This window comes from Alosa alosa, chromosome 16 (genome assembly GCF_017589495.1).
Source record: "Alosa alosa isolate M-15738 ecotype Scorff River chromosome 16, AALO_Geno_1.1, whole genome shotgun sequence".
In the NCBI taxonomy this organism is placed as follows: Eukaryota; Metazoa; Chordata; class Actinopteri; order Clupeiformes; family Clupeidae; genus Alosa; species Alosa alosa.
In genome coordinates, this window is record NC_063204.1 from 7354338 (window position 1) to 7498516 (window position 144179).

Below are 144179 nucleotides of genomic sequence, written 5' to 3' on the forward strand. Positions count from 1 at the left end.
TGTGTGAGACACAGTTAAGAGTCTCTCCTGCTAAGACAGCAAGCCTCCAGTCCCTCTTGCCATCACATGGCATCCACCAGCACCAGCACCCACACTGCTCCTGCGTCTGACCTGAACATGACTCTTCCTGGACTTGCTCAGCGTCTCTGTGTGCTCCGGATGTCTTGTGCAGACACAGGCTAAGTCGGGAGCCTTGTGAGCCACTCGCCTCGGTTCTGCTCTGAACCACTGTTACCTCAAGGACTCCTTCTCCTCTCCTCTCCACTCTCCACTCCACTCTGCTCCCCACCACACCCCATCACACCATCTCTGCCCCTCCTATTTTTAGAACATATGTATTTTCATTATGAAATACAGTAAAATGCACTCAGGTTGCCATGTCTGTCTGCCTCGGTTTCGCTCTTCTTAGTAAGACTTTTTTTTTTTTTAAGTGATAAAAAAAACACTTTTCCACTGGTGGCAGGCTGGCTGACCTTTCTTCTTTTTACATTATCCATTAAATATTCATCCTGAAATATATATATAGGATTTTTTCAACAAAGTGGTGCACACTGTTTGAGCATATGAATTTTCTAGATGTTAAAAGATATTTCGGAACCATTGGATCTTTTTAACACACTACTCTATGCTTTTGATCAGAAGTAAATCCAGTGTATATCAAACACTACCGCTCTGCAAGGTTGTTATTGATGTATTAGCCAAACAGACCAAAAGTGCAGACATTTAGAGAACTTTCCTCTAATTTGCTTCATTAAAAGGCCATTATTTGTAGTTGAAGTGCATTTGTCATAGTGTCCCATATTCAGCTGATGCAATTGACCTATTTAAGAAAAAGTTGCGTGTGATTTTTAAAAAGAAAGCAACAGAAATATAAATGCAAAGTTAATTAAGTTTCTATGTTGAAACATCTGTGTCTAACTGTGGTAGATTGCATTGATAGTGATAACTGAGTTAACATGCCCATGCTTTACTATTTATCATAATGATCTATTTATATTGTACATAAATGTAGTTTCTGCATTTACTGGGCCTCTGTTGCTTTTACTCTGTCACGCCTTCCTCCTCAAACCATTTGTACTTCGTCTAGTCATATTCACACACTATAGACCCTTTCAAGAGAGTTCCATTATCAGCATCATAGTAGGCCCCACAAGGCTTCCGTTTTAACATTCCATATGTTATCTTAATGCAGAGGAAGTAGATTGGGACCCAAATAGAACGTTCAAGCATTGTTTTTGTTTTTATTGTTGAAAGGGTCCATAGTGCATGGTCATACGGTGGCAAGCGTGTGGCCCCAGAGTGGTTTATCGCACTGGTAATGCATTTTTTTTTTGCATTCCACTTGAAGTGTTAATCTGCTTTGCAGTGTTTTATGGATATGCTAGGAAACGAGGCAGTAAGCTATGGAGTGTTTTTCAGTGGAGGTGCTGTTTTTCTATTATGGTGCTATGATGACAGGAGGACACACAACATAGAGACTGACAGAGTGCCAGACCATTGAGTTTTTAGTGTGGTATCAGTGAACATCTTTGTCTTCTACTGTAACACGACTAGATGTATGAAATATTATTGTCAGGTGCTGTTGTCTTTTTTTTTTTTTTTACGTGAAGGGCATGTTTTGGCTGTGCATTCTGAATCGGAATGCAAAGCAAAAGACTGACAAGTAATTGGGGGAAAATAATGAAAAAGAACTAATTTTTCCCTCTCATTGTGACCACTAAGTTGAAAAAAGAAACCCCCTTGGCCATTGCACAGCTAAGTCATCACAGAAGGATGAACCCTCCATCACCCTTTTCCCATCGTATGGGTTTGCTCTCTGAATTAGTCTCCAAACAACAAAGAAAATGTGTTTCAATGGCAATTATCATCTGGAAATGAGGAAGGGTGTGTGTGTGTGTGTGTGTGTGTGTGTGTGTGTGTGTGTGTGTGTGTGTGTGTGCATATTGAGGGGGTCTCCTCGCCTTGTTCTCCCACTCCCCATTCCCGTCCGTCCTCGAGAGACTAATGTGTGTGTCTGGACAATGGGAGGATCTCCAGTGCTAAGCTGAGAGGCTGGAGAGTGTGTTTGCCCGAGCTGTGAAGAGTCCTCTTGACGAGGCTTTGGGCACAAAGGGCCTTGGGCACCGGCGATGGCTTACTTTGTCCACACGGAGCATTTCACACGCACCCGGGGCAACAGATGCACAGGGCTCAGGCCTTAAGAAAGCGGCCTTTATCCTCCCTCCCTCTTCAGCAGGGGCCTTAACATTGGCACTCGTTGGGCAAATATGTTTTTTTTCCCCCCTTCGCTTTTTTAACAGCTCGTCTTTTATGTTTTCTGTTGTTATAATTGAGTATTTTTAATCAATTCTCAGCTAAGTTTTTTTTTTTTTTTTAAACCAGTGGATATCCTTTATTGATTGTTGGTAAAGTGAAACAGCCTACACTTTTACAGTGTTTGGCAGTCCCATGTCAAGAAATGTTTGAATGGTACCTTTTGAAGGCATATTGACAGGGTGTCTGCTACTGATTAATGTGTTGGACATTCCTGAAGCATCCTGAGTATTATCTCCAAATTGCAGTCAGTCACATAATTCTAATTGGTGCTTGTAGCTCACAGAATATTACCATCCATGGTTTAGTCAGGCTTTTGCACGTAGTCCTTTTTTTCCAGTTCAAATGAATCCTACCGTGATGATATTTCTGAATCATGGGGAACAAAGAAGAAAAGGGGTTTCCTGACATGGATGATATCATCTTTGGAAACCCTCCATTACAGATGCTGCCTATGTATGGTGTCACATGAAATAATCATGTCAGGGTTCGGGCCCCATCAAATATTGATGGTGGTCAGTGGCACAGTGGTGCTCTATAGCATGAAGATCTGCCTGAGGAGGAAGAGGAGGCACCAGTCTTCAGGCCAACCCTTCATTTATTTGGTCTCTGCATTTATTTAGTCTCTTATCTGTGTTGTCAGAGAATGCAGCAACATTAAATGATCTGCAGTGGCAGTTTATTTTGACACGAGTTCAGACAGAAATGAATGCCTGAGGACCTCTGGAAAGAGAAATGCAAGCTTTCCAGCTTTGTCTTTTAGGCTATGCATTGTTAGTTTGGTGGTAAAGTATACATGTTTTGCAGTTGCCAGTGCAGCACATACCACTTCTGTAGATCCAGTGGGGAAATGTTTTCTCATTCTTTTGTTAATCCTGGACATTTTTTTTGTTTGCCCAGAGCCAAGATAAAGGACAAACTTTTTGTAAATGGAAGGGTGACCTTTTAATTAGAAGCTGAACCGGTGCCTTCAGCAGCCTCCATCCTCATTATTGAAGTTTCCTCTCTCCTCTATGCTGGCCTTTTCCACCCCTAACGAATGGCTCATAACTCAACAGAGACACTGACATAGACTGAGACGCCGGTTGCTATAGCAATTCCCCATCTGATGAAGGCACAGACCAAGGGTCCTGTTTGAGGAAAATGCTTCCTTGAAAAGAATTTCCCACCCTTTTAACTGCCCGCGCTTGGTCTCCGTAATGTCTTCACTCTGCAAGCCCTCTTTTTGCTGTATTTTTTATTACTTGATGTAGATGTTGAAGTAGTCTTGAAAAGTAGGACAAAGGCTATAGAGAGAGAGAGAGATAAAAGTAAAGCAAAAGTGAAAGAGAGAGGCTTTGAAGGACATTTACTGAATTGGACAAACAAGTTTACAGATTACTGGTAGCTTTATTAAAGCGAAAATAAAGATACCACTAAATCACCATTGAACCACCAGTTTAGTGGTACCAGTAAAAAAGGGCATGTAGTAAGTGGCATTTGCAACACTCTCTTTCTAGTTCATTTGATTGCAAACTCATAGTTGAGCCTCAAAGCAGGCCATGAAATGTCTAAATTGCACATCTTTCTTCAGCTCAGATCTCCATACTGAGTTTTTAAATAGCAGCGCTGTCTGCCCTTGGAGATACACTACCTTGGTTAAATAAAGGAATTCAATTATTCAGTAGAGTTAGTCTTCTTAAATGGCATCTTATTTCATTAACCTTCATCCAGCACCCTGAAATGGCAAAAATGAAAGCCAAATTCACATCTTGATGTTTGATGTTGAATTCAGCATACTATAATCAGGGGAGTTAGATCATCTCTGTTATCATAGCTTTTAATTTCATATCACACTCTGCCCAAAGTACAAAAGCACTCATTTCAGCTCCTACCCAACCCTGTAACTTGTGCATTTGTGTGTGTGGCCCATTGGATGCAGCAAATCTAACGTCATAGTCCTCTCAACTAAAACAAACACTTAACAGCAGCACCTATATTTATTGAGTCCATGTGTTCCCAGAGAAGACTAATAACACAAGCCTAGCTATACCATTTCATGACAAAGCCTCTATCATTATGATGGTGGATAAGTCCTCTGCTTTTATGATAATCAGTGCCATGCACAGACACGGTCCCCCATGTCAACACAGCAGACTAGTGAGAAGGTTTTACTCTGAGTTGGATGCAGTAAAAGGTGTGCTTATTCAGCTGCATTAATTGATATAAAATGTTTGTTTCACTTATGCAGACAGTGTCGCAGAGCATCATGTTGCATCTGCATTCGTTGTACCCATTCTGCACAAGGCTTGCCTATCCTCATCGGTTGAGAAGATCAGATGAATAAAACATGTTCTGGTGTTTGGAGCACTTTGCTAAGACGTTGTATCACTGCAAACACCACCGGCCTGTCAGATCACATCTTAAGCTCCATTTTGACACTGTCATGACAAAGATGATGAATACACAACCATGATGGGACAATAAGATTTACCTGTCTCATTTTTTTCCCTCTAAAGACGGCGATTATCCCAACCATTGAACACATCAGTTCTGTTGTAGAAACATAGTCCCATACGGATCACTGATAATCTGCATGTGTCATCTTGTTGAGAGTGTTTACTTAACAATGTGTGTGTTTTGGTGGATCATGGGTTGTCATTTTAATCATTTAGATCCATTAAAGCTCATTGGAAACACCCTCAGAACAGTATATATCTGCATGCTCAACAGCCCTTATAGTCTAGTGGTTTCCCCTTCCACCGCACTTACAAACATGTGTTTGCTCTTGCATGTGGGTGAGTGTATTAACAGGAGCGACGTCTCTGGCCTCTAATGATTATTTAGGTAGAACATCTATTGCTTTCATGAATGGCCTTAGAGTCCTCTAAAAAGGTGTGCCTCTGATCACAGGTTTTCTACCTGTCCTATGCATTCCTGTGGATAATGTTGCATTTAAGTCTATATACAGTATGTTATACTCCTCAGGTTAGTCTTTGTTCCATCTCAGTTATGATAGCTCAACATGGTATTTTAGAAGAATGCAAAAACATTATTTCTCTCAATATTTGTGGTCATAGTTTAAAGCGGCATAAAGATAATAAAGATCATCCAGCACATGTCCGTCACATCACTCTTTCCTTACTCTATTTGACAATGTTCTTTGTGGCAATGTAATCTCACTTGCACCTTGGCGAGTAGCTTACATCAGTCAGCTGATTTGCCAAATAGGTTACCATTGTGGGGTGAACACTGAATGCTACTGTAAAGGTGATGATACAGAAGAGTTGGGTAGAGTTGGGTATTTCTGCTGTCTGGACCATAAACTTCTGTACAACCCTGAGCCATTTTGGGTGAAAAAGCTACAGTGCTCAGCATAAGTGAATACACCCATGCTAAAGCTGACTAAAAAGAGGAATAAAAAAATCATCTTTTGGAAATTGATCTTAATGCCTTAATTTAAAAAATGAGGGAAAGTCCAACCTTTAAGGACAACAATGTTCTTTGTGAATGAATAATGCATCGTAAATAAATAAATGTTCTTCCTTAAAATACAGGGGGCTTAAGTCAATATACCCCTATGTTAAATTCCCATAGAGGCAGCATAAGTATAAGTAAGTATATATACTCTTTTGATCCTGTGAGGGAAATTTGGTCTCTGCATTTATTCCAATCCGTGAATTAGTGAAACACACTCAGCACACAGTAAACACAAAGTGAGGTGAAGCACACACTAATCCCGATGCAGTGAGCTGCCTGCTACTGCGGTGCTCGTGGAGCAGCTCAAGGGCACTTCAGCCGTGGATGTGGGCATGGGAGAGCAGTGCTCAATCACTTCCCCCACCCACATTTTTGGATCGAACCGGCAACCCTTCGGTAACAAGCCCGAAGCCCTAACCATTAGACCACAGTTAGATTTTTATTTTTAAAGGCCAGTTATTTCATGGATCCAGGATACTATGCATCCTGATAAAGTCCCTTGGGCTTTGGAATTAAAATAGCCCCACATCATCACATACCCTTTACCAATCCAAGTAGATTTGCAAAGTTTTATTTCAGTTAGCCTAATAGCTGGTTTGATTTGCAGTGAGAGATGATCTTATGGAAAGTACCCCATGCCAATCTCTAGGTATGGTGAAGGGTATGTGATGATGTGGGGCTATTTTAATTCTTCTTTTTAGTTTCCTCTTTTTAGTCAACTTTAGCATGGGTGTATTCTCCCCTCTTACGTGCATCCTATTTGATTCTGGAAGTTCTTGCATCTGCCCTCACTTAGGCCCCATGTAATCCCAAGACCCCAGGCAGGAAAGTACCATAAACTTTCAGACTTTATCCCATTGTGGAATACAGCGATGGTGTTTTTAGGTTATATGTGTCACAGCAATACTCAATATTACCTATGTAACACTGTTCTAAATACTAATTACTAAAATCTTGTAATGACAACGGCACTGCAAATTGGTTACTTTATGGTAATCACAGTAACAGTATGTAAAAATATTAGGAACAGGAATTCCTAATATGCACTTACTTTCGAGAACAAACAGCTTTGACATAGATTACTCCACTGTGACAAATGCACTGCAGTTCTGGTAAGTCTTGATACTTGTGATGAAATTGTAATTTTGTGGGAATTAGCACAGTTTATAGCAGGCAGCCCAAAACATGAGATACATTTGTGAAGTAATCCAAGTAGTACAACCAAGTAGTTCTACCATGGTGCTAGAGTATGTGCTAGCACACAGTGTTGCAAATACATTTGTTAGCACTGTCGTGTCAAACCCAATATTTTTCAGTAAAAAATATATGGCCAACCTCCAAACTAAATAAATCCAGTTCCAGGGCATGACTTGGTGTTGATTTACTGAATGAAAAATTAAGATAGATATGTGTTTGATATTGTTCAATTTGTTGTTGACTTTTGATTCATTATTATCATTTTTTGTTATGGTCAGTCTGTTGTGTTACACTCAAGGAAATGGTCACACCAGTCAAAGGCACCAAAACAGCTTAATCATTGACAAGCATGCATTCCGTTGAATGTGAGATCTTGTGGTATGCCAGTCCATGGGCCTTAACACACCTACGTATCAATCATCTTAAAAACCCATAAGCACTTTGTTCAACGGGGTCAGGCCAAAAGAGCTACGCGATAGCATAGACTCCAAGAACAATCACTCGTCTGGCTAAACTGTTACATGTAGATGTATGTAGCGAGGGTATGTAGCACTTTTGTGTTTTAGGGTGGGTATGTGTGTGTGTCACATCAACCCCATATGATGTTAACCATTAATTTCAGTAGGTGCAACTCTCCAGTGAGATCATAATTGCCTAGGGGCTCGTTGACAGAACTGGGCCTATTAGGAAGCTGGTATGCAATGTGACATGCTGTGTGATGGAGACTCTTGATGGCAAACACTGCCAGAATTGGATTGTTAGGTGGGACAGAATTCAGCACTAGCTGCACAGATACTACTGAGTGATGAAGACACTGGAAAAAGGTATCTCTGTCCTTACTGTGACCCGTGTCTGCTTGTCAGGACTGTACCGCGGCCCTGTTAAGATGCATGCTGGGTAAAGTTGATGTCACCTCCTGCACCTTCCTGTTGACAGGTGGCTCTTTGTTCGTGATCCCTAAATTACTGTTGTGTCTTTCATCCTCAGACAGCCACCCTTGTCTTTCCCATCCCTTTGGAGTTCTCCAATCATTCTCCAGAGATTTCAGAGTCATTTAATGATTACCGCACAACGTGACACATTGCCACCTGTGATTTTTTTTTTTCTCACTGTGGTTTTTACACTCGTATTTGTGCTCCTCTCTAGACTGAGTTTTTTTTTTCATTGTGACCTCATTCCTAACTAAGGCCCGTCACTTTCAGCCACGCTGCACGTATCACATGGCCCTGGGTTCCACTGAGCATGTGCGGGCAAGTCTCCAACAGCAAAAGATCCCGATGTAAGCCCCGCTGCCCAACCACGCAATTAGCTTTTGACCCACATCTACCCAAAGCTCTCAGTGTTTAAGGTATGTGTTAGTTTCTCAAGGATTTACAAATGACTCGCCACTTCGCATGTCAATCTTTTCTGTCTCGGACTGAAAAATGGAGGGATTTAGAGGGAGATAAATGACATAACAAAGCCCCGTGACACTCACCCAAACAAAAAAAAGCATAACAAGCGTTTCTTTTTATCGCCTCACAATGGTTGTGTATGGCTCAAAGAAGTGTTAAGAAGGTGTTTTTTAAGATAAGTCATTCACATACTGTACACAACATTCTTAGAACTCACCAGGATTTGGGAATTTGGGAATGTTTTTTTAGCGACACATTCTTGATAAATGAAATCACATGGATATGAGAAAATGCATACATATACCATGATGCTTTGTAACAGTCCTGTTGAAGCCATCTAGCATTTACATTGAATGTCATAAACTGAGATGGAAGAAACTTAAAAACTTATCTTAATTTATAAATCTGGATCAGCACTTACATACATTATACCTTGCTTTTTTTTAAGCACATACATTTCCCCTCCCATACTTTTTTGTGTAGCTGTGGATAGAGACCATTTTTTCTTATTCTGAAATAAATCTTTTAATCTTTATGATTAGGTTCCAATGTGTGCTGTGCTGTTAAAGAATGGAGATTTGTGAGTCGATAAAGTCCCATTGCCGTAATAAAATGGAGCCACATTGTGGCTGCCAGAGAGCTTGTGGATTAATGATAGAGTTTAATAAAAAACTGAAGGGTCAGGCTTTTGCATCAGCCTTGCAGGGAGATTCTCATAGTTGTTCAATGCTATGTAACTAAGCCACAGACGACTGCAGATTTTGTATATATTTATATGGCAAATTGCCATATATTATTTATATATTTTGATAAAGATTTACATTAGGATAGGAGTGCATCTATGTTTTGTGTTGAGTTGTTATAGGTGGGCATTTACCATTCTGGGTAAACGGGTTGTAATGTGGGAGTGCTGAAATAAGTCTTGTTCTTTTGATGCAGAACACTAAAACCCGCATTTACTCTCACAGATCTGAAGTGTGTGTGTGTGTGTGTGTGTGTGTGTGTGTGTGTGTGTGTGTGTGTGTTTGTGTGTATGTGCCCACGTGTTCAATAATCATTTAATCCTAATCAAAGTTTCCTCACCTTGCACAATGCCAAATTATTCAGGCCAATACTGGGTAACAGCAAGCCCTGCTTTGGTATTTACTGAATAGCTTCGCTACAGGGCTGAGCTTCTAGCTCTTAGGCCTGGACTGAGAGATGCAATAAGGATGGGAGGAAGGGTGGAATGCTATGCATGTTCCCTGGAGTGCAAGGACTCGATATCTCTAATCCTAAAGTTCTCACCATTGGAAAATAGAGAGGTTCCCCGACAAGACAGCCTAATTTGCTGATCTTTTGTAGTCCAATCTTAGGAGAGCAACCAGTGCTTGATTTCATTATCAGTCTGACTTACTCTCTAATCCCCCCAAGTGGAGGTACCCCTTGTGGTCGCTCTCTCTCTCTCTCTCGCTCCATCTCTCTCTCTCTTTCCTTTCTCTTGCTCTCTCTCACTCTCTTCATCTCTCTCTCTTTCCTCTCTCTTGCTCTCTCTCCTCCATCTCTCTCTTACTCTTTCCTCTCTCTTGCTCTCTTTCCTCTCTCTTGCTCTCTCTCCTCCTCTCTCTCTCCTCTCTCTCTCTCTCTCTCTCTCCTCTCTCTTGCTCTCTCCTCTCTCTCTCCTCTCTCTCTCTCCTCTCTCTCCCTCTCTCTCTCCTCTCTCTTGCTCTCTCTCTCTCTCTCTCTCTCTCTCTCCTCTCTCTCTCTCTCCTCTCTCTCTCTCCTCTCTCTTGCTCTCTCTCCTCTCTCTCTATCTCTCACTCTCAGCCCGTCTTGTGTGTGTGTCTCTGTCTCACTTCTTCATCCGTCTCCCCTCTCAGCCTGTCCCCACATTTCACTTTCACTCATGTTGAGGGGAAAGGCCAGGCATAAATAGGGGTTTATCATAGTGAGGGGTCTAGACATTGTGTGTGTGTATGTTTGCTTGTGTGTTGCGGATATGTGTCTGTGTCTGTGTCTGTGTCTGTGTGTGTGTGTGTGTGTGTGTGTGTGTGTGTGTGTGTGTGCGTGTGCGTGTGCATGTGCGTGTGCGTGATCATCTTGTTTTGATTTTCCACTTTATGGATATCTCCCCAGTAATCCCCACAGGATTCTCCTCTGAGTACTCCCCCAGCCACTTTAAGCCACACATTCAACAGAAGCTGCCCAGTTGGGCTGACGGCTTTAGCAGGTGGGGGGGGGTTGGGTTAATCTCCTGTTGTGGCTAACCTATAACCTTTGCTGTTGAACACTGGCCATTAAAAAAAATAAAGAAATTTCATTCAGAAAAAAAGCTTGTGACATTGGTATGCTTTGCATAGACAATGGTTTGCAGTGTATATGACTGTTAGGCTATGGGATGCTGTACACAATGTGAACCTGTGGGTGCAGTTGCGTGAAAATTATTAATGATTACCTCCCCCCAAAAATAAGACTTGCAAATCACCTCCATAACAGCAATAAAAGGCAAACTTCTCCCTTAAGGCGGGGACACGACAACATTGACAATAAATTAAGCTAACATGGGACAATGAATGAATGAGCATGTCCTCTTTGTCCCCAAAGTATTCATGTCACATTGCGCTCATAGGTGGATTATTGTGCGGCTTAAAGAGCTTAAAACGAGGTTCCTTTTGTGCTGGCTCTGGTCTTAGTGGTGTGACACATAATCAGGTGCTGAAAAGGCAAAGGCCTCGACACAGTACAGCTCTGTGGGTTGCCTCAAGGCCCCACATCCGCGCACCGTCTGATTGGCTCATGCCCACGGTTGTGCCATGAGCCATGATTGCCAGCAGTATGGGTTGCCATGGAAATGGTTCCTAGGCCATCCTCATTCAGATGCTTAGATTTTTATTGTATATGTCTGTCCTTTTTGCTAGTGATCTGCATGACATCTGCACTGTGTATTTTGTGTGTGTGTGTGTGTGTGTGTGTGTGTGTGTGTGTGTGCGTGTGCGTGTGCATGTGCGTGTGCATGTGTGTATGCATGTGTGGGTCTGTGCGTGCGTGTGTGTGTGTGTGGGTGTGCGTGTGTATGTGTGGTGGTGGGTGGGGTGTTAAATTGGCAAGAAGGATGTTTATGTTGCTGTTCTTGCAGAGTATAATTGTTTGAGGGTACTGTGATTGTGCTCTCCAATGGGAGAGGAACATAATGTAACTGTGCAAAATGCAGGCTATTGAGGAGCGTGCATATTCAGCCTGACTTTAACCTGCACATAGCTGAAGGGTGTTCGCACTACCGTAGAATTACTCAGGGTTTTGTTATTCTAGCACTTGAGTGTACATGTCGGTGAGTGCTCTAATGGAATCCGCACCTTAATCGCTCGCCCAGCTCCCACTGAGCCACACAAGTGAGTTCTCACTCGCTTTCAAGGCATGTGTCACAAAGAACCAGAGCTAAGAACACAACCATGTCATAGTTCCTTTCTCTCTCTTTACTCTCTCTTCTTAAAAAGTATGCCACTTGGCAAATTGACAGCATCTTGTTTGAAGTTAGTTGTGCATAAGAAATAGAAAATTGGTGGTGAAATGCTGGAGGACATCATTGTGAGCCGAGTGATTGAGACATTTTACCGTTATTAGTTTAAGTGCAGCAGGGAAGGATATTGGCAGAAATGTGTTGTGCAAATGTGAGTGCAAAACCCCCCAAACAGATACAAGCAACTGCAGTCAATGGATCCATCCCACTGCACCCCTTTGGCGACCTTGACTAAGCAAAGACCTATTGACCCCTGAGGTTCAAACCACCAGCGGCAGCCTCCAAGTCGGCAGTTGAAGGCAAGCCGTTTATTTAATTCATGTCTTGTCCTTTTGTGTGTGCCGTCAACAAAAGCGGCTTCGTTTTTTCTCTCTCTCTCTCTCTCTCTCTCTCTCGTTCGCTTCTTTTCTCTCTTTCCCTCCCTCTGTTCTCCTAGTCTCTCCGGCCTGTTGACAGATGGGTGCGCTGCAGTGTTTGCCCAGGTGGCGGGCTCTCCAACCCGCGCAGGCCAGGGCGGGTCCCACTCCCGCTTCTCCTCTCACCCACGCCGCCACCCATCGCCTCCGCGCTCTCCCGTCTAAGACGCTCGCTGCTCACAAACACATAAAAAGGTGGATTTACACAAACGATCAGAGAAGTAAAAAAATGAATCAAAAATAGATACCAAAATAGAAGTAGGAGCTTAGAGCATGGTGGGCCTGATGTAAATGAGCTTCTCCTGGATCCTCAGAAGTTGTCTCCTGTGTTGTTTCTCAAGCCGTACACCTTCTGTCCCCCCTCAAGTTTACATAAGCTCTTCAAATACAAATCTATTAGTTTCAGGGCAGAGGGAGATTAGAGCTGGATAAATAAAAAATAGAAATGTATATCTAATCACAATGTTCTGTGCAAACTGCGCATTCCAGCTGACACAGCTCTGCCACTGGATGAAGGTTCTATTTTGAGTATGGCTACACATGCTTTTACTAGTTTGTGGAGGTATCTGGGGTTCTGCTCGTTCCAAAGCCCATTAATCATCTGGAACATAGCTCACCTCTGCACAATAGGTTTAGAGTTTATGGCCCGAGAATAAAGTACATAATTGCTGAGAGTTTTTTTTTTTTTTTTCAAAAGACAAAAAAAGGAAAGAAAAGTTAGTAGCCTGGAGGCTTTTGGCAGGTTGAACAGCAAATCCCTGAATCACAAGTTTTCACTAAGATAAAGTCATCGTCAACAGTGGAGGTGATCGTGTGTCGAACACTTTCCCATTTGTTTTAAAATCTGCGCCGTTGTTGAAATTAGTTTTGATAGTGTTGGGGTAATTAAAAGGATTGACGGCTGGCTCCAGGGTGAGAGTGGGCGGGTCTCCGTGACAGGCTTTGGGTGCTGTCACTCAAGGGCGTTTTGTTTTGTCTGGGGTTCAGGGGAGGAGGTGGGGCTAGAGACGCACAGCTGCCAGGAAGAGTCTGGCGGCGTCCACAAATCACTTTTCCCCGCTCAGCGCAGCCAGACATGGAGGAGCAGGGCGAAGGCTAAGGCCTTTAGCAATGCTAATAGCGCATATCAGTTCTGCACTCAGACACAGTACATGATCCCAAAGAAAAAAGGCTTGCAGACTGCATTGAATCTCATTCTCTTCATTTTCAGAGGCTTGCAGACTGCATTGAATCTCCTTATTCATTTTCAGAGGCTTGCAGACTGCATTGAATCTCCTTATTCATTCTCAGAGGCTTCCCAGTGTTATCTTATTGAGCTACATCATGCAATTCTACCAGTGTGACAGGTGTTATGGTAACAGGGTTAGTACCTATTGCTTTTGCCTCAGTGTATGCACAGTACATGTCATGTAGGCATAAAGAAAGAAGAGTTACATTGGTTGGGACTGCACTAGGTAAGCTGGCAGATTTACGATGACTTTAGGACACATCAAAAGGGAAAAGAAAAGAAAGCAAGGAGAGTGTAGTAACACAGACATTTGCCATGATGTTCTGCAGGTTTGGAGAGGAAATGTGTCAGTGTGTGTGTGTGTGTGTGTGTGTGTGTGTGTGTGTGTGTGTGTGTGTGTGTGTGTGTGTGTGTGTGTGTGTGTGTGTGTGTGTGTGTATACGTGTGTTTCTGTCTCAGTCTGTGTGCTTGTGTGTATGTGTGTGTGTGTGTGTGAAAGAGAGAGAGAGTATGCACATTTCAGTGAGCACGAGAATGAAAAATCAAAGAGGGCTTTAAATCTTCTGCCTTTCCCTGCGTTGAGTATGTTTCCCCCTACATGCCTTTTCCTGTGATGTGCTGGATCCTTTAAAGCGCTCTCACCTTAGACCTCTGATCATGTGCACACACGCTCAGCCTGCACCTTTCACACATCTCTCTTCCCTGTCATTCGGTCTGCATGACTAAATAAAAAAGAAACAAAAATTGACATAATAAAAAACAGCTTAATAGCTTTTCATTTGGATGGTTTTTGAAAGTTAGAAAGAGGAAGCAAGGGAGTTCCTTGACCTTTTTATCTTTTGCCTCTGCCTTTATTCATTTATTTCTTTTCAGCCTAAATTGTTGGGATAGACAGTTAGGAAGCAGGCTCGGCATTGGAGCCGGGGCCCTAGTGACTTTTGACTGTTTTTCTAAGCCTCCCCAACATAACAGAGAGCCCTCTGCCATCAGCACCTCTGCACAGGTAAAAGCACTTCCTTTATCAGCCTTCCCCCCACCAATATTTGCTCAGCCAGACTTTGCAAGAAAGAAGGAGAGACTGCCAAAGAGAAGGGGGCAGCTGGGTGAACAACTTAAAAGGAGAAATTGCCCAATGAAACCAATGAAAAGCACGGCAGACATGAAAGAGAGAGAGAAATGAATTGAATGCTGTGTTTTTTTATTTTTTTTATTTTTTTTCTCCTGTGGACCAGTGATCTGAGGCCCCCACTGCCGTGAGGTGATTCATCACGGACTTCTGTCAGAGCTGTTTTCCACAACATGACGCGAACAATGCCTCTGTGATTGCAGTGCCGAGGAGCTGTGATTGAAAGATAGCAGTGGGCTCTCCACAGAGCTAAGCGTTCTGACTGCCCAGCCCTCGCCACGAGGGGCTCAGCCACATCACTCCCTCCGCCAGCACAGATGTCAAGCGAGAAACGCTTACTCAAGACCTCACACACACACAGACACACACACACACACACACACACACACACACACACACACACACATACACACGCACACACACGCACACACACACACACACACACACACACACACACACACACACACACACACACACACACACACACACACACACACACACACACACCACCACACACACACACACACACACACACACAGACACGCGCACACTGCTGTGTAACAAGAGCCTCCCGATGTTTTAAATTACCAAAACAATTTAACAGCTCCTTAAACACGAACAGAGGAGCTGGCTGTCATGGGGAGTGGGAGCTGTAGCAGAGCTTCTGTGCATTACCGATGCTGTGGTCGAAATCCAATGGAAGATGGCATACTGCCAGATCACAGCATCTTTTATGTCTGGGTTTCACAACACAAGGATAGGCAGAGTTCAATGGGGTGAAACTGTGCAAAAAACACAGTCAGTTGTAACGGTGGAATGTCAAGTGCTACAACTGAGCTGTGTGATTTCCTGGCTATCCAAAAAAAAGGGATTCTTTGTTGTGCACCCATGGCATCTACTGTTTGTTTTTGCATTGTGCGTAAAACATTTAGTGGCATGGGTAACAAAAAAATAGGGTCCTATCAAGCCTCAGTTGTGTAAGGATATTGCGGTGCTGAAGATTAGTTTTCGTTGTCTTTCTCTCTACTGTGTTCTTTCATGCTATGCTTTCTTCTTATAGCCCAGGCCTTTTCCCTAGATTACCTTTCTTGTCACATGCGCACAGGGCCCAGCACGTGAGAGCTGAATAAATATCTCCTCACAACCTATTTACATTCAGGGCAGAGGACTGCCATTACTGTTCCATCAATACCAGCCCCCGACACCCGTAATACAGGGAGGCGTGTTTTACGAGCCAACCCTGCATCCTCTAATTTCCTTTATCCCCTGCTAAAAAAAATGATAGTCATGAGGGGTATTCACCATAACAATCACAATACTTAGAGCGTAATTACTGGTGATTACTGATGCCCTCTTACTGTTGAATAATCTGTCATCCATCATCCCCAGTTTAAATTACACACTGTACACAAGTACAAAGGTACAGAGAAAACTATTGGGTCTGCTGTTCACACTGAGGTTGGACAGAGAAAATCGACGCATGAAGTGCTCATTTGGTCATCTAATGGGTGTTTTGTGCATTAGCATATTATTTACCTCACTACTGAGCTGCAGTTTTCCCCAATTCTATGCGCACGCACTTCCTCCTCCATCCTCCAGAGGGACAGTGAGGTGAAGAGACCGCACTTCCACCCACAAGAGGTTGTCCAGCTAGGGAGGACTGGAGGAATATAGCATATGGCCAGCAAAGAGCCATACATTAAAACATATGCATGGAACTATACATACCATTTTTGCCAGGGTACAAAGTTGAAGCAGAACTCATGCAACCATGTGGCGCATATATGCCTCTGATAACGTAGGCAAACACTTGCTAGCATGATTACCTTTATCAGCACCCCACCTGCTAACTGTGAATGACTGAGCGGATGTTTGGTACACAGATAATCACTAAGTACCCTGTCCATCTTGCAGACATGCCACCATAAGATATATATCCCTTGCATATATGCCCAAGCATTCTTTGACCCTCAGACGCCAAGTACCAGCCAGTGGCAGTGCAGTTTTTAACTCTTCCTGTACACACTGATCTCTGTGTGGATTATCACCTATGGACTCTTACAGAAGCACTATGGAATGCCTGATTGCACCCAAATCCACATTTACAAATTGATAACAAATTAGATATGGTGGAGGCGGCATTTTTATTTGATGCATAAGGCAAATCTGCAACGTGCTTCTCATATGGAAATATTTGTAGCAAATTCCTGCCAAGGTGGACTAATAGGGCCAAAGAAGCCAAATAATGCATTTTGTTCCCCTTTCCAAGTTATATTGCAATGACACCCCAGGGCTATCCGAGGGATTCTTTATAGCGATCTATCAAATGATAGGAATCCATCACCAATTAATTGCCTGAGGCAAGCTTAAAGGTTTATGCCTAAAGTAATAGATGTGATATGGCCGGTGGTATTTATGGAGAAAAAAAGAACCGCGTCAGAGAAGCTCTGCAACTCTATTTGATTTACCTCATCCATTATGCTGCCAGGGATCCAAGCTAGACAGACAGAGATGCAGTTTCTTTTGGCCAAGTTAATTAAGCATGGGGCATGCTTTCCTCTCATCAGCCTCTGTAATGTAATTGCTGCAGAAGTATTTGTGAGTCTTCAAATCATTCGTAGTCATCATGCACAGTGGTTGTATTGGGCATTCTGCTTATTAGACATCTTTTTATTGCTACAGCAAGACTTCAAAGCAACTGTCCTACATTTTTTTTATCATAACAGTCGATTAAGTCTGGAAAGAAGTGGATATGAATCGAAACGCTTGCATATTTTGTTGTTTGTATGATTTATTGTTTTTTGGACGAAAACATTTGATTTTATAGTAATTCACATTAATGTATGGTAATTAAAGCTTAAAATTCATGTGGAAATGCGACTAAAAACATGATGTCATTTATTGAAACTGGGCTGCAAGGAACTAACTGGCTCATCTTTTTCTGTCTCTTTTCTCAAACAGATGTACAGAAGAGAGCCATGAAAAAATAGACATGGTCGTCGCTGCACAACACTGTCATACAACTCCCCCAGCAGATGTAATTGCCTCTTCCTCGTCCACCCGCCTCCACCAACCCCCAGATACTGCTAGTTTTCCAGTAAGTGCTCGGTTATTGAAAGCTTCCCTCCAAACCTTCCTCCCTCCCCATCCCTAGTTCTGTCTCTCTCTCTGTCTCTCCCTCTCTCTCTCTGTCTCCTTCCCTCTTTATCTCTCTGCCACATACACTTCAGCCTCTCTCACTTCTCTTCCCCCCTCGCCGACCCTAGTTCTCTCTCTCCCTCCCTCTCCCCCCCTCTCTCTCTGTCACACACACACTTCAACCTCTCTCACTTCTCTTTGCAAAATAATCAAGCAGCATCTGCTACGCCATTAAAAGCGCTGCTGCCGCCGTCGTCAAATTAGCGGCACATTCAAACCACCCTGAAAAGCAGGCGCCCCCCCTACAATGGAGCTCACAGCTCGAGCATCAACAGCTTAATTGCAAATGTGTGCGTGTGTGTGCGTGTGCATTTGTGTGTGTGTGTGTGTGTGTGTGTGTGTGTGTGTGTGTGTATGTATGTGTGTGTGTGTGTGTGTGTGTGTGTTTCCCAAAGTCATCTGTGCAAAAATCCTTGGAAACAGAAAAAAGATGTCTCAGACATATTTTGTGAAATACTTTTGAAATATTAACTGTAAACAAAAGATGAATGATGTAATTGAATCCTTCAAAAGGATTCCAAAAGATGAGGGAAATGCTTGTTGGATCTGGAATTCCCCCAAAGAATGTGTGATATGACATCATCCTTCACTGTGACATATTTCTGCTTTACTTCACCACAAATGTTGTTAAAAATAGGTGGTAAATGTCGTAAGACTTACTGCGACAATTAAAAGTTATCAAAGACTACTAAAGCTATTGTAATGGGATAATGTGAAGGTGCAGTTTGCCTTTGTACTTGAAAGGCAAGGTTAAGGCTCACCTCAGTAGTTTGCCTGAATTTTCTTCTGTAGCAAACAGTACTTTGAGTGCATAGGGGCAGATCTTTTATGAAAAGGCAGCACTATTTCCCAACCAATGTGCAGTATGGCTAACTATAGACCAATCCCTGGTTGGTAGTACTGTAATTAGATACAGTGAAAAATGCAGAGACGTATCTAATGCATGAGTATACTCAGCTAAATGTAATGTTTACATTATTTAATATTGCCCACTAGCTCATTGTTATCTTCAGCCCTCCACTGCAATTTGAATGCAGCTCAATGTGCATGACTTTGGACAAAAGTATCTGCCAAATAACCATAACCATGAGGATGTAGCTCTGCTGTAGTCTAGGCCAGGATACGCCGGCGCAGGCTCTGCTGTAGTCTAGGCCAGGATACGCCGGCGCAGGCTCTGCACCAGCAGCTGCTGCTGAGTGAGTGTCAGAAGCGGCTCATCTGCGCCTCTGCCCTTCCTCCCAGGCCTGGATCCTCTCCCAGTATCCGAGGTGAGATCGAGTAAGGCGTGCGGAGTCAAGGAAAAGGAAAGAGACGGTAGGCAGGCAGGCAGGCAGGCAGGCAGGTTGGTAGGGAAAGGGGGAGGAGAGAAGGAAGACAGTTATGATTCTTGACGTGTTTGACAGAGGAAGCTGTTAGTCAAGGAGCCTTAAACTGTTTCTTCAACTGTTGTATCGAGTGATGTCCTGGCATGGCTACAAGAAGCTCTCAGTAGACTCATCTCAGGCCCAGAGGAATGTGCAGAGGAAGAGAGTGTGGCCTCTACCTGTTTCACAGGAAGTTCAGACCAATCCCCTAATAGGGCCCGAAATGTTCGGCAGCTTTTTGGCTTCTACCTTTGGGCTTTTTCATCTCGGTGGACACAGAAGATGATAAGACGTATCAGTGGCGATATCCATTCCGAGAGCAAAGATATCATAGATCAAATTCTAATACACTCTGATAATGGCCTCTCAATGCAAAACCTTTTTTTTTTTTTTTTTTTTCAAATGGATTTTTTTTTTTGTGAAAGTCACACACCTGCGTTGCCAATTCTGTGCTTCTTTACTTTGCTGTGACTCAGTAGGGTGTCACGGAATCTGCTGCGTTGTTAATTTATGTGAAATTCATCATCACCAACCATCATCATAATTATCAACACAACCTTTTAATGGACGCTGTAATTCTATTCCATTTACCTCTCCATTAGGGAAAATGGTTAATGTGCTGATAATTAAGGAAGAAAAATGTGATGTTTCTGGCCATCAGCTAGTTTTATGTAACTTTTCTCCTCTAATTTCTGCTTGCTTAAATGCTGCATCATTGCAATTTACTACAGGGAATTCACTTTCCCCTGAGATTAGGTAATGCAGAGAGGGAGGAGCATATTGCCTAGCTTCTGCAACTCCATTAAACATGGCTCCAGGGACACTGTGACGGCTCGATGTTGGCAACAGAAAAACTTAATATGTGGAGTTTAGTAATGAGGCTCCTTTTGAAGGCGCTAACTGAGATTCATTCACGAACTTGCACCATAAACAAATTTCACTTTCCGCTTTCATACGTCAGGGATCCAAAACATGAAACTGACACCAAGAGGTAATCTCTTTCCAAAATCAACCTGCACTCACAGAAACACATGCTCCAACATTTTTCTTAGGTTTAGGCATAAGTGCTCTGGTAATTGTTTGAGTTGAAAACAAACCAGACAAACACATCCTCCTTTCAAAGCCTACACAAGAAAACATTAAAATGTTCTGAGACTTCACAGCACTTCCTACTTTTTCTGCTCCTGCCAAACTCCACTCCAGAAGCCACAAGAAAGTGCACCTCAGTGCTAAAAATGTGACCTGTAATTCCTCCTGATAGCTATGCATTAGAAAGTCTGCTGGGAAATTATATCAAACGGACAGACAAACATGGCAAAACAAAGAGGAGTTTTACCCCCTTATTTTTTGAAACTCTTTTTGCAACACTTAAGTTCTCTGTTTCAGTCAAGGGCCCTGAGTGTGTCAAGGTCAATTCAGCAACACTTTGGAGAGTGCAGAGAATAGAGCGAGGCATCAGTATGTTACCTCATCTCCTATAGGTTACAGCAATGCCAAGATGACTCACAGAGTGGAGGTTCTCCTGCATATATATTTTATATTTATTAAGTTGTGAGGCTGTTCTGTCAGAAGACAGGCCCTACACAGCCAAGTCATTGTTTCTTCAAACTGATAAAGTGTGTGATCATATTTTATCAAGTCTTTTATCTCGCTTAAACTGTATCTGTTTCGTGGCTGCTGAGTATTTCAACGAAACAGTAGATTGCAGTGAGGTCATTTCAGCAGGCTGTCTTTGAGTCGCGATGCTGCAGCTGCATGATTCTGACCTCAGAGATGAGAGATGCAGTGATATTCATGAGCATGACAAGTCACCCATTGAGTGGCCATCTCTGTGTGTGATACCTACCTGATCTGAGGCCCCAACCACCATGTCAAACTCCAATACGATAACACCTGCTTGGAGGGATGTAGCAAGAAGACAAACAATGGCTTGTATCATACTGATGCAGCATTGACTGGACCTTATTGTTATGATGTGTGTTCTCCCCAAAGTGAAATGAATATAGCTCATGTGAGGTAATGGGGAACACAGAAAGAGTCATTGTGAAGTGGGAAACACATGAATAAAACATCACCCCCCTTTTAGAAAAGAATAAATAAAGAAACAACCAAAGCTGATATTGTCTGTGGGGAGGGGACTACCAGACATAGCCCACGACTGCGCACAAACAAGTCATGTCTCGCACAACACCACCAATAGCCAGAAGTGGTTCAGAGGATGAGAGAGAGAGAGAGAGAGAGAGAGAGAGAGGCTGGTTGAAAAGGCCCTCCACCACACAGGTAAAGGGCTGTAATTAATTTACTCCTTTTTATTTTAAGGAACAGGTGACCTGGGTGAGCTAAAACAAGCAGCCCACATGTGAGAGAGAGGTGCAGAGAAAACCCCACCCTACACTCAGCACACGTATGGTAATTTCCTTACTTCTCCGTCTTATCTGCTGCCCCCCACACACACACACACACACACACACACACACACACACACACACACACACACACACACACACACACACACACACACACACACACACACACACACACACACACACACACACACACACACACACACACACACACACACACACACACTCACACACATCATCATCAAGCATGTGCAGACAGTAATTATATCTGCTTTGGAGATGAATCGCCGTGCTGCTCCACGTACCCACTTCAGACGGAAGCGCAGTCGCACCCGTCTGGAGATGACGACGGCCCTCTAAAGCCCCAAACCAGTCCTGTTAGCCTCTCACCTGCCTGCTGTAATCCTCCTGGGCAGGGCCGGGGAGCCACAGGGGTGTTCCTGTTCCCACAGGACAGACCACAGGGAGGACAGACACGAGGCAGCGGCGAAGACGAGAGGAAATGGATGACAAACATGAGCATGAGAGATTAGAGGGCTAAGGCTCAGGGCTCTGCGAGGCGCCTCCAGACTCCAGACCAATTGTTATTGACGCTGTACTGTAGTATATGTAGAATCGAACTGAGTTGAATTGCATTGAAACCGAGAGGGTTGGCATAGAGTTGGTGACATAGAGAGAGGTACATTTCCACTCAAGGCTTGGTTATGGCAGTGGCTGCTTACAGGTGAGAAAGAGGGCAGGTAGGAATGAAAATGAAGTGAAGGGAGGGGGCCCTTTAGTAAAAGAGGGTGACGATATTTGTGCAGATGAAGATGAAGAAGAGCCAAAGGCGCTTCCCAACAAAGTCCCTGCTGTGGCTGTCCCAGAGTGGAGGCGTTAGGGGGGGGAGACAGATGGAGGTGTTGAGTAGAGCGCGAGGGCCATGCTGTTGATTATGAGGAAGATGAAGAAGCGGACTTCACCGCCTTTTGTGTCTGCGTGCGGAGGTATTTCCTGTTAGCTGAGAGGGCCTGTATGCGTGTGTGTGTGTGTGTGTGTGTGTGTGTGTGTGTGTATGTGTGTGTGTGTGTGTGTGTGTGTGTGTTTGAGGTGGGGAGGTGGGTTGTACGTGCTGCTGGAGTTTGCTGGCGGTGCTTGTCTGCCGGCCGCAGCTTAGGCGCTCCACTGGCCCATCCGTCCGCACGTCTTCAGTGGGCCCCGCTCTAAAGCAGGGGAGGGGAGCGGAGGTGGGGATGGGGGTGGAGCGGAGGTTGGGTGGTGGCAGGGGTGGAGAGATGTTTATTGGGATGACCCCGTCTGACACAGTGGGTCTGTCTCAGCGTGGCAAAAACATGTTACTCAAAGGGTTCACTTTCAGAGCCACAGACACACACACACACACACACACACAAACAGGCAGGCAGGCAGGCAGGCTTCTCGGAGAGGCTTGTAGCCCCCGGCCTGTCAGTGTGGTGTGTACTCAGTATGGATCTTGTGTGTTCTTGTGGCTTGCACGGTGACGGGTAGGTTCGAGAGTGGCCGAGGTGTCAGCTTGGTGGCACGTGAGGAGGGGAGCACAGGTGGATATGTGGTATTTCTGAGGATGCCAACATGTGCGTCACTGGTGGCTTTCTGTAAGCTGCTATGTTATGTTATGTCTTGTTCAACTGACAGTGCAGTATGCCCTTGTAAAGACATGAATTTACTATTGTATCTCCCGCAGATCACACAGTGCACCTGAAGCATGATGGATACAGAAAAGGCCTGTCTACGTGCTTTTAGGCCCAAGACATGCAAGTATATAGTGATATTCATTACACACAACTACAACCACGTGAAGTGTATTTATGAGGATAAAATAAAGGAGTCGAGCAAACAGAGAAAACGGATATGGAAAGAAGGAAGAAGGACAAAAGAAACACAAAAAGGATTAACATTTTTCTCCCCTGCTTACAGGGTTTATGGACAATCTGGAATTCTTCCGAATTCAGTCTTTGTATAGCCATAGGAAATAGGGGATTTTGCTAAAGAACAGGGCAAAGCTGAAGCACTCACTGGGTGTATGTGTCCATTCATGTATATACTATGAATGTCTCTGTGAATGGGTTTGTATGGCTGTGTGTGCCTGTGTGTGAAAACTGTGTGTGTGAATGTCTCTATGTTAATATAATATAGCTGTGGCGCACTTTTGTATATGTAAGGACATGTGGGTTTCACTGCAGATATCCATCTTGCTACACAATGGTGGGGGTTCAAGTGAGTGCAAGAATGTACAGAGCATGGTACGTGGAGCTTTTTGATCTATTGTGAAGGCTTTCGGATATTTTGTGTGCCAGTCACAAAGGCCGCTCTGTAGTCCAATCTAACATCTTTCCTGTGCTGCGGCAGTGTCACGACGTGCCGTTTACTTTCACACATCGTACAGTTTTTCCACCTGGGTACATTTTCTCCCACGCCTCGCTTTGCACTGTAATAGTGTGAGCTTGCAAATAAATGTCAGTCACGAGGAAGGGGAGAGAGAGAGAGAGAGAGAGAGAGTGCGTTTTTAATATGCATAGGGAATTTTAATCTTTACTTTTAATAAGATTTTGACCTTCTTGTGTCTGAGAACTATAATTAGAAAGTCTCGCTGGTTGGATTGACAGAGCGCCGTGTCCCAGGAGAGCCTGTGTGCTGCAGACCTTCTAAATCACACACTCGCATGAGAAATGTTTCATCTAACAAATTGGTTTCTCTCTCTCTCTCCCTCTCTCTCCCTCTCTCCCTCTCTCTCTCCTTCGTTCATTCTCTCCTTTAGTCCGCCGCCCTCTCTTATTTTTTAATTCTTTCATCCGGCGGCATTCCGAATATGGGGGTGACGTCACCGTCTCGTCCTTTTAAGAGTTGCAGAAGGCCATATATTTCCACAGAATGGGGCGAATCTGGACAAAGATGCTTCCAGACTGATCAGATGATGCCCTTTATACTTACATACCTTAAATCACCCCAGGCCCAGCCAAGATGACTTAGCACGATTGTGTGATTGTGTGTGTGTGTGTGTGTGTGTGTGTGTGTGTGTGTGTTTATGTTTGTGTGCATGTGTGTGTGTGCGTTTGTGTGCACATGTGTACTTATGATTTTATGTGTGAGCAGAGAGAGGGAAAGAGATAGATGGAAGGGACACATAAATAGTCACAACCACATATCGATTAGGTGTCTTAATTGGATCAAGTATGTCAATATGTCGGCTGGTTAAGCACGGGCAACATCAGAGATTAACACAATCAATTACAGTGGGCCTGTGCATGTTACAGCATGTGGCTTTTGCAGTGTTGGTAAACATATAGCCAAAGGCCCCACACAAAAGACATTATCTCACTACTTGTGAAGTGAAAGTAATCTCTGTTTCTCCACTTGTCCTGTGTTCTGTCTCCCTATATCACCCTTTCTTGTTTTTTAGTCTCTTTTGCTCTCCTTATCTTCTCTCTCTTTTTTTTTTTCTCTCTCTCTCTCTCTCTCTCTCTCTCTCTCCCTGGTGAAGGGGAGGAGTGTTGTCTCTGTCAGGAGGCACTAAATTTAGCTGAGGCTGGTTGGCGTTTATTTACCTGCTGCCCTTGCTAGAATGTCCTTGCTAAGTGAAGGCGAATAGGGCTGTCCCCAGCCAGAGGAGAGCTTTAGTTCACCGTGAAGGGTCATGGTTGTTTTGCTTTTGCATGTGAAAAGTTTTGAATGAGTTTCAGTTACATTTGTTGCAGTTTGTGTCAGTAGGTGTGTGTGTGTCTGTCTGTCTGTCTGTCTATTTGTCTGTCTCTCTCTCTCTCTCTCTCTCTCTCTCTGTGTGTGTGTGTGTGTGTGTGTTTGTGTGTCCTTATCTTCTCTCTCTTTTTTTTTTTTTCTCTCTCTCTCTCTCTCTCTCTCTCTCTCCCTGGTGAAGGGGAGGAGTGTTGTCTCTGTCAGGAGGCACTAAATTTAGCTGAGGCTGGTTGGCGTTTATTTACCTGCTGCCCTTGCTAGAATGTCCTTGCTAAGTGAAGGCGAATAGGGCTGTCCCCAGCCAGAGGAGAGCTTTAGTTCACCGTGAAGGGTCATGGTTGTTTTGCTTTTGCATGTGAAAAGTTTTGAATGAGTTTCAGTTACATTTGTTGCAGTTTGTGTCAGTAGGTGTGTGTGTGTCTGTCTGTCTGTCTGTCTATTTGTCTGTCTCTCTCTCTCTCTCTCTCTCTCTCTCTCTCTGTGTGTGTGTGTGTGTGTGAGTGTGTGTTTGTAAGGGATATCATAAGAACGGATACTGTGGTACCAGTTTGATGCTAAAATTCTGAAATACATGACAGTACTGTCTGAAGTACCATAGGTACCAGGAATGCAATTCCTCTGGACCTAACGGGGCCAGTTTATATGCTTATGCCACAGATTAGACTTTATAATTATGTCATAACAATACCGTTACACAATAAATCTAGTTTCTATAGACCCTTTCATCAATAAAAACAAAAACAATGCTTGAACGTTCTATTTGGGCCCCAATCTACTTCCTCTGCATTAAGATAACATATGGAATGTTATAAAGGAAGTCTTGTGGGGCCAACTATGATGCTGATAATGGAACTCTCTTGAAAGGGTCCATAGTTAATCTCATAGTTTTACTCTTATTCTTTTATTTGATGGTACACTGCTAGTGAGGGTCTGTGGTAACCCTCCTCTCCTCCAGTCTTATTCTCATTCCTTTTCCTTGTAAAATATCTGTATGGAGAGAGGTAGTTTGTGTGTTTGCAGCATCATGATCAATCTGTTCAATATTAACCCTTAAAGGTGTAGGTTTTTGAACGTTCTAAGTTCCGCAACAATTGAAGGTTCTAAAATTCTATGTTGAATTCAGTGAACCCAGATATTCTTTAGAACGTTCATTTCTCAACATTCCCGTCACACCAGTGTGACGGTACTCCTTTAAGGGTTAATAGTCATGCATAAGATTGCTTGACCTTATATTGTCTGTATTCAGTTCACTATTTGGGTTATTTTTGTGAATTTACTTTTAAAATGTATTGTTTACATGTTAGCCGTGGCAGCCGTAGCCTACTGGTTAGCGCTTCGGACTTGGAACCGAATGGTTGCCGGTTCGAACCACGACCACTAGGCAAGGCTGAAGTGTCCTTGAGCAAAGCACCTAACCCCTCACTGCTCCCCGAGCGCCGCTGTTGTTGCAGGCAGCTCACTGCGCCGGGATTAGTGTGTGCTTCACCTCTGTGTGCTGAGTGTGTTTCACTAATTCACGGATTGGGATAAATGCAGAGACTAAATTTCCCTCACAGGATCAAAAGAGTATATATACATACTCATACTTATACTATACATGCCAGAACTAGCCCTATAGTGGTGTGCAGTAGCTCAGCTATATAGCTGGATTAGCACAACTAGCACTGGCAGTAGTTGGCTTGTGTGAATTTTTTCAGGGGTTTAAAGGAGCTATTGTGGAACTCACCACAGTTGTTTTTCTGTGCTTGTGTGCAGGTGTGTTATGTTTAATTCTTTACTTTAAATGCATTTTTGCATTCTGGCCTGTTTAATATCTGTATGGAGAGAGGACTTGAAAGAAACTATTGTTGAACTCACCACGGTTGTTTTGCTGTGCTTGTGTGCAGAGAGAGTAAAGCTTTGTGGCAGTGCTCATTTGGGTCATCTTTTAATACACAACGCAGAAGTCCACCCGGTTCCACTTGCAAGTGTTCTAGTCTACCGCACACACCACACTCATTCTTTCTCTCTTTTTCATGTGGCATCGCTACACTTAGGTTGCCTTCACACTGGGTCCGTTTAACTGGACCGTACCCGAGTGTGACTCCCCCCTAGCCCTGACCCAGCTGGTCTCTGTTCACATTACATTTTTGTTTGCGGTCCTGGATCCATTTAAGTCATAAACACTAGCGTCTATTTACCGATATCGCTTGGCAACGTCGCAAAAACGGCAGTTTTTTTCCTGATTTTGGAACAGATATCATTCGAACTGTGACAGAGTTCTAACTAATCGTACCCCAGACCACTGTTTTCTAGCAGACCCAGGTCCGCACCCGGATTCGGTAGACTGTGTTCACTTCAGCGAAGCGGTCTAGTGTGAATGTGCCCTTGCACCCAGGCTGCACTGGGTGTGCAACTGAAGTGCTCCATTCACGGAGCATAACAATACTTTCATTTTTCCGAACGTATGCGCCACTATCACGTCTGGTGTAGCTAGTTCTACTGATTATAGTGGAAGCTAATTGTTGCAGCAGACGCAATGCGAACGGAGCGCTTCAGTTACGTGCCCGAAGTAGCCTCCCTGTTACAGCGATTTCCCATGTATTAGCCGCATTGAGGATAAACCGCTGGACAGTGTTTCATGCTAATTTAAAAAAACAAAAAAACAACATGTATTAACCACACCTGTGTATTAACCCACAGGGCCCAACATCCCAATGAATCAGAATCAGATTAATCAGATGCACGCTAGTCTCCAATTTGAACATTATGTCTCTTCTGCTTACTTGATGCATAAATAACCTAATTTATCAGCAAGCCTGAGAATTGTTGTTAATCCCCGAGTTAGTAGGCCACACCATCATCTCATCAATCTGATCAATTCCCTGTTTGCTGACCCGATATTTTAGGCTGAGATTAACCAAATTCAGAGATCAGCTTGGCAGTCAATTTTGCCAATCATTTTGGGTTATTTAGGCACAATTTTTTATACTAAAATCACATGTATTGAGGAACTAGGCATAAAAACATTGGATTTTTGTTTTTTTTACTGGTATTGGTATCAACTACAAAATTTCTGGTATGACGACATCCCTAGTGTGTGTGTGTCCAGTCCTGACATCCTTTTTGTGGCGAGGTCAAAGAATGTAAGGGGTTCAGCACTGTTCTAGCCTACTCTGCAGTTTTCCAACGCTGGCCTTCTGGACAAACTGTCAGAAGATTGCACGGCACTGTTCGTTACCTCCTCCAAAGATGCTTGATTACTAACCCACTCCGCTTCAACCCTCTCTGGCTCCTTCTTGACTGACCGTGGAACATCTCCAGCTCCCCGGCTGCAGCAGCCTGCACTGACCTCTCAACCACACCGCTCTTTAAAAGCAGGCTGTTGTCAGGGGGGCTTTGGAACCCGTGTGGTATTTGTTGTTTTAGCGCGTCCAGTATTATGTTCATTCTCGCTCCCCCAGTATGGATCACTGCCTCTATGTGCCCCCCCCCCCAGCAGCCTGTTGTTGCCGTGGCATTCCGGGCCCCTTCCTGTCCCAGCCTTCGGTCTGCGCTGAGTGACGGGCGTCCGCTCCTCTCCGCCCGCTAATCAATCTGCTAATTGGCGAGGGAGGGAGGGTCAGTCGCCGTCGAAGCGTCACCCCTCTGTCTGTGCCTCGTTCATCTCTGTCACTGATACGCTTCACCGCTGCCATGCTTCAGAAACATCTATACCTTCCTCTCTGTCTCCATGTGTCTCTCTTCATCTCTCTCTCTCTCTCTCTCATCTCTCTCTCTCTCTCTCTCTCTCTCTCTCTCTCTCTCTCTCTCTCTCTCTCTCTCGCTCTAGTCTGTATAACATTCAGTCTGGCAGTTCAGAGCTGAAACAATTCACATGGCCTAAACGGCTTGATTGGGATTTTAGACAAAAGTGCTTCTTCACCATTCTTGTTTTCATCTCACTTCTTCTTCTTCTTCTTCTTCTTCTTCTTCTTCTTCTTCTTCATTCCTTCTTGCCATGTGCTCCTGTTTGTCCCCATAACTCTAAATCTCCTCCACTCCTCCTTTTTCACACTCCTCCTCTACACCTCTCTTGCCCTCGTACCTGCGTGAGAGTTTGTCTGTAGAGCACGTAGCTGATGTTCATTCCTTCATGGCTTATGCATGCCATATATGCAGATTGGAATACACTGGCATTAGTAGAGAGTGAATGAAGTGCGAGTCCATGTTTGAGTCATTCAAATGTATGCATTCAAGTGTGTGTGTGTGTGTGTGAGTGTGTCTGTGTGTGTGTGTATGAATGTGTGAGTGTGTGTGCCTGTTTTTGTGAAAGAGAAGGGGGAGAGAGAGATACTTCACACAGAGAGGAAGGTAAATGTTTGCCCTGCTCTGTTTCCATTAGTAACCAGTGAAGCTGTGTAGAAAATGCCGGGCTTTCTTAGGTCCACTGCCTCAGTGCCTCTATCTTTCTCTGCCTGCCACTCTCTCTCTCTCTCTCTCTCTCTCTCTTTCTCTGTCTTTTTCTCCTCTCCTTTTCTCTTCTCTCTCTATTTCTCCTCCCTCTCTCCTCTCTCTCTACTCTATCTCTCTTTCCCCTCTCCTTTTCTCCCCTCTCTCTCTCTCTCTCTTTCTCTCTCTTGCTCTCTCTCTTTTCCTCTCTCTTTCCCACTCTCCCCCTCTCTGTTGGTTACAGTCAGTTTCTGTCTTGTCTCATGGCTGCTCTGAGCCAGTCTGTGATGGAAGAGCACAGTACAGACTTGATGACAGTACTGTGGATGAATGTAATCAGCAGCTCCTGTGACAGACCGTGCTTCCTCAAAAATCACTATTCCATAGTGGCTAGTGGCATCTCTTGTCACTCAGTGGATGCCCCCGATAGATTGCCAGCACAGCCAGTGCAAACCTGTTGCTCATTGGACAAGCAGATGAAAGGGATGTGAAAGCTTTGACAGTGTGAGACAGGGCTCTTTCCCTCTTTCCTCCCTGTCTCTTGCATTCTTTCTGTCTGTCTCCCTCAGTGCTGGCCAGTGCTTCATGTCTGAGACAAGTCCTGCATTGATGGTGGGAGGATCTTCAGCCCAAACCCTGGGATTAGCTCCCAGCTGCCCCCTATTGGCCCGCCGTTCTCTGCTCTGCTCTCTCTCTCTCTCTCTCTGTGTGCACTCTCTCTCTCTCTCTCTCTCTCTGTGCACTCTCAGAGCCGAGCCGTGGGTGCACAGCAAGTACAAATCATCGTTCCTCAACCTGCCGCTCACGATAAGACAGCGTCGCGGCCTTTTGGGATCTTGTACGAGTGTGTGTAATATGGGTGTGCTGTTTGATCTGCATTGGCGCTGTCTGCACTGTGTTTTTGGGGTGAGGGTGTGTCTGGACACTGGCTAATGTATGGTGTGTCTGGACACTGGCTAATGTATGGTGTGAGGCAGCAGACCCCCCGTGCTCCTCTCCTCTCTCTTTCTCTCATTCCCTCTCTCAGCTGATAGAGGAGAGAGGTGATGGGGTTTGATGTGGGGCATTACAGGCCACAGCATGAACAAGGGCCCGACCCACCAATATCTCTCTCTCTCTCTCTCTTCTCTCTTTCTTGTCTCTCTCTCTCTCCATCCCTCCCTCCCTCCTCCCTGCACTCTCCCTGCCAATAACAACCTAACAACCTCTGCAATTCTCACACATCGATCACTCAGCCATTAGAGTTATTCTCTCGTTGCTCTCCCTCTATCTTTCTCTCTCATTCTCTCTCTCTCCTTCTCTCTCTCTCTCACTTTCTCCCTCTCTCACTGTCAGTGGAGGGCCTTTCATTGCTGAAGTCATGTCTACACGTCTGACTGTTAGTTATTGTGACTGCTGTGGAAGAGGGTGTCAGAAATCTCAAAATCATGTTACACGCATACATTTTCTGTCCTGTCATATTTTTTTTTTTTTTGAATGGAGACTTGTTTAGCCTGATAGGCAAGATTATGTTCCAATTTGAAGTTATTGCTTGGCATGGCTTTTGCAGTGCTTAGTAAGGCTCTTAACATAGTTTGAGGATCAGAAACTAGCTTATAGTCATTCTAATCCTAACATTATAAATATAATGCCCAATTCCTAATGTGTCCTCTCAAAGCATGCTCGTTTACAGCGTTTTGGAGAATTTGACTTGTGCTGACAAACAGGCTCACACAGGTTCACACACACACTCACACACACACATACACATTCCCTGTATTACACACAAACACACTGACACATTTAGAGTATATGGTTTTCCTCATGACTATTAACACATTCACGGCCAGCGGGCTGACAAATTGAGACACTATTCAAAGGAAGTTTAAGGGGTGTTTTTCTTTCACATCAAAGTTTTCTCATGAATTGGGAGACTGAGTGCAATTGGCCATTAGAGGTCATGACCAATGCCAGGGTTGCTAGGTGACGGGAGAGGGATTCAAATTGGTCTGTCTCTGCTGCCTTTGCTGGTCATTTTTTTTGTTTCTTCCTCTTGTCCTGTCCTGCGTCACTGCACACGTTATTTCAACCCTGACCCTGGGGAGAAAATACAGGACTTGCTGTCCCAGCTGACAGAAGGAGGAAGATGGAATGATACTGAGAGTGAGAATGATATATTGAAAGCAATGGAATAACAGACACAAAAAGAAAGGAAAAAATAGTGAAACTGAGGGAGATATGAGTAGAGAGAGAGAGAGAGAGAGAGAGAGAGAGAGAGAGAGAGAAAGAGAGAGAGAGAGAAAGAGAGAGACATCATGAATGTGTTTTCCTTTTAGTCACGTCATCATCATTAAGCTAAACTATTACAAGGAAGGTGCTGAGGGCATGTTATCACCATGACTACATGACTTTACTGAACTCTGAGCAGTGGACCAGGCACAATCATGAAAAATTCACTTGACATTTTATGACATGAATGTTGTAAATGACAGTCACCAACCTGAAATGTTATGGATCCCATATCAGTGAGGCTTACCTGTAAATAAAAGCCCATTTTATTTTCAGGCAGAGAGCAAGGTCCATATACCCTGTGTGTGTGTGTGTGTGTGTGTGTGTGTGTGTGTGTTTGTTTGTGGGTGTGGGTGTGGGTGTATTGGTGTATGTGTGTGCGTGTGAATAAAATGACAAGAATCTGTCTGGTTCCCTATGTCTTACTCCTCCTGACATGCTAGTATTTATAGAAGCACAGAGTGCAGTGGCAGAAAATTCAACACATTTCTGAGTGGCGCGTAGGTCTAGCTGAACAAAGTAGCAAGTGAGTGAGCTTTTACACACCCGCCTGCCATTTCTGTGGAAAGTCCGTCAGGGGAGGATGTGGCGCAGTCTCACAGGTAACACCTTCGCTCTTGCGATGGAAATCAGGCCTCTGTCCGTTTGGGATTTATGTGTGAGATTTCAACAGAAGTATAGCATCGCTCACCACCAGTTTTGGGAGGAGGGATGTGGAATGAATTCCCTCAGCATAATACAGGTCAAGAATTTGGTTTCAGGTACTCTTTCGTTATGTAGTTTCAAAAGAAAAGAATGGCTAGTAAGTACACCTTATTGTTGCCCCTTCCCTAGGTATTTTCAAGGCCAAACCCCATCCTTGATAACTCAGCAAAGCAAAGACCTTTAGTTGATATGTTTGCAACATGTGTATGAAGTGCAGTACTAGTCAGACACATCTTATTTTAGTTCATGATCATGGCACCCACTAATGACACGCTGTCTGGTGTATCACACACACACACACACACACACACACACACACACACACACACACACACACACACACACACACACACACACACACACACACACACACACACACCTGCTCCCTGTCTGTGATCCCAGTTCTCTGTGATGTAGGCCTTCACAGGGTTTACTGCCCACAGTAGTTTGAGGTAGCACTGCTGCTTTTTTAAACGCTCCTTTGCCCTGCCCCTCCCCGTCTGATAAAGTGTGCCTTTGCTTGGAGGCTATAAAGATAAAGGCCAGGGTGATTTCCCACCTGCAGCACCAGGCACAATGGAGCTGCCCAGCAGAAGCAACCCAGCAATTCTGCTCTAGCAACCAACTCGGCTCTTATGCTTTCATATCACCGACACACACACACACACACACACACACACACACACACACACACACACACACACACACACACTCACTCACTCACACTTTGTGAAACCAATTTCATATAAATCAGTGCTTTATTGAAAATGGTGCCAAGAAACCATAATATTCTATGGACAATACAGTTCTCCGCCATGACCCTTACGATTGTGTAGTGCCGATAAAGTGTGTGTAGATATATTCTCACAGTTAAGATCACAACAGGTATAACTCTAACATGTAAATAGGGTTACTTTTCTTTACAGTGCCAAGTGCATTTGAGAGGGAAGTTTGTTGGTGTCACATATCCACAAAGCAATTTGATTTGATGATTATGACTCCTGCCATACACATACGAAGAGCCAGAGAGAGAAGACGGACATGTGGAGTGAGAGCGGTAGAGGCAGCACTTGGAACTGAAACAGTCAGACAACTGTGACACAAATAACAGAAGGAACACATTACATCACTGAAGAACAGTGGATCAATGGGAGATATCGATCCAAAGCTCAGCTCTTTGAGGGTCTGTCTACAGCAGTCTGGCCAAGTGCTCACCTAATGCACGCCTTTACTCATCGCACTCCACAGTCAGAGAACGAGGGAGTGAGAAGATGGGCAGAGCGATGGATGAACGGAGCAGAGAAATAGCAGAAATATGAAAATGATACAATTGGTGCAGGTGAGAAAGGTAGAAAAGGTCACATCACCAGCTAATGTGGTGCACTCAGCTCGTGTTGTGAAGGTGGTTTATTTGTTTTGCCTGTGGTGTGGTCACAGACATTCTGGGCACTCCTGAGGTTGATGGCGCAACTGTGTCTGCCAGTCTCTTACTTTAATTTCAGCTAATAGCTCCTGGTTGGAGGTGAACTTAAGCTAGGCATTTCACCAAGGCAGCTTTGCATACTATGATTATGCCACAAGGCAGTGCCCTCTCACTTGTGTAAATACAGAGCATGCTTTATAACACACAATTGTCTCTTCTTGTCCTTGAATCAGTATTGATTTGCATGCCCTCATTAAACCTGCACCGTGCTGCTTGTTACATGGGTCTTGTGTAACATTCTGGAGAAAAACATGGAAGCTTTGCAGGTGGAGAAATTAGTTCTTACACTGCTTCTCTAAGGTTTCAAATGCCCGCAGTAGAGACTTAGCCAGCCTAACCTGTTGATGTGCGGTGAATCTTTCAGCACTGAACAAATATAAAGATGGTAGAGCTACCTTGGAGCCATAAACATGTTTTAAAGGTGGCCTGATGGCTTCGAGTCTGTAGACAGACTCTTTATAAAGCATCATAAAGGGATTTTGGGAGGACCATCTCTACTTTGAAGTGTCCAAAACGCATCAGGGCTTGAAAGCCTGTTAAAAAATTACTTGGCGCTTTGAGGAGATCTATACACAACAATCCTATCATGCTCTCTTATACAGTGACGGAGAGGCAATTGTTGAGGATGCCAGGTATCCTGGTTGACTCTGAGTCTAGCTATCTGTGTCTGGAAGAGCACTTCACTCTCATCTGATCATATCTCTCCTTTAACTCTCTCTACTGATGGTAACTCCTAAGATTAGGATGTGGTGTTGAATGTTTGCCCTTTCTACCCCTATACGACAAGGAAGGAATGACTTTTCCCAGTCGTTTTGTGTGGCTAAGACACCAGGATACTATTGATCGGTCTGATGTCACCCAAGATATCATGAGGAACCGGAGAGTCCCTGGCGTCTTCAATTTGAGTCACACTCTCTTTATAGTGACATTTCCACGTTTAACCCTTTTAACAACAACTCAGCAAGGACAAGGATGCAGATAAGAGTTAAGAATTAACTAATATTATGATCAGACCGGGCATTACACACTGTCTGGGACATGAGGCATATCTAAAAGTCTATCTAGGGTGTCTGGCAAACAGTGTTTGTAGATGTGTGGTGATATTGTTTGACAAATTGTTCACATTTGATGAGGCCATAACAATGCAGGCTTGGTTGGACATGACGATACCTCGGCCTGATCCTAGTTCTATACACTTACACAAGTTAAATGTTTGCGGCAGATTTGCAGCAAACGTGCGGGTGATTTGTGGGAAACAAATGAGTTTACTAGAAAATATTGCCAGCAGTTTGCCCATGTTGACCGCTAGATGCAAACTTTCAGCAACATTGCCAAAAGCAAATTTGCGGCAGCTGTTCACCAGAAGCCTGACATTTCTGTAAGGCTAGCTAACTAATTTACATGCCTGGAGATGATGATGGGCGTTCCCTCAGTAGTGGTTAGTGTGGTTAGCATATTAGCCTGTTTGCGTGCTGCAATTAAGCTGTTATGGTGTTTGTTGTGCTCTCGGATGACTACTGAATCAAGAAGGAGTTCAAGCAGCTCTAGGTCATATGGTGTACACTGGAAGAACCCCAAGTTCATTAGATAGATAGTATCAGTGTGGCCTCAGGTCATAATGGCAGTTGAACAAAGCATGCAGAGTTCACCATAAGCCCATCTCTCTAGATGTCAATTATTTTATATGCAGTTTTGTTGTGCTATTGCAATTATGTTTTCATCGGTTTCTTAAGTGTCCATTTCCCAATATCAACTTGGTACTTTGATCTCTCTACCTGTCTTATTCCCAGGTGAGTCATTCTGTTTTGTTGGATCTTTTGGATAAATCTTGGGCTCTTGTTATTGTGTCTAAACAAGTCAGAGTTAGTCACACATACCAATGTGTGACACATCTGTGTATTACACTTCAACATAGTTTTGCATAGATTACTGTAAAACTTAAAGTGAATGGTGGGCGCTCGAATGAAAGGGTTTCTGATGTTTTTGCTTAATTCTAGAGTTCATGGACACAGGGGTTCCACTTGTGTTATTGTATTATGTAATTTTATATTCAGAATTGGAATTGGAACTTTAATCGATGCATTTGGAAGAATTATGGCAACATACCTGAAATTAAACTTCTGTCACATGTTTTCTTGCTGTTCTGTCAACATATTTTGGAATAACACTTTTTTGTGTTGATAATATTTAGAAATGAGTTAAAACTGTGGAGTAGGTCATTGACCTTCAAAAGCTCCATACAACCTCATCTATAGTGCTAGAGATCAGTGTTCCAAGTCTTTATCGTCGCCTATGGTGGAATGTTGCGTGTTGATAGAAAAGCCATTGATAACTGTCACAGTCTATGTCAGGGTTCATGCTAGGGTTAGCTGCTCTGTCAATCAAGAGTTGCAAACACAACAGCTTTCCCTATTCTCTACAAGTGCTAGGTACTGAGGTACCCATACATAGCTCATGACACCTCCAAAGACAGCCCTCCCACATACCCCTCATACACAGTATACACACACACACACACACACACACACACACACACACACACACACTGGGTTCACCTGGTCGACCAGCTGAAGGCCGATCTCTCTGTCTGGCCTCGGCCCTGGTAGAGCTGGAGAATGTTTAAGTAAAGGGAGCGGCCGCCCGGGAGCAAATAAAAACGCCTTTACAGTCACTGCCACATAGAAACCTCACTTAGGGGATTGTGAAACACCCTTTATTCACTGCTTGTGTGCGGGAACAACACAAAGCACAGCTCAGGAGTTGACCCAGGCTCGCGCCCAACAGATCATCCCTCTGCTCACCTCTCACCCTGCCCTTAATGACCCCGAGATTCAGAAGAGTATTGATTTTACCTGATGCGCTTAAAGCTACAGTGTGCTTGTTCTGGCGGTGATGGTGCTGTTTTAACTGTGCTCGAAAGCGTTTTTTATTGGACGTTCTTGATCTGGGAAGCAAGTGATGATTGTGTGAGGCAGAAAGAGAGAAGTACAGAGAAATGTGTTTGTCAAATCTCTGATTAGGACTGGGGTGATAAGCAGGTGCTCCATATTGGATCTTTTAATAATCATGAGATCATATTTGTGAAATCACAGTGAGATTATTCTAGAATTACACCCACATCAACAGAAATCAGTCGCTTGTGGTATAGCTGCCATACTGATCCAGCTGTTTCATCCTGCATACATTGAAGTAAATATGTTTAGAATGCCAGTATATAGAAAATGTATGGGAAATGTATACTTGCCCGTATGGGTACACCTAGGTTTATTCCAAACAGCCATGCACTGAATCACATTTTCTGATTGTGTGCTTCATGTTAACAGTATGAATGTTGTAAATATACTAGTAAATATAGATACAATATGATGCAGCCAACCACAGATTCTATTTAAAATGACTTGCAGATGGCATTTAGTCAGTGTAGATAAGGAACTGTGTTTTTCCAACAAACATGAGACGGCAGGGTATGTGTGTGTGTGTGTGTGTGTGTGTGTGTGCCAGTCATTAATCCACTGTCTTAAACCATCAAGAGAGGGTTACACAACCTCAGACAGTGGTGTCAAAAGGCAGTCAGGATCAGTTTTAATCCAGAGGTGCTAAGGACGGCTTCACCCACTGACTTCCACGGCAGGTTCCCATTGCACCAACATTTATTTACTTTCTGACAGTGCAGACCATGCTGATGGTTTTCAGGTGGATGTCAAGTGAGACATCCACCTTATTCAGCAGTAGGGAGTCTCTTAATTCGGCTCTAGCCACGTTCGTTACAAGTAAGTGAGACGGAGACGACTAGAGAATGGAAAAGAGGAAGTGAAAAAGGGCAGGTGGTGAATGACCGCTTATGACTGTACGACAACAGTATGATCCTCATTAATGGTAGAGGCTCAAAAAGCTGGCAGCCATGGCTATTGCTATGATTTTTTTTACAAACTTTTTCTGAATTTCTTTTTAATAATAAGCATTAAACATAATTTATGATATAATGGCAGTGCCACCAGATTCTGGGCTACAACTAAATGCATGGTTAAAAACCATCACCTCAACACCCAAGCAGACATGTGCAGACATCAAACATGGGGTGGGAACATCCTGGCATTTGACACTGTTGAGATGATGTCTGGTGTATTAATAGGGTGAATTGTTGAAAGTAAATCTCTTGCATGACCCAATAATTGTGAAGACAAATACCACATCAGACACTGTTTAATGTTCTGAGAAAAGCCACAGATGGCTGTCAATCATCCATCCTTTACACAATATTTTAAAAAGGAAAAACACCACTGGTATAGTGGCTAAACTTCATTTAGTACTTAGTTGTCTGAATTCAAATACGGACAATACACTTTGGACGTATAACTACAGTCAAAATTGAATATTTTGGTCATGGTCTGTTTAAGATCACAGACCATACCAGTTGAGTAATTAATTAGTAACTTAGCACAGAGTTCTCCTGGGAGCACTAGTTCAAGCAGCCTTTTAGCGGGTTTTTTAGATACTTTCACATTCATCAGCAACATCATTTACTGCTTGTTTTTTTGCACCTTTTTTGAAAATGGCCTGTATATACCACCAGACATTCACCAACAATATTACTGAGAGGACAGTATTTTCATTCACCTCATTTGTTTCCACTATGGTTGCCAAACCACAGGTGATCTCACCTGAACGAGCTGCCATGGATCCCGGTAGTGAGTGGGCACGGGTTTGGCATGGGCCCAGCATAGAAAGAGAGTGGGGGGTCCTGGAGGTCACACAGGGCAGGCTTTAATTAGAGCCCCTCCCCCCTCCATCCTGATGTTGCAGTACTCTCTTGGATGCTGTAGGGGGGAGTTTCTCTCTGTAGGCACCAGGCCACATCTATGACGGAAAGCTCTACTGTCTAGGCACTCTAGACTTCACAGTCTAACTTATGTTCATCTTGTATGTTGTGTGTATTTAAAGTGCTGATTTTGCATGGTTACATAACAAAGTCCACAAAAGGATGCACATTCATGTTAAGATTGATTTGGTAAGATCAGCTATTTGAGGATCAGTTATTCTCAATATCCCAGGACAATAGTACCAAATTAAGGTACTCTTACAAGAATTCTATAATCATTTGCCATGTTTAATATGGTGTAAACAGCAGTCAACAATTTCCCACCAAAACCTGTTCGCAAAGTGCTGGAGTGGGACAGGCAACCACCATGATTGAGAGTGAACTGAGCTAATATGTGGCAGTTAATAAAGTGGTTTGTATGGCTCAATCTGTCATCGAAGAGACAGACCTTTGATATTGGTCACTATTCCAAACCAACTACCACATGTTTGAAGGGTTTTTATTTCATACCCATGGGGGTCTCTCTCGGACTCTTTCAAACACACACACACACACACACACACACACACACACACACACACACACTTTAAAGTTTATTGTATTTCATTAAAGCATCAGGTCATATTTGCTCTATTGGATTATTATCACATTACTCTTGTCACCTCATTGATGGCTTTTTGTGGGAAAGGGATATTCATGTTTAATCCTGGAATGGTTTAAGTTATAAAACAAAACATAGGCAATGTTAACAAAGATGTAGCCTCTATATGCCCAATACAACCCTATACTATAATTGCCATCACTCTATCAGGACAAGGAACGACAGAGGTGAGGCTTATTGATGGTGACCCAGCAGTACTCATCAAACGTTATAAAAAAAATGCAATTTTTAAGCTGTTTTAAGTGATTTCCTCGCGCCGCCCCGCAGACCACGAAAAGGTAATTATGCCCAAATCAAGACGTTTGTTCGCGTGTCTGCATGACTCCATGGCAACCTCGGGTCTCCTCTTGCGCAAACGTTCAGAACTTGCCATCAGCAATTACCCCCTGATCCAAATAAATGATTAGCCCTTTTGATGCAAAGTAGTTCAATAAAAAAAATCTATAGACATCTATGCAACAATGAAATTAGAAGCAAATGTAACGACATCTGAAACTTGGTTTGAAATATTGAATTAGGCGCACAATGTGGCACACAATGCCAGGGCACTCCATATAACGCGTGTATGTAGATAATGGCCATGTTAGTTATTAAAAGTTATTGCTAAGGGTTTGGAGGGGATGTAAAGAACAAAGGCTGCAGCATGAGGGGCATAGCTCTTTATGAGGCAGTAGCCATCACCTCCTGATCCGTGGGGATGTCAACATTTTATGGCACAGCCTTGGTTTTGTCATCCGCCAAGTCTTAAAGGCCAATCATAATTGTATTTATTCCGTAAGATTTTTTTTTATTTTCCTCCCTTTCATGATTCGCTTTGATTAATGGAATGACTTTCGAATAGAGCATCATTCACTGCAGCAATTATCGCATCCTAATTATAGAAAAAAGTTGTACAACTTCTTAGATAACGATGTAATAACATATGCACTGGTCACTGATAGATGCATGGTTATATGACCATGCACTTTTTTTAATCTGCGGTAAAAGCTACCAGGTGGATTACGGCATGTATAACATGGTATCATGTTGACTCCTTAATATAAGTGACTTCATGTGTTCACCGACCACTGCCTACTTTTCCCAACACTTCGTAAAAAAAGAATTAGGGGTAAAGGTGTAATTTGTGTGTACCCAGCCCCTCCCGCGGAACCCACCCTTCAGGTGAAAAAAAATCTTTTAAGATTTTTGTGTGTCTTTTAAACATCAGAAGGGTTTGTCTGGTCGAGCCAATCACGTCCCTCCCTGCCATAGATCGCAGCTATAATACATAGGAGTACAAGCAGAGCCCTCGCACTAGCGGCAGTGGCTTCAACTACCCTAAGGTTCCGAGGCCAATTTTCTACCTTTCCCCGTATACGCTGTAACCACCCACCTCCGATGTGCTCCGTTATCAATTCGCAGTCTCTCTCATTTCCGCACCTGCCACGGTAGGGATCGGTCTGGGGCCCACGCTTAAGCTGAACAAGAGGTGGAGGCAAGGACATTGCTTGGAAGCGGAGAAACGAGAACGCAGGACGAGAGATCCGTTCAGGGTCCGGCGCAAGATTTCAAAAACGAAGCGAGGACTCGACTGAGATTCATTGGAAGAAATGCTGCTGTTAACGAGAGTCGTGCTGGTCGGTTTGCTCTGTTTGTCCTTGGTGTCGTCCGGGCTGGGTTGCGGTCCAGGAAGGGGCCACGGCAGGAGAAGACATCCGAAGAAGCTGACGCCTCTTGCTTACAAGCAGTACATTCCCAACGTTGCGGAGAAGACCCTAGGGGCCAGCGGCAGATACGAGGGCAAGATCACACGGAACTCTGAGCGATTTAAAGAACTGACTCCCAATTACAATCCCGACATTATCTTTAAGGATGAGGAGAACACCGGCGCGGACAGGCTCATGACACAGGTAGGGTGAAAGCCTTCCCCCCTTCTTCCTACTTCTCCGCCTAGACGCTGTTCAGTCTCAGTCTCTGATGCTGATAGTAGACAAGAACCACGGGCCACTACATCATCCCGCCCGGCAGCTCTTAAAGTCTATAAAGTCAGAGCTTTTGAAACTTCAATGCGTCAAAGGTCTGTTAATTCCCTCTGGGCATGTTTTTTCTTTAGTCAAGACAGGGCTTTTCCTAATGAAAGCGTGCGATCGAAATGCCATCAAGCCCAGGCAAACCGGCGGGCTCCCAGTTTTCTCTCACTGAGACAGGCTCTTTAAAATGTTAATGTCTCCCTCTGCTCATATAGATATATGCAGTGTATCCGTATTGAGTTGTTGGACGCACATTATCTCTAAATTATGCAGTGTTGGGTGAAATATACATAGGCTACCGGCACTATGCATTTTTAAGATGTAATCTCTGATCTACAGTTAGTGCATAGCCAAGTGTAGAAAGTATGGCCCTCTTGACAGAGCATTGTCAATCACATGACATCTAAATATAGACAAATTAAAATATGAAGTCGTTCAGTCGGACATTTGCACGGATTTTGCAACTGGCAGTGGCTGTTTATCAGTGCATGAAAACATTGACATTTCTTTGAAAATGTTCCGAATACCACAGCTCCTCATTCACAGGGCGGGACAGAGCCAATTAGTGCGATGATAAAAAAAAAGAAGAAATAATTAAATAAAAGAGAAAGCGCACCGACGCGCCTTCGCTCCTCGCACTGCGTTTTGCTGCTGTGAGAAGATGTGGAGAGTAATATTACGCATTCGGCGCAAGCAGAACACATAGATATTGTTTGATTTGTCACGGAGATTAGTTTGTGGACCATGAGCAGACGTCTTGTGTGGATACAGAACCGCAGGATCTGCTCGCATTGCGGTGCCCATGGTAAATATCCAAGGGGTCAAAATTGTATAGCCCGGATGTGTCGCATCCAGCGGGCTAGCCGCTGGACTACATCCTTGAGTATGTTTATCAAGATTGTAAAATTCGGGATGTGTTTTTTTATCAATACGAATCTAGACCGTGTTAACTTGGGCATTGCAACCCAAGACAGAACTCCGTCTTTAACAGAGAATGAACGCCAGTGAAGCAAGAGCGGCGCGCGCGGCAGTTTCCCCTGGACCGTGCGCCATGGGCACGAGCTCCGATTAAATATTCACTCCTGCGTGCGTGCGGTCAGTCTCTGTTCAAAACGCTGGTTCTGCTTTATTGGGCGACATATTGCTGGACATGTTCAAGAACTGGGGGTGTCTGAGAGACGAAGACAAATCTTGATTTTCGAGTCATTGATGTAGATCTAATGTGCAATGTTTCTTAGCGCTCATCCATCACCAGCAGATGTATGTGCGCCACGCAGTTAGGTGCGGAAAATATTACAGGTTTTTTTCTGTGCTCAGTTTACTTCTTAATGGTATCAGGGACTTAATATGTTCTAGACATTAGCATTATTGTTGTAATTTGTTGAAAATGTCTGGACGCTATCCACGTGCCAGCAGCGAAACATTGCGCAGCATATATGACACACCAGTAGATGTACACCAGCAGAATCAATGGCATTTTTAGTCGCATTTAGTCAACAACGAGTGTAAATCATATTCAACTCTGTTTTTGGCACCTTGTTGCATACAATGAAAATGGCAGTGTACCTCAAGCAGCCGTCCTTCTTGGGAACCGGCTCCCCCACATGGGATGCTACTCTCACAGCATTATTAAGAAGCATTTGAACTTCTGACCCTTTGCTGTTGAAAGCAAAAGCCATGGATGAATCCATTACAGACACACTAAACGGCTCAACACAGAGAGCTACAAAATGTATCGATCTAGGTGATTGTGTGACATGTAATCTATCGGAATGCAAGAAACACACCTGCAACATAAAGGGCGAGACAAGTTTACAGCTAGTTCAAGCGGAATTGTAGGGGGTTCTTTGCAGATGTGTGTGTGTTTATGCTGGACGGGCTGTGACACTCTGCTCATTTGTCGTCTTTAAAAAAACACTGTTTGTCTACAGAGTTGATCTAACATCCCTGCAAAAAATCCAGCGGTCCCTGTGAGTCAAACACTGGTGATTTTAAGGACCCGTTAAGATGATTAATTTCGTGTCTGGTTCAGTTTCCTTAGGTGTAAATCAAGCGTTGTTAAAAATGATCTACCAGCAGCAATCCTCCAACAAACCCCGTAGGCTACATGCGTCTAGGAAAGTTAACCAGACAACCTGCAAACTGCACGCCCCAAGTCACTGCATAGTTAATTTGATAATAATAAAAAATAAAATCATCGCGACTGCTACCAGTGGCTGTTACGGCGGGGAGAAGGCACCACTGGGATATTTGCAGTGACAGGTACCCGCTAAGTATTTACTCTAAACCCAAATTATTCTGGGAGGAGATTAAGAAACGTCTGCAAGCGTCGAGGCCTGTTGAACAAAACTCGGTCTCTGAGTACAAAGCGACAGCGGAAGGATTCCCGCTGCGCTTCACGGTGACTGAGCAGAATTGGGCTTGATTTGCGGCACACGACCCAATGAATTAATAAAGACTTTAGGCTTCACGGCTCTTGACTCCCGGCAATCCCGCTCAGAGTGTGCAGGGGAAAGGGTTTTGGCATGTCTCCCTGATTTTTGCCTCCTGCAAGTGCCACAAGTGCCTCATATGATAACTGGGCCCCCGATATATCAGAATTACGGATGTTTTACTGTTTTGTTTGACTAAAGGAAAACTAGAAGGAAACTGAGAGTCGAATATATAGGAGACTGTTGACCTTGTGTTTACTAGAGGGTTTGATCCGTGAAACCCATGTGTGCTCGTGCGATCATACTAAATGACTTATTACAGGTATTTATATTGCTTAACAACGTCTGTGGGAATATTTTAAATAGTTTTTCAAGAAAGGGCTAAAAGACCCCCAGTTAAGCAATCATGTCACGACCCAAGAACAAACTTGAGCCACGAGAATAATGAAAGTTCCCTCTCCGTGGGAACGCTGAAAGGTCTCTTTGTGACGTTTTATTTGACATATTAGTTAAGACTGAGGAAGAGTCGTCCAGGAGAAGGCCAAGCATCTGATGTCAGGGTCCCATGAATGGTTGTCGGGTGCGCCATTCAAATCACCCACCATATTATTTATTTTATAGCTATGCGTGGCTTTTCCTTTGCTTTTTTTAGTGTTTCAATATGAATAATTTATCCTAAGAAAATACACATAACACGAGCAGCTATTAAACAACATCTTTCAGTACAGGCACAGAATTATGAAAGTAAGGCTCATTCCATCAGAATGGAGACAAACAGGCCTTGGCATGGTCACACCTCTCCTGGACTGGATCTATATGTTTTAGGCCAGTGAAGCGAACGCAATGCCTTATCAATATTTCATTGCCAGCGATCTTAGATGTGCCATCCGACGCTGCTCCCGAGACAGAATATTCTAGCGGGTAGAGAGTCAAAGAGGCCAATTCCTTCGAAATAGAGACTTGAAATATTTCTTAGGCTTTTGCTTCGGATAAGGGAAAATGACAATTGACCCTCGGCTCTGTTTATCTATTAAATTATGACTGGAATGCTGAGGTCCTTGCCGGTTTGTTGCAAATATCTAAAATGTTAAGCACTTTAGCGAGTCATTTGTCAAAGTAAAGCTTTCAAGAGCCGATAAACCTATTCGAGGGTAGAAAAAGGGAAATGTTTCTCCGCCACGTGACATGCATGAAGTCCCCGTGGTGCAAAGTATTTGTCTAAAACCTGAGCAGCGCATGCCATTCTGGCTTTTCAGAATAAACAAACCTCTCTGTTTAAGTACACTCGCGTTAAAAATCCAGCGTCCCCAACAGTTATATGCACAGCACGAACCAAGCAATACATTAGAAGTAGGCTAATGTGTATTGGTATGTTTTATACCCTAGACCATACCCAACGTCAGATCTATAGCTTTTATATATGATGTATGCTTTAATGAAGCGTCAACACATAACTAACACCTGGTTGGCTCTTCTTCTCTTTGACATTCTGCAGAGATGTAAGGACAAGCTCAACTCGTTGGCTATCTCGGTGATGAACCAGTGGCCTGGCGTCAAACTACGCGTCACCGAGGGATGGGACGAGGACGGCCACCACTTCGAAGAATCGCTGCATTATGAGGGCCGTGCCGTGGACATAACAACCTCAGATCGGGACAAGAGTAAATATGGCACCCTGTCTCGGCTAGCCGTGGAGGCTGGCTTCGATTGGGTCTATTACGAGTCCAAGGCCCACATCCACTGCTCAGTGAAAGCAGGTGAGAGTGCGGTCAGTCAAATCCCCACCCAGATTTCTGTTAAGACACCCCCCAACCACCAACACACACACACACACACACACGTGCGCGCGCTATGCACAGCTAACATGGATTCAGTTTACGCATCTTGTGCGCAATGCAAACTCAGGGTGGTTGACATTTCTCAAAATAACTGTTTAGAAGTGACACCGATTTCATGCAATGGCCTGGAACTACAGGCTGAAGATATATGTGTTTTTCCCCTAATCCCCTCAATCTGACAAGTATAAATGCACATAAATTCAATAAACCTCCATCTGATTAGCTAACCGGTCAGCGGCTTGTACAGTACTCGTATTAAGGCAATGGAATGCATTCATTGGGCAGGTGTTCAGCAAGGCCTAACAGAGACCCCCTACCTCAAATACAGTAGTTTACTCATCTGAAAGTCTTGAGTCTGCTCAAGATACATTTCATATATATACTTGTGGACTTTACAGACATAAGACCTTTTAAATCCTGTCTTTCAGTGCAGTAATGGCATAGGCTGCTTTTATTAGTGTTTATTTGGGTAATCTAACCTGTTAACATAGTTTTGTCATCACCACCGATAAACCAATTCCAGCCATTAAATGATAGCTAAATCCTCAACAGATACACACCTTTTGTCGACTTCAGTCCTTGTTTGGTTAATTGTTAATGGATATCATTAGTGTTTATATAATCAACATTAATCTATATATTATGTACAATAAGCTTTCACGTGGACAGCCTGTACCAGTGATGTTAGTCTGTTAGCTGTTTTGTGTTTATTTTACCTGCCATACTGAGTAGCCTATAATACGATCTTATATCGCCACACTCTGTTTCTATGAAGGAACCACGTCTGTCTGCGCCAGTTATAAACATGTCAATGCAAGTGGTAGGCCTAGGCTATCCCATAGCCTGCATGCAAACAATTACGACACAACTAATGGAACTGCTATTTAAAATGACACTGATTTGCATCCAATTGAATTAGAGACCCAAAGACGGAATTAAATGGTAAAACATTTTCAAAATTATTTTCCAACTGAAAATATTGGAGAATTTACGAAGTGTTCCAAATCGTGTAATGTTATTCTGTGTATGCAAAATGCGACGGATATCAGGCAATCATTATTATTACTAGATCTCTTTCTAACTGCTTTTGCTAAGTATTTTCCATAGGGCTCACGCATTCTAGTCTTTCACTTGTTCAAAAAGATTCGATCCTCTGGCTCAGTGCCAACAATAACCGCTGCTTAAGTTGCTCTGAGAGACGCGATCAAAATTGATGTCCTCTCCGGGTGCACAGCCCGTGTTTGAAGTTTTGATGGCAAATCTGCTATTTAAAATTCAAAACACAGGGGATTGAGATAGTATTGAAGTCTGTGTCATTCTGGGTCATGTGACTTTACAAAAAGGATTTGGACGAAGCAAGGCTGGACTTGCTCGGCCAAATCTGTTTCTCAATTGTCACCACCTTATAGCATGGCCCGGAATCTCATGAGCAGATTAAACGCAGGAACATTCCGAGCTATACAGCTCCATTCTCCGGCCCTGTTTGCTGAGCGTGTGATCCAAGAGATCGGAATGTGAAGAGTTTCTCCAAGTCCAGAATTATTGTCACCAAGATTGACAACAGACCGAGAGAAGCGGTAGAAAGGGGGACATTGATGTTAGGCTAGCACAAGCATTTAGGGCCTCTGGCCTCATTTAAATTCAAATCTACATCTTGAGAGGCTTGGAAAAGTGTCTCGACAGGATAAACACTGTTTGCCGCTCACGGGGTTCCTCTTTTCGAGATGCGTGTGAATTGTCACACAGAAGTTTCTGCACCTGAGCAAATATGAGCACAGGAGCTGGGAAGGGCTAAGTGTCCTTTTCCAACAGTGGTTCTGTACACAAATTGCATTATAATGACAATGTTATTCTTTATTGGTTTTAATTAGTGCAGAGCAGGCTTTTGTTACACCCGATGTCCGTCCCAGCACAGAGCTGAAGTCCACAATGTCGAGGATGAGACGGATCCTGCGGAGAAACGTACCACCTGCGTTATTAAAGCCCGAACTGCCCTAATTAAAAATCAATATAGAACTCGTATTGTCATTCAAATGTAGCTTGTATAGGGTAGCCTACGCTCTCCAACAGGGACATGTTCTCTTTCGTACTCCTTCCCTTTCTTGGCTGGGATGGTGATTATCTTTCCCATCTGTATGTACACACCTGATCCATAAAATGTGCCTAGACAAGAGCCTTTATATGTATGTATATTGACGTTTTTATATTTTACACCAACAGAAAACTCAGTGGCTGCAAAATCCGGAGGATGCTTCCCGGGCTCGGCTTATGTAACCCTGAAACACGGGGTAAGAAAAGAGGTGAGAGATCTGAGACCTGGGGACCAAGTGTTGTCAGCAGACAGCGCTGGAAATCTCGTCTACAGCCCTTTCATCATGTTCATGGATCAAGACTCGACGACACGTCGAGTGTTTTATGTGATTGAGTCAACAGCGCCCAAGCGCAAGATCATCCTCACCGCGGCCCATCTCCTGTTTGTGGTCAGCAACTCCACGGAGGACCTCAGCACCATGACGGCCACGTTCGCCAGCAAGGTCAAGCCCGGACAAAGGGTCATCGTTGTCGATGATAAACACGCTCAACTGAAGCCTGTCATTGTGGCTCGGATTTACACGGAAGAACACGAAGGTTCCTTCGCGCCAGTGACAGCGCAAGGAACGATAGTAGTCGACCATGTACTGGCCTCCTGTTACGCAGTTATCGAGAATCACAACCTGGCGCATTGGGCCTTAATGCCACTAAGGTTGGGCTATCATCTATCCACGTTGTTACTCCCCAAAGACCATACCAACTCTAACGCCACCGGGCAAGAGGACGGAATTCACTGGTACTCCAAGCTTCTATATCAAATGGGAACGTGGCTCTTGGACAGTCACGCTCTCCATCCTTTGGGGATGTCATTATCGAGTTGAAAACGTCAAACGGATATAACAAAGAAAAAATAAGACCAATGTAGGAGAAAAAAAGACTATGTAGAATTTAAAACAGAAAGAGACAAGAAAGAGTCAAAGGCCCCTTACGGAGTTGGGATATTTATTTCATTGACTTTTACATGTGTCATTTTCAAAGAATAAATGGAGCCTTAAAAGTTTTCTTTGAATAATTTATTCTCATGTGAACTCTCGCTGGTGTCACACAAATGGATTCTTATGCAGTGTGACCAGCCAATTGTGCAGAATCTATTTTTGTATATCTCAAGTAAGACGCAGAGAAAAAGAACATGTAAAAAAGAAAGAAAGAGACAAGACGTCTTGACAGGTTGTAATGTTCTGTGCATATGTGCAACTGACTGTTATATTTTGGGGGACAACGCAAACTTCGCTGGGGTCCATAAATTATATTTTTATACACAGAATTGTAAATTAGATTTTGACAGATCGTTACAGAATCACGTTTCGTTATTTGAAATAGTGTAAGATACGAGAATATATTTTAATTTAAATAGTTGCAAAAGTCTTGGCAATCTTGTGCTGTTTTTCTGTGTTCATCAAGACTTCTGTTATTTTGTAAGATTTTGGTTCAGTTGTTAGAGTTGGGCAGATCTTTCGTCTCGTAGGCTATCTGCTGTATACTCTCTTTCCCTCGGTCTCATTGTGTCTTCTATTTCAGAAATGCACATTCTGATATCTCAGTAACCATATAGCCTCGTAGTACAAAGCAAAATGTTTCGTTGAATAAATTAATAAGTAACTCATGTAAATTTACTAAAATGTATTTTTTCTTTTCATATTTTGTAATAGGGAAATAGTTTTATAGAAATAAAATGCGACAAGATGCACAGTTTGGATAGCTTATGATAGCGTGACCGTATCAGTTTACTTTCATGAGGGCAATGTGTCAAGCAATGTCTAGAGTTTATTATTTATATGTTTACTATAAAAAGAGATAAAGAAAATGTTCAAAGTTGCAGCTGTTATTATTTTTTATTTGCAAGGGGCGTGAAGTGAGCACCACTGATATCAGATTGACAGGTCAAACTATCGAAAACTTGCACTCAAAAGTCATGACACCATTTAATTTTCCTGGAAAGTTGATAGGCCTACTACAGCCTATATTCTGCACTTAACATATCACCAGTCATTTGTATTCTGTCGATGTCTGCTGCCATTTCCCTTAAATAATGCATATACTCGTTTTAAAATTATTTAAAAAGTCAAATGTAGTTTGTTTAATTTGGGTTGTCGTATTAACTGCATGTAAATCTCCATAAACGTTTTGTGCATCCTCGTGTGCCTGATTGTATGACAGAGAGCCAAATTGTGTGGAGAACATCAGGCTCTATTGATTTCACTTGCCCAATAAGACATTAAGTTGAAGATGACGCCAGTCCGGGATAAATTCGACCAACCTTTGAACTGTCTGGTGCCTGCTTGTGAAAAGTAGTGGCTCGATGTTAGATTTTAAAGAGGTTAGCCTTTCGCAAATAACTTCTGAAAAACTTGCAGACAGATTAAACAAAAGTATGTTTGTTAGCCCTAAATCTCATTGCAGCTTCTGTGAACACGCAAACATTTCCATTAACAGGAAGCGTAGATAAAACAAGATCATCAGGCCTATTTACTCAGTCCGCTGCGGAATACACTTCATTTAAATCCGTGGTAATTCAAAGACAAGTGACAGCTATCACGAGACTGTTTGTGTGTGGATGCATTTATTCCCTCTGTAAATCCAGAGAAATAGGTGGATTAATCAAGGCCTGTTCTTTCTTATGCGTTGGTGTTTTGGACCTGTCATTGGCTTACTGCGTCAAAATTCGTGGATAGCCGACAAGTTGCCACAAACTTGCGCGCATATTGAGTCTGACTGCAAGCACGGTGTGTAAGCGACATCTTGTGGCTTTGAGCAGTAAAACAATCCATTCTTCCAAACCACACATCTGAACAGGTGGGTCTCACTCACCAACCACACATTGAGATTAATCCCACTGAAGCTGTATAAGGGCTTTTCACTATAGCAGCACTTGGCGATTAATTTTTTTGGCAATTGCTTACCACAGGTTAATAGATTCGAGCGAAGTGGGCCTATACCTGCCTACAATGTAGTCCTACTTGTGAAGCCGTGAAGCTACTAGTAGATCAATTCATTTTACAGGCCTATTTTGAGGCACATTCAATGTAGACTGTCATGTTAGTTATACATAAACCTATAGGCCTACCTTTCATGTTTTGAAAGTGAAGGGGTGCGACGAGTTAGAACTGAGGGAAAGTGAAATTAGGCTACTTCAGTATCAAGGCAAACAGCGGGCCACCTTATTCTCCAGAAAAAAAAATCCACTGAAAAATATATATTGCTACGTTACATCAAAGCCGTTGTGAAGACTAACATTATTTAATCATGAAAACATTTTCTTTTCTCTTGAACGACACAATTTCGTTGCCGAAATGGTGACACTATTAACAGAAACTGGTTGCTGAGATTTTACGCTTGACGAATTTAATAGGCTATAAAAACTAGGCATTTAACCTCTAACTACTTCAGACCTATAAAATACACATCACGTGTAGCAGACCAAAACACCTCAAACATGTGCATATTATTCGTTAACAAATTAGACTTTCTCAACCTGGACATCTATAGGCCTAGGCTACATGGTAGGTAGGCTATTACGTCTAGACTAATTGAAGTGCGGCTGTAGGCCTAGCCTACAATGTCGGCCTTAATTGTTTATGTTTTTTATACCAACAAAACATCCTTATTCGTAAAGAACTTTACCTCTTTTAGAGGTACAAAATGATTACATTTTAATTATGTGTATTTGAGCTGCTCGAAACAAAAGATGTTTGCGCAAATCTGTTCACTACCCTGTGGTCTGCAGCCACCTCAGAACATTCAGAAAGACAAGCGCAAGCCCCAGCTTTTAAAAAGCCCACTGTTTCAACAAGAGAAATTCTTTTCACGTCGCCTACATTGTGTATGCTGAAGGGATTGTTGATACTGAGAGGTGGAAACTTGCCCCAGACGGAGTGGCGAGTCTCAGTCTGTACGGTGACCTCGGCTCGACTGTCGGGCGAGAGCATTCCTCAGAGCAGGTAAACACTAGCCGCTAATCCCCACGAGGACCACGCGTCTCTGCTCGGCCGCCCGCTAAAGGAGGCTTCAGCCAACGTTGACATCAGCAAACACCAGCAGACTGCCGCCTCGGAAAACATCCAGATGCTCGGTTTTTCCATAAGGTGGCATGTAAAATGCTCAATGAAAACTTCCATACAATGAAGTTCCATAGCTTAATATTTCATAATGATAGACTGCTATGGTGACTCCATTCCATGTATCATATTGTAGCTAGTTCTCCAGGTAAGTATAAATAAGCTCTGGCGATTTTCTATCTGTATTTGTGTTATACAGTCCACATTATCAGTCTAATGTAAAATGGCCTGTAGATGTGGTTGATACCAGATTCATTCATTCATTCATGATTAATTCATACTCTTATCAAACAAGTATAAAAAAACAATGGGTTCTGTGAAACATGTTTATTTTTTTCCAGCATTATAAGACAAAAACCCAAATGGGATCAGAGTTCTCAGACATCAGTTTTGATTTTGGTCAGAGTAACATACATTAAACATGAAATATTCAGAACAAAAGGTACTTTTTCACACTGTTGCAGTTTTGACAGTTTGTTTTGTATGTCGACAGATGAGCATCACAAGTCAAAAAAACAAAACAGGTCTATGTGAGGTTACACAATTTGAATAAGTAGTTTGTCTGAAATTCTTCAGGACAGTCAATTCTATACTCAGTAAAAACTTCAGACTTTCTTGTATTTGTCAAACACTGAGAAGTGCATGTCTGACAACACTGTCAGGCCAGTATACAAAAGGTGGAATTTTGTTTTTTTGTTTTTCAGGGGTAAGTCTTTCATTGTGTGTGAACCACGATGTCTCAAAGCTGTCTCAAAGCTGTCTCAAAGCTGTCTCAAAGCTGTGTGGCTCTCTGGCTCAGGCTAAGAAACAAAGGAAATCCAGGAAGCTGGCCTTGCCTGCTCAATAACAGAAGGGTTAGGTTTATTCACCAGCAGCAAACAGCAGCGATGCAACACAATGCATTGACAAGAACCAGAAGGGACAGAGAGAGAGAGAGAGAGAGAGAGAGAGGTAAAGAAAAGAGGACAGCATAAAGAAATGAGGTTTAGATGTAGAGGATATTGAGAGGCACAATAAAACCATTAAGCATGTTTTAAAAGTAGTAAATCCATTAGTTAACACAAGTCCCGTCCAAACTCAAGCCAGGAACCTGCAAACAAAACAGACTTGCTTGTTGTTAGTGAGAAAGGTTTCCATCTTGTCCCGTTTCCTGGAACAAAAATCGGAGAACGTTAAAGACGGCCATCATCCATGCTTTGACACCTGGATAAGCAAAAAAAAAAAAAAAAATCAAATACAGATGACACAGAAACTTTAAAAGGAGGACCACTGTGTCCAAAAAAAATCTGGTTCAAGTGTCAAAAAGCAGATCAACATCCTCAACATTATGTGCATCAGGGACCTCTGAACCAGATTTTCTTGAACCTTGTAAAAATAACCATTGCACCCAAAATTGAAAAAAAAAAAAAAAAAAAAAAAGATTTTGCCCATTCTTCTACACATAGTACACCCCTACATTTGGTCTCTACTAGGGAAGGTCATGTAAGGTCCTCCCAAAGTATACTTAAAATACCTTTACAAAAAGATACTCTAAAGTCCAATATGGACCTGGGTTTAAAACATAAGACAAGATCTCATGAATTGGTAGGCTACTCGTGACCGATCAGTGCAGCTGCTACTTTTTCAAATCCACAGGATTTGCAATTAAAGTGCTTCAAGCATGCAAAAACATACAGAGCATTCATCAGTGCTTCATCTAAATGTGAAAACGTCACTTAACCTTCATGTATAAAAAATGCAGTAACTTATAAAGCATTGTAAGAAAACTAGAAAAAAAAGAAAAAAAAAAAAACAATAAATAACATAAATGACAAACATGGAAAATAAAAATTGTTTTTAGGGATATTGTCAGGTCCAGGATTTTGCGGTATTAACCACGAACATTCCAAACCTCGATATTTCTTCAACTGTTTAACAGCAACATTACCTCCACTGACTTGATTCAGTGAATAAGACTCAAAAAGATACTTCTTTTTAAAAAAAACAACAACCGTAAACGTTACTGTAGATGTACCTACAGATGTAGAACTTTCTTGCTAATTACACCTCGACTACTTTTTTGTACTCTTGTACTCAGTAGAGCCAACAGCAATGTACAAGTTCACCACACACAGCAGAATACAGTTCATGGTTAAAAGCTTAAGAGAACTTGTCATTCAAGTTTTGGCAATATTTCTGTAAAAAAATGTGCAAGAGCAGCTTCAAATGCTTGATACAAGCTACTAAGCAAAATAATACCTTATACAACATAATGCACCCTCATATTCTCTTTCTACAATCAATTAGTTTTCAAAATAAATGCATATTGAAGAGCAATTCATAGGTATACACATACAACCACAGACATGCGCACACACACACACAAACAACATTCACAAACAACACACACACACACACACACACACACACACATATCAAGCCAAGAAAAGGGCGATAGACACTTCGGAGAACATCAAAATAAAATGCAATAAAACTGGACCAACTCAGTAGGGCATCACCATAGGCACCATCGTCACCGTCATGGTCAACCAACAATGACATCACACAGAGAATAGTAAAATAGTGGTTCAATGGCTTCACGTACCCATAATCATATGGTATATACATGACCATGTTTTATTTTTTTTACATTAAAAATGCTTTCAATGAAGCTTGAACTCATGAAGAAACCAAGGCCTCAATGTCCTAGATACAAACAAAACACATCTAAAATGTCGAAGCTACTGACATTAATCTTTATGTATACGTGGAGAATGGGTGGTTGGATGTGTTTGCAGCACATAAATTGAAGTCTTTAGGTCCTACTATGTACACTGCGCAAAAAAACTCCGGAACCACCGCGGTAAACATAATACTAGTAAAAATGAATCAAAACAAAAAAAGGGTTACCTGACTCGTGTACTGTTCAATATGTACATGATCACCGACACACAGATAATGGTTGCTCCCACTGTTTAGAAAACGACATACTCCTTCCTCACAGTCAAACAGAGATTTTGTGTCTGGTGGGGCTAAATGTTGTTTCCTCCTTATAATATAAACATATTTATGATGGCCAACATAGTCAGACTAACTGAAGGCTGGGATGCATAAACTGGGGAAGGGGTGATTCTCTTTTGATCATTTACTATAGTACTTTACAGGTTATTACAATGTTAACATCTCCTTCTATGTGAATGAATCTCAATGTGTTTTTTTGATGCCAGGGATTTGTTTATAATCAACAGAAATTTGTGTGAAGTGGAGGGACACAACTGCAACTAGCAGAGAAAAACTACCATACATATCATGTTGTGAATATCAATGCATGTATGCAAAGAATAATGAGGTCAACAAGGGAAACTGCGAATGCAAAGAGATAGAGCAGCTCTGTAGAGCTGTACACATGAAGGGGTTGTATGTACTTCGTATACAAATGTAAATACTCCGAAACTCTAGAACGCCATGAGGAGGAAAGTCCGACATTATAAATTGACCGAACACACAGTAGAATGTGCATCACTGATTTGCCGAAATAAACATCATAATCTCAAAGCCAATCCAGTGATATATTAGATCACTTTTATAACACCTCTGCAGTATTTCCCCCTATGCACACAGCCAGTGCACAGCCACAGGGATGCGGTCCTCCACACAGGGGCAACAGAACACAAACTCAACACAGCAAAGCAAAGCCCAGCCTAACCCACCGACCACTGCAATCAGAAAACTACAGCTAGCCATCAACCGCACACTCCCACACCCGAAACCGCTAACCAAAATCTAAGACGTCAAAATGATAAACAAGCTTAAAGGGGCTGTTCAGACAAAGACATTGAAAAACTCAAACTGGTATAAAGAGCCTTAATCACTTTGGAGATCTCATCTCTCAAATTAGTGTTTTTACACTTTCTTACGGTATGACGTCCTCTGTACGTTCTCAGTGTGACATTCCCTTCAGCCTGTGCATAAAACAATAACTAAGTACTAAAAGAAGTAAAAACAAAACCAAAGTGTGTCATTAAAATGTTTTGACGTGCCAGTGTTTGTGTCACTACAATAATCTAGTATATTGTTATGAGAAGGCCATTCATGAAAAGGCAAATGATCTCAGCTGCTCAGTCAACGATATAAATTGCCCCCAAAATAGACCAAAGTAACTGTTACACGGCAAACAATTGTGAAATCATCAGCGATAGATAACAATGCCAGTATTATGCCAAAGCCAGCCTGTGGACTAAAACTCAAGATCATATGCTAGTGTTCCCATACTGAAACATCAAGCAGTTCTTACTCAGAGAGAGAGGGTTGTTAAATATAGTGGTCACTGAAAAGACCACTTTTCTCGAATCATGTTCTCCAGTAGGTAGTGCTGTTAGTCCAGTGAAAAAAAGCTATAATGGGGCCTCACACAGACATCCTGACTATGGACAAGAGATTTGTGGTCAGACACCACCCCCTACAGGTGATAAATAGCACTACCGTAGAGGACGAACAACTCAAGGCTGTGGTTCAAAGTACTAAAGGCATCAAGAATGTAATAGCGGGAGAGACTTCTATTTCATGGGACATTTGAGAGTTACAACAACTGCAATCTACAGGTTTTTACTAAGAATGGCTATGACAGGAGCGGGGTGCAACCATTACCAGGTGTCGACTGTTTGGTGCTGTTGGTGTTGTTGGTATGTGTTTGTTGGTGGTGTAGCTGTGACTAAACTCTGAATCCTCAAGTCTCTTTCTTGCCAATGGCATCGAAAACAACTGGTGCCAACGTAACAAAAACCAGGCTAGAAACACAACTCCAGTCTCCTCCGCATGAGGGCATTCACTGTAATGAACACATTGGAGACGTAACCCAGTTTGTTTATTCGGCTCTTGTTTTCTCAAGTGGTCTGGACGCGATCAGTCAGAATCGGCGCTCCATTGTCGCTGGGTGACAGAAAGTTCTCCTGTATCAGAGAGGTGCGTTTGTCTGAGGTGGGGTGCCATTTCTCCCCTCCTTTACAGCAGAGCCCGACATGCTAGTGTTAGTTTGCGCCCTCCGGAACGCTCTCCTCTTCCCTCGACCTGACACCATCCATCCAAATCCCCCCCACGTCTCCACTCGTCTCCTCTCCTCTCGTCTCGTCTCTGGGTGAGCCGCTGCTCTCGTCTCAGCCGTCGATGATGGACACGTCAATGTGAGACAGATCGATCATGTGCCTGTGGTGATTTTCGAGGAGTTCGGAGTGAGACATGGGCTTTCTGTGTCACACAACACAGAGAAAGGAGGCTGACTATCTATTGTTAACGCTTGCCCCCATGTGTCCAAATGACAATTAACAGGGAAACAATCATAATAAAAAAAACCTTAAAACTAGATTGGAAGCAGATTTTTTGTTGCGGTCAAGTCAAACAAATGTGGCAAATAATGGGCCAATTGACAGAACCTTAAGCTTATCTGCGATGGTGACAGAAATTTTCAACATCATAGAGGTCTGATGACTGACATCCACAAGACCAAACCCAAACCCCCCAGAATTTTCCACATTCTGTTTGGTTATGTAGTTTTATGTTAACAATGAGGGACGTAATAGTATGTTATGTGCAACTGTCATGCGACTAAATGGGTTAATTCATATAATTTGAATCTTATAGGAAATCATGGTTTCAATTTCGCAAAACTGAGTCACCATTTTGGCCTTAATTTTGGATGTAATATCCAGTTGATTCCCATTTCTTAATCTATGTTAAGTGCCAAATAGACTTAGGCCCAATCTCTTCTCTCCTTTAGACCCATAACCCTTTCCCCTCATCTAGTTCCTTGGAACAGTGACAAGAGTGTTTTTGCCGGACATCCTCAGCTTGTAGTGAATTCTCTTGCTTACAGGGGATAGGTGGGCATCAATGTCACTAATCACTCATGGGACACTAATGACCTGATATCAGATTAATAAGCAGAGGTGCAGAAAATCTGCTGTTTTTCAGCTTGGAAATAATTCACTAGTCACATTGTTTAGCTGATAATAAGTTTTACTGAAATTACGAATAGCGATTTTTCAGAAATGCGTGTTATAATAATCTATTTTCATATTCCTTTGCATCTACATTGAACTAAGATATTCTAAGGACAGTCCTATCCAAGGACATGTCTACCCTGCACAAAACAGAGGGTTAGAATGAAGAGGTAAGGCCAAAGAGAGAAATGGGACTGGGCCATAGGATATACAGTGCCTCCTGACAGTGAGTGAAGGAGGAGACCTACAATATATTTGTTTAACACCACCAGCTAGGGGGGGGTTCTTTGTGTGGATGCTCACTGGTGTCGGTGTGGTCAGCTCACCTGTGGAAACTGTGCTGGAAGCTCTGGGCATGCTGTGGGTTGATGAACTTGGCAACGGCCTTCCTCTGCTGGGGCACCATCTCGAACATCTGTGAAATGCACAGACACAGCAATTTTACAGGGTTACGCACAACAACAAAATGTATGCAGGTACCACATTACATGAAATTCCACTCATTCTAGATATAAATTGTGATGTTAAAACATTAAACGCAGTTTCCCAAATCTCTTGTAGCCACACATGACAAGGGACCACAACATGATAACACTTAAATATTACATTACATTTAGCAGACACTTCTTGACCAAAGTGACTTACATATGTCAGCTATATTACAAGGGATCACATTGTCCCCGGAGCAAATTGGGGTTAAGTACCTTGCTCAAGGGCACAACGGTGGAAGCCGGGAACTTTCAGGCTACTGCACGCTAGCCCAGTTCCTTAACCACTACACTACCACCGCCCGATAATAGTGTAAATAGTGGCTGAACATACCTGGATGGGCCCAATGGACTGCAGCAGGTTCCGGAGCTGCTTCTCTGTGGTGGAGGTGGACAGGCCCTCGATGGAGACCGTGGTGCGCTCCTCCTGAACACGCCCGCTCTGCCTGGTGGCCATCATACGACCCCCGCGAGCACCGCGGCCTCTGCCTCTCCCTGGCATCACCACCTGGGAGGGAGGGAGGGAGAGAGAGAGAAAGGGAGGGAGGGATGGAGAGGGAGGAAGAGAGAGAGAAAGGGAGGGAGGGATGGAGAGGGAGGAAGAGAGAGAGAAAGAGAGGGAGGGATGGAGAGGGAGGAAGAGAGAGATTGAGAAAGGGAGGGAGGGATGGAGAGGGAGGGAGAGAGAGAGGGAGGGAGGGATGGAGAGGGAGGAAGAGAGAGAGAGAAAGGGAGGGAGGGATGGAGAGGGAGGAAGAGAGAGAGAGAGAGGGAGGGAGGGATGGAGAGGGAGGAAGAGAGAGAGAAAGAGAGAGATATGGAAAGAGAAGTGTGAAAGAAGGAAAATACATGTATTGCGTAATACCGGTGCGTATATGCAATCTGTATCTTCCCGTCTTCTTCCCTCTGAAATAGAGGTGGGAAAACATCTGCAAATCATTCAAGCAGATTTTCGCATGAGACACTGCAAGACAGGCAAGCTCTTTTCCCCTCATCTCCTGTCATTATCGTCACTACTGCTGTGTCGCATCCCATCATCCATCGGGCCCACGAGTGCGATGAGCTCTGAAGTGTGCCGCACATCCAACGGAACAGAACGGCTCAGCGTGTGCGCACGGTGTAGAGTGGATGGCTGTGGTGTGGTGTGCTGTTCCTGAGCAGAGAGGAACACGGCCCAGACAGGCACTGGAGCCAGACGGAACATCAGCCAGCGACCCGCTCCTCTGATGCTGTCAGACAGCTGGGGGAAGTGAACGCCTACGTGTATGCACTGTACGCCTGTGTGTGGTGTGTGTGCATATGCGTATGTGAGTGAGTGTGTGTGTTTGTACGTCTGGAAGTGTGTGTGAGCGAGCAGGGATCTATACCCCAGAGAGGCAGACAGCCATGTTGAAGGTGGATGTATGTGACACTTGTTCCACACCTCCTTGGAGACGTTGCCGTGGTGACAGGCACATCGAAGAGGCTGGGGGGTGGGAGAGGGGGGTGCGTGTTGTCCCCACAATAGCGACCCCCACCCCTCCCCGAAGAACCACAGCAGCTGCCGTACTGTCCAACATTATTAGTCAGGCTGCTCTCTGTGTGTGTGTGTGTGTGTGTGTGTTCTCCACAGAGGTTGGACCCTGGAGACATACAGTCTAGCGGAGCAGAGGTTAGCTCGTCATGTCTGACTGAAGGTAGCAGAGAACACTGCCGCTTCTTTCTATCAGGAAATTGCATGCTGTGACACATTAAGATGCTTTCTAGTGGCATTAACTGCTCAACTAAGCTCAATAATAACAGACACACACTTAAAAGCATGTTAATTGTGGATTGTGTAAATGATCAAGTGCCCCTTATTATTATTATTATTATTATTATGTACTTATAAGTAGGCAAGGCCTTTACAGGAAAACCAATAATATGAATGCATACCCAGACTTTACCCACATATGCTTTTACAAAACAAGAATGTAGTCCCACTGTCTAATTTATGGTGCTTTAAGAAATGCCCAGTGTCTTACCCTGCTGGGTTGAGAAATACCCAGTGTTACCCTGTTGGGTTGAGAAATGCCCAGTGTCTTACCCTGCTGGGTTGAGAAATACCCAGTGTTACCCTGTTGGGTTGAGAAATGCCCAGTGTCTTACCCTGTTGGGTTGTGGGAGGCCCCTGCCTCCCTGTCCCGGGGGATGCTGCTGCTGCTGCTGTCCGCCTGTTCCCATGGTGACCTTTCGGATGGGGAGCTGGCGTGGCTGTGGGGGGAGTCGCCCGATGGGCTGTGGCTGCTCCACTGGGACAGCTGCGTCAGGAGTGTCGGCACCCTTAAGGGAACACAGCATCATATTGTTAACACACACACAGAGATAGATAGATAGATACTTTATTGATCCCCAGGGGAAATTCAAGGTCTCAGCAGCATACAGACAACACACACACATTCACTAACAGCAGAAAGTCATTAAAAATATATAATATAAAAACACAACTAAGCAATAAGGACAGTAGAAGATAAAGAATATACTAAATATACTAAAATACAAATTATACTAACTAACACTTAATCTAAATTCTAATTCTAAATTCTACTTAATTTCAATTCTAAAAACAGTATCCACATAGGGACTGAGCCTGTGATTCTCTGTGCATAGTAAGGTAAGGTAAGGTGCTCTGTGTGAGTGAGTGTCATGGTGATAGTGCAAATGAGTAAGGGGGGCAGGGGGGCAGGCGTGGCCTACTGGTTAGCGCTTCGGACTTGTGCCAGTTCGAACACCGACCAGTAGGAACGCCTGAAGTGCCCTTGAGCAAGGCACCTAACCCCTCACTGCTCTCCCGAGCACCGCTGTAGCAGGCAGCTCACTGCGTCGGGATTAGTGTGTGCTTCACCTCACTGTGTGCTGAGTGTGTTTCACTAATTCACGGATTGGGATAAATGCAGAGACCAAAGACCAGAGAATGTGGATGAGGTGGCAAGACTTTAAACCTGATGGGGACGTTCAAAGCACTGGTCTGCCATCTCTTGACTTTCTTTCAGGTCAGGTTCGCTTTTACATTGGTCCTTTCTGAATCCAATTTGATAGCTTCTTGCATGAATAAAATGCAACAAATGAAGTCGGGCTTTCAGAATGTATAGGCTATTTGTTAAGGCCTCGACTAGAAGCCTTTCTTCATTTCCTTTTAGTGGAGGCTGCATACGTAATCTCTGCCTTAACTTCCTTATCTCATTCCCCCTTTGTCTTCCTTTCAAGGGTCACCACATAGGCCTAACGTCCCCCTTCAGCGCCAATCTCCGCCGTCTTCCCATTCACAAAAGAAGAAAAGGGGGAACGTCCACACTATCTATGCAATCTGTCTGACGATCAGCGGGTAGATGGTTTAATCCGGCTCTATAGAAATCACTTCCACTGATTATACACATCTTTCTCTGCCTCTTCCACACACACACACACGCGCGCACGCACACACACACACACACACACACACACACACACACACAGAACCCTTCTCTTCTCTGGCCGCTTCCCTCTTCTTGTATTATTGGCGGTGAAAATTTAATTTGCCCTTATCTACGTTAAGCCAGGAGAGGTGGAGGAGGATGAGAAGGAATCTCTTTCTCTGCTGTTCTTCTACAGGTATTACAGCGCTAAGCCCCCACGTGCCAACACATGATAAATTAGCCCAATCTTATGGACTGACACCTATTCTCTGTCTCTCTCACTCACACCTGAGTGATGGGCTGAAGGGAAGCAGAGGAGGAGCAAAGGATAGAGAGACACTAAAAGAGGGAGAAAGGGAGAGATAGCATTGTCGAGCTGCCGAGGATGACAGCGTCTTGGGGGCAGCATCTGGAAAATCAGCTTTGCAGCGCAGGTTTCATCGCTGTCTCTCTCTTCCTATTTAATTCATCCCCCCGTCTCTCCCTCTCCTGTCTCCCTCTGTCTCTGTCAGAGCGCCGGTGCTTTAGACATCTCCGTGCAGGTTTCCATTAGCGAGGCTGACATCCCGTCCAGTTATCTTTATCTATGGCCGCCGCAGTCCCACATCTCCGCCTCTCAATCAGAGCATTTGTGGCGTGTGTGTGTGTGTGTGTGTGTGTGTGTGTGTGTGTGTGTGTGCAGTGTATGAGTATGGGACTTTCTACAGATCACCATCGGGCCAACCTCAATACAAAAAACTTCAGCGGAAAGCCTGGAGAGCCACTCTATTTCTCTAAGGGAGCAATCACAACAGCTCCAAGGCAGTAACATTTTAATGACACTTTCCCCAAGCTTCAGCGCATTAAGCTGGATTCCAGCTGCTTTCCCCAAACTTTGGGGAGATCTTTCAGCGCGAGAGATCGAGGTAACTTTCAGCCGACGCCAACCTTTAAGAGCAGAACGTGCACATCTTCCAAACGACGGGAGGGAAATGTCACTCCGCTCTCTTTTTATTGACTGGAGAAGTTGGTGCCATTTATGCGCCGAAAGCAAGAGAGACGTTGTGGCGGCAACAGAAGAACACCAGGAGTGTTTTATAGATCAATTCCATTCGAACGACACGTCATTTCCACCTTAATGTCACTCACGGCAGACTTAAAATCTTAAAACTTTGAGAAGAGAAAGGGAAAGGGAGTTAAAGGGGGGCTCTTTGACTTTTAAAAATAATTGGAAAATTTCTCCTTTTGTCTTTGCGATACCGGCTTTTGTGTCTTTATGTCTGTGAGGATGTGATGACATTTGTGTCATGAAAATAGCTGGGGGAAGAGACAAAAATATCATGCAGGATCTTGAGAGGTGTGAACTTTACGGAAGTGGAGCGATCAATGAACAAGTCACACTTAAATCCCAATCTGGCGCCAATGAGAGAGAGAGAGAGAGAGAGAGAAAGTAAAACGGTAGACGAGAAAAAGGTCTCACTCACCCCTGCGCAGAGCTTGACCACCCGAACTTTCTGAGGGAGCTGAGGAGAGCCCGTACTGTTTTGCCTCTGCATGACTGTCCGCTTCCCTCCAGGCCTGGGCCCCGGAGCCTGGGGCTGGCCTGGAAACGTCCCCTCCATCGGGGCACCCTGCCTGGGCATGTTCCCCATGGGGCCCTGGGTGTTCTGTTGATTCATCCCCCTCCTCTGCTGCTGCTGTTGTTGCTGCAGCTGCTGCTGCTGCTGATGCCACTGGCCGGGATTTGGCCCACTGTTCTGCTGGGCGACGCCAGGCTGGGGCTGCGGCTTAGCCATCTGCAGGCGGGTCTTGACGTTGGGCCGGGGCACGGTGGGGATGGAGGGCTGGGTCTGCAGGGCTCCGTTGGCAGGGAGGGCGGGGATCGGCTGTGGAGCCTGAGGCGTGAGGGCTGGTTGGGGGGGTGGGGGTTTCTGCTGCTGCTGCTGCTGCTGGGGGTTGGTTGGGCTGGTTGGGCGTCTGGTTCTGGGGGGCGCTGATGCGCTGCAGCAGCTCGCGCTTGCGCATGCCGGCCTGCATCTGGCGTCGCTCCTCCTTCTGCTTGAGGATCTTCTCGCGCAGACGCTTCTGCTCCTCCAGCTTCAGCCGGTACTGACGCGTCTCCTCGTCCTCGTCAGGGTCCACCTACAACCGCGCAACACTAACAATTAACTACATTATTTATATTCAGCCTTTCACAAACCCAAGGTCACTTTACATAGCACAAAAAAAAACAACAAAAAAAATGCAAAATAGTAGAGGCTGACAAACGATCATGAGAGAGAAATGTCATAGCTATATGGGTGCAAACACACACAGGACGGCTGACACCAGGGTTCCACATTAATGGTTGCCCGGTTGCCCTTGGCTACCAAGTTGTTACAAGTGGTAACCACATTTTGGTTGGCTTGCAACCCTTCTTAACCACTTTTAAAAGTTAACGTTGAGCCTTGGCTGACACAGCAGGTATATAACCAAGTCAACCAAATTCACATCATGACCCCTTTACGCACCAAGTAATGATAATGCCTTCCATGCATCGGTCAAATTGCCTTCGCTAAATTATAATTAACAATGGACAAGAATCAACTCCCACTGCAGCTGTTTTGTAGCTGAGCTGCTTTTCGAAAATCTTAAAATCTCTCTCAGCTGTGGCCTAAAACCCACAATTACAATTCTCCTTCGAATAGTCTTGACATGGACATAAGACAGCATTACAGGACGGTCAAGCCATAGGATCCAAGTGGATAAAAGACAATGCAGCAGTCTGGAGTATTGATTGGCTCTCAGTAGCCTGTCAGACCTGGACCTCATTGGTGACCTAATAATGGAGTCTTAATTAACCGAATCTGCCTACTCCGCTCTACTCCACACACACATTACCCAGGGGAGACCGCAGTCGGAGAGAGGATGCTGCTCTTTTACAGAGGTGTGAAGAGGTACACAGTGAGATGCTTACACAAAGCCTGGCTGGACAGAAACCTTTTTGCAATTAAAATACATATACATTACTTACATTTACCCTACTTTATTATTTAGACATAAATGCTTAGCAGGGTAGTGATAAGTTGAGTTCAATGTGGTTGGTTACTTGAAAACGATGAGATGTGACAAACTATTACTATTTTGTAGCTACATAGTAACTTGAATGAAATAAAGCAGCATTACATTACATCATAATCCATGTAATGGGCTGCTTTAAGTCCCAAGAAGACTTTTGCTTCACTGCAACCCAACTGCCCGTATCTGTCCTGAGCCTGACTGACCTGAGGGGGTGGTGCTGGGGGCGTCTCTGCTGGGGTCTTGCTCACCACTGTCCTCTCTGGCACCGGCTGCCCTCTGCCCATGCCCTGGCCTCGGCCGGGCCCTAGCCCTCTGCCGCCCAGACCCCCGCGGGCATTCTGGCCGTTGGGGCCCTGGTGCCCGCCCAGGCCCTGCATCCCTCTGCCCATGGGCCGCTGCTGCTGGTGCCCTCCTCTGTTGGGCGACTGCGAGTTGTTGTTGTTGTTGTTACCGAAGTTGCCCTGGGCAATGGGCAGCTCACGCAGGTTGCTGTTGCGCTGAGAGAGAGCCTGCATCTGCTGCATGGGTGACGGGGGGCTCTGGAACACACAACATTTAATGCACAATTTACTGAAGGAACAACTGGACAGCATCCTCTGCATGACTTCTGTGCAAAAGGTTTCACAAAAAAAATAAATAATAATAAGTTCTCTCCAGTATATTAGCCATTTATAGTGAACATAGGTATAAAACACAATTGTTTAGCCACTTTATTACATTTAAAAATAAATAAATGTGCGTCTACATGCATAGGGACATGATGTGTGTGTAGCGTGCATGTGTGGCTCACCATGCGTGGTCTGGAATGGGCGTTGCCCTGCTGTGGGTTCTGCGGGCGGTGCTGCATCTGCCGCGGGCCGCCGTGCATGTGCTGCATCTGCTGCTGCTGCTGGCGGAAGCCCTGCTGGCCCAAGTGCATGAGGGGCAGGGGGTCCCCGGGGTGCTGCTGGTGCTGGTGCTGCTGGGGGGGGCCCTGGTGCTGATGGGGGGGCCCCTGGTCCTGCCGGTGGTGCTGCTGCTGATGCAGGGGCTGATGGGAGAGTGGGGAGTCCAGGAGCTGGGGCTGACCCATCAAACCCTGAACACAAAACAAAGAGGGGCGAGAGTTGGAAAAAAACATTGTTACGGCTGCAGCGTCATGACTTGGGGAACTTCCGAAACATCTCATCAGAGCTGGAGAAGCATGGGAAGATATGTGCACAACTCGACAGTGTGGCGCACGCCGCGCACGCTACACAGAGCAGATTGAACATTCCAGATACCATTTCAAGACTTCGCTTTACTTGAGCCAAATCACTACATCTATGTGCTTTCCATTTGGAGAGGATACTGAGGTTGATACCATCGCGGCAAAGGTCCAACACAGGATGATGTCTTATGACTACAGAGGCTGGCGGTCAGTTGAAGCTGCAGGCCCATAACGGACAGTTTTGGAACTTACTCATCAAACATGGGGAAATGTGCTACGTCTCACTGCATTGCTCTACTTATGCGAGTCAGCCTTTTCTTCACATCAACAACATTAGTCCAAACCAACAGAATAAGGTAGGGACCATACATTTATCGAATTGTATTGTGCTGTAAGGATCTGTGCATTAAGGAACATATTTTTACATTTTTAGCAATAGATTTGTTTTTGTTTTTTTGTTTGTTTTTTTGCAGTAGATAATTTCAAATGTAGCTCACATTAGCTCACAGGGCACACCTGATCTACACACACACACAGCATCTGGACTCCTTCCCATTACAGTTTACAAGCATGCTGCCCATCAGTTAAAAAGGTCATTGAAGAAAGCTAACATTATTGCCCGTCTTTGAGACAGTAAGGTGCATTTACATGCAGCTCACCACTAGAGGGCAGACTTGCCTGCTCCACACAGCCTCACCAAATGAGCTGCCAAAAAAATCCACCAAAACCCGCCTGCCCATTTCACCAATCAACCACCGAGCAACCTCTCACGACATGGTGGCTCTGGAGTCCGACGTGCCTACGCACACAACCCTTCTAAGAAACACTAAAGATAAGGAAAGACCCTGCTAGTAGTAGAGTATCCCCGTTTGACCTACATCCTCACTGCCCTCATTTCAGCCAGAACACCTATTATGCAGAGGCAACACACACTGCTGCGGCACAGAACCGAACAATGATGCATTCAGTTTAATGCCAGCATTAAAACAATGCTAAATCCAGAACAGCCTGATCTATCTATATTTAATCCAGATGGTGGGGAAACACCACACATCCAGTTTCCCTTTCTGGACCCATGCCATTCCTGCCAACACAGCACAATGCTCAGCACAAAAGCACACAGATTGGAGGTTGACTGAGGGAGATCAAATTGGTGACCACTGTGAAAAAATACCCTAAACATGTCCTGATTCATTTCACACAGCTCTGCAGTGTGGGTAATCAACTGGGACAGCAGGCATGCATGTACTGTACACAAACATCCCGGCACCAACACATCCCAAAACACAACCCCCCCCCCCGCTTAGTGTTCACACTTACTCTCGGCCGTACCTGTAGCCCAAACGGCATGTGCTGGGAGTTGAAGATGGGGCCCTGCTGCTGTGGTGGGAAGGCCTGCCGGTTGCCTAAGAAGGGTCTAACCCGGAGGTCGGGGGGCTGCTTGGGGTGTGGGAGGTTCTTGCCGGGCGGGTGGCTCTCTGGAACAGAGCACCGAGCGGTCCCTGGCCCTGCCCAGGCCCCAGAGGGCCAAACCCAGGGCCGCCGGGTCCCTGACCAGGCTGGGGGAAGGACAGGGGCCCCTGCCCTGGTATGGGATGGGCGTTGTTGTTGTTCATGAGTTGGGAAGGATTTGGCTGGTCAAACAAGTGCTGCCCGGGGAAGCGTGGCTCTGCATGGAGGAACACACCCATTACACATCACCTCAGACTTTGCTTTGTGTAACGTAGTATCATTGAACTGCTGTTGACGCTCTTCTACACACACACACACACACAGACACACACACCTTTATGCCTTTATTTGATTTTAATAATACATGCGCAAAAAATGTAAAAGCTCGCAATGGACGTGCATAGGTCATTATTATACACATACTTGCAAATTAAACCCTATAGGTATGTGATATAATGAGGTTATGGCCCCCGCAGGGTCAAGGGTACTTCAAAAGCTACTTAACCCTTGATGCTCTGGCTTTTTGGGAGGGGGGTATAAGGGTCCGGTTCTCTCACCTCCGAGGAAGAAAGGTTCTCTGTCTTGGTGAGGGGGTGGTGGCCCCCTCCAGGGCTCTGGGGGTCCAGGGTCTCTGGGGGCTGCCCAAACCCCTGGTGAAGTGCTGGAAGGGTGGCCCTGACAAACACAGATGGGGGGGGGGGACAGAGAAACATGGTGTGTGTGTGTGTGCGCGCGCGCATGATGAGAGTGTATAATAGTCACGGATAGAGAGAATGATCCGGAGAGTGTATGATTGGGATAGAGAGGCAGTTTCAGTTGGTGTGTATGAGTGTATTTGTGACAACATGCAAGAATAGTGCAGCAAGACGCTACATTTTTCCGAGATGGCCTATATTGAGACAGTATAGTGTAGATTTGCATCAATGTAACAATCACCATTCAACAACCATGTCATTTTCTGCAAACAAGGAGGCAAGGCAATCAAGGCCTTGGTGAAAAGATAAAACCAGCCCAGCACAATGAGGTGCAGCAGCCCTAGTTTCAAAGCACAGCACACGTAGACAGCAATGTCCCCCCACCCCCACCACCACACCCCCGCCAAACTCTTCCACCTTCTCCAGGCGAGAGCAGATAACGATCCTTTAATCCCTCCACTGAATGCCGATCCCCTCTGCACTCTTCTTTCATTCCCTTAAACATCCCTCTCTCTTAAGAAATTAACCTCCATTCAGCAGACCGCACCTCAGCAAATTAGAGAGGGCTTGTGGTGCCGGGAAAGGAGGGGGAGGGTTTGGGTGTTCTGGGGGTGTTACTTTTACGCTGCGCATTACTCACACCTTGAGATGCTATCAGCCCTTAATCCATGTCATTTTCTCCACACAGGGAGTGAAACCTTCAAGAAGTGTGTGTGTGGGGGTGTGTGTGTGTGGTGTGTGGGATCTGCCATGTGTTAAACTAGCGTTGATCTGGTTGCTTTAAGAAAAGGTTAATCTTCCCAAGCCCATTACAAGCAGAGGAGGATGGATGGATGGATGGATGGAGAGAGACAGACGAATGGATGGATGGATGGATAGAGAAATGGAGTGGGGATCTGCATTGTTAAACTAGCCTCTCCATCTTCCCATTCAAAAGGAGGTCAGTTCCTTAAACACAATGGAGCTTAGTGCACATTCATGGCGGTTGCTGAAGGGGAAGGGGAATGGAGGGGGGGGGGCATGCCCTCGTCAGCCTGGCTAATCCTGGTTCCAATACACGCCGATCTGCTCAATATGTAACAGGCGGCGTGATCTTGCCCACGCTCGTCTGATAAAAGCAAGGACTGAGTGAGACAAATGTGGCATTTTTCTTGTGGACTGAATGCAGGGGTTACTGCAGGTCAAAACATCCAATATGATGTCCGCTATCGGCGTGGAGAAGATTAAAGAATGACATTTGAATGACGGTAGTGGTGTTAATAAGGGACGGTCTTACACACACATTAGCATAGAGGGAGCGAGAAGGTCAATGGATTTTGACAAAGTTTAAAACAAAATTAAAAAGTTCCATGTGTGAGCATGCCATGTTGAATCGCAGTCAACGGTTAATATTTAAATGTACACTTGACCAAAGCCTTCTCAAATCCCAGCAAATCTAAATTAATATCACCCCTGCTGGAGGATGCCTATGATTGAGGACTACAACAATAAGAATTTGTAAATAGTACAAGATTAACAAGTAACAGTTGCATATTCAATCACGGGAGTTTCAGAAGGCTATTCCCCCAGTTGTAAATGAAATATAAATAGCGGGGATTAATATTCAGGCCTGACTCGGGCAGTAAATATTCGAAGCGGGGTGCCTCTGCAGATGGGAGACCCCCGCCTGCCACGTGAGATGAGATGCAATGGTATGCTAATGCTATGCTAATGGCCAGTAATCAGCAGCCCCTGGGTTAATGGAGGTTGTTGGCTGTTTAGTTGCTGGCGTCTGATGCAGGTCTAGCATGTGCCAGGCCAATACAGCAAGGTGTGTGTAGTGTGTGGGGAGGGGCACGTTGCAGAAGCAGTGGCATCGCATTCTCTTGTCCCACACACACACACACACACTTACTTCTGTTGGTTAGAAGTATGCCACAAGCCTAGCGATTATCAATACCAATATCGGTGCGTTCCATTTCACTCCTCAAGCGGAGCATCGACTGGCAGCTTACAGCTGCAGCGAAGTCTGGAGGACCGGCGGCACACGCAACTGGCTGCTAAGCCTCGCCAGGGTCTGGTTTGCATAAATCCATTTACATCAGCCTCTGCCTGGACAAGAGCATCAACACACACACACACACACACACATCACCTGATGCCCTGTCTGGCTTTAATTAGGCGAGGAAAGAGAGAGAGAGAGAAAAGAGAGAGAGAGAGAGAAAAACGAGAAGAGAGAGAGAAAGAGAGAGAGAGAGAGAGCAGACAGGGGAGGGAAGAGACAGAAAGAGACGTAAGAAGGATAGAGCATGCTGTAGAAAAGAAGCGACTGAGCACAGACCGTTTCAATAGATGAGCAAAACACAGTAAATGAGTGAAAAGGGGGACTGAGAAAAGCAGCGGAGAGGAGGAGAGGAGAGAAGAGAAGAATGAGTAACTGGCAGGCGCTGGAGAGGGCTGCAGATCTGTTTCCCCTCCTGGCAGTAATCACTTTAGTGGCACTGCTGTCATGTCAGTAATGGGTTCTTTGTCGCCGTGACAACACCATCCCATTCTACACACGAGCCCTCAGCGCAGAGATATGGGACGTGCTCTTTTTCCATTTAATCTGCTGGGCCTTACAAACACCAGGCCGACACTGCCTGCGCTCCCAAACCCAACTGCCCCGTCTCCAGCCGCCCTGCAGTGGGTGATGGTAGTAGAAAATGCATAATTGATATTTCTGCACTGGTTTCTCCTATTTCTCCATGCCTCAGACTGCTAGTGGCCCGTAGTCCCCCCCACCCAGACAGAATCTCAGCCCCCTCCCACCCTCAGCCCAAACCCATTACACAAGCTCCACTGCATTAGGCATCCCCATCAGTACCTAAGGCCCATATCGGCCGCCTGCAGACAAACACACTTACTGACGCGCACGTGTGCATGCTCGGGCCGCTAAAACCAATGCCACAGCAGATATTTTGCTCGAGCGAGGCCGTCTGAGATGCTCACAAAAGACAGAGATGGTGTGGTGTGTGTGTGTGTGTGTGTGTGTGTGTGTGTGTGTGATGGGAGGAGGAAGCAACTAGCAACTACTCACTGGAAATCTCTGGGGACCCACCGCAGGTCGGGGTTGGTTCTGAGTCGGAGGCACCAAGGGCACTGCAGGGGGAGGGGGTGAGAGAGAATGAAAGGGAAGGTTAGTTATGAGCACAGGAGGAGACAAAAGACAGGCAACAACAGCAGAAGAGACAGAGTGAGAGAGAGACATTAAGTGAACAGGAGAGACATAAAGAAACGGTTCGACTATTACACCTGACAGACCATCACCCCAGTCATGAAACATCCCCCGCCCCCCCGTGTAGCAGCACCTTTAGCTGTGGTGAGAGCTGTAACCCGATAAAGCTGAGAGGGTTGTAAAAAAGCGCAGCGGTGGCGCAGGGCCTAGGCAGGGGGAGAAGAGTCCTTTCAACAGGCTCCTTTACTGGCCAAACGGCTCCCGCTTCTGCACCAAATCCATTTTAATGCTGCAGAGATGGGTGAGTATTCATCCCAACCAATAGAGCACAATCTTCTGAGAATGGCTCTGTTTGTGACCTAAAAGTGTTTCTGGAACATTTGCACCAAAGACAGACATTATAAATGTCTGAGGGAATGGATGCCATCCCTGATCTGTCAAACTGGATCGTCCTCCAAAGAGCACCCTTCTTTCTGTGAATGGCATTTGACAGACAGGGAAATGCAACACTTGAGCCTACAGATGCTACTATTGTGAGGGGGCCGGTAGCTACATTATAAATTAGCATAGATTGGGAGACACAATACAATGTGTTCATAAAATACATAGAAGATAGTGCTACAAAAAAATGTCTACTATACAATTAAGAAATAAGGACATTAATCAAATGAAATAAAGTATAATGAACAATTAACCCAAATAACGCAAAGTGCGTCAAAAAACACACCCTTTCTACTCTGTTACACTGCTCTGGAACTGTCCATCGCAGCGAGATGAAACCTTTAATGCATGACAGAGCAGAAGTGGGGCTTTCCAAAGAGACTGCACACTTGTCTGTACGATCAAGTATGAAAATTAAAAAAAATCATGAAACTAAATCAAATTGCATCATATTTACAGTCTATGCTTCTCAGAGTTCACCTGCGCACCCATTACTCTTGTTTGAATTACTCGTGAACCGTTGAACCATTACTCGTTTAATTCTTTAAAAATCAAATTAAAATCAATGCTAGTACTAATACATGAAATGATGGCAGATCTGGATAGCCTAGACTCTGCTGAAAAAAACAATATATAATATGTGTGTGTGGCAATGATCAGAATAAATCCTTATGAATAAAGGTAGTGAAAATGCCCTAAAAACAGCTTAGGGTTCTAAGGGTTAACAAACAAAAAAATAAAATCCACAATTATTTCTTGATGTTTCTTTAACAAATATATCTAGATAACTTTCTGTGTGATTAAGAGAGACCACTTATATTGACCAGGTTTAAACCTGGTGAACACCACTGTCTCTCACCTTGCACAGGTGAGGAGGAGGGCCCTCTGAAGTGGGGGTTGATGTGGATGTTCTTGGGCTGCTGCTGCTGCTGCTGTTGGTGGTGCTGCTGCTGCGGTGGATGGTGCTGCTGAGGGTGCTGCTGAGGATGCTGCTGCTGCTGCTGATGCTGATGCTGCTGCTGCTGCTGTTGGTGATGGTGCTGATGTTGATGCTGCGGCGGTAGCTGCTGCGAGTGGGGGGGCCCCGGGGGGCTGAGTATGCGTTGCGGGGTGTCCAGGTGGGAGCGCAGGGGCGAGCGCTGGGACAGGTGGGGGGGCAGCAGTGGCTGCAGGGGCTGCTGCACCAGAGGCTCGCCCACGTCCAGGAACCCCCCGCCACCCCTGGGCCGCCCCCTGGGCCTCCCCGCGGACCAGACTGCCTCTGCTGCTGCTGCTGCTGCTGCTGCTGGAGGAGGAGGTGAGGCAGGGGCATACGGTTCTGTTACAGAGAGAGGGTGGAGAAGGATGGGGGAGGGAAAGGGGGGGTGATTGACAGACACAGGGAGGGGGTGACAGACAGAGGAAGACGCAGAAAAAAGGGGAGTTTGAGGAGGGGTTGAAATGGAACAAGAGAGGGATTGATTCCGAGGGAGAAGAGGGTGAAAAGGGAAGAGGAGGGAAGAGATAAACAGAGAGAAATAAAGATAATTAAAAATGGGGGGAAACAAAGCCGGGTTATCACTGGCTCGCCATGGCAGGAACCATCCAATTAGCCGGGTGCGCGGCGTGTGGATTTGTGGCACAGACACCGAGGTGTGTTCTGCGGAGAGGCTCTAGGGACCGCAGGGGCTTAGACGCGCAGGCAGCTGAGGAGACGATGTGTATGAAGGCCCAACCGATGGCCATCCACACATACGCACATACACGCACACACACACACACACACACACAGAGGCACACACACACACAGAGGCACACACACACACAGAGGCACACACACACAGACACACACACACACACACAGAGGCACACACACACACAGAGGCACACACACACACAAAGGCACACACACAGGCACACACACACACAGCTCCCTTACCTATACATTTCACTTGTGTGTAATTAGCAGCCTGCGGGGTGGACGGATTAATTCTCTCACTCGATCACCCTCTCCTCCACTCTCTTTCTTCTGTGTCTCTCTCTTCTTTCTCTCTGCCCTCTCATCTTCCCCCTCCTTTTTCTATCTTCCATTCTCTCGCCACACCGCATGAAGATATCTTCTGCCCTGTAGTTATACATGCATAATATGAGCTTCAGCAAGACTCATGCATACATGTATGCTCCATGCATATAGGCCTAAACACACACACACAACCTTTTTCAATTCACTTCACGAGTCAATCAGATGGCAAAACGTAATTATTTCTCTGCTCGTCGCCATGACGACACCTCCGAGTCCGTCCGTCCGTCCCCCCCGTTCTTGACGGAAAGCCTCTGCTGTTTCTCCGCGAAGCCCGACGCGTCTTGTTGAGCGTCTGACATGGCTTCTCCTCCTCTGGTTAAAAGAATTAGCCTCCGAGAGACGTGTCACAAGAGACGGATGAAAAACTTTCAACGCCTCGGATTAAGCGCTCCGGCAGATAAGGAATAATAAAATAAAGTGCGAGAACCTTCAAATCCTCGGTAAAGTGCAAATTTAATTTTGCGTAATGCTTTCTAAATGGACTCCCGCCAAGTTATTTGGCATAATCCATATATCAACAAGGATGAGTGCGATGAACAGGGGAGGATGATCGAGTTTTTCCCCTCTCTTCTTCCCCTCTCCCAAAAGCAAACAGCGTAAGGCGTGACTATCACAGGACATGAGCAAACAAGGCAAATTATTCACCAGCACACAGAAGTGGGGCCTTTGGATAGGCCTATAAGCCCATTGGGAGATTACAGATACATCACCCCCCCAAAAGCAGAGTCAAGCGGCATGAACGCAAACATCATGACTCCTGGCCAGATTAGGAGAAGGTGAACATACCTCTACATTACCCCTGGGTAGTACCCAGAATGTCTGTGAATGAATATCTGGCACACATGAATATATGACAAATATCAGGCACACTGAATATCTGACATACAGCATTATCCCTCGATAACCAATCAACCATCAAGACAAGACAGGGTCTAGGGGTTGAGGGGTCAACCTAGAAAGAAAATCAGGGCCTAAGTTTCAGCGCAGAATTGCGGGTATAGCACATACTTCATTCAAGTCCCGCAACTCTAGTCATCATAATGTGAGAAATTCCCACACACATTTTACAGCGCTGTCTGATAATGTTAATGTAATAATGGAGCGGTGTAAATGTGGGATCGGACGGACCAACTTCTGACTTGAATCGTAACGTAACCCCATGCAGAGACACATTTCCCCTCCATTTTGAAAAATTAACTTCAAGCCCTAGAAAATAGTATTTCTTCTCACCCATAGATAAACATAAGTGTTCTAGTGGGTGTGGTTGTTTACCTGCATGCCCAGGTGCATGAGTGGTGGCCTCTGGTCGTTCATGCGCCCTCCGCGGCCACCACCAAAGTCGCCCATTCCGAAGTTGGGGAAGCCGCCTCTACCGCCTCTACCTCCCATGGACATCCCTCGTCCTCCCATGCCCATGCCCATGCCCCGTCCGCCAGGGCCTCCTCGGAAGCCTCGCCCCCGGCCTCCAAACTTGCGCTGCCTCTCCCTCTCCTCCATCTCCCGCAGGTTGGCCTTGGCCTCTTCTGACAACTCTGAAACCCAACACACGTAAATTAAGTTGAGGAGCTGGGTTAAGGGTATCGTCAATTTCCTCTACAAACTCTGCATAGGCTTCAGTTCTCTATATAAAACTTTCCAAATTGCCTCAGAGTTGCAAACTGCCTTAAATCTCACAGGCAAGAAATATTGAGTGCAGAAGGCCATTGAGGCTCATGAAAAACCCCTCATCAGAAAAGATATTTTAAAAATCCAATGCCCCTCATTTTCTTCTCACCTGCAATGAGAGATGACTAAAAGTCTGAAATAGTTTTGTTCTTTCCAAATAATTTGCTTCTCCCTGAGCAATTTGAATATGGGGTGACTAAGAAACTATGGTTCTTTTATCAACCTAGAATTATATTGACATTTCTTTCATGTCACCATTTTCTCTCTTATAAAATCACAGGTCTGAGCTGCTCTTCCCCAGTTACCAACACACCTAATGTTTCTGGAATGTTCCTCCTCTTCCTGGCTGCGTCAGACAGACGCACCACTGTTGCGTCCTTGCGCTCGGTCTTAAAGCGTAGCCGGCCAGACTCTTCGTCGTCATCATCCTCCTCGTCTGACTCTTCCTTCACCTCCTCCTCCTCCTGCTCAGGCTCATTCTCAGCCTAAGAGGACACACAAAAAAATACTCTGAAAACTTTCTAAAAAACTTTCCCATTTACACCTGTCTTAGGTGACCGCAACCTGAACCATACAGATCATCAATCCTCAATTGACCAGCCTAAGAGGACACAACCACAATGCACAGGTCACCGTCGGCAGTTATTCAGTTATAGAAAACATTACTGAAGACATACTCCTTCACCAAAAACCTTCCCAAATGCTTTATCATTTACACCTGTGTTTCAGGTGACCAGGTGATCACACTGATCACCAACTGACCGATGATGGTCAGTCATCTTTTCTAACCACTTTGCTTAGCTTCTCTCGAACCTTTTGTGTGTCTGCAGGCAGGCACACACCAAATCTGAACCATATCACACACACCTCGTCCCCATCGAAGGCCTGGGAGTCGTCTTGCTCCGGCTCCTGCTCCGGCTCCTCTTCTTCCTGGGCCTGCCCAGCCTCTGCCTCCTGCTCGTCCACGGCCTCTTCCTGTTGGTCTCTCTGCTCGGCCATCCCCTGTTCTCCGTACCCAGCGGAGTAATCATCGACCTGGGGTCCAAACACAGCAACAGTCAATAAACTAATCGGTATAATTGGCACCCTCCCTTGGGATGGCCTCCGCTCAGTTCTCAGTGCTTGTGGTGCTTTCTCGACCCAAACTCTGGCTGGGAAAAACGAAACAAGTTTATATGTGAACCAAATTAAAACAGGGGCACCAATGAAAGTCAGGAGAAGAGAGTTGAAAGCTTCATGGAATAAAATGTTACTGAGAGTATCAGAAAAAAAAAAGGGCAGCACGCTGTGGTGATGGGGAGAGAGCGAGTGAGAGAGGGATGGAGAGAGAGAGAGCGAGTAAGAGGGAGCGAGAAAGAGAGAGAGAGAGAGAGAGAGAGGGGCTGGAGGGTAGAGAGCACCTGCATTACCATAACAGTGGGAGAGGAGGCTCATTACTATTCCTGCCTCCATTTGAAATTCTATGAGATGTAAATGTTTGACATGATACACAGAAACGGCAGATAAATACACACACGCGTGCGCACACACACGGCTCAGTAGCGGGGCAAATATATAATTGACTGAGGTCTTCACAAATAACAAACATACACACACAAACAAACAACCATGCAATGACGTATTCAAGTTGATGAGTGGAAATACCTTGAACACTATATATTTAGCTGAAACCAAATTCAAAGGAAGTTATTGGGGGTCAATGCTGAGGTGATGACTACATCACTGTTACATTCTCCCCTCCTCCTTTACATACACAGTGACATACACACACACACACAAACACACGTGACGTCTGCCAAATCATAAAAAGAGATATTTGTCTCCCTGCCTTTCAGAATCTTCCACTTGTAGGCATCTCATAGAATTATTCAGATGATCAGCTAATCAATTACTCCATCACCATTCCAATATAGACGTCAGGCCTTAGCTGGAGACCCATAACTTAAACAAAAAGAGGCAGAAAAACATAAAACACCGAACTGTGTCTACCTGCAATGCATCAATGCGGCTCTAACAGATATGGGCAGGGTAGACCAGGCCTCTCCCTCCGGGCCAAACAGCTTAATCCCTTAAACTGTTCCACACATTAACTCTCAATACCAGCAAACACATAAATGTTAAGCCCCAGCAGCTAGGTGACCTTGTAAACAGAGATATCGCTAGCACACATGAATACACACACACACACACGGGGTGCATGCATGCATGTATGGCAAGTGTTTCCCTAAATACCATACATCGCTAGTCAGAAGGTCAAACGCTTATCTCTATCAGTTTATTTATGTTTTTCTTCTTTCCGGGAGGCCATATATCTCTCTTTGTGAGTATGTCCGCTGCTGTCAGAGGAGAGGAGCCCGACAGCCACATTTCAGATATCACCTGAGATCTTCCTCTTCCTCTTCCTCTTTGTTTGGATTATTTATTTATTTATCTTCTCTTTTGTGGCACCACGCTTTCTGTGCCTAACAAATAAATAAGCTGGCCGAGAAACTCATCAATCATCCTCTGCATTTCCACACTGTAAAAAGAGGTGTCTTTAAAAGGGTCAATAACCTTGTCACCTATAGAGAGGGGTTGAGTTTATCAGATGGGGTCTAAAGCCGGAGATAAAAGCCCCGTTTGCGTCTGCTCGCATCGATTGGCCGTGCGTCTCCTTCGCACAAAAGCAGGAGCAGCAGCATCTCACCTCCACCTCCACCACCGCAGCCCCCCCCCCAGCTTTAGACAGGCAGAGCCTGCGGTCACAATCATGGAGACAGCGGCTGCTACAGGCGGAGTAGCGCTACCTGCTAGCCTACCAGTCTCCAATGGGAGGAGGGAGGTCACTGGCCTGGAGCGATAATGGAGCACATTCAGCCATTAACACAAACGACACCCCCCAAACCCAACCCCCCATCTTATCATGAAGAGGCCAGAGAGATCTGACACCTGCCCCTTCGTAGCCCCAGACAGGAAATCATGCTCAGAGACAAATGAATAGGGAATGAGAGAGGGGATAAGTAGGCTAACAGACAAGCGGAGAAACCAGAGTGACAGACAAAGAGACAATAAAAGCAAGAAAGGGAAAAATAAAATGGGCAGACTAAAGGATAAAGGGCAGACGAAAAAAGTACAAAGAAATAAAAAGTAAACAGGAAAGGTTGCTGTTGACATTAACCATAACTGTAAACTAGACTGAGATTGGGACCAAAAAAAAATAAGTTCTTACTTGAAACTCGTCATCTAGCGGCTCATCGATCTGCAGGTCCAGCACCTCATCCAGGTAAGCTCCGTCCCCACCTGCCTGCTCACTGGAATAGTCCATGCCTCCCTCGTTCCCTTCATAGTCCCCAGCGTACCCCTGCTCTCCCTCGCCGTAGCCCACTCCCTCTCCAGCATTCCCTCCATAGCTCCTCTCTTCTGCATCAAAGGTTGAGCTGAGGCCCAGTGTGGCATTTAGACTAACAGAGGCACCCTGACCACTTTGGGGGAGAGAGATGAAAACAAAACAAACAAAACAAACAAAATAAGGTGAGTTACAATGCATTTGTTGTGTCGTTTTGAGAGAAAGTGGAATAGAGCATTAGGTTAGTAGCTGGGCAGTATGATCAAAAATTTATATCACGGTATATGACGGTATTTTTTTTCCCCATGCATAATCAGATGTTTACAGCATTTTCTACAGGTTGAGAGAGGAATTGCTGCAGTAGATTGACTATTGGTCTATTTTACGGTCATGATGTTGAATAACTCCGCACTAGTGGTAATGCAGGTTTGCATGGCCCCAGAAAATGATGCTGTTTACAAAGAGCCACTCATGATTCTAATGAAGTGAGGAATCAGAATGCAAAGACAATTGCAGTCAAAATACAGAACTCTTACTGTGCAAATTTCACAAACATCTTGTATAAAACCAATACAAAAAGTAGTGCAACTTGCAATAATTATACTTTTTTGAAAATTATACAATTGAAAATAAAACCTCTCTGCCAATATGCCCATCAAAACGTCGAAACATGCCTTTTTGTTATTGTGTGGTTTACATGACGTTAGTGGTATGTGAATGTCTTGTTAGCCTGCCATGAGCTTCGGTTCGTTTCGCTAGGCAAAACATTAACAAAAAAGTTCGATTTGGTGCACTGATGACAGTCAGGATCATTTCTAACTAGCCAGCTAGTATTGTTCAGTTCATGTCTATAACATGCTTTACTTGATACCTGGATAATTTCAGCGAATATTCTTAAGGTGAGATGAAAGAACATTAAACTTCACTTCGTTCGGTGGGTTGCTAACTAACGACATTGTCTACTACTAGCCAGCTAGTTAGAGCTGTTGAACCATCTCAATAGAATTTTTGTGACGGTAAATCCCTTTCAATGCAGTATCCCTTAACGTTTTTTCTTAACTAAAGAAACATTTTAAGGTATTCTGTGCAACACCCTTAAATAAACCCCTTACCTAAGGAGAAATTAAGCCTTAAGGGTCATCCTTCGGGAAAAACTTAAGGTGTTTTGTGTTCACTAGGCCCTCATAGTCGCACCATGCGGCGTGTGAAAAAAAGTCCCGTCTGAAACACTGTCGTGGGGCGGCGTTCCCAAACGTTAGGTAATCAAATACACCCGGTATGGCGGTATATTAAAAATTCATATCATAACGAAAATATACACCGGTATACGGCGTGAACCGGTATACCACCCAGCACTACATTAGGTCCAATATTCCAATATGTGGTTTAATGTTCTGCATCACTCATTAGTAGGTCACTTTGAAACTACTGTTGTCACGATACCGAAATTATGACTTCGATACGATACCTGCCATAAATATCTCGATGCTCGATACTGAAACGATACCACGACGAAATCCTAAAATATCTGGAAAAGAAAGGACGCAGACCTCCTCCAGGTAAATTGAGTCATTTGCGTTGAATTTGGTGCACTTTTGTAGTGTGCAGGTCAATTCTGGGTTGTAAACTTCCTACATAATTATTATAGTCAGTAAAATAGTAATTTGTGTGTGACTAAGTACTTTATTGTTTGTTATAGTTCATTTACATTGTGTTGTGGCAATAAAGTACCTTTAAATAGCCAACGCTAGATCAAGGTCAGTGTTGAAATTACTGCATGCAAATCACTGAATGCTATGCAGAGGGGCCTAATCTTTAGGTCACCTGATGTAGGCTACCCTAGGCCTTCCCATGTTTATGGGATTTCTTTGACAGTTGCAAAGGGGAAAAGGTGAAGATAGTCTTCTTTGCTCCCAGTGTACAAGTACGACGTTCCAACCAGGTCCTCGTCAGATAGGCCTACACCATTACCTATTGCAATATATCTGTGTACATTACGTCTATTTCTTTGAGAACATTATTTGCTACCACGTAACAATAAGCCGCTATGGTAATGTTATAGGCCTACTAGCGTGAATATTGCGTTTTCATCACATTAGCACACTATGATCAGTCGTTATGTCTCATCAAAATGCACTGAAGGAAGGTTCCCTTTCTCCCGGAAAACCACACTCATTTCAGTTAGGCTAGACTAAAACTGAAGAGATGAACTTGGCACTAATCATGTAGGGGTGTTTTCTGTAGCCTATTTGTTATTGATATTGTTTGCTATTGATAATGTAAGGCACCAGGGTTGTTGTTTGTTTTGCATTAAATGCCATTGGAGTCATTGATTAGGGTAGCCTGGATGTCTCCTGACTCTGCCACTGTTACTGTATGACTATCCATCCTTTGCTGTTGTGTACTGGATAAGCTCTGGATAATTCTGTGTCAAATCAGACGCATATTCTGGTGCTTCGTGTGTGCCTCTTCTGTATACAGCCAAATTAAACTCTGCATCTTGATTGCACTTCTCCGTGACTGGATCTTGTGACTCTCTTTGGTATGCCATATTTTTACCAACAGTTTGAAGTCAAAATGTCATGTTTTTGCTTTCTAAATTTATATATTAATTTATTTCCTCTGCTATCTAAAAAGAGGTTATTTTTCTGCCGTTCCCACTGTGTCGTCTTCAACACTGATTTCAAGGTGAGCAGAACTGGCATGGCCTTACCTGACATTCCCTTCATCCTCATCGCTCTGCAAGAGGTCGTCATTAAGCTCCTCGTCTGAGAGCTCTGAGGGGTTCTGGGAGAAAAACAGGGACCAGTGTGAGACAAGGAGTGGTTGGCATTTGGAGGAACAGCACAACTAAATACATCATTATCTCATGCCACAGAGGATGACTAAAATGCTCACCAATGTGTCTTCATTTTTTTTTTGTGACCATTTCTTTTACTGTCAGTCACCAGTGGCGACCATCCCCAGGAAAAAAATTTACATCTGCGAGCTGATGCTAGCGCATCCTTGTTCACATAATACTACATTTTCGTAGCCACTACATGGCCTGAACTGTGCATAGCACTTTTCACACCCAAGAGACATAAACAAATGTCTAAGCTACAATTTCCCCACCTGCCAAAAGTTTGAAGGAAAAATAAAACCTTGCTCTATTTATGTGTTGAGCTAACATGTCGACAGGTACTATCTGACACCAGGCACGATACAAGCACCTTAGTTAATATGAAACCTATTCAGTTGCCATTTTTCTTGTTTACATATCAAATTAACGTGTTGTTTATGAATAACTCTGGCTGCTAATCTGCCTGCTACCGAGTCCCTAGCAAAGCACTGCAAAGACAGTTTATTACGCATATAATTGAGCAGAGTGTCACTGCTGTAGTTTTCCTTATTGTGCTGTTTCTGATTATATCCCATTGTCCCAAGTACGTGAAAGACTAAATCTACAACTTGGTTTTTCTAAAACAAATGTATTGTTGTAAAATCATAGAATATGCCTAGCAGCTACAGGCAGGTGGAAAAGGCAAAACTGGTTCATCTTGTTCAGCAAAGTGTGTTTTGCTAGAACCCTGCTCTAAATGGTCACACACAAGTAGTCCTGTTCCCTCCGCAAAGATGTATTCACTTGGGCAAATCAGTCATTAAGATAGCAATTCAAAGTGATATCGGCAAGAAAACTAAGCACAGCCTAAACTACACTGAAAAAAAAGTGTGCAACATGAGTGTGTAAATCTTTGCTCCTATTACTTCAATTTGGCTTGTAAATATTTTACGTATCGGATTAGTTGGTCCAAAGATTTTTGTGCGAGTCTGAAGCCCTGCATGGAAGTGCTTACATTTTTAAATGAAAAGGCCTTGAGGGGCTCACAAACCTTTTTGTTTGTCCAGTCTTCCTCCAGCAGGTCCTCTTCAAGGTCACTAAAAAGAGACATAACACAGGTGACAGGTGAGGTCATAGGCTAGTTCACACAGGAGGGAGCAACATTCTTGTGCGTCAACACTGACCTATTCAACTTTCCTAACATAACCTGCAGAAACTAAAAATTACTTTTTTAAAATCCCAAACTACAATCAGTAATAGGCTAATGTGCGGTCACAGAAGCTCCGGGACCCGCCCATTTAAAACTATAATTACAAGGCAAGTCAAAGGCTAACAAAAGTCACTTGGGGTATTGCTCAAGGGACATGCATTCCCACAAGCTACACCTGCCTTCTTTAATGAGCACCCATGAAGACCAACAACATTTATATCTATATTCGTTCCTTTCTAAACAAAGCCTCGCTGCAATAATAGCAATATCAGTAGAAATAGACCAAATCATACACGTCTAACTCTAAGAAACAGGACACTAACCATAGCAACAGTGAGGATATTTCGTCTAAAAAAACTGCAATCAGCGCTACACAATCACTGGTTGACTATAGTGTATAGAATATGAACACAGAGGGAATAGGAGGGTTTTCCGAACATAGCTAAGACCTAGAATGTCTAAAGCTGCTTTTAATTCAGCAGAGATCATTTTTCCAAAGCACAAATGTAATGTCTTCCTTAGGTTTCACATGTTTGTTATTGGTGGGCATATGCAGTCACTTCTGATTGGTGAGCATGTCTGGTACAAGGATCACAACACTTCTCACTAGTGGGGGGGCTATGTGCACGAAAGGCTCTCTGTGTACTCGTTTTTTTTCGGTGGAGCCAGGTGTGTTTGAACCTGCCGCTATTGTTAATATAATTAAGCTTAAGTGTCTAAACGGACCCTGTTGGGTGTTTCAATACGGAATTAGCACATTACGACAAAGAAGAATGTGTTAAAATTGTTATTATTGGGCAAACAAGATATTCAGTGTTGGAGTGAAGATGAGATGTAAGCTAGATAGATACTTTATTGATCCCCAAAGGGAAATTCAAGGTCTCAGTAGCATACAGACATCACACACAACATTCACTAACAGCAGAAAAAGTAATAAAAAGTATATAATATAAAAAACACAACAAGCAATAAAGACAGTAGAAGATAAAGAATATACTAAAATACAAATTATACTAAATAACACTAAATCTAAATCAAGTCTAAAACCGTAACCTCATAGTGGGGTGATTTAGCATGAGACGCTTGCAATGACTGAGGCAGGGACTGAGCCTGTGATTCTCTGTGCATAGTAAGGTACGGTGCTCTGTGAGAGTGAGTGTCATGGTGATGGTGCAAATGAGTAAGTCCAACAGTACAAGAGTGCAAGGAGTGTAAGGAGCAGAATATAACAGAAAATGCCATTACAACACAGTTAATGCTCCACAGGAAAAACATGAGCATACATGAAGAGCCTTTCGTGCACCTAGTCTATTTGAATGCACCACAGGCTTTAGGCTCAACATACCACTTGCTTGTTAAATTTAACCTGACAATTGTTCTTCAAATGTTACATTCTTCCCTTTTATGATGTCATCACACAGTTGTGTTTTGAAATGCGATCTTGACAGAAATTGCTGTAAATGTTGTTGTAGTGCATTTAGAGTGAGTGGGGGTGGCAGGGCGATATGGACAAAAACTAATATCTCGATATTTTTTGTGATTTTGACGATAACGATAATTAGGGGATATCCTTTAAAAGGCTACAATTTTAACATTACAATAACCTAACCTGTCACTTTGTAACCAAATCAACTAATGCATTGTCAGTCATGACACAATTCTGCCCCCACTTGTGTGTGTGGCAATGACATGGTCTAGCCAGCTACATTAAAGAAGATAGGCCTGACAGCTTCCCAAGAGAAAGTCTGAAGCTGAAGTTCCTTTCAAAAGGATTCACTGTCAAACTAAGCAGACCAACAGAGTACATATCAGTTATATCCTTCAATGTTTTGTTTAAGAGCAATCATGTAGGCTAGCATTCCAAGTTACAGAATAGAAACTAATGCTTATGGCTAATGTATATGAGAAATCCCATAGATATGCTAACGGTTAGCATAATCGATAAAAGTAGATATTTAGAGTGAATTTAAGTCCATTTACAAAATAAACATTTGGCATGTGTGTGACAATGTGGATCCACTAGCGATCATGTGACTTGCTCTGCTGCAGCCAGGGGCTTCTCCCGCTTTGCATGCACCTCCTGGATGTATGGGGTTTCAATGCGTGATTTCGAGTGTTTCCCCCCCGAAGTAATTTAAATACTCGATAACGACAATTTGCACATTGTTAAAACAACAGTCACGATATTATCGCAGACGATATATATATATCGCCCAGCTCTAATTTAGAGCAGGGATTCCCAAACTGTGGTACGCTGAGCTGCCACTAGGGAGTACGCGAGATGAAAAGGGCAATGTCGGACAGGTGTTAAAAATTATTATTTTTTTTAAAATCTTAAGCCTATGTTCTCTTTGTTCTTTTTGTTTCATAATATTGTTTTCCACACTGTTTTTGAAAGAGCTCATAGACCAGTTGCACATTTTGATTTTGCTATTTGTTATCACGCAGGGCGGCTAATTAAACATGATGCCTGGAATGCGTCAATAGAATGTGTTACATTTTTATGTGTTGGATGTTGGGGGTATGCGAGCCGAGTCAGGATGTAGGTGGTGGTACGTGGGGGAAAAAGTTTGAGAACCGCTGATTTAGAGTAATAATTTTAAAAATGTGTGCATCTCCTCTGATTTGTCTACACATTAGTTAACATCAAAGAAAACATGTGTTAACCTGACATTTGCTCTTTAACAACCTGCGACAGACCTACTGTATTAACATATAGCCTAAATTGCATTTGTTGTGGTTTGCAAATCATGTTATTTCAAATAATATAGCCTACTATTGATATCTGGCAGTGCAAGTTAATCAATTGATATGGAAAACAGCCCAATAAAATGTAAATCACAATTTTGAGATAGAAATGGCATGGTAACAGAATACTTAGATAATACTCAAATCAAGCTCTCTACCAAACACTGCTTCCTTAGGCATGTCTCACAACTGTGATTTCACCTCACTGACGAGAAGAGCAGAGAATTATAACGCTAACCATGCAGTAATTTCTTTTAAAATCTTTGTTATTCACCATTTCAATATAAACCATGATAACTGTATGGCTTTAGTTATGTTGAGTGCTGGCTGACAGTCAAACAGGTAGGTTGAGGAAAAGAGTGCTGCAGGCCTACCTGTCAAGATCATCATCTTCTCCTCTTCTCCTCCGAGATCTCTCTGCACCTGGCTTATCATATTCGTCAAAGTTATCATCTAAAAGAGGGAGCACATCATGTCAATTAACTTACACAACTGGTTTTCAAGTATCCCACATGACTATAGGCCTATAAAGGTTAATTAGCTGTAGTTTAATTATCATGGGGATAGACGTCATGTTTTTTGTCTTTCTATTTTGTAACTTGACCAGTCCTCTTTCCTGTAACATTGACACTAACGTACATGTGACGTTAGTTTAAGAAGGTTATGTTTGTATTCTCGTAATAACTTTGACTAGAAACAAAAACAATACGAAAATGGGCAATTAATATTAGGGCAGTGAAATTACACTTATGCTAGACTAATCACACCAGCAGGACGTTGAAACAAGTGAAGAATGAAAAATCATAACTTGGCACGGGTGACAAAACTGTCAATGCGAATGTTTGCTGGCAAACTAAACGGTGTTTTTCTTACAACTTAGCTGACAAAACAGAAAGCCGTTAAATCATTTATTAGACCCGGTCGATTATATACTAATGTATATAACAAATATTAACAATAGCTGGTCAAATATTATCCAGCTTAAATTATCCAACAGACGTTTTGCTTCATAAAACACCCGCTGTTAGCTGCTATAATAATATGTAAGACGGTAAGCTAGCTACTTTCCCGATAAGATAGTTAGCTGGATAGCTGGTTATGCAACAAAGGCTAACGTTAATGTGCAATTGACCAACTGACGCTAGCTAGCTACAGAGAAATTCAATGTTTTGGCTAACTTACATGGTTAATGTTCGCCTTCTTGAAGATATTGACATTACTTGACATAATAGCATTATTCAATACACAGTTAATGTCACCACAATACAGTACTGGGGTAGATATTGAACTACCATTGTCTAGAACTATCAAATGACCGAACACCTCAGTTTAGATTAGCTGGCTAGGCAGGAAACAAGCCTGTGTGACTCGCTAGCCTCTCTCGCGCAGCTAAATTGCTTAGAACTTCACTGGTTCGCTACTTTGCCCATCGAATAAGAATCTATTAGAATGGTATGCACGTTGATAGTGTCTCACGAAATAAACAAACGCACCAGCTCTGGCAAATAACAGTCTTACAATTGCTCAAATAATCTTCGAGTAGCAGGCCTAACGCAATCATTAAAAAATACAGCTAATACACCAAGCTAGCTGACTAGCCAGCCATAGCCAACTCGCTACCCTAGCATGCCAGCGTGAGAGCTACTGCATCATTCGTAAATGTCGTACCTCCGGCATGTGCCGCCATAACACAAGAGAAATTCTTCAGTGATGGAAACTGGATTGAAATACAGGATGCATTTAAATTAGACTGGATGTAACAGTTTTTCCCAAAATCTTGACGTGACTTGTTTTTATGAAAACCTGTTTACTCAAAGTACAGAAACATGGCGACAGTAGGTCGCCCAAGTGCATTATGGGAAAATGGGGGGGGGGGATTCACTGATGAGGTTGCGCCGAAATGGCCTGCAGTTTATCATGTCGCCACTCGCCAGATGTGTGAAGGCAGCGAAAACATTAGACAGCACAAGACTCGTAGAGCGGTGAGGTGAAAGAGCATTAGGCTATCCCTATGAAATGTGCAACTAAAATAGGCTAATGAATGTAGTTCGTTCACTTGAGTTGTGTTATGTCCCGGCCATTTAGCATTAGGATCAAGTATGGATTAATCACATGCAAAACTAAGAATAGGCTACTCAAATTCATAGACTAGGCTAAATATTGGACGTTCTGTTGTCCATATCTAGACCCAATATTCTTCTGTAATTTAACCGAGTTTGTAATTTCCCTAAAAGCAACCCAGTATGTAGCCTAGTATAGCTAGCACCGTGTGCATTTAGGCTAAAAATGCCTATTTTGTGCATTTTTGTTCTTGATTTTTATGTTTGTCACATTTCTGCAGATTTTCACTCAGTGACTGATGATATTCAGATGCACACAGGGCTAAATGAAGAAGCACAGAAATCAAGCAAAATGCTTGCCAAAAATCATTGAGCCCATGTAGTTTTAAGAAGTGTTTGTCCAGTCAGCCTGTTATTTTTAGTAGGCCTGTACCTTTCTATATAAAATCTTGGTCTAACTGGGGTAGTGGCAATATATGCAGCCAAATGGCATTTTATTAGAAGCACCGTGAACATGCTCACCCTAAAGAGAAAAAAACTCAGTGAAAAAGAGAAAAGAAAAGAGAGGAAAAGTGGCAGGGAAATGTGCAGCCAAGTGAAACTTCCAAATCAATAGAATCCTGGTGAGGTGGAAGCCATTTTGTGTCTGTCAAGGGTCAGTGTCTAATCTCTAATGTAATGGGAGCAATACTTTTTTTTTTTCATTTGAAACACTGAACAGGAAGGCTTTGAGAATAGGTGGTTGTAGAAAAATAAGATTTTCCCATAAAAGTATCAGGAGACATGCACTAAGAAGTTTATGCTGCCCACACTTCGTTGACCAGCAAGTCAAATTGGGACTACTTAAAGGCTTTGAAAATAAATCACTGATGACCAGACGATTTTCAGGCGATCATTTTCAAGAAAAGTGTGTTTCAAATTCTGAATAAAAAGGTCCCATGGTTGCACAGTTATTCCTTGAATTTAGAATAAAAGGTGCATTTGAGATACAAATTTTATTCTGAGTTTAGTCTTCAAGTCAGTGAATATAAAGTGGCAGGCATGAATGCAAGTGTTTTTATTAAATGTTGAAATTTGACAATATTTTCCTTCTCTTCAGGCTTCACAAATGGGGGGAGCTTTTCACTTGTGAGTATCAGTCTCATTTACTAACAAATAAACCTTTTTTTTATCTTTGCAAGGTAAATGTCAAGGAAGTTTCTGTAGGCTAATAGATAAAACGCCTGTTTGGAAAATATAGTTAAAGTCAATGACTATTTGGCCAAGAGAAAAAGCTTGAATTATTTCATTTAGGCGTAAATAGCTCTAAACTCTAGATTTTTTTAAAATTAATTTGATCATTTTAACCAATATTTAAACAATATTTTTTTTCTTTTTAAATGTCAATTAATAGCCTAATACACTTAACACAGCAAATGTTTCAAGATAATTACAGCCTAGCCTAAATCTGATTGCTTTTGGAATGTAAAAAAGTATTTTTTTATTGTGACGATTTTATTGTTGGCTCTGACCATACCCTCACATGTAAAAGGGAATTTTATTTTACCTCTTGCAAGTGTGACATGGTTGTCTTTCCAATAATGCAGAGAGTAGAACTGTCATTTTCCATTATGCTAAACCTCTTGATTCTATTCCTATCAGCTCCCCCTAACAATTGGGCTGGAATGCTGAAAGATGGTAAATGGGAAATACCATTCAACAGTTTCTTGCTAAACAAACAAACTCTAGAAAGTCCACATTTAGACAAATGCTGTGCTCCTAAAACAGACATTGATAACTCTTTTGTTTTCTCTTGTGGTGGATTTTTGGAATAATGGACATGCCTGAATATTAGGCTATGCCACAGGATTTAATATCATGCAATGAAATTTAAAACTGAAACATAAAAAAACATTTTAGCTCTCTGGGGCATGTCCTTGTGAAGCCCTGTGCGACTTCCACTCATTTTTGTACATATTAGCTTGATACATTTACAGACTGCCTTCCCTCACCTGAAGTTCTTTTAGTTTTTGTTTTGTTTTCAAAAACATCCACCCCTATCCAATTTCAGTGTTATGCATGCGTTATGTTGTCAATTGAACCTCATTCTTAGGGCTCATCCCACCTCTGCGTTATAAAGGTAGAATGTAAAGAAGTAGACTGATCTATAGAGCGTTTATAATCATTGCTGTGCAATAACGTTCGTGAACGCAGTTTCCTCTTGTATCCAGGGTGTCAGTCAGAGGTTAACGTTTTTATCCGTCTGTTATTGGATAGCACCCACAGGTTCAAGATGCGATTGGTCTACAGCGCGTCAGTCTGAGGCGCCGCGGGTTTCCGAGACGATCGGGAACGCGCGACGTAGACAGTGCACGTAACTGGCCAGAGAGTGTCTGGAGTCTGTCTGAAACTGATAAAAATTGGTGATGGAGTTTTAAGACTCTCGCTCCATATCCATTCGAAAAACGGAGAAAACGGAATGGGACTACGTGTTTTTTCTATCAGCAAGCAATGTTAGACCAATCGTTGTCAAAAAACAACATAGTCTTGTAACGCATCCAAAGTTTTATTCAGTGTTTATCACCAGACAGTTCATTATTTCACAGGTAAGACGACCGTGGTGGGGCGCAAGTCTTTCTTCTAATTCAGCCTGGCGGGGACACGACTCATGTTTAGCCTATAGCGCACAGGCTACTGAATCAGACTGCTAATGCATAGCTTAGTCTATCTATACGATGGAAGTATGTAATTTATAGGCTGCCCGAACTCTTGTTTTTGGCAAAAACGATAAGCGTTTGAATTGACGTCGCGGCTGTCTTTCATCTTTGTAGCCAAACAGGATATTCTTGACGCTGCCGGTTGCCGTTGCGCAGTGTTGTGAATGTGCGCTATAATAATAAAATGTGTGTTTTCGATGGAGGAACGCTTGCTACCAGATTTGTAGCCTACAGTCTGAGGTCTGCGCAGGTGACGCACCTTGCTCACACGTGCACGTCTGTTGTTAACCCTCAAAGGCGCGAAAGCAGGTGGCCACTTTGTTATGCTGCAGGGACTTTGAAGCCACAGCGACATCGCCATTGAAACCTCTGACCATAATAATAATAACCAGCCATTACTACTGCAAAAACATAGGCTATCCTTTGTCAATGTAAACTTTATCTGACATCAGCAGGTGTCCCACATGTTAGTTTGCATAGTTTCTGGTCACAGAGGTTTTTGACTGACTGCTGACATCTTGTGACACATGAACTGATGGCATTGCATATTTATCTAATTTTCTAACTTAGATAGATTCTCCCCCTCCCGTCCTGTGTCTAACCAAAGCCTATACAGCCTTGTCTTAGTTTACTACAACTGATCCTGTCGTGGGGTGCTCAAAGGGTGGCGCTATCTTGTCAGGGTGGAAAGCAACCCATAGCCATTACCTGTCACAAGAGAGAGGTTGTCTCACACAAGTTCTTCTAAGCATGAACAGTAATTTTTCCATATTCAGTGAAGTTAAAAGATTGCCACTGACAGTCAAGCTCAGCCAAAGGCCTACGTAGCCTACATCGCCTATTTGCTGAAAAACGACATTGAGTGTTATTAATCTATACATTTTCCATTTTATTTATTTTTGAAGATTATATTGTCATAGATGAAACAGTATAAGTAACATTGCTTGTTTCATATTGGTTGTAGCCTACTGCAGTTTGAAATGTTACAATTTGCAATTGTACAATTTCAAAATTGCAGTTTCAGTGTGTGAGCTACTTCTAAGCTTTTTTTTTTACATCAGTAGGCCTATGAGTTCTGGAAGAGGCCATGAATGTGTAGTCTACTTGTAGTCTAAAATGTTTCCGTAATGTTCCATTTAATCCCTCTGATACTCCTAAATAAAATAATGCTCTGTTGCTTTCATCTGAGTGCTCAGTTTTCAGTTTTGCTGGTTCACCACACAGTATTTCTGTGAGCCAGTCAGCTCTGCTCTGTCACCACTGTTATATAAACATGGTGGAGTCATATGACCAAGCTGGCTGTTCTGCTATACGCTAGTGAAACAAGATGGCTGCCAGTGCGGGTTTTGGTAGAGAGCATTTACCTCATGGTTGTATCGCTTTGCCATATTCATGTATTAGAATTTATGTCAGGTTCTCAAATTTGCATGCAACAGCTAAAAACCTTTTTTCTTTAATTTCACCAGAACATTTTAGTCCTCTTTCAGTCCTATTGTGATATGTTTGATTTAATTTTGTAAAAACAAATGGCATGCATAACCCTAGTGATTGACCATTCAACAGTATCATGCACATCAATTTGACAGTCCACTTTAAACATACATTGAGGGGAAGCAGGAGATTCTGTTAGTATTGAGAGTGCTGCGTTTGATGTGCTGTTTTGTTAGTGGACAATGCGCTTGAGTTTCATGCATTCCCTCAAGGTCATCTAGTATATTTCATTCTCAATTCAACATTTACCACTTCATTTATTTAGTCTTGATCACATCTTCTTGCATTTGCCCTAGATAAATGTAATAAATTCCACAGTGTTTCCCATTTAAGTTGTTTTTGAGCGGGTAGGCGTGAAAACTTGTGCAACTGAGAGGCATGTTTAGGTTGTGCATAAAAAAGACATTAGGTTGTAATCCCATGATGGTACGGTCTCCAGGAGCTAATGTGTTGCTGCATGTTCTAGTGTACAGGGGGAACAGGGTTTTTCAGGGGTACTGGGCTTTCCTCCGGCTGATCACAGGAACTGTCTGTGTTTTGCGGCTTTCATGTGCTGCTGGAAATGTCCTGTGGGCCCCAGCCTGACATGATGGGCTATTATGGGTTTACCACTCTACTCTATTTATCTCCCACTGGCTAGCCTCAACAGATCACTTCATCAGCAGCTGCTTAAGTGTTTTATGACATATATGTTGGTGGTATTTGGTCAGTGCTGTAGTTCGTATGTTGATTGCCTGTGTGTGTAGACAGGAGTCTTCACATTTCTCTAGTTGCTTTGGCCTATTTACGTCTCTCTTGCCAGGTTTCATATGTGTATTAGATATTTTTGCAAATAGTTTTGATATTATTTCGTCTTGATTGCATTTTATCTTCTGCATACGCGATAATATTGATGTATTGGATTTTTAAAAAAATTAAAACAGCACAATGTTGAACAATTTTAATGTTGTGTATTGGCATATTTTTTACGTTTCAAATTTATCAGTATATTTTAAATGAAAGGATGGCTGAGCCATTTAATTTATCTTTTAAAAAATTAACTCAAGAAAACTCAAGAATCAAGTGTTGCCATATAGCTACTTCACCTACAGAATTGTACGAATATACCTTTATGTCCCATCTTAGTAATTTCAGTAGCCTTGGGGACTATCCACTTAATAATGATTAAATATGCACAGTTTAGGCTACTGCGTGCATACATTGTATTCTTACAAAATAAACTACAGTCTGGGTTAGGGTCAGACGTAGAGATAGGACGTATTGAAGTGAGTTAGGATAAGTGTCTGGACTGACGTGATAAGTATAATAAGGAACATTAATGTTACCTGACCTTACCTGACTTCTAAAATAAAAACAGAACCGACCTTTATTAATGCAAACACGGGCATATTCCGTACAGAAATATATCTGTATATATTACATATTATTAAAAGTCTATACGAAAGCCGACTTTTAACCAAACATACATGTAGGGCTCATTTTTTGGGCAAAAACAATATATAATCTTTTTACATTTATAGGTCAACATTCTGAATGCCCATTTGCAGTATAAGGTCTGGTTTTCAAAATGAACACCCCAATACCCATACCCTGCAATTTTAACGAGCCATGCAATTATTCACTGCTAGTGTTTTGTAATTGTTTTAACGACAATACATTGCATATATGCAGATATTAGTGTGTACTTGAATTTCACTTGTTTCGCTATACCGTTTACTTGTTTCGCTATACCGCTTTCAAATTACTGTTTTCTGGCCAGTAAATAACTGCAATATTTGTGTTCACTTTTACTGGGTAGAGGATAAGACAGGACAAGAATAGTCCCAGAGCCTTTTAAATTGAGTTCTACTACTATGTCATATGTGTTTGGCCTTTGAGTGTGCCAGCAGAGATCTGTCGGTAGCTGAGGCGCTTCGATGCTCAAAGTGAATTTCAGGAAAAATGTCCTGTGTACCACTCCGCCAAGCGCATTTGGGCATGCCATGGAAGAATGACAGGAATTCTGTCAGGGAAAGGTGTGTGATGGCGTGAACGTGGGGGAGCCTGCAGGCAGATGAGTATGCTTGCTTGCACTGGAGGGGCTAATAGCACTGGAGGTCAGATCTTTTTGTCAAGCCTTGTGTTAAGGCTCGCGCTGAGTAATCGCACTTTCAGCTCCACCATCCTGTCATGTCTACCCATCACTTCATGTAAATACTCATTCCTGATCTCTTCATTGAGTGAAATAATTAGATGGGTTTATTTGCACGCTTTGGGCTTCAGACCTGTCATAACTCAGCTAAAAGTACTACTGTTTTCCTGATAGCTTGACTTCGTCTGAGCTTAAATGCCTCCTGGCAGTGTCTTGCAGTCATGGGTTCCTGTGCAGGAACAATAGTAATGTCGATCTGATTTAAGACACATCTAAAACAGACGAAGTCGAAATGTGGCTGAAAATGTGTTATGGGCGCGACTGTGTTGGTGAGCATTGTAGCTCGGCCATTTTGGCTGTTATTGTGCAGAGTACTGTTGGTCCAACAGCGACCCCCTACTGCCTGTCTGCCTGTGAGTGGCAGGTATCTTTTCTTGGCATTGCAGCTCTCCCTGTCTGGCAGTGTTCTGGCATATTCCATATAACAGCAGCAGCAGCAGCATTTAAAGGACTGTGTTGGCGATGTGCCTGCCCTGACAGAAAAAGAAATGCAAACCCTCTCCCCGCTATGCCTTGCTTTTCTTCCCTTGTCTTCCTTCCCTCTCTCTCTTTCTCTCCTGATGGTGGCGTAGCAGGGTGATTCTCCACACAGCTGCCCCCCTGAGTTAAGCAGAGTGGGCTGCAGTGGGGTAGCGGCCTCCATTTTAGGGTGCACTGTTCAGGGGGAAGATGGAGAACCTTGCCCATGTACTGTGCTATGGTAGCTCAGCGGAAACACACACTACTCAATGCCAGCGCTTCGACTGTACGTCTGTTGGGCAGCTGAATGCCATCCGAGCACAGTAGATATTGTGTCTTGCACTGATCTGAGTGTCAAATGCAATGCCGCTTTTTATTTTCCCCCTAATATTTGACCAATCACACGCACAGGAAATTGTGTAATATATCAACATTTAGGCCATAGTAGTCCAATGATAGTCTGTGTGATTTTATCAATCTGCGATCTACAATATAACATTTTACGTATTATGAAAAATGTGATAGCGCGGAATATTTTGTGATATATCAGCATTTGTTTTTGAAAAAAAATTGTTTAGATGCTTTCTAAAAGTGGAAGCGTATTGTTGTACAGTTACAAATTATTATTGTTGTAACATTTGTTTAGATCTTCTAAAGACATATTTAGGAAACGACTGAAAATATTGGAAAAAGTGGAGTACACCCCTTAGATCAGTAAGATAGCAACTAATAACAATAAGTTTACGTTCAAAGTGTTTTAAGTGCAAGATCCGTTTAGTTATAGCAATATATGACTACATACTATATGCACTGAAAATGCGAAAGAAGAAAGAAGCGGTGAAAATAACAAGAATAAAAAATAAAGGCCTTATCAAAATGAATCAAACAAACAACAACAAATAAAAATGGTAATGACCAGACATGGCTACAATTTAATAGATTTCAAAATTGTAGGATCACACAAAATCAAGACTTAATATTGCTATAGAGCTCAGCCTCAGCATTTTCATCCCGGGTGAAGTATGAGGGTCAGCAAAGTGAAGCGATTACTTCGTCAACACAGTGATAAATATCTGGAACATGAAATGTAAGATGATCGAGTGAGACACTGACCTGCACAGAATCTGGAGCTATCCAAAAGAGAAAAAGCATAACAAATCTGATGGTACTTTTTAAAATGTAAAATGGGTTTTAACCACAATGACCAGCATTTCTCTGTTGTAGCACAGGCCAGTCAACCTTGTCATACAGTACTTGAATGTGAATTGTGCACTGTGTTTTAAAGTGTCACCAGATTCTACCTTTACATTAGACATACGGAAAGACGACCAATGCACCTGTAAAACAAGTTAAAACCTTTGAGCACAACTTTTAAACAAAATTATTAAAAGTGAACTCTGACAGCAAACTTTTATTCAGTCCAGTCAGATTTCCCAAATGTTTATACAAGGTTGATTTCTAGATAGATAGATAGATACTTTATTGATCCCCAAGGGGAAATTCAAGAAGGAAATTCTTGTATGCTGTGAAGTGTTAAATGCAGATTACAGAGTAAGGCCTCTATGACCAACAATGTCTGTTCATGTGAATATTATTAATCTTGTCTTGAAGCAATTTAGGTGCCCATGTCACCCATTTGCAGTAAACTATAGGAAGGCTCCATATTTTCAAGAGAAACCTGCATGGTGTTGTACAGCAATGCAAATCTAGATGACCATTGTTCAGATTAAATGTATTGTTTCATAAATTGGCCTAAGGACTGAACCTTGGGGGACACCTGATATATAAGAACTTAGACAGGACAACCTACATAGTGAGACACTGTTACCTATTAGACATTGCATCTACACATACATAGTAAAAACAAAACGGAATGATCTAGGTTAAGAAAAGATGATGTAAGGGGTCCACCGCTCCTGGTAGATCTGTTAAAAAAGCTAACAAAACCTTTTTCTTTTGTCTAGTGTTAAATCGATGTAAATTGTTACTAAGAAGTGGTACATCCTACAAAAGTCTGAAAAGAGAACTATGCAAAGTTGAAACAGACCACTTTAACAACTCCAGGGAGCATTTCCAAATTATTACTGTGATTCTGAGACATCTTTACCATTTTTCTTGAGCAGGAGAAGAACCAACTTTTTTGGCTTTTTGCCTATGATGATGGTGAGGCTGACGGTACGGTGTATGAATTATGGAACTACCTATACTGAAAGTTATAGAAAACAGAAGGACAGCACCCTGTAGAGGAGGCTCATATCAGGATCATTAAATGGCGAGCATCAACACTTGTGTAAAATATAAAACTGTTTTAAACAATTGCAGACCGTCAACAATGTTGGATTGTTGTAGAGGCCACTTTTCCTAACTATGATACATTGGAGAAAAAATATTTGTGTCCAATTGCCTTATTAAAATAGCCTGCTAGTAACTCACAATGTTTATATTCATGATTTTAAAACCTTGATTTTTATACAGCAAAAAGTTAACTATTGCATATTTAATATTGCATTATTCATTTTCAGGGTATTACTTCACTACTTCAATATTTTACGTACTTAGTCTTGCCTAAATATGTCTTTGAAAAGTATATTTCAAAACTGGTTATATAGTGATATTTTTTAACCATATTGAAACATTCCATGGTGTTTAACTCAAAACATAGTTTACATGGTACCACTCAGACTGCTTCAAACTACTAGTTAATATGTTGGAGTCGTTCTGAAGGCCAAAGTAATTTTGTCACATTCATAGTATAACCATTATTCCTGGCCTAGGCTTCCAAATGAGTAAAACTTGTCAATCTGAATGAGCAAAAGCCACCCGCCATATGAAATTGAAACATATAGCTCAAAACAACACACAACCTCTCATCAGCATGCAACAGTGCAGTATATTAAAAAATCATCCAAATCATTTATAACCTGTCAATCTGAGCGGCCTCTTGGTTGGAATAAGAATGGATTTTCCACGACTTGCCTAAAAACAATCGACTCTTGCTCTATAAAACATAAAGTCTTGGGGTGTGAGGCTTCTCAGAGTGGGATTTTGTGTTGGGTCTATGGGGAGGGGGAGGGGGGGGGTTTGCTTGCTACTCAATCTGTTCTCTGCTCTTACGCTACATTCAGGACACACTACGCCCTGCCTGTGATCTTCCTACCACAAAGGTATAGGAGAGGAGGGGTATGGGTGTGTTTTTTTTTGGATGTGTGTGTGTGTGTGTGTGTGTGTGTGTGTGGCTATGAGTGGATTGGGTGATATTTGTGGCTTAGTAAGTTCAGTGGTCTGTGCTCCTTAACGATCTGCTATTTGGTAGAATAACTGACTTACTGAGTTTGACCTTCAGCTCCATTGCAATAGAACATGCACTGCTCCAGTCAGTGTTCATGGGAATGTTTTAATCAGAGGCCATCGTGTACATGCTATACTTTGAGAGTGGTGCTGGCCTCTCTGCTATGCCCAGTGAGACTGATTTGCATGTGATCTGTTTTGAGTAAACCCAGAAGAAAATTTCATTCTCACCCATACTATTCCAAAAGTCAGTCAAAACACATTAAAGCAATTGTAAATATCTACAAAGTTTCGAGTGACTTAGATGTCACTCGAAATGTAAAAAGAAGTGGGGAGATCATCAAAGGAAGGATTTGGCACCAATTGCACACTTTTCAAATTATTTTTTTGCGTATTGCAGGATTCATGCGGTCAGAATTGTATGTGTGTTTTATGTATGTTATGTAGAGAAAACCTTACCTGATTTTGACTGGACAAATACACACTTGATTACACTTGACAATTTGTTTGAGCTATTTCAGCTCAGTTTTGAGAGTTAGGTTGGTTGTTTCTTTTTGAAGACCTCCCATCAACGATGTGTGTAGCTGCTGAGTAAATAGAGTGCTTTTGTTCTGAGCTAGCGGAGAGCAACCTTGGGCTTGGGCTGATTGTGTGCCAGAGACATCCGTGGTAATGTTATTGGATTGTTTATTAGGGAATGTGAATATTTTCATTAAGTTGGGGAATAGAGCGAGGGAGGGAGGGAGAGAGCCTCACTCATATCTTCAAGGTCCCCAAAGGCACTGCAGTGTATTTTAATGAAATCTCATCTTCTATTCCATCTCTCTCTCTCTCTCTCTTCTCTCCCTTCTCTCTCACTCATTCTCTCCCCATACACACTTCGTTTTCTCCATCTCTTCTCTCTCTTTCTCTCCTTGCCTGTGCCTCCTATACACACAGCAGCTGCGTTCCTGTGTCTGATGGGCTTTTAATTAGCCCGTACGGTGGAGATGAGAACAAGCATGCCACAGCTTGTCGCTAAAACAGCTGATGAACAGGTCTTATCATTTCATTCAGTGACCCACCCCCACCCCACCCCAAGAGATCCACCAGCACATGCCCTCGCACCAAATGTTTAATAAAGCTTTCAAGTCATAATATTTCATACTCATGAAAATCAAGCCAGAAGTTCAGATGGTTCTCGACAAACGGGAGCCACAAATTGCATGCTATACGGTAGAGCTAATAGAGCCATGTGCGGCGCTCCCCAACACCCAACCATGACGTTGCAGTCTCCTTGGCGAAATGGGTGGTAGGTCGTAATGTTTATTTCGCTCTGGACAGGTCTGTTGTCTGCCTCAAGCCCATTTATTCCCACTCTACCCATCATTTTGGTGGAAAAATGCAAAACAACCCTACTTGATATTCACCTGTGTTTAGTATCACTTCAAGTATGCAATGAGCTAGTCATTATTAGCAAACAACTTCTAAACCACCCGCATTAGGCGTAATCAAATCAAAGTTGGAATAACAAATATATGCCTGAAAGATTAAAGTAATTGGCAAAATTATACCGCACCAATGTTTTTCATTTGCAGTTTTGATTAACATAGGCTTGGGATGGGTCTGGACCACTGGACCACACTGAAAAATAAATCTACCACAGGTCTCTGGTAATTAATTTTCAATAAATAAATGCATTTCTATTTGATGGAACCAAGATTGTCAGTAAGCGACACAAAATGATGCCCCCATAAACAGGGATGATTCAATCATTGGCCAAACGTCTCTTTTTTTGTTTTTCACTGCAAATTCGTAATTGTATTCCGCAACTGTTCCCTAGCTGGGATTTAATATGCTGACCCTTTCTGACATTCGAGAAGTGTGATTTCCCTGAACCTGTTTTGACTGACCATTTTAATGGAACAATGACACGATCAAACCCCCCTCACCCCCCTGTAGTCCGATAAGGCTACTCGCTACCAGCATGTGATGAGAGGTGAGAAGCAGGCACAAGTTAATGGGGAGAAAATGATTTTGGGGGATATAAAAGGTCAAGTGTATAAGCTCCAGTTAAAGGGCATTTCAGAGAAACACCCAAATTAACACTGCCAGTGTGTGTGGGTGGAAGGGGCAGGTTTAAACACACAGCCACCGAAAATATCAATTTCACGTTTGGTCTCACACTTTAACACCCAACACCATGGGGAGGTGTGTGTGTGTCTGTGTATTTGTGTGTGTGTGTGTGAGAGAGAGAGAGTCAGAGAGAGAGACAGCCCTAGTAGGGGCTGTGGACCAAACAGCCCCATGTTATCTCCCATCAAGTCAGGGCCTGAGCAGGATTAACCCCTGGGAGGAGGGCAGTCAGATCCTGGGGGCCCGGCGGCTCAGTGACCAGAGGTCAAGTCCACACTTCATTAGGACTGACCTCTAGACAGGCACGTCTGCTGGCCACTCTCCCTATAGGATCTCTTCCTGCATCCTTTTCTTTGTGTCACTCTTTTTCTCTCACTCTCTCTCTCTCTTTATCTCAATCTATCTCTTTTCCAACTCTCTCGTCCAGCTCTTTTTCCCGCTCTCTGTCTCTCTCTTTTTCCCGCTCTCTGTCTCTCTCTTCTTCCCGCTCTCTGTGTCTCTCTCTTTTTCCCGCTCTCTGTGTCTCTCTCTTTTTCCCGCTCTCTCTGTCCCTGTTTATCTTTGTACCTCTCACTTGCTCTCCTTTTCTGTGTCATTCTCGGCATGTCTTGTTCTCTTCATTAGTCTTGTCTCCCTCTGCGTATTTCGCACTTTCCTGCTGTTGTTTTCTTGTCTCTCTTTCTTTTCCTCTTGCGCTTTCTACCTTTGCCGCTTCCCTTTTTTCTCATATCACTCTTTCCCTGCCCTGTGGAAACAGGTAAGGAGTAAGCAAGGGGTTTGTGGCTCATACCCCCCTCCTCACACCAAGAAAAATCCTCTCTCTGGTGGGTTATACTCCCGAGCTCAGCGATAGAGTTGCACACCAAAAACACACTGGCTTCTTATCGGCTCTCTTCCTCCCCTTTCCTCACATGTGGTGCAAGACTCTTCCATTGCCAAATATCCCCTTCCCTGACTGGGGAAATGCCTGAAGAAGGCAGAGGAAAGCTTGAAGTGGAGCTTGCACACCTAACTGGCTGGTACATGCACACATGCAGTGCAGTGCACACCCACACTCAAAAGGCCAGAGTAATTGGAATGTTTCTGTGAGTGTATGTGTGTCTATCTGTGTGTGTGTGTGTGTGTGTGTAATCCCCATGTCTCTGCTTTATAATATTGTGAGATGCTTAGGGAGAACAGGTGAGAGGAAGTGAAATACCTGCTGATTAGTTATGGTCCGCTCCAGGTGAGAGACAGGTACAGGGCTCAGGTTATTCTGAGCAAAGATTGCCTTTTATTAAGGAAAACTCTGTAATGCAGACTTCAGGTGTTTGATATGTGCTGGTGCTACGTGTTCTGGATCGCTACCTCACAGAAGTTATGTGCTCTGAGAGAACCACCACTTTCCCCCTCATGAAATTGCAAGTAACCATTTTGAAGGAATTGACATACACACATTACGGACGACTATAGATATGATTACCAAAATGCCACCGGCTTAGCCATCAAAAAGGAGAACTGCCTAAATTAACTATTAGGTGGTGTATGCCATCAGGTCTAATCGAAACCCAAGGAGTGCAATCATTGTACTTGAGATGTGCCTTCACCGTCTTCTGGTTTTGGTTGACTCATACAATACCTATTTTAGCCACATCTGTGTATTCAGTGGACAGCTCCACACTGTTAGACCTGGTGCAGTGCAGTCTCTGTCTGTTTTTAATGAAATGTTATTTTCGCGCACACAAAAATGTGCAGCCCTTAACAGTTTCAATTCAAAATAACGCCGGGAAATCTGTGAGAGGGAGAATTTGTGCCATGCTCCGCAGGTTCAGTCTGGCACCATGGTGCATGAAAAAAGGAGCTTTTAAACTGGAATACGCCTTCATTCCAAATTTAATTCCTGTGCACTCCCCCTGTTAAGAACTCCACAGAGGAAGAGCTCTATACGCCCACCCGTTAATAAGCAACAGAAGTAGCAAAACTTTAACTGCTGAAGACTCTGGAGTTTTTCCGTAGACTCTGCTGTTTTAATGTGTGTGAATACACAAAGCATTGACAGCATGTGCGATTTTCAAACACATTCAACTTCATTAACATGATCACGCTGACTTATGTTGGTTTAAAGCATCTTTTCATGGGATCGGTACATTTTTCCCAACCGGGAGGTACATCTTGACCAGACACACCAGGCAGCACCGTTCACTTAAAAGTGTCTCTTTGTGCTGAAGGAGATGTAATCATGTGTAATGTTCCTGCTGTGTTCTGTGTCTCTGTGCATGGTCCCTCTCTCCACACTCTCCACAAGCTTTTGGTCTGCCATTCCCACTCAGGGTAATAAAGATGCCGGGCCAGGCTTTCATTAGTCAAAGCCTGCAGGCAAACACTGCCACTGAGGAAACACACACACACACACACATGCGTGCTCACACACACATGCAGACACACACACACACACACACACACACACACACACATACATGCGCACACACACACACACACACACACACACACCTATACACACACACACACACACACACACTCACACATACATGACACACACACACACACACACACACACACACACACACACACACATACATGCGCACACACACACACACACCTATACACACACAGACATACACATGCACACACACGTACATGTGTACACACACCACACACACATACACAGAATGAGAGGGAGAGAGAGAAAGGCAGACATAGACACATGGAAGCACAGGCTTGCTTTTTGCAGGGCTGTCCATCAAACCCCAATCTGAAGCGCAGAGAGAGGGACACTATTCACTTGACACATGACCAGAGGCTCACTCAAGCTGAGGATGGCCTTTTACTGATCCATTCATGTATTTATTCATCTGGGGAAACAAAGAACAAAGAAGGTACAATGCAGTGCACAAACCATGCAGATTTCCTGTGTCTTTGGTAGGCCGTAGCGAAAATGGAGGATAGTGAAAAAACGATGCCATATAACTGAATAAACCTTACAAACACATTTCCCCGCAAATCGCCTATCAGTAATATTTCACTTGCGTAGATGTAATGTAATGCAGATTGAGTTCATAGATTGAAAACATTTTGTAGGTAGTAGAGGTTGTTGATTTTTTTTTGTTGTATAGTAGTGGGCCGATTTTGAGATCAGTGTTGTACGAGTATCACAGGATGGCTAAGGCGGGCAAGGGGAATATAATATGGAACCGCTTCTTCCACTGATTAAGTGGAGACTGAATCTGCACTGCACATAGATGACATCTGCGCCGATACTCATCTGAGAGATAAGAGGTAACATTTATTTTTGCCGACTGAATTGGCACAGCCTGTCCATTTTTTCAGTAATCACTGTGATGTTGTTGCCGTTAGGAGCTTCTGGCTGCATCAGCGTCACTCTGCTTGCTGTCTCCATCCACAAAGGAGAAAAATCCCAAACAACATCATTTCTCCTCGTGCAGCGTGGCAGTTGCAGCTCTCCCCCAGTGAAGCTTCAGGAGTGCGCCGGTTCCGCTGAGAACACTGCTGTCCAACGCGTACGGCGTCTTTCTCTTTCTCACACAAACACACACACCACACGCAAACCCCACACAAGCAGTGTCAAAATAAAGCTTTCTATCTTGCATTCCAATGGTCTCTTTAGTGGGACAGTTTCTCTTCTTTGGTTTTCTTTCCATCTCCCATCTTCCTGTCTGTCTGTCTGTCTATTAGTCTGTCTGTGTTTCAGTATTTGTTATGTGAACTGAACTATGTTACCAGATAGTGAACTATGAACTATGTTACCAGATCTGTATGTCTATATAAAGCCTTGTTTAAAAAAGCCAGTCCTGTGTAATTAAGACTGATGCAGGAGGAATTAGCCCATAAACAAGGAAATTAAGGTCTCCTGTAGCTTCTGCAACCCCAGGACGAGCATGAGATTAAATAGGATTCAAGGTGATTTTGTGCAGTACCCCCTCAGCATCGGAAAACTCCAGCTGGGTTTAGAACAAAAAATGGAATCCACCATGAGCTCCGATGTTGCTGTGCTGAATAAAACAATACGCTAGCTAGGCCCATTTCATATGTTCGCTTCGATGTAAGTAACAAATAGCAACAGATGCACTCTGTTTATATTACTCATCTCCCTGGGACTTCTTGTGGTGTTTTTGTAAACAAAAACGGTATAGATGGTGGGTTTAGATGTATTATTTTCTATTGTTAGCTGCAGCCCTATCTCTGCGCATTCATACCCACATAGATTGTAGGGTGATTTCCATGTGGACCAGGAAGCTCTACAGTATGTTTGCTTGTCTGTCTGTGCTTCTGTTGGAACAGCCTGCGTTTATTGGAAGAGAGAGAGAGAGCGGAGTAGTGGAGAACAGGGAGGGGTACAAAGCCTTCTCTCCTGCCCCACTTCTTTTTGTGTTGTTTTTTTGGGGGGGTGGGGGTGGGGGGTGTTATTAGCTCCCCAGATGGTAAAGGGGTGCAGAGTCACCCCTTTGTGTGTGCTGGTGTGTGTGTGTGTGTGTGTGTGTGTGTGCATGTGTTTGTCAGAGCGGGACGGGGCTGGTGAAAGGCCGTGCCCTAATGTGATCAGTGGCAGCGGAAGAGGCGGGGAGCGCGCAAACAATGGGCTTTGGAGCCCGGGCCCATCCAGAGGCCGTGCCCTCACTGCCCTCTGCAGCCCCTGGCCCTCGCACCCTGCAGGGGGCTTTGATCAGCAGAGGGAGGACCCCCCCCCAACCACCTCCTGGACACCAGCACTTACACCCACAACACCACTTTCCTGTGTATCCTGCACTTGGCCAGCGCTGACCCCTCCTTCCGGAAGGATCCGCAGGGAAGCGGCGAAGGGGAAGGGGTGAGAAGAGGGGGCACGGCCCACCTTGACCCGTCTAGACGCCGCTGTGTGTTCTGCTGTTACCAAGGGGAGGGAGTGAACTCTGACCCCTGATGTAGTCGGATGGGAAGCGCAATAGTGATTTGTGTGTGTGTGTGTGTGTTTGTTTGGGGCGGAGGGCTTAAGGGCGAGAGTGCTAGGTTTGTTCAGGGCTGGTGCTACACGGAGAGAGCATTGGCAGAGAGAGAGAGTTTAACTTTACACAAACTTTTGTTCTTTTGTTTTCTTTTTTCAATGCCCTCCTTAGGATGCCCCTGTTTAGTTTTTTCTTCCAAAGTGGGTGTTAGGACATGAAGTCAGTTTCTTGGCATGAAGCGAGTTTTACTGTGTTTTCTGTTGCAACTATGCAGAAGAGTCAGTTTAGCAGTTTATTTTTAGACCTGGAATGTGTAGTGGCTTAAAACTAAGGCGTTGCGGCAGCACCCCTAAACACTCATTCAAGTGTCTTCTCTACCTGGATTACTTTTAATGTTTTACTCCATGATGTCCTCCCAACCTCTGTAAGTACCATGAGTAGCCTAATAATTGAGCTTATATGCTGTGGTGTTGTCATGACACAACCTTAGCCATTTAACCTAGCCCTCGTTTTCCACTGTTTGTGTTATCCTGGTCATATTTTTATTCCCCTCGTTTCCATAACTCTGTGATGAATATGACATGCAAGATTGAGTTGCCCAGTTTTTTTTCCTGAATGCTTACATGATCAAAGAGTAATGATGAACCTTTGATGGACTGTTAATATTATTTGATTCCTGCAGAAAATAAATGAAAAGCTGGTATGTGTCCACTGGATGCCACTGACAGTGTAAATGGTATAGTATTGTTACTACCAGCGGTTATGAATCCTTTGTACTAGGAAGCATTGTTTCTGTTTATTATACTTAAAAGATTTGTATGTAAAGCAGGCTATGCATAATTCCCTGATTGAGCGGTATGACTGTGGATATGAACGAAGGATTTAGAATGCTTTTTGAAAATTGGATTTGGTGAAATTATTTATTTATTAAATTGATTCATTATTTCATTGTAATCTCGATGTGGCAGGTTTGCATCACCACGATGGCACGCCACGTGCTTGCTGATTGTTGTATGACCTATTTCCAAAGCACTTTGTTTGGATGCCTATTAATGCCAATAAAACACGCAAAATCATACAGCAGCAGTCACTGTGTGGAGTTCTGTTTATTGTGTTTAGAGTAAATTCTCTTTTTTCTTTTTCTTTATCTCTCTCTCTCTCTTATAAACACATACACATACAAACAGAAGTTTCGATGCAAAACTAGACATTCGGTGCAGGGAGTTAATTGTGTGTGTGTGTGTGTGTGTTTTGGAGTGCTGGTTGTCAAGTGTGTCCTAGGTCGGATGACTCAGAACGTGTAGGATGGGTGTGAGAGAGTGGGCACTCTAGGTTGTGTCAATCGGGCGGGTTGTCTGCAGAAATGGGGGGACTGCTGTTGTTGCAGTGAGAGCTCAAGTGGGCGTTTGCTGCTGCTACTGTGTTTGGAAGCTGGGCATTAGGACTCCCCAATGCCTTCGGTAGGGCCCCGCCCTCCCAATCCACTCACACATTCACCAATCAACCTTGTGCTTAGCGACCCACTCATTGCTTCCTGCTAGTTATCTTTCGCTGCTATCCTATGTCTCTTTGGGTGCATCTGTCGCCATCTGTTTTCCTTATCTGTGTTTTAATCATGACGATCGCTAACCCCTATTCTCAGTCTTGTGGTCTTGCGTGGCACTTTGATCCATCGACTTTGAGTCATTGTTTTTGTCTGAATACTATTCCTCTCAGAGGGGAAAAGAGGGGAAAATGTTTGTTCCGCTTTAACATTCAGCACAGTGTTTTAGGAATTGCTGTGTCAGATTCTCCCACTGTGTGTGTGTGTATGTGTGTGTGTGTGGAAGGGAATAGGGAAGCCCGTGTTCCAGAGGCCAATGCAGATGTTATTGTCTTCTCTCTAGCTCTATCTGTCTGCACACCCTTGGCCGCCATGGTGCGTAACCATGGTGAGTGAGTGACAGATGAGTCCCACACACAGGGAGGGGGTGTGTGTGTGAGTATGAGTGTGTGTCTGCCTGTGTGCATGTGTGTGTGTATGGTGTGTGTGTGTGCGTGTGTGTGTCTGTGTGTGGTGTTTGTACAGAGGAGAGATGGTGGGAGGGAGAGAGAGATAGAGAGAGTGGAGTTCTGCCTCACCACGCAAACACTGGCAGTGAAACGTGTCAAAGTCAATCTGCCGCTCGGTCCATGTTGGGCCAGAATGAATGTGGAGCAGTAATGTGTTTGTTTACCATGGGCTTATTTTCACACCAGCCAACTCGCCTTAGTGTGATTATGAACTGGTTGTGTGAAACGCGAGATGGCGAGCGCCATTTCCTCTCCGTCTCAAACATGGTGGCTGTTGCTCCTGCCATCACTGTGGCCGCCCTTCACTAGAACATTTGTTCCAAAGGTTGCTGGGGGTTGCAAATTAAATTGCGGTGGTGCCTTGAAATTAATGAGTCTTAGCGAAATTCTCTATTTTGAAATCGACCGAAAATGAGGATAGCGTGTGGCTAAGTATTCTCTGAATGCTGTGCACGTGCTACTTTGTCCAGAAAAAAAATAATTAGCTTTTAATTAGTATCCTCATGTGATCATATACCAAAGCACTAAAATGCTATTTAGCTATACAGTTATGCACACCAACAAGCATCGGAAATTTGGTTTGGATCACTCTATATCATAATGCTTTGTAAATTTGAGCAAAACAGACATTTACATCTAGCATAATTTCAAATGCTATCATAGTAAACAATTTGTAAGAAATTCTTTTCACATGTTCTCTGGTCCATGTCTGCATCCATGCGTAAATGAACTATTTGACATATTGTCGAAAGGGAACAACTAATATTGTTTTGTAAAAGATGAAGGGTTGGGTGCATCACGACAAATAGCACAACAAATCACAACATAAGAGAGCGCTCGAGCTCATTCCATCCTGTTTCACTGCACTGATGACATTTTGTTCTCTTCCTCTTTTTCTCTCCTTCCCTGGTTCCCTGCCCTTCCCGCTCTGTCCCAGCCCTCGTCCAGTGAAGGCGTGATGAAGAGGATGTCCTTCCCTGGTTCCCTGCCCTTCCCGCTCTGTCCCAGCCCTCGTCCAGTGAAGGCGTGATGAAGAGGATGTCCTTCCCTGGTTCCCTGCCCTTCCCGCTCTGTCCCATCCCTCGTCCAGTGAAGGCGTGATGTAGAGGATGTCCGTCCATGAAATATGTCTACAGCAGTAGAGCAGGTACTGAGCTGACACAGATGTATCACCCCGCCTGTCTGTCCATCCCTCGCTCTGCGCTGTCCTCTACACTCCAGTCTTTTCTCGCATCTGGCCGCCACTCAGCCACACTCTTGTCCCTCTTTGCTTCGCCTGTCCAGTTACAGTGTCCACACACACTGCCCTATACATTTGAGATGCACACATACTTGCAGCAGAGGTACAATAAGTTGGTGAGCCTTCCCATTCTTTCCACATGCCCTCTAGTTCTGACCCTCTTCAGTTCTTGCTCTTGTGTTGCAGTAATGACTCCTGTGTTTATCCCACAGTAATGAATAAAGACATGATAATCACTGACTGATTTTGGTTTGAGAGTTTTAAATTGGCTCCTCTTACAATCTAATAAAGTGAGAATTGGTCCAATCTGACAAATTATGATAAGCACTGACGGACACTTACAGACAAAAATGCTATATCTCAAAAGCACATTTTACATCTTTACTTACCAAAAAATGACATAACCTTGTTTCTTCATTGTCCAGAAGGATGATTGTGCCGACTATCCTTTTGATTGTATACTAAATTACTTGTCTATATTTTTTCAGCTACTCCTACTGCTCATTAACAATGTTTATTGGAAATGAAAACAGTGGGCCAAAGTAGCTTGCTGGGTGCATGCGTTGCTAAAACAATACTCATGGCTAAAAATGTATTCTATTTATTCTATTTTATAATTGTTTAAATGTGAAATGTGAGAGAGCAACCCTGACAGACTGTGCCGTCTTAGGTCTTTTTCATAATGAACACAATCATTAAGACACCGGGCCATTTGTACATGTCATAGGGTGTCCAACAGCAGAAGGGCAAAAGTCAAGTTGGAATGTCCAGAGGCTGGCGAGGAAGCAGGTAAAGGTCAGCTGCATAAGAAACGTTTAGTGCCGAGGGAAAGAAAGTCCAGTAATAAGGAATCATCATTTGGTATTTCTTCTGTTTCTAATAAAAGAAAATGAATGCTGTCTCTGTGGAAGCAGATATATTTTCCAGCATGTTCTGCAGAGTGCAGTACACACATTTTTGTGCGTATTTTAATTGAATTTAAATTATATTTTGTATTTCTGTCCAGTGGACACAATGCATTTGAAAGATATAATATAGCTGAAGGGCCTTATGTATGTGTGTATATGTGTTTGCATACTGTATGCATGCTGCAGGTATATATAGTGTTTGCATATTTGTACAATTGAGGTTCACCCTGGGTGATAAAGCGACAAATACATGACATATCCAAGTCATTGTGAATGCAGGATAATCAAAGTCTTATAAGACGCTATTGAGCTCTTATGTTTCACACCACACCAAACATTGGCAAGCGAGTCTAGTTCAGATCACAATATTCATGATCATACATCTCACTCATAGATTCACATATGACCCAGCTCTCGCCATGTCTTTTGCCACCACATAATCAAGACACAAACATGGAACTACCAGATACAGTTTTTGGTCTCTAGTGTCTTAACAAACTTGAGAACCAACTTACGCCAACTTTTAAATATTTTTGGCAATTTGGACTCTGGTCTGTGTGTGCCCTAATGAAACAAGGTGATTCAATTAGGGAAGTGTAATTACGATAGATGTCTTCATTAGACTGTCTTATTGCCGACCGTCTCATTATCACAAAACAATGTGTTCATCACGCTTTTTTAATGCCTCGGCGACGTAAATTATGCCATGCCACGGTTTTTCTTTTTATCAAACCGAAACTCTGTTCAGTGACTGAACCAAAGAGAGTATTTGCTGTCAGTCTTTCTTATACACTACTGTGATTTTTCGACATCAACTTCTCCTCGTGTTAATAAGTGCACTTGATGAAAGCGAGAATGGCAAAGCTCTTATTAGCTATGGCTATCAGATGTCTCGTATGAGAAATCCTTGGTATCTTTGACCACCTGCCTTTGTATCACAGTGCAAATGCCTTTCTTTAGCAGAGGTCACTCAAAGACTCAAATGGTGTGAAATGAAACTTTGTGTGTGTGTGTGTGTGTGTGTGTGTGTGCGTGTGTGACTTCTCCACAATGCATCTGTTTCCCTTTTGTTCTCCCTAGTCGACTTCTGAGCAGCCTAGGCCTTGTGTCCCATACATGAGAGATCAAGAGTTACCAAGGTGCTATAGAGGAGGGACACGGCAGACTGCTACACACAAATACTCCCTCTCTCTCTTTCTCCTCCCTGTCCCTCTGTCTCTCTCACACACACTCATTTCCTCTCGCTGTTAGAATCCTGCTGAGCCTGTGGCCGGGGTCACTGACACCAACACCAAATTCGCTGCCTTAATGAAAAAAGCATGTGTGTGTGTGTGTGTGTGTGTGTGTGTGTGTGTGTGTGTGTGTGTCGATGTTTGTGTGTCTGTGTGACTGTGTGTATGTAAGAGAGATATATATATATATAGAGAGAGAGAGAGAAAGTGAGCGAGTGTGGTAAGCGTGTGGTAGTCTGTACATTAGTGTTATCGTACCATGACGTTTCTGTGAACTAGTTACAGAAATACTTGAGTTGTAGAGTTTCTACCCTAGTTATACAGCCTCTCTGTGTCTGTGCGTGTACCACGATTTATTGGTGCCTTAGTAAACCTGTTTTGTGTGAACTTATTGTGGACAGATAACAGCAAGTGGACCAATCTGGATCTTCTCCCTACAGGGTGTCTTTGTGTTGGTGTGTGAGAGAGAGAGAGTGTGTGTGAGAGAGAGTCTGTGTGTGTGTCTGCATGCCTCCATGGATGTGAGTGTGAGCGAAAAAGACAGAGAGAGAAGGGTGGGTCGGTGTGAATGGACCAGTGTTGCACTAGTTCTGTCTGGTTGGGGAAAGGTAAGACTCTGTGGACCAGTGTTGCACTAGTTCTGTCTGGTTGGGGAAAGGTAAGACTCCAGTCCCTGTCCCGTTACCCTCCTCATCCAACGCAGTGCGTTGTGGCATTAACTTGTATTCTAACAAGATTAAAATATATTTGTCCTGGGGATTAGCATAGTTAAGTGTCCTTTTTCCTCCTCTTCTGCCCGGTCCGGTGTGGAGGCGACTGCGCTTTGATCTTCGTGGCGCGGAGAGGACCCTGGCTTGGGTCTGGCCATCCAAGGGCCTAGTGTGAAATTGGCCTGATGTCATCCCCATTCTGCTGCGTTTACATCCCTCCCTCCTCCTAATGATGTTTCCGCACCTCTGAGGCGCAATCCAGTCAGGGAAGAGCTGCGAGAAATGCTTAGAGCACTGGGTAAAAAAAAAACTTGGAGAGAGTGAGCGAGAAGGGAGGGTGTGTGTGTGTGTGTGTGTGGAGGGGGGTTAGTGTGTGAGGGGTGTGGTATGAGACCATTGTATGGGAGGTAGACAAGTGGACATCAATACTCCTCCATTTTCTTTGTCATTTTCTCCCTTTTCTCATTCCTTCCATTTTGCTTTGTCTGGTGAGAGTCTTTTTCTTCACGTAGGCTGGTGAAGTTGAATACTCCGAAGTGAAAGTTGTTTCTGATTGTTTTGTCATTGCTGAATAAAAACTAATATCATTATTTGGTTGGGTTTGTGCTCGGCACCACATTGTTCCGAACTTGCCATTTAATGACAATTTTTAAACTTGTCTTGTTTGTTCATGTTGCATTTTTCTTACTAATAAAGTGACCATCAAGTTAAAAAACAGATTTTTCATAAGCAAAACACATCAGTCAGCAGTCATGATGGCCATCTAAATGTTGTAAATATGTTTACGCCCTTGTACCAAGGAACAAACTATAGACTCAGATTGAAAAGGGTTTCCCGTCCGATCATATTATGCCCATACCTCAGTAGATGGGGGTGCCGAATGGCTACTGTGTGAGAAGGGGTGTGGGTGTTGGATGGGGTGGGTGCGGAGCAGGAAACGAGCCACCTGCAGCCATGACAGCCGGCTTTGACCTTCATCAGGGTATTGGGGTGTCTGTACCCCCTCCCCACATATTTCTTTTTTTCTCCAACCACAGTCTTTCAATGCACAGTGTACTGGCCGCTTTTGAGGTACCCCTCCCACCCTCTCTCTCTCTCTCTCTCTCTCTCTCTCTCTCTGGGTCTTGCAGTCTCATTTTCTTTGTCTCTGTCCCTCTCTCTTTCCCTATTATTCTCTCCTTTCCCCTTTTGTCTTTCTCTCTGTCTTCTACCCTCTCTCCCTCTCTCTCTCTCCCTCACTCCCTCTCTCTTTCTCTCTTGCTTGGTCTTACTTCCCTCCATGTGAACTCAAGTCATTCAGGGCCCATTTGGTGTCACTTCCTCATACATGGGTCCTGAGAATGGAAATGGAGATGAGGCTCTGTGAGGGTTGGCATTGCAGGGGTCAGTGCATGGGAAATGTTTCCCTGCCAACCATTTTTTGATTGCTTTTGTGTGTGCTTTTTCAGTAGAGGAGAAGAGGGTTCAACCGACATTAAACCTATGTCTCCAGACTATGCCAGGTGGGTGTGCCCAAGGTTCACCTTGGTGGGTCAGTGTTGCCTTCTAAAGGGGTAGATAAAAGTTTGGTCAGCTTTATACCTGAAAAATAGTGGACGTAGTATGAACATTGAAAATTGTCCCATTCTGTTTGGATTGCCAGTTTAATGTATGGCTTAATGCGCATTTGACGCTAATAACTTTCAAGTGCTTCATGTAGGGCAGCCGTGGCCTACTGGTTAGCGCTTCGGACTTGTAACCGGGTGGTTGCCGGTTCGACCCCCGACCAATAGGCACGGCTGAAGTGCCCTTGAGAAAGGCATCTAACCCCTCACTGCTCCCCGAGCGCCGCTGTTGTTGCAGGCAGCTAACTGCGCCGGGATTAGTGTGTGCTTCACCTTACTGTGTGTTCACTGTGTGCTGAGTGTGTTTCACTAATTCACGGATTGGGATAAATGCATAGACCAAATTTCCCTCACGGGATCAAAAGATTATATATATGTAGGCCTATGACGTTATGTTTCAAAACGCAGTTCTTGCGCATTGTGTAATTCGGTCGGCTTTCGTGCCCTTATTTTGATTAATTGTACTTTTGCTTAACAGACATGCCCTGCATGTATTGGCTGACCAAAAACAATAAATGAAAAATGTCTACTACTCGTCCACCTTTAAAAACATGTATTTACTCTCTTGTATACAAAACTGGTACACTGTGTTCGAAATCTATTTTTGTCTATAGGTCTATCTTTGAAAATACCAAATGCCACGGGTCATAACTAGAACGTATTAGGGAGCTCAGTAGTGAATTTAAAATAAAAGTAAAGATACGCCTACGGTCACTCTAGCCTTTACCATTTTTATAATTTGCCAAGGCAAATAGGCAAGGTGACCTTGATTTCTACAATATTAAACATTATGTTAGTGTGGTAATCATGACTTTAGAAAATCCCTGTATTATTAGCAAGTCTACATCAAGTTCCATGTGACTGATCTAGGCCTGGTGGTAATGGCTCGAAATCAAAAAAGGCCTATTATCGTGAGAGCCTAAAGATTCAGTCAAATGCTTTATGGATCATTACACGAAAACAGGTCTACAACGGGTTACATTTTTGTGCAGTGATAGCCTACAACGAGGCTAAAACCTTCGCTGGTTAAAGAGAGGACGCATGGTTAAGTGCAATGAACAACCAAACAATATAGGCTAGAGCAAGTTCAATAAAAGTAGCCTAGTTTCTAACAATATCTTATGTTTCACATGTCCAAACACAAAGTGGATTTAGATCATTAGGACAAGCATGTAAAAAAATCCCATTACTTTGTTAGTTATAATTTGGTTACGAATTGTATGTCACAAAGCGCGTTGGTGATGGCTGTCACGCACGCTCGGCTTTTGCGGCACTTGTCCTGCAGAACTAAAGTTTCTCCCAAGAAGCTCCACTGAGACCAAGGAAGTTCAAAATAGCCCAGATCACATATGTTTTAGCAACTAACTTTATCCATATAGGTATATGGACGCTAAACACTATATGTTTGAATAAACAAGCTGCACTTTCTTTACACAGCCAATGTGAGTGAGAGTAGTAGTAGCCTATCCTATCACGACATGACTCATCTCTGACTTGGCGAAGCTTTGTTTGCCAAACCATGACGTCATATCCGGGGGGCTCAATTCTCATTTGATAACAGCGGCACAAGCTCTGCTCAGTCACCGCTTTAAATAGATTCTGTGCCTTCCCTCCGAAATAATTTCATAACAACACCATGGTTCAAAGACCAAACCATGCGCTTTTATGAAAGCGAGAACACAAGTTAAACATGAAGATGTAGTAGGCTATATTTCAGATTTATTTTTTCCTCAAGTTCAGGAGGCAGTTAATTACACAATTAATACATACATGATACAAACTATTTACATATATAACAAATAATATTTAAACACAAAATAAAAATAGCATTGTAGTATACAACTCAAATTGTGTCATCAATTCATTTTAAACATAGTCATATATAGATAGATCTTCGCTGATGATTAGGATAAATTCATTAGGTCTTACCAGCAGTTCACATAAAGGCCATGTTCTTAGATAAACTCATATGCATTGAAATACTGTTTTTTCTGATTCGGCACAGTTCAGTGTCACAAAAAGTTCGTACTGGAACTTGTAAGGCAAAGTGTGGCAAGTTTGGTGGATTTTAAATTCACACACACTTTTATAGATATACAGCAAAATGATTCAGACAGCAAAAAGTCCACAATTTTGGCATGGATACAATCTGCAACTTATAACTCGATCATACCCCTATCGACAAAGATCATAGTTAATAAACATTTGAATCTGCCATAATATAACATCGCAGCTTTCATGCAAAGGCCCCGAAACTGCTTCATTCACATAAAGAAGTTATTGCAAGATAAATAAGCCATGTAAACACCTCTGAAATCTAAAAAAGCAACATCGGTCTCATGTTTTTTCCTCGTCTCCAATATAATCTATATAAATACATAACAAATATGAAGTTTTTTTCCAACAACGATAAAACAATATTCCAACAATAGTATTACAGTAAACAATTGGCTTGCTTCATTGTTAATGGTTATAACTGTGGTTGTGTGTTTATATATCTATGTGTATATATTTATTTATTTATTTTCATATGTATGTATAAAGTTGGGCGACGTCCTACATGGCGCCATGAGTTCGCTCTCATTTCTACATCATTGCCAGTATGCTACACTTATAGGCAGTTTTCATTGATTAAAAGATATTTTGCTACAAAATGTTATTGTTATATTGCTCTTTCATAAAACTATTCATATATCAGGAGGCCACGAAACTGCATTTCTATTATTATTTGATATAATGTACCCATTTAAAATGAATGGGATTCTAGCACTTCGTAGTGTTAGAGTGTTATCGGACTGTGTTGTTTGGCTTCACAACCGTAGGGCTATGTTGTTACATCAATAGATTACTTGTTTGATTGTATACACGTTTGTTAATAAAGTTGCCAAAGATGGCCAGGCAAATCTGAGTATCTAAAATATATATGTATATCTTTAAATATGCATTCTGTTACATTTTGGGAACACGTAGCCTACGCAGTAACCATTCAAGACTCCTGACATGTCCGTTTTATCTAACTCAAAATCAAATAAAACCAACAAAGCTGAAACAAAATATCTTCTTAGCTATTTATTCATATTCACAGTTGCCTGGATGCAGCAGAAAAAGGATTCTTTGGACTTAAGCGAGATGTTTTCATGTTGCTGACATGTAATGGTCGAGTAAGCTTATCAGTCGAACGCACTGGATGTACCTGACAATATGTTAACGATACAAAACGTCTAGAGACACGGTTTCTCTCTCACGAAGCATGTAGGCCCACTTACTCAGAAGGAAAATGCCATGTTATATGACATATATAGATATTTAACTTTTGTACATTTATGTAATAAATCACGTTTATATGTATGTAATAACAGATATGTATTTGATAGTAATCTTCTTAGATTCAGTTAATGCTGGTATTTTTATACACTGGCCCTTATTTACTTTCTTTTCCTTTTTTTTTTTTTTTTTTAGAAATTATTGCATTGTAATCATAACGATATATTTTTTCTGTCTTAGTCGCTGTCTCTGTCTGATTTGTCGTCCTTTGATGTGGTGGAGTGATTGTACAGTCCCTGCGCCATGAGATGTAAGGCCAGAGAATTCTTAGAGCCGGTGGCTTTCTTGATTTTGGCCCGTTTGTTCTGGAACCAGATTTTGATCTGAGACTCATTGAGGCCGAGTTCTTGAGCCAGGCTCTGTCTTCGCTGTTCGGTCAGGTACCGGTTGGTTTGGAACTCGGCCTTAAGTCTCTGGAGCTGCTCTGCCGTGAAGGCTGTGCGTGGTCGCTTGTCCTCTTTGCTGGGGGTTTTCTTCTTTGGTTTACGAGATCGAGGACCTGCAATAAATGAAAGTGAATACATTAGTTTGAAGTCATAACTTGGTGTGTGTGTGTGCGCGCGTGTGTGTGTATATGTGTGTGTTTGTGTGTGTGTGTGTGACTGCGTTTACTTGGTTATCTGGTTCTCAACTCTAATTGGAAGATTGGAGCAGCTGAATGAAATATGCTTGTTTACACACAGATCTGAGCATACTCATCTACCCATTCCTTGATCCATTTCACCAACCAGTCAGTCAACTATAGGTGTCGATTCACCCTGTACAACTCGATCATTCCACGCGCTTTTCCAGCAGTGTGACTGAACAGATAGTGTTGGGGACCTCTAATGGGTGACAGAATAAAGATGATGGAAAATAAGTTGGCTATTTATCATGGAGCATGACTACGCTTAGTAATAGTATGGCAGTCATTGCACAAGCAACGATTATCTATCTCAAATACAATCCCAATGCTTGTTATATTATGGTTGGCATTGTAAACTTCGCTAAGGATTCATTCGCGACACGCCCTTCTCCATCCTACAAGACACTGCACTGTCCGCCGAACAATAGCGCAACGATAAAACTCTCCAATGCAATGTAGAAGATGTAAACAAATCATGATTTTGATGGGTCTATTTATATTCTGAACTGGCTGCAGCCTGCTGACCAGGCTACACTCTAGTTCAGAGCAGAAGCACTTGTACGCAAGACTACGAGCATCGTGCAAAGCTCTGTGCTAACCACCCTATCTGACAACATAGAAGATCATTTAAACTCGATTAACACAGACCGTTAGATAACAACACAAGAATATTTTAGCAGCGAATAGTTAACACGAAAGGTAAAACACCAAACAGAGGGCTTCAGCCTACATTGAGGGGGAACACTGGCGACAGGACGAGTACAGAAGAAACAGTTGAGGAACCTTTTCTCAGGACGCCTTTTAAATTTGTTAACACACTTTTAAAACCACCGGTCCTACAGTAAATGGACAAAATGAAGGAGATGTAACAAACATCGAGCGCGATTAAATCGAGGAATCCCTTTTGCATTATGCATGAGTACACATTGTTCTTCTTGACTCCATAAAAGTATGTAAATATACAGTTTACGTCTTTCCACTGCAAAATAACAGTTTGAAGAAATGTGTGCGTTCCGAGAATCGTTCGCTTTCGCTAAAACGCTGCGTGCAAGGCCTTGGCTACTCCATTGTGGAGAATATGCTAATGAAATACCAACAAAGGCAACGGGATTCATTCGGATGAATTGAAATTGGACCCAGATAGATTTATACTTTTATTTATTCTGTACACATCTTATTTTTCTATTGTTAGTCTAGTCCTTTGAAATTACATAAGGCTCATTTCCAGAAGGTAGGGAGAGAAATTCACACTAGAGATACTCTAAAACAGGCCTCCAAATTGTATTCGTTTGATGTTGCATATGAAGTACAAAACAGATTGTTGAGATGGAGCTTTCCCAACTAACCCTACAAATATTTTGGGGGTGTTTGGCTCAGGTCAACTGGAGTAAAAGTCATAAACCACACTGATATTACAGACTTGGGTTTAAATGTATCAACTCCATTACTTTCGACTATATTATTTGCTATTTTTCGCTAATGCATTTATGGCTCATCTTGCACAACTTATTAAGGTCCTGCACGTCACCTTCCCTAGCAACATACATGTTCAGTTTCGGAAATTTTACAGGTAAATTGTGTTCTCCAAGGAATCTTTCTGTTTGCAAACTGAACAATTCCCTGACTACTGCAACACTGCGAAAGCCTGAAAGTCACACTATAAGAAGAATTAGGCTTACCTGACGAGGGCCTATCCGAGTAACGGGTACAGTACACCCAAGCCGGCCAAAGCATAGGCGCGCTGTTAGGTAAGGTTGTGCTGGCATGAGAACTATCCGAGTCCGAACTCAGGCACTGGTCTCCACTCTCACCACGGGACTTCAGCTGTTCCTCGGTCGCTATCTCTGCCTTCTTCCCCCCTGCGCCCGGATGAGGCGTGGAGGTTCCCTCTGCTGGCACGGTACTCCCCACCTGCCCCACTCCTGGAGTCGTCGGGCTATGGTTCTCTCGACTTGTGAGGTTGCTTTCATCGCGCGTAATGTTCGCTTCTTTTCGCCGTCCAAAGTCAGGACGTAAGATGTTGTCGATAAAGAAGTTGGTGATTCGATGCGGGAGTTGCAGGTTTCCCGGTGCTTGCAGAAGTGGAAGGATCCCCCTATTCGACTCGTCAGCCGACCCTTGACGCTCCGCTTCTCTACTCTGCTCATTCTCTTCCATACTGATACACTTTCCACTCTCTGCCCTTAACCCTTTTATCGCTCTCCCGGACACAGTCACTCACAATCCACTTCTGGAGAGCTTCGGATCACTTTGCAATATATTTAGGAATAGTTAAAAATTATGCTGAAATATCAGTGGATATTGGGGACCCCAAATAGCCCTTTCATGTCGTAAACACAAAGGAAAATCATAGTTTTGCTCCTTTGTCCCCTTGTTCGCTGTCCTTTACTTACAGTGGCAGGTGGGAAACACTTTTTGCCAGACGTGGAGCCCGTTTGGTATGATCCGATCTCTGCGTCAGTCCACTACCAGGGCTCCAATAGCAGCGCCGATGCGATATAAAAGAGCTTCTAACTGCTCCCGAAATACTTTCACTCCGGATTTTTGTTCTTATTTTTAATACGAGCCCCCAGTGACGTCGCACTCCCGTATCCTAGACACGTGCCTCCAACCAATGGAATTGGAGAGGTTTGACCACATGACAGTGAATTGCGAGTAACAGACAACGCGCATCCTCGCATTTTTAAAGCAATAGTGCGCAATCAACGCATTAAATGCAAAAAGTAGCGCAAAACGCAGCTTGAATATTTGATTTGATAGCGAGGTGGAAGCCAATGTCATTACGCGTTTATACATCACTTTTGTGACTATCCGCGCTCTATTTAAGAATATAAATTAGGTTTCTATTGTAGCCATACATGCATTGTATAAAATGTATATTTTAGAATACTGTTGTATTGTAATTGTGTCTTTGGGAAATGTATAATAACCAAAAGCTAATCGCGGTGGCTCCCAAAGCGATGTACTGGAATGCCTGCATTTGACGTTCTTGCAGGTTGGTGTAGGCTACGCCCAGAGAGGGTGGGGTAGAACACCGCGATTTATAATTTTTCATGTTTATAATTCAGATGACTCGTTTTAGCATATGCTACTAATACTGTGGAAGGGTTCAAAAACTATGCACCAGCAATATGTGTGGTGTGAAAAACAACTACGGTCCTTTCTGAAAGATAATCATTCGAATAACTTTCGAATGGAAGGCACAAGGACTGTAGCCTAAATTCATTTTGGGAAATATAACAACCATGCTGCTGCTGCCTTAAACTTACATCTAGTTAAAGACAAACACAAACACACACGAGCGCGCTCACGTAAGCACTGAATTATACACACACCACGCACGCACGCACGCGCGCACACACACACACACACACACACACACACATTGAGAGAGTGAGAGACCCTCTCTTGCCTGAGCTCTGCACAGGTTAACCAGAAATCTGGGCGATCTTGAATATGATAGGCCTACTTGCTGCAGTTGGGGTGAAAAAGGCCTGTACCTCTTTAAAAGAAATCGGTGATGCAAACAAACTGTTGTGCTCGCGGTGCACATGATGTAGAATCGCGCCAAAGACGAAACTTTGCAGAAACTTATTCAGTAAACTGCTTTGCCATTTTCATTCCGACACAAGCATTGACCGAATGACTTGATGGTACCGTTTCTTTCTCGACCGCTGTGTGTAGGGCTACAGTGGATTATGGATGGACTCTGAGGCAGCGCGTTAAGTGTGAGTGAAGACTGGGAAAGAAAACGATTCTGTCTACTTTACGCACCTAGACCAAACATCGGGAACGTCACAAAATATTGTCTTTATAAATCACTGAAAGGTTATTGATGTCTCTGCGGTTATTGGTATCACACAATAGCGAGATTTCAGCCTTATATAGCTACAAAAGAGTAGGTTACCGCGATTACAATTGGCATGCGTGTGGTTACACTTTCGCTGTAGTTTATTTTTCACTCTCGATTTTTGAGAAAATTGCATTTCCTTTGAAAATATTAAATGATTGACGGACTAACCACTGGTCTGAAGTAACCCAGACTAAACATTCGTCTAAAAGACTTTTCGTTTTATTTTGCTTTGCCGGTGTTTTGTTACATTTTACTCGATTTAGGCTACCGCTTGTCTCACTGCCTCTCCGTTTGGCCATAAGTGGCCCAAGATGAGGGCTTAGGCGCACTTGGGTGGATTTTGTCGCTGAAGAGGTTTGGTGAAGTGACACTTCAGAGTTTTCCAATTATCAGTCTGTTCCATGGAACTAAACAGCCCCCAATTAAGATGATGTTGTTGCAGTCTTCCAGCATCTCCTTTTGCAGCAAAATGTCTGTCAAACCAAAGCATAAATGTATAGAAAAATAAAGGACTCACACAGCCTATGGGACACATATTCAATCCAATATAAACCTCAGAGAGAACATGTTATGTTATTGTGGGTTTGTTCAGATCGTCTATATTGGTTGACGTGCGCGTGCCGTTCAGCTTCATTTTGTAAGCAAAATCAATAAATTGCCTCACTTTGTCATTTTGAAAGGAACAGTGGGGTATTAGTTAGATAGGATGCTGTGTGTTGCCTGTCGTTTTCATAACCACCACGTTAGTCCACTTCACACGACGAGTAAGTACCTCCTAGCAGCAATAGGCTAGGCGAAGAGCTGACCAACTCCAAAATAATGTGTGTAGGACTCAGAGGGCATAATTAGACGATCCATTTCCACACTATTTCTTTTTTGCTCACGAGGGATAGATGGATGAACTCAAAGGCTAAATGCAATGAAAAACAAAAACTCGCGGAGAGAGGCCGCACGCCGGTGCTGCCCTTTAACCCTGCTCCGCCTATCCCATTCAGCCGACACCAAAAAATGCTCTCTATTAAGGTAGGAGCGTGCTTCTTAGTCTCCCTATAGAAGAACCAGCGCCATGTGGTAGGTGATTCTTAAATTAGACATAGTGCTTATTCTTTTTTATTTTTTGACATGTATCGCTGTTAACGGTGTTGAGGCTGATGTAGGCCTATGCCCTCTTTCGACTAGACTTTATTGGATTGATACTAAGTATAAGGGCAAAAACAAAATGATATTGGCTACGCCCATATTCTTACTCTATATTTTACTCTAACTGCAATTCTAAGATGACGCCCTTTTAGTGGCACTGCAGTCACAAGAGAACATATAAACATACAGGAAATGAGCCCGTTGTAATGGAAGCATTGTGAAAAGTGTAGACTAATGGGCTGTCTTGTATTTTGTATGTTGCAGGTAGGCAGAGCTTACATACCCTATGCCGTTTGTGCGCAAAGTCTCCTCTTTTAGAGGTTATCCCATCGCAGACAGCCGTTGACTGGCTTCCGACAAGTTTTTAGAGTGCTCCATTAAAACAATTGGGTAACTCCTCGAGCTTTATATAACATGAAATATTGTATTTCTATGTCTAATACTGTACACAGCTGATAACATCGCATTGCAGTCACAGTCAAGTAGGCTATTCTCATTGTCTGTAACCTAGGTACCCTATATTACAGACCATTTAATGGTGTCGCCTAGTATGGTGTACCTGTATCAAAGTTGCAGGCCTCAGGTCATCGACATACTGCAGTAGGCTAATGTAGAGAGTGTGTAACAATACTGTGTTGTTGCATGGGTAAACACATAATTTCGCCACCCACTATGCGCTCAAGGTCAAAATATGGCGTGCGCACTGTTCCATGTCGCAGTGGACTAAGTTCCTACATTCACAGCCATATTGGCTATAACGCTACCCTACATCGCCTAGAAACTGTCTCTCTGCGAGCGTGCTTATTGCACAGTCTGAAGACTACTCTAGCCTATCCTACATAGCATACGAAACACGTTGATGTTTTTATTTCGACTGGATATGACATCACCCCCGCTTTTCGTGGTGTTATTTCTCTAGGTGCTTACGCCTGTAATAGTCTCACGCGATGGTCGTCGTCGAGTCCACACCTGAGAAGGATGCTAGCCTACCATGTTTTTCTCCCATTGCACTTCTGACTGCCGCAGAAGATGGAGACCTTTCCACATTTCCGATGGTCGTAATGTAGGCTACACAGACAAATACATCGAACCATCGACAGCAACGCTATAGCCTACTTTATACTTTTGAAGGATATTAGGCTATATCTCCCAAAGTCTTTCAATTCCAATGAATTTCATGGCTTTCACGTCCAAGAAGGGCCATGTCACAAGTGATCACAATTAATGCAGCCATTTTAATAAACAATGATGGAAAAAGCGGCATTCTTCTTGTGGGAAATTATTTGGGCTGCAGATGATTATGACTTTGTTGTACAGTCCGATTGATATTACATATTTGCTTTTTCACCAACTCATTCCCCTATCTCACCACAAATAACACGTTAAAGTAGCCTAACCTATCAGGATTTTAATCACTACAATGAAAATTCCATTTGGTATTAAAACGCATTTAATAAATATATCATCTCTTAGGCCTAAATGTTGATCACGTGAAATAATTATATAAATTAAAACATCTATCTAAAAACGCATAACATAATACAGACACATGTCGCTGTGCCGTTCAAACGCTAACTATAGTTACCAGTTGCCCTGTAGGCCTACATCACATTATAATATATCCCATACCCAAGTCAGCTCGAAATATGGGCTAGGCCATTGCCTACGTGAGGAAATTATGAAAAAACATAATTAAAAGTCTCGACTTGGGTTTGCCAAATTAATATTTAGTTTTAATATTTTTTGTACCTTCAGGGGAAGTGAAAATATCGATTCTCCTTCAGGCAATGGAGGCTTAAACCGTACACCTGTCAAATGCACTTGCAAACAAAAGTCGATTATCAAGGAATAGACATGGTTTCATCAAGAAAGCACCGGTGTGCATATCGAGTTTACTCGCAATGGGCCTACATAAATCACACGGGTCTAAATGATTGCTTATGCTTTGCGTAAAACGTGCGTGTGTATGATTGACAGGTGTCCCATAATGAAGGTGGCCAACTGGTGTGGGTCTTAAGAGTTGGCTAGTTTACATCGAGTGGTTTGCTCGACGACCTCCCTTCCTAATTCAGCCCCTACACAGACCATGCTGTCAGGACCATAAATATATAGGCTAGTTAGTTACATATGTGATTTCTGCTTACATCTTTCTGCATGCGTTCAAATAGCAATTCGTTATATCTGAGCATATCTGAGATTCATTTGCAAGTTTGTTGAATTGGTTGATTGGGGCATCCTAACACGCTGCATTCATAGGCCTGCCAAATGCAGGTGCTCATACATTTAGAATCTGAAGCAACTTCACACACTAACTGACGTGAATAGCCTATCTCTAAAGAAAAAAACTAGAAGTCTACATACGCGCATACAATATTCCCGTTATGGGCCCAGAAGGTTTGTGGTTGTCACCCGTGGCTCTACCAGAACTCCGTTTTTTCCTGAAACTGATAGAAAGGGGTCCTTGTGGGGCCCCAGACGTCACAGTCACTCGGAGCCGTTGGCACAGACGCTCCACTACAATGGGTGGTGACGCGCGAATTGGATTTGTGAATGGAAGGGTTGATGTGTGCGCGGCTCACTGATCATAAGGCTCTGAGCCATCTGTAAAGTATCCCCGCTAAAGTTGTTCTCTCTCTCTCTCTCTCTCTCTCTCTCTCTCTCTCTCTCTCTCTCTATACTTCACACACAAACTCACTCACACACACACACACACACACACACACACACACACACCATAAAATATTCGGCCAAATTGTGAAAACAGAGAATTATCTTAGTCAATTTACAATGACAATGCTCTTCATAACAGCAGACTTCACCAGACTTGTCTTAAGTGCGTGTAGAGTCATGTACTTTGGCTACAAGTCATGGAATACAATAAAAACAAAAACAACTTCGATATAGCTTTTGGTTAGTTTGCCAATCACGATCAGTCTTTACACACTTTCTGACACATTAATTCTTCCAAGTTGGCTCTAATTTCTTACCCAGATCCTTTGTTTCAAGTCTTAGAATCTCCTGGACAAAGCGAATTAACTGTCGGGGTCCTCGTCTTAGCAGAGTGGACACTTTGAAAAATGTTGGGAGGAGAAAGTTGATGACTTTTAATTCCTTCAACAAACGTCTGATCGCCCTGCCGTAGATAAGTCCCTTTTCAAAGACCATATCCCTGTCACTGGCTGCACCTCAAGACAGCTGTATCCCGCAAACGCAATTAACCTCCTTTGGATGAGATCACGCTAATTGAATGCTGCCCCCTGTCCTGAGATACCCATTCTTAGGAAAATGGCTTCATTGACAGTCAAAGCTTTAGCCGTTTATCTGTCTTATAGGTTTTCCTTGACTTTCGCTAGGAACAATGGCGTAAACAGCAGGGTAGATCAAAACAAACACCCCCAACATACCCAATTTTTATTCTCAGGCCCATCTCAGTTTCATCTGAATAATGTAAAGTGGATTTCAAAACGCTCGACGACTGACCACTTCCATTCCCCTCTCGGTTGGAAATTAATAGCTGAATTTGACGCAAATATATATTTTTTTCATCAAGGTGACCAAACGTTTCTAATTAAACCATTTCAGTGAAAAAGTGGGCTAACCCAAAGTCAATATACCCAACTAATCATAGAGCAGCCCCTCAACACATAGGCCTATACATAAGCTACACACAAAAACAGAAATTTGTATGTCCTAATTTAAAAAAAGACGTTTGTTAACTTTTAGTAAATTATTAAATATGCTTCTAAAAAATATCACAGAAATATCTGCACTTGTTTTTAAGTTTCTCACTGGATATCATTACTTTTCGTGAAGAGCTCTAAAAATGCCACATGGTACAGTTTTTGCAATTTGTAAAAGTCTTATAGTCTGTGCTGGTGAGCATCAGCCTGACATTAAAAACGTAGGCCTATATGTATTTTAGATTAATTTACTCTGAGTAGGCTGCAGCTAGTCCCCCAAGGGAAAACGTACTGGTACTGGCGAGGGTTTCTGCATCTTGTTTGTGTGATGTGTATGCTATTTTATACAACAATATCAAACTGGAATGACTGTTTCTTTATGGGTTTGTGTTGATACGTTACACAACTCCAAGACATTTGTACCAGAGTCTGAAGTTGTTTATGTTAAAACTATCATACGTTTTTTATCTAAATTATTTTCTGGCTGTTCATGTCCGTTTTTAACCGAGGTTTAGTGGCCATTTGTATGTATTTTTTTGGGAACTGAAATTAATTTACAACCGACAGGTTTACTTTAAATTCGTTGGACGAACATTATGTTAATTTTGCCTCTTGTACTTTTGTAATTTATAAAGACTTAATAAAGTTTATTTCATAACCAAAGAAAACTCCCTTTTGATTTAAAATGCATGGGTTGGGTTTATTTTTGTGTTCATTGAGCGGTAGGAAACACTGCATGTCACTTGAACCATTAGCCTATTTGATTGAAGTTTTGAAGTTGACGTAGACCAGTAGCTTATCCTATTTACATTAGCCTACCTATTTGGTCAATTTTTTTAAAATCAACCACATTTTAACTTAATGGGGATATGCCACTAAAGTTTACATAAGTTACTGTAACTGTATTCTGAAGCAATTTACAAATGACGATGTTCAATCCTCTGTGGGCCATTTAACATTTATTAGCTTCAGATTATTAAATATGTAATATTATATTATACTTCATGAGTGCCATTCCACATTATACTGCGTTAATTTAATTAAGTAAGTAGCCTACATTTAACAAAATACATGTCAGTAATAGTTATCGTGACTTCAAAGTTTCAACGTTTTCTTTGGTTATTAAGTTGAGGTCCACATTAGTCCAGAATATATCTAATAGGCTCATTTATTTCACTAGGGCCGTTCCTTAATATTTACTTGATTAAGGTGAAAGCCATTTGTTGCTAAATGTAGCCAAAGCTACTTTATGGCCATTGATAAAACTTTCAAGTATACTGTAGGTACATATATATATCCCGGAAATCATACTTGAAAGTTTTATAACTGTATTCTGAAGCAATATAGGAATATTAGCCTACTTCCTAGGAGTTAAATAGGCATAGTAACTTGAATTGGACCAGAAAACTATGAGATAGAGATCAGCAGCTGCCTAAAAGTTATAATTTCATGTGGCCAAAACACTGGAGTCTGCACATTTTGTCTTAGTTTCCGGCAGACATGAGGAGAAAGTTGGAGTGATGTTAAAATGTGTAATGTCTAATTATTTTCTGTCTTAAATTCTTTCTGAAGTTCTGCTTCTATATCGCACAACTTAAAGCGCCCGAGAAAAAGTTCATCATGGGCCCCTGTTGGGACGTCTTACTTTTGACAGTAAAGAATGAACGCCACGTGGTGGCTATATCCGTCAATGAGGTTAATGGGTTTACGTTCTTGGTCATACAGAACAAATAGAATGCATGTGGGGAGGGAGGTGGCAATTGAATGAATAGCGATCCACCATAAATAATAATAAAAAAAATCAGTCGGCTACAATATCCTACAAACTCACATCTAACAGGGGCTCTCTAAAAGGCTTTATTCACCAAAGCGTCTTGAGATCACAATAGAGAGCTTATAGGCGATATCATACCTGCCATGCCACCAAGCAGGAAAGCGCATGCTTCGTGGTGCCCCATGAACCATCTAAAAATGCATGTTATCCTGTGCTATCCCTATTGCCTCAACGAATTTCACGTGCCCTGAATACCATCGGCACCTGTCCAGAGTGCCTGTGATTGTTTATGAGCTGCGCGACAAGTGCAGAACATGTGACAGGTGCAGACAGGCACTTGTCCCTAAAGTCAAAGTCTTTACCCACCTCATCGCGCGCACACTTGTTGCATTATACAGTTTCCTTGTAGTGAGTATATCTCAGCTATAATGACAGTCAGTTGGCCCTTTTTTATATACTAGTTAATTTAGGCTACTTTATTCATGTGTCTAGCCCGCACTCAATGGGCCAGTTTTCAGCATTCAGTAGTCGCCTTAAGACTATTTCATTACAATTTACCCTGTACGAAGGGTAGTTTCTCAAAGTTTCTCAAAGCTTCTCAAATTAGTATAATCAAAACCTTTACATGAAACCCTCAGACTGATTGAGGTCGACGCTTACACTAGAGTTATTATAGTCTGTCCCTCTTCGTGTGTGGCATCGTCTGTCTGTACACGCTAGATATATATAGGTTGCCGAGCCCTAAGGTGTCAGCATAGCGCGCGAGTTCAGCAGGCCACCTCACCTTTGACCCTACAGTGCGCAGTTTTCATTTCACAGCTGGTCTCTGTTGACCACAGTGTTGTATCTTGTGTACTTTATAAACTACAAACTAAGATATTTATACTTTGTAAACTAATTTACCCCTATAACATCTTACAACCATCAAAATATCTCAGGAGTAGCAGACCTACCCCTCGCAGTTGTCTGGGGAAGCAAAACTGCTCCTCGAGACTGGTGTTTGTCCTTCGCCACCCCCTCCAGTCCAGAGAAGTTGAGAAAACCCCTCTTTATTCATCTGTACTGGACCGGAACCTGCCTCTTTTACAGGGACATCTGCGCGATGTGATCTAAAGAAAAAATGTGAACCCATTATTTCAGTCGTTGTTCTTCCTCTCCATTTTGGCCCTCTATCTAAGCTTTTGTTTACGTCGAGTGACACTATTACAGGCCTACTCCGTTAGCAGCAATACTTTGAAAAAGACCAACTTCAAGAACTGGAACATAACCAAAGAAGTTTAAGTTTACTATCACCGTTACTGTTACGAAAGTTTTGGTGCCGCCAGAGCGTCCAGCAGCGGTAGGTTTCCCAATATTTTTGTTTTTCTCTGTTACTGTTTTAAGAATAATTGAAAGGTATACCGTACTAAAGTTTTTATTCGCTTCTTTATCAAAGCATGTCTTTATGAAATTGTTAACCATTGTTAGCCATAAGAGGCTGAATCCATGTTTCTTGAGTCGATCATTGTCCTTCACCAACGTTTGAGCATGCGTGATGAACATGATGGGTATGGGAGATTAGAGCGCAGGTGATCCTCATCAGAGAGAGTGCAAACAAGAACTATGCATATCGAAATATATGGGACCCAAATAAGCCCTGCAACATAGCGGTAACACGATTTGTTTTCGGAAGGGACTAAAAATTAGCAGGTAGTTAATTTATACCGGTGTATTTTTTTGGCCTAATGAAGCAGGCAATATGTCACATTCAGTGCATACATACGTCCAGTCACTTACACAGCATTTTAAAGCTCTAAATTGTTTGTTCTATCTGAACACTGTAGTAGCCTTCAGGTAAGAGTGGCCCAGACCGACCTTTGGAAGCTTGCCTAGAGTTAACAGCTACCAATGACGCTCTGTTATAACGTAGTGTTAGGCTTTGGGAAGCCATCCCAGAATAGTAACTTTTAGTACAATTAGTAACTTTTCAGTTAACTGATATTCTCAAATAGCTTTCACTGTCTCTGATATTGTTGTGAAATGCGTTCAGCATGGGGTCAGGTGCATCCAGCAACTGTTGGTGAAATGACATTGATGGGTTTCTTTCGCTTGTAGGCCAATCAGCGACTTCTGGCCTGGGTCGGACCCAGACCCAAGTGGTAGCGGTGAAGACGGTATTTGTCCCAGTCAGTTAAAAATCTGCGCAATATATTTGAAATGTATATAAATTCAAAGTTACAAACAAATGAGAGCTGCTTTGGGAGAAAATTAGTCGAGGTTTTGATTACTTAATCAGGGGTTTTGGCCAATGTAGATAGATCGATAGATAGATAGGGATATTGATCCCCAGGGGAAATTCAAGAAATGTCAAGGACTCAAGAGATATTCTTCATTAATCGTCGGTAGCCCAATCCGTTTATTTATGTGGGTGACTTTAAAATAACCTTCTTTAAATAAACAAACAAAGAACACACAGATATATATAGGGGTATACCGTACAGTCATTTTATAACCTCAAATATGTTCCACTTGCAACTTCCTAGTCATGGCAACTCCATATTGCGCAACATTGGAGATGCAGTGCCACGTTACAACTTGATTAGTTATAATATTAGCGAGTTGAGTGCTAGGCGGCTAATCCCAGACTGTAATGTGTGTTTCATTTGCACTGTAAAGGATTTGTGCGGATGAGACGCATCGTGTGCCATCACCTGAGATTTAGCCTACCTCTGCAAGCACCTCCACATGCACAGAGCTGGAGCAATCATCAGAGAGCTGATACAATGAGCATCACGCCTGAATCCCCTGATCTGGGTAAAAATAGTCGCTTGCTCACATCACTCTAATCCTGAATATTACGTGCGTAAACGTCGCTGTAAAAAAAACAGGTCTGCACCAACATCTTTGTCAAATAGCCTAGCGATTTATGCGCCGAAATTCAGGCCATGGAAAGCTCAGAACCGAATAATACAGGCCTACAGGCCTTCGAGAGGTGAACTGAAATCAAGAAAGTACAGCCGACGAACCGTAGTAGGCCTGTTCATACTCTCAGTTGATTAGGCTAGGCTACTTCATATCAGCAAATTGACTAGAAATTGACAATCAATTTCCAGTATAACATGAATATTCAAGCTAATCTTTATAATAGTATCACATATTTTATCATAGGCATATGTTGGTATAAAAGCTGACATTTCATATATCCAACTACTCGTATGAGCTGGCTACGTGTTTTGACTCACCGAATTAATAAACAGCGTTTAGGCAGAATAAGCAAGTTGTGGCAATGAGTGACCAATCCCTTGTTTGTTATCTGGGGTACGGAGGGGTGAGGAGCTTGGCTGGCATGTGTAGGAGGCTATTATTCGTTCTTGCCCTCTCCAAAAATTCCAGTTTTCAGATGATCAATCTCATTAGTGTTATGGCATTCCAGAAAAGATTCGTCCCTTCAAATAAACGAGGATTTGGTCAATTCTTCAAGATATGGCAACTTAAACAGACTCTTGCCTCTTGATGCATTTATTTTGTTCGCATGTAAAAAAACAACACATTTTTGTGCTTTGAGGTTTTGTCTTCATCTTTTAGCTGTCTTTGTCATACCGTCATATTCACATCTAACGCCTCACTATACGCGCGTACTGAGACACACACACACACAGAGAGAGAGAGAGAGAGAGAGAGAAGGAGAGAGAGAGAGCTCCTTGTCTTTTTGTAATCTCAGTTACAGACACTGAAATGTCAGGCGTGAGTCCAATAAGTCAGGGTAATTGCTATTCTGCCTCTTCACTCGTTCGGCTGAATCATATTCCATTAGAGAAGCCATGGGTGGCCCGCAACAAGGGCCAAAGAGCAATTTAAATTCTCAACGCTTGTTAACCAGTAGATTTATTTGGGCCTCATTTCCATAAAAACACATGGAAATATTCCCTCATGGACAGAAATATGCCTCTCTCTCTTGTTTTGAGCCTAAAAAAAACTTAATATAGATCGTAAGAATGCCTAGTTTTATACCGATCATTCTGGGTGCCCTACTGTCATACTGTCACCTCCACCTGCCATAGGTAAATGAACGAAGGTGACGCCCCTCCTCTCCCGCCCTCGGGCTACAGGTCCTGCTTAACCTCTCCTACGTTGCCGTGGAGACCCCGAGCTCCCATGCAGACTTTCATTTGGTAACCATATTTCCTGCAGACATGTTGCTTCTCGGCGTGAACACGCATGTAGCGATGGAGAGAGAGGAAGGCCGTCAGACGGCAGACAAAGGCCTGCATGGAAGGGGTGCTGCGGCCCATGTTTGACGGCTGGCCTTTTCATGCTGTCTGTCAGCGGGTGCCGGTTCACTCAGACCACCAGGGGTCCTCAACTGACCTGTCAAATCCGAGGAGCCAGGAGGAGGGAGGGTGCCACCTAGTGGCAGTGAGAGCAAACTCGTTTTGTTCTCTTTGTTGTTACAGTCGTCTGAGGTCAGTGTTGGATGAACTGCTGACATAGATTGTCATGTCGAAATGTAACATCTGAATAAAGGACAGAATTATCTCTCTCTCGGTTTCTCCTTTGGTGTCTTCCCTGCACAATACAATGCAGGTTAACAGCAGGAAGTAATACACTTTAATTAACACCTTCCATGTGTTAATGAACAGTATGAGGTTCCAGTATGATGTTGGATGTAGACACTGGGAATGGATGGAGAGTTATTTGCAGACCTGGTCAAAAGTGGTGTCCCCTGTTTGACTGTGTTCCAAGTCACCCTGTTCCAATGCAGACAGCCACAGAGGTGGCACTGTCCCATTACATTAACCTTTTAATTCAAGGCCCATTACACCACTACAATCAGTATTAATTCCCAAAATTATTTTTTAATTTAAAATAAATATTGAAGGAACACACATGCATGTACGTCCACACACCCCATGCACACATACACTGCACAAGATGCAGTGGGGTTCACTAACTGTCATCTTTCCACAAATTGTTTTAATCATTTGCTAAGGCACCAATACACTTGTAGGCACACACAGAAAGACTTCATTTGACATCTTTTAATTGAATATGATGAAATTCAAATCCACAGTTTCTTTCCTAGTATACTCTAAGTTTATAATTTTTTGAGTGGAGATACCTTAGGAAACTTTTCTATTTGGTTACAGGCGGTGTGTGTGTGTGTGTGTGTGTGTGTGTGTATGCCAGGTTTCGGCTGGTGGGAGGGCATTATGGAGTCTGAGTAATGCTTTCTCGTAACCTATATCCTGTCCCAACAAACACAGGCTGCAGGCACCATGCCAGGTGAGATTGAACCAAACCCTGCCCTCTTCCCATGGAGGTAAGAGCATGACCGAGCCAAAATGGTGGCACCTAGGCCCCAGTCTTCGCCAGACAGAACCAACATGGCTGCCGTAACACTACAAGGGGGTATTGGATATCCCTGACTGAGAGAGAGACAGAAGGAGGAGCCAAATTCCTGCTTTTAGATGAAGAAGGGGTGGGGGGGCTGTCTAATGGAAGTCTGCTGAGACTCCAAGTCAATTATTCAGCCAGAAAGTAGAGGAGGAGGAGGATCTGGAGAGAGTGGGGTATTGACTTGGGTAATAACCTCTGGTCCGTCAGCAGCAGCCAGCGCCCTGAGACCGTGCTGAGACCAGACGCGGAGGTGGGAGGGAGGAAGGGGGGGTGTTGGCCAAGATCCTAGACATCCTCTCAGAGCAAAAGGTTAGCGTCAATCCCCTGCCGCATCAGGTATAAATAGCGTCTCTCGTCTCCAGATGGCAGTCAAGAAGGGGATTTGTGTGTAAAGATGTTTATGCGTATACTGGTTGCGTGTTGATTTTGAGCATTTGAGCGTGTTGAATTTGTGAGTGTAAATGATTCAGAAGGCTCAGTTCAGATAAGGTGAGGTAACAGGCCTTCTTGTTCTGTTGGCCCGTAGTGGAGACTGCATAAATTGTCACAACAATTGTGTAATAGAAATTAGACAATGACACTTATACAAATGAACAAAACAGTAAAAAGTACTGTAATGTACTGTAGACAAATATTAAAAATGTCTATAATTTTGTTTGCTAATTATAATGCCTGAATGTTATACATGTGATGATTTTGTCCATAACTCTTTAATTTAGTTACCTTGACCTTAAGATTACACAGATCACTGGGGGGAAATCTGTTGGTAATACCTGCTATCAGAACTAAACATGGCGGAGCAACTTTTAGCTATGCTGCTCAGCTCTGGAACCAACCTCCTGATGACATCAAAGGTTCTCCAAATATAGCCAGCTTCAGATGTAGACTCAAAACCCATCTCTTCTCCAATTCTTTTTGTCCACTGATTTAATGCACTGTACTTTTTATTTTTTTATGGCTTTAGTTGATTTTTCATGCTCCTTCCTTTTTAATAGTTTAATTTTATGGTCTGTTCACTGTTTTAATGCGTTTAACCTTTTTTAATCTCTTATTTCTTCTATGTTCTTTTATCTGGTCATTTGTAAATCACTCTGAATTACCCATCTGCATGAATTGTGCAATATAAATAAAATGGCCCTGCTGAACACATTCCCTAGTATTACAGTGTCATTTTTGAGCACAGACAATAAAGCTAATCACATTTTGACATAATGATCCCCCCTTCAGCCTTTTCACTAATAACAGAGTCATCTTAGACATTCTGCACAATACTCATTTGAGTGGTGCTTAAGTACCTAGCAAATAAAAAAGGTGATAAGATTGTTGCTAGTGGCACAACAGAAGTGTTAAAAATGGGATAATCCTGGTAAAACATGAGCTGATAAGGGAAGTAATAGATTTTTATTTTATTATTTTATTATACCTCAAGGGATCAATACCATGTCTGTTTTGTGAATGTGTGTGTGTGTGTGTGTGTGTGTTGATCTGATGGCGGGATTTCCACAGACAGAGGGAGACAAAGAAGCAGTCTGAAGTGGACTTGAGATGGAAACGGTCCAAATGTGTACAAATGCCATCCCGCCCCTTGCTGCCTCTGTGAGCCAATGGGAGAGGTAAAGGTGGCCCGAGTGGCGGGTGCATTGCCAGAGCGCGCCTAAAAAATCTAAGCAGAAACCAGGAAAAACAGAGCAGATGAGCTGGAGTCAACTCAAATCTTATGGTGCTAAGACCTGATGAAAGATGTGGGATGAAACTTGAAAGATTATTGAGCTCTGCTTGGTGTGCTTTATTAACTTTATTGCTTTTTAAATGTGACAGTTCACATTATTCATCAGTTTTCACCAGTTGTTTACTCACTACTGAGCATTATTGAATAAACGTCACGGAATGTACAGTAAGAGTGAATTGAAAAGAGAGGTAATTGATTTTACTTTATATCTGTATGTTCTTTTTTTTGGCAAATCTTCCTTGACAAATGCATTATCAAGTGGGGATCAATAATGTGTCTGTTTTGTGTGTGTATTGATCGGTTCAATAACAAAACTGCAGTGAAGGTATAGATCTGGTGACAGCTAACTTAAGTACAGTGATCATGTTTGTGCCTGCCGAACCAGTCTACCGACAGTTGGACGTAAACACGCCATGCCTTTAGGTCAGTGTAGACATGAAGAAAATGCGTTAAACGCGTTTTAAAGCTTTTGAATAATTTCGGGGAGGAAACAAATACAAATCAACTCTTGTGTGAAGACACACAAAGCAGAGTAACAATCATGTATGAATACACAATGCTTGGCCAGACAAGAAACACAATCTCTAAATGTATTACATTTTTTTATTTTTAATATTTTCTTTTTTACTTTTCACTTGAAGTCCAAGATAGTAGAAATAATGCTCAAACTGAAATGTCCCAGGCACACACACACACACACACTCACTCGCCAAACACATACACTCAACACTTAAAAACACCAGGTGCTTCAACACCTCAAAATAAAGCTTTCATTCTACCTGTCCTTTACAACTCCAGAACAGATTCAAACAGTCAAGTGAGGCAACACATCTGTTCTGAACCTCGTACGTTTCCCCCTCTTTCCATTTTTAAAAAGCACTTTCAACACATTCCTTCCAGCCCTTTCAAAAACACAGCACACTTAAATGATTTATGTGGCCAGAAATACGGTTAAAATGTGTTCCCCAAGTCCACTAATGAATCTAGAAGTACAACTTGATACACTATAGTTTCTCTTGACAGTGAGAATGGTCATTGGTATACATGTGAGAGAATAATAAAATCTTTTATTTGTGACTCTTAAAAAGGCAAGTAATCTCTTGTTGTTGTTTTGTTTTACACTGTACCTTCAGATTAACCACACACACACACACACACACTACATCACTATTATTGCTTGGTTTTGTTTTCCACACTGCATACGAGTCTCACTGTGTATTTTCTTTTAAACATCAAAAATAATAAATAGGAAAGTATACCATGCTCATACATATTGGATTGCACTTCAGTTGCTTAGACCCCAAACCCTGCTAAAAACTAGGTCTACAGCACAGTAATACCTTTCTGAGTACATGGGAAAAGTGATTACATGTGTGAGCAAAAAACCAACAACAAATTAAGTACAAAAGAAGATGAGGAATAACAATGGAATAGTGACAAAAGCACTCAATTCTATCATACAAGGCAATCACAGATTGCAAATCGCCGAGGTTGCTGGAAAAAAAAAAATGCCCATAGATTCTTCAAATTAGGACAAAGTGTTTTCCAATCATTCACTGCTTGCTACTCTGGACGTAATGAACAATTTTGCTTTCATAAAAATTGTTACCCCCCCACACATACTCAGCAGACAGGAGAGATAGAGTGGATGAACTTTGGCACCTTTCTGTCAGGTGCAAAGGAGGACGAGAGGAATTAGCACAGGCTGTGTCTTGTGCTGGGTCAGCAGCGGAGGCTAACCCAGCAGCGGAGGCCAACCCAGCAGCGGAGGCCAACCCTAACCCATGGAAGGCTGAGCCCAACACATAGCCCCGGTGCCCCCGTCTTCTGTGTTCCTTCAAATTGGCACGACTGAACTTCGGTTTGGAAATACTTCTGGTTCAAGCTGTACTTTTGCCTTTTGAGACTTGCCCCCGCCACCACCCCCTTCCCTCAAGAGAAAAGAAACTAAACCACACACACAAACAAAAAAGAAAAGAAGAAACAATTACATACATTTTCTTTCACAGCTCTGAAATGTTTCCCTTTCATTTTTGCATCCAGCAGGAAAGTAAAACAAGAAAAACATGCACGCACACACGCGCACACACACATGCACACGTCTCTCTTGCTCTAGCACCACCACCCATGCACCCTCTTATCTTTAAGGACTAGTCAACCTAACCACCATTCCCCCCTCCCCTCAAATGGCCTGCTGTTCTTTTATCTCAGAGCAAAGTAAGCCACAGGCTTCAGCAATGAGAAACCAGCATCCAGCCTCCTCAACAGCAGGCGGAAGATGAACGTGTATGTTTGTGAGTGTGTGTGTGTGCTTATGTTTATGTGTGTGTTAGGAGGATGGTAATGGTGAGGGTGATGGTGATGAAGGTCATGGTGGGAAGGTCACAGGGCATCATTTGGCCACACAGAGGAGGTGTAGGGCATGGCACTGTGGGTCAGTTCTGTGTGCCAACCACCTCAGTTAATGTCTCTTCTTTTTCATACTTTTTCGCTGAGCAACAAGAAGGAGGAAAAAAATAAATCAGGAGTACAAACGAGAAGAGGGGGTCTCTCCGATGATTGATGTGCATCCCCTCCCAGGCTCTAGAACAGTCCCGACATTTCGAGGTGTGGGAGGGGTGAGCGACACGGATTGCCCCCCTCCTCCGCCCCTGCATCTCTGCGCCCTTTGACCTTCAAAAGTCAGCCTTGCTGCCTAGTCGTTGTGAGGTTTCTCTGCAGCTCCCTGCAGAGGCAAAAAGAGAAAGAGAACACCACCATTAGACAAGTAGCTCTCAAACAGCAGCATAAACCCATAGAAGATTCCATAACCCACTGAGCTCTTACAACACAGCAGACTGCTGGGTGCCTTTGCGTCCTATATATGTGTATGGAGAGTTATAAAAAGCACAGCTGACTTTACTGAGACAGTTAAATATGATATCAAGCGACCCCAGAGGGAATATCTGCCCTTCTCCTCTCTCAAAAGGGATAGCGGAGTGCTTGCTTCCAGTGCGCCAACAGTCCTTATAAAGAAAGCATATGGCAGGAGGATAGAAGTTAGGAATTGGCATCAATCCTCCTTTCTTTGACTAAGTGATAATTTATGCCTCTGTGGAGAGATTTTAAGGACTTGCTATGGTGGTAGGAACAGCACCAATGGAAGGGTGAAGGCACATTTATCACCATTTCCTTTCTTACAAGTAAGCAAGGCCTGTAGTCCCTCTTCTGAAAAACTATTCTTTAGAAAGTCAGCTGAATCCAAAAAGCAGAACAACTAGTCTACCAAATTAATTGTTACGCTTTCGACTGTGCCCAAGGACTGGGAAATCAGGCAGGAACTAAACAACTTGCCTTTTGGGCCCCAAATCCAGAAAGCCCCTGCCAAAAAAAATCTTTGATTTCATAAAAAAACAAACTATTGGTTAAGTCACTTCCATAACTGACTCCCTATATAAACTTTGCCCCCAAAAACCAACAGGAACAGAAGCCACCCAATAGGCAACTGAGGGGAGCTTTGCACAGTGCAGCAATTAAAGGGTTTCCAGGGCTACAACAAACATGGGGGAGGGAGAGGGCAAAAAACCCCCACAAGAACCGTCCCCCTTGGTCAGGGAGCAGTGGCTTGTGCCAGGATGAACTGCACAACAGACGCGGGGGCAATGAATGTGGCTCGAATGGTAAACAAAGCAGCCGTTGGCTAGGTCTGGGAATATTAGCATGAAAAACAACACGCGTAATCTGCTTTCATGCTCCCTTATTCGGGCTGAGAACAGGGGCTACACAGGACCCAGATTCCACGGGAGACGAAAGGCGAGACATGACTCACGCTTAGATTAAGTTGTTTTTCTGTTTGTTTGTTTTTCGGGTTTTTTCTCCCCCTCTCTTTTCGCTGAGCTATGCGGAGGGGCTCTGTGTTTTGTGAGTGTTAACAATGAACTCATTTCGGTGACATCGCTTCGTTGAGAATTCAGTTTGGAAATAATTACACACATTTTAAGCTGTCCAAAATTGGGGGTGGGGGGGTGGACTGTGACAAGCTTCTCCGTTTGAAGTCTCTTGCCCAGCTCTCTCTGAGTAGACTACACTTTCAATTTACAACTTTGGACCAGTAAATTGTTCATAGTTCTTAGTTGGAGGAAGTAACTCCTTTTTTGTGTACTGGCACTGCAGGCACTGCACCACAATCATACTTCTTACAACACTGTTCAGGATTCCTCTCAACATGGGCCATGTTTGGTCTGAAAATGACTCTGATGAAGGTCTGACTTCATCAGGTCAAAGGTCAAAACGTCAGATCCTCAATGATACATAAATAAATAGCTTTGGATAAAAGTGTCTGCCAAATGAACAAATGCAGATGTAAACTGGATGAACCATGGAGCAAGCAGAGTTTCGCTTTTCTTTTCTCTTCTCGTTCTCTTAAGTTGATTTTGCAAAATAGCTGCACCCATCAAGGTGTGCAAGCTCCTCTCTATCTCTATCAAGCTCCTCTCTATCTTCTGTGGTCTGAAAATGGCAAATTAACCCCAGATTTTTCAAAAATGCTTACGTATGGTCTTCCTGTGTACAGTCACTGAACCTCATGGACTCACTCATCAATGTGTCACAGCTCAGCCTGTGTTAATTGTGACTGTGTCAAAGAGTTGTTCTGCAGGAAATGAGAGAAGTAGGCCTCACCATAGCCAGCTGCCGTCCAATGTTCCCCACAGTAATGCCCCCGGAGAAGAATATACAGGGTAGCCACGAGCGAACATACAAGAAGTCTGGAGAGGTGTACCTGAAAGATCGGGTAAAAACATTATATTAAGTAAGACATGTCCACATCCTTATAAAACCTCTCTTCTATTTCTTTCAATGGACGACAAAAAAAAAAAAAATCACAAAGGATAGGAAAAAAACAAAAACTGATCTAAAAGGAGAGATCAATAGCAGGAGGAAGCATTAAAGATTAATGCTGGAAATAAAAGGAATCTCCCCCTTCCATCTCTCATGTGCTCGCATTTTCTCTTGATTTCTTCACCTCCCTCCTTCCACAGAGAGAGAGAGAGGGAGAGATCTTATTCTTCTCTTTATGTACAGGCGTGTACAAGCTCCGGGATCCTGCTGCACTCCAGGATGTTTGTGAGCATGCCTATGTCTGACAGGTTGGAAGCTGGTAATTGGCTGAATTCGCTCTCCCTGTTTTTCATTCTTCCTCCCTATCTTACCAGCTCTACTCACTCACACATATCTGGGACTCCCAACAGGGAAAATAACTGCATACATTTTCTGGTAGTGTAGCATCTGGGCAGCCCTTAAAGGGTGCTAGCTGAAAAATACTATCTAAAACTGGGCTCTCACTGTTGTCACTCTATGTTTGTTTTGATTCTTTTGGATTTCCAGATTGAAAGAAAACAAATATTTATTTGAAATAGCAACAGCCCTTGTTTCCCTGCCCACAACTACTAGTTTCACCATCAGCAGCAATGAACACATATTGAGTTGCAAACAGCTGATGCGACTGGCTGATACTTACTGGTAAACACCGTTGTAGACCAGTAGCTGTGTGATGAGTGTGGCCAGCAGGGCTGTGGTGATGCCAAGGCCGAAGCCACTCCTGGAGCGGTCAAACGTCCACCACAGGCCCAGCGACAGTGCTGCCAGGGTCAGGGAGAGCTGGACATTATTAGCAAAGTCCAGTTTCTGAAGAAGAGTTAAGGGAAATGCGATACAGTGTGCAAATAGACACTGACGACGCCTTCATTCACACATTAGCAGCATTATAAAGTGACATATGAATGGCCTTACGGCTTGATGCATGTTTCAGACATGGGTCTTAATTTGCATTGAAGCAGAGCAGGTTACAGGTTTTAAGCTGGTGCAAGTACCATTTCAATTTTGTTTTAAAAACTGGATTAAGACCTTCCACGGGCTTGACAGTAAACAAACAGGCATTTTTTGTGATTAGGCATTTGCTGCCTAATCACAAAAAACACATTTGTGATTAGGCATCCATCTGAACCAGCCCATGAACTGCACTGGTGGAGAAGTGGGTATTTAACAAATGGAACGATTTGACTGCTTTGGATGTGTACACATGTCCTTGCCAGATATTTTGCAGTCTTGCCTTGGATGAACAATTAGGAAGATGACATTTTAAAAGGCAGCAAGTTGTAATTGGCAGTGAAATACACCTAACTTATAAAGCACTTTTGGCCTTAGCTTTCTATGCTTAGCCATGCAAACAGGTAATGTTAATCAAAATATACTGACTGCAAAGAGTTCTAGACAAATTGAGAAAGCTTAGTCATATATTCACTATTGCATACTTATTAACATTACTTTTAGCTTAACAACACTGTCGATAATAATTCATACAATGCACCATGTAGTGCACTAGCGTTTGGGCAATTTACAGAACAGTAAAGAAACTTTCATGAGGTGACATTATTGCGAAAGGAAGTGGAACATATTGTACATGTCAAAGTTCAACAACATCAAAAAAAGTGCTCTGTTTTTAAAGTTGACGGTCAGAAAAAAGGATACAGCACTGGCGTGGTTGATGCCCACAAACACTGCGATGCAACGCATCACACTGGCCCACTCCCTCTTAAACTTGTGTGGCTCCCCAAGATGGCTGTCCAGACAAGGGTACAGCAGGCCAACCACAGCTGGAGAAGTACAAGAACAAAATGCATACATGAAAAATCATAACATTTAGCCAATAATATTGACAAAAAGTCATGCTTTAAGATCAGAAATGCTCATTGGTCACACTTGAGGCATTTCATCTCAGTACAACGTGTATATAAATGCTCATTGGTCACACTTGAGGCATTTCATCTCAGTACACCGTGTAAAAAAAATTCTAATAGGCCAGTAGCAAACTGTTAGAATGTTCTATTATCTGGTGGGTCCAACGTTATTCTGTTGAACGAATTCTGCAAATCCCTTGATGAAAGCATCTGCTAAACTATTAACCATTAACTTTACTTCTTCGTTGAGGTTATTTAAAACTTGTAAATGCAGAATAATTCGTTGATGTTTATTTTATTTTCCAGTGGTGTCAGACTAAAAGTAAAGCTCAAGCATCATTTCTACTTTCGTTTCATAGACAAAGCGAACAGTAGCTCGCACATGACGGTATCACTCTAGACTGGAGTCTAGTCTATGGAATGCGGGGGGAAGGGTGAGCAGCACATTTATTTATTTTTTTCCGAGAGCACGACTTCCGTGTTTCTCTTTTTCGGCAAGTGGCATGTTCGACGTGAGAGCCAATAACGTGCCGCTTTCGCATCTCACCCGTTCTACAAAAGCCAATGAGAAATCAGCACACCCCATATGACCCTACATGCCAGGCTGTTTCCAGGGCAGCGAATAAAATGGGCGATAGAACTAGCAAGCTACTATCGAATGAGTCAAAACAAGACACCCCTTTTCTGTGGACTTTGAGCCTCATTACATAACGCACTGAACAACAACAAACGGACCACACACGACGTCTTCCAGATAGCTGATTAGCGAGCTAATGATGGAACAAAGTGTAACGTTACTGAAGTCTGGCTGATAGCTAACGTTAGCGTCAACGATGGCCGCCTGACTCCGCAAAAGGCATCGCCTACCCCCCCCTCCCCTTTCCTTTTGCAATAGCGACAAGCATCCTTTATCTCATCTCGGTACTTATATGTTGCAAATTAATACTAATTAAAGAAGCAATACAATATTTGTCATTTAACTTAAAAGAGTTTGAAAATCAGCCATTTCCTTACCTGCTGCTGTTCCACAACTAGGTGGAATCCACCAGGCAGACGAGAACAAAGTTGCTATCACTTCCTCGGGGAACAACGTGACGTTTCTTTGAATTTGTAGCAAATTTAGCACCAATGCGAGAAACACTCCGACGGTAAACAGCACGAAGCCCCGTCGTATTAGGTTAGCGGACTGGATACTGTGAATGGACCCATATGCATGCCGCATAACTGAGGTTATGATGGACATCATTTCTTCTACTTTAGATGAAACCCAACTGGCACTCGACAGGTCTTTAGCTTTCATTCGTGATGAACAGGAGCAACTCCAACAGTGTCCTTCAAGTCTTGGCATTTGGCACTTCAGAGGGAAAACACAAACAGTGGCAATAGTTAACACTCAATTTAAATGAATAAAAATATGATGCTAACATTTCCTTCATCGACTAGTTCCACAGCATTGCAAACTGTTTGTGTTACTGGGTTTGTACCACTCTTTCAGCTTACTAACGTTACTGATAATCCTTCATGGTTCTCGTAGAGGATTAAGCCGAGAGCACCATCTTCCATCACGTTACCTACCTTGATCACCAGACAACAGCGTCCTCACTGTCTGCAGCGATTCAGAGGCGACCGTGGCTCACACTATCGCACCTGAAAATGTTTTCACTGTGACCGCCGCTTGCGCTAAGAGTTTGTCAGCGGCCTGTTTGGTCACATCATCGTTTTGATGAGATACGAAAGTGAAAAAAAACGCTGTTGGCTATTTCATTCCTTAGCACAAAGCTCACCTCACGGGCGTGCTTCCTCTGCAGAAAACAAGCGCGCTGGTGTCTGGTGAGTTGAGCTGGCCAATGATAAAGCGGCGGGCGATATGACGCGACATACACACCACCTCCCCTACATCCACGCATTACACGTAGGCTATCCACTGCTGTATGCTCTCGCGCGCAGGATCAACGCAACCTCACTGCTGCTGTGGTGGCAGTCATGTAACTTTGAAAACAAACTTGAACGGGCAAGACAGGAATGAGGAATGAGGTCAAGTGTCCAGAGTGAGATAATCAGACTCCATTATATGCTGGTTGTAAACAGTATACGCTCAATAGACCTGAATTTAGGCCTAGTAAAAATTGTAATCAGTCTACTTAACCTCAAAATGCCAGGCCTGCTTTCAGTGAAAGGCCTATGTATTGGAAGCAACTGTGACTTATGGTTAGAATCTTGTCCCTAATTCAATATAAGGAAGGAAGTCCACTGCAGTGTCACCTGTTAGACAGACAGGAAGGCAACGCAGAAACAGGGTCAGTGGCACTCTGATGGGCGTTGTCGGTTGAACTGATACCTTTGTTGTGAGGACAGGGGGGGTCATTGACACACAGCACAGGCGGTGGGGTCAGAACAGTCACATGCTTGTGTGTCACACTGTAAACACCCCATGCCATCGTGTAAGTGAGGAGAACTGAGGAGTGACAGGAAAATAGCCAGATATGGGGTCTGAAAAAGGCACAAAAACACACAAAAACATGTTTACTGCTGGGCATTGGCAGCTTATTTGGGTCACTTCTGTCTGTGCACATCCCACTGGGCAAGCCAATAGGCTAAGAAGATGTAGACAGTGGTTATATTTCTCTTGACTTACTTCGACAAAATCGAAAATAGATACGAAACCATAAAAAATAAAGGGGATTGGGGGAAAAAACCATAGGCCTACACCTTCCCCTTTCCCCACATGCAAATTCAGGTTGGGACTTCCTCATCAGCTTCAAAAGTCACATGCGTATGGCCCTACATTCTTTTGACAATCTTGTCAGTTATACTTACTTGGATAAAACTAGTACAGGTTTGCATCTGAGAGAAACCGTCTTTGTTTTCACCTGAAAATGCTTGAAAAATGCATGTTAAAAACTTTCTCTTTGGGTCCCCCTACTTTTCCAGTCACTTAAGAAAACCATCATGGAAGGCCTAACCAGAAATACCACATTCTCTCTCTGCTCTGTTTGATATTGCTGCAGGAGTAAACCTCAGTCCACTTCACTTCTGCACTAACCCCAGGCATCCGATGATAAATATAGGACTTATCGGCTTGCAGGTAGGCTTTGTCTCATATTGTACCGGTAATTAGTAATAGTAGTAGTAGTTTCTGGGTTTGTTTGATAGCGTTAACTGTTTTTTCTTCTGACCTATCGGAGAACATAGAGGAGCTTCATAATCCCACAGGGCTGAAG

At 43.2% G+C, this 144179-nt stretch overlaps 4 protein-coding genes and 2 long non-coding RNA genes across 9 annotated transcripts; 3 read left to right on the plus strand and 3 right to left on the minus strand.

The window, feature by feature from the left end:
- The first annotated feature begins 40904 nt into the window (after positions 1–40904).
- On the plus strand, positions 40905–49796 carry shha (sonic hedgehog signaling molecule a). Of its 4 annotated transcripts, none has more exons than XM_048267173.1 (3): positions 40905–41500; positions 45548–45809; positions 48111–49796. In XM_048267173.1, the coding sequence occupies exons 1-3, from the start codon at positions 41201–41203 to the stop codon at positions 48800–48802; spliced, it is 1254 nt and encodes a 417-aa protein (XP_048123130.1). In that variant the 5' UTR covers positions 40905–41200; the 3' UTR covers positions 48803–49796. The 4 variants fall into 4 exon arrangements, with proteins under 4 accessions (XP_048123130.1, XP_048123133.1, XP_048123131.1 ...); XM_048267176.1 differs by lacking the exon at positions 40905–41500 and adding an exon at positions 42404–42425; XM_048267174.1 differs by lacking the exon at positions 40905–41500 and adding an exon at positions 44578–44632.
- Positions 49797–55188: 5392 nt separating this feature from the next.
- On the minus strand, positions 55189–87589 carry rbm33a (RNA binding motif protein 33a). Its single transcript, XM_048266971.1, is given in 22 exon segments — positions 55189–57217; positions 58338–58426; positions 58834–59007; positions 60627–60800; positions 63376–63660; positions 63692–64033; positions 65155–65490; positions 65742–66029; positions 67461–67559; positions 67604–67809; positions 68150–68267; positions 71346–71407; positions 72784–73143; positions 73146–73242; positions 75259–75518; positions 75965–76136; positions 76519–76686; positions 78860–79112; positions 81690–81763; positions 82849–82894; positions 86130–86208; positions 87424–87589. Coding segments are annotated over 22 exon segments (3750 nt in total). The 5' UTR covers positions 87443–87589; the 3' UTR covers positions 55189–57168.
- A 2572-nt stretch (positions 87590–90161) lies between these two features.
- Positions 90162–108531, plus strand: LOC125309334. Its single transcript, XR_007196114.1, has 2 exons — positions 90162–90400; positions 107985–108531. It is a non-coding gene; the product is annotated as an uncharacterized LOC125309334 (long non-coding RNA).
- A 5912-nt stretch (positions 108532–114443) lies between these two features.
- en2a (engrailed homeobox 2a) lies at positions 114444–119459 on the minus strand. Its single transcript, XM_048266159.1, has 2 exons — positions 118370–119459; positions 114444–116564 (listed from the first exon to the last, which is right to left on the minus strand). The coding sequence occupies exons 1-2, from the start codon at positions 118845–118847 to the stop codon at positions 116242–116244; spliced, it is 801 nt and encodes a 266-aa protein (XP_048122116.1). The 5' UTR covers positions 118848–119459; the 3' UTR covers positions 114444–116241.
- Positions 119460–128098: 8639 nt separating this feature from the next.
- LOC125309335 lies at positions 128099–133662 on the plus strand. The gene is made up of 2 exons (XR_007196115.1): positions 128099–128476; positions 132381–133662. It is a non-coding gene; the product is annotated as an uncharacterized LOC125309335 (long non-coding RNA).
- Positions 133663–136419: 2757 nt separating this feature from the next.
- insig1 (insulin induced gene 1) lies at positions 136420–142870 on the minus strand. The gene is made up of 6 exons (XM_048266661.1): positions 142534–142870; positions 141973–142312; positions 140750–140874; positions 139740–139906; positions 138902–139001; positions 136420–136967 (listed from the first exon to the last, which is right to left on the minus strand). Exons 2-6 carry the CDS (start codon positions 142304–142306, stop codon positions 136938–136940), a joined length of 756 nt encoding a protein of 251 aa, XP_048122618.1. The 5' UTR covers positions 142307–142312; positions 142534–142870; the 3' UTR covers positions 136420–136937.
- Between the last annotated feature and the right edge of the window lie 1309 nt (positions 142871–144179).

Coding starts and splice junctions, on each gene's coding strand:
- insig1 (XM_048266661.1), bottom strand. CDS start 142,306: ATGCCAAGACTTGAAGGACACTGTTGGAGTTGCTCCTGTTCATCACGA. Junction 140,875..141,972: donor TAGTTGTGGAACAGCAGCAG/GTAAGGAAATGG, acceptor GTACTTCTCCAG/CTGTGGTTGGCCTGCTGTAC. Junction 139,002..139,739: donor GTCTACAACGGTGTTTACCA/GTAAGTATCAGC, acceptor CCGATCTTTCAG/GTACACCTCTCCAGACTTCT.
- en2a (XM_048266159.1), bottom strand. CDS start 118,847: ATGGAAGAGAATGAGCAGAGTAGAGAAGCGGAGCGTCAAGGGTCGGCT. Junction 116,565..118,369: donor CTCGGATAGGCCCTCGTCAG/GTAAGCCTAATT, acceptor CATTTATTGCAG/GTCCTCGATCTCGTAAACCA.
- shha (XM_048267173.1), top strand. CDS start 41,201: ATGCTGCTGTTAACGAGAGTCGTGCTGGTCGGTTTGCTCTGTTTGTCC. Junction 41,501..45,547: donor CGGACAGGCTCATGACACAG/GTAGGGTGAAAG, acceptor GACATTCTGCAG/AGATGTAAGGACAAGCTCAA. Junction 45,810..48,110: donor CCACTGCTCAGTGAAAGCAG/GTGAGAGTGCGG, acceptor TTACACCAACAG/AAAACTCAGTGGCTGCAAAA.